The 113,320-nt window shown below is 43.3% G+C and overlaps 1 protein-coding gene across 1 annotated transcript; it reads left to right on the forward strand.

Moving 5' to 3' along the window:
* Nucleotides 1-31,502: 31,502 nt before the first annotated feature.
* On the forward strand, nt 31,503-108,138 carry LOC124805274 (4-hydroxybenzoate polyprenyltransferase, mitochondrial). The gene is made up of 6 exons (XM_047265785.1): nt 31,503-32,325; nt 61,549-61,715; nt 68,923-69,070; nt 100,423-100,616; nt 107,271-107,459; nt 107,635-108,138. The coding sequence occupies exons 1-6, from the start codon at nt 31,977-31,979 to the stop codon at nt 107,785-107,787; spliced, it is 1,200 nt and encodes a 399-aa protein (XP_047121741.1). The 5' UTR covers nt 31,503-31,976; the 3' UTR covers nt 107,788-108,138.
* Nucleotides 108,139-113,320: the final 5,182 nt, after the last annotated feature.

Consider the following 113,320-nt stretch of genomic DNA (forward strand, 5'->3'; position numbering starts at 1 on the left):
TGCGAGAGGTTTTCGAGCGATTGGAGCGTTACGGTGTCGTCTTGAACGTGGACAAGTGTGATTTTGGGCAGACAGCGGTGACATTTCTTGGCCATAATATTTCTGCTGAAGGCTCTCTTCCTCTGTCCGAGAAGGTGGACGCTATCTTGCAGCTACCCCGACCAACTACGATCAAAGAATTACGTCGTTTTTTGGGGATGCTCAATTTTTATCGACGACACCTTCCCCACGCTGCGGAGCTGCAGGAACCTTTGACGGCGGCATTGTCAGGTCCTAAAGTAAATAGCAAGTCTCTGATACAGTGGACAGAGGACATGTGTTCTGCGTTCGAAGCAACAAAGAAGAGCATGGCCGACGCGACGCTTCTCGCACACCCACGGCTCGACGCGCCATTAGCAATTGTCGTAGACGCGAGCCAGACGGCGATCGGAGCCGCATTACAACAATGGTCGGACAACGCATGACAGCCACTGGCGTATTGTTCCCACATTCTTTCGCCTGCACAGAGAAAATGGAGCACATATGACCGTGAGCTCTTGGCGGTATACCAAGCAGTGAAATATTTCCGCCCCCAAGTGGAAGCGCGAACTTTCACGATATATACAGACCACAAGCCACTCACGTTCGCCTTCCGTCGGAATAGCGTCAACTGCTCCCCCCGTCAATTTCATCACCTTGAGTTCGCGGCCCAGTTTACTACCGACATTAGACATATTTCTGGGATCGACGACATTGTTGCGGATTGCCTATCACGGATCAGCAGTGTTTCCAGTACCATAGACTTTCTTGCACTGGCACAGGCACAGAGAGACGACGAAGAACTCCTTGCCTATGTTAAAGATACGGCTTCCGCATTGCAACTGAAACTTGTTGATGTTCCGGAGGAAGATACACAGCTATACTGAGACGTTTCTCGCGGTCGACCTCGTCCCTTTCTGACGCCGGCTTTTAGAAGACAAGCCTTTGATACAGTACATGGGTTGTGCCATACAGGGGTACGCTCGACATTCCGCCTAGTATCGCAACGTTTCGTGTGGCCGGGCATGGAAAAAGACTGCCGCGAGTGGGTCCGATCTCGTCTTCAGTGCCAACGCTGCAAGATTAACCGTCATGTACGCTCACCGATCGGCGATTTACCTGATACCACCGCCCGCTTTGCCCACGTACATTTGCATGTAGTCAGACCACTTCCACCTTCGAACGGACAAAGATATCTGTTTACAATGATCGACCATTTTACACGTTGGCCAGAGGCAGTGCCGGTGGATAATATCACAGCAGACACATTAGCTTCCGCTTTTGCAATGACTTGGTTGGCAAGATTTGGGTGGCCACTACATATTACCACTGACTGCGGACGGCAATTTGAATCAGACCTGTTCTCACAGCTGGCCTAGTTCTGTGGTTACACACACCATAAGACCACAAGTTATCACCCAGCAAGCAACGGAATGATCGAACGCTGGCACCGTTGTTTGAAGGCCGCGCTGATGTGCCACGAAGAAACCTGGACAACCGCAATACCAGTGGTCTTGTTAGGCTTACGGACGACTTTCAAACCAGACCTGGGGTCGTCACCAGCAGAACTGCACCTTCCTGGTGACTTTGTAGACGCTGATGCCATAGAGACAGTTGCTACTGGTCAGCCGGATTTCTTGCGACGCTTGAGGGAGCATGTATCAAAGATTCGTCCTCTGAAGGCCACACGTCATGGCAAGCCGCCCACTTTCGCGCACTATTATCTGGAACAATGTCGTCACGTCATGCTCCGCACTGACCGCCTCTACAAGCTCCTTATTCTGGTCCATATGAAGTGCTACAGCCCAGTGCCCACACGATGGATATCCTAGTGAACGGCAAAACCACGACTGTTGCGTTGACTCGGGTTAAACCTGCGTATATTTTTCCTGACACCCCACTAGCGGCACCTCGTCGTAGGCATCCACCTACCGCTGTTCCAGACACTGACGCCACATCTCCGGCGCTGGCTCTTCAACATCCGCAGCCCAACGCAGCACAACATCCGCCTCCTGACGCTGTTCCTCCTCCTCCGACGCGGACGACCCGTTCTGGACGTCGGGTGCACTTTCCGACGCGGTATCTCGACACCGACGCTCCGCTTCCGCCCGGGCGCCTGATGCAGCGACGCTGCCGCGCGCTAATTCAAGCTCGCCGGTGTGTGTGTGTGTGGTGTGTGCGCGTGTGTCAGTGCAGTGCTGTGCGGTCGTAATTACTGTACACGACGTCAGTGTAGTTCCGCGCCCAGCCTCTAGAGGCGCTGTGTTTTCTAGCTTTTATATACGATCTGTTATTTATTATTATTATTCCTTGTTTTTTGAGTTAATGAGTAGTTCCGTGCCTCCTGGCTTGTGTGGACGAGTGCTGTTTTCTCTCGAATAACTACGGAAGTTTTCCGAGGATTAAGGATCCTTCTGTAGAGGCTGGAAGCAAATTTTGTAACTCCGATCAGTTCATGCATACTGGGCGTCGTCAAAACCGCTCTTGCAATAAAGTTATTGTTGCTGAACTGAAGGTCTTTATTCTTTTGAATCACGTTAAGCAAAGGTCGGACAGCCACCAGTTTAGTTGAACCCGACAAGTGTAAAAAAGCAGTAATGCTGAGAAGATCACCATTTACTGAATAAAATACAATAAAAATTCCAAGAATTTCGACGAGATATTAAGAATAATTATTCTGTTTGCCCTGTCAACTTACAATAAATCAACAACAGAGCTTCAAGAGGTGAATCTATAAGTTTGTCTCAACTTTTCGACGACCATATTATCAAGACTGTGTCGAAAAACATTATTTGAGCTTGTGAATAAATATATTCTACACAACAGGAATAATGTATAATTAGAATTCCGAACACTCAGCAACATAATACCACAACGTGCTTGCACTGAAAGTACAAAGCAAAATGGGCTGAGGTTGTGAGATAATTGCGTGGAGTTGGCGCTGAAGATAACTGACAAGTTTGCAGCCAGCGGACAATGTATGAGCACTCGTCAGGTAGCTGTGAACACTCCGAGACTACGTGTAGCACCTTTTGCAGGTCAAGAATGGTAGCATTGGCAGCCACCCACAGGTAAGCTGATATCGACATCGCGTCAACAATGCAGTGGCATTTTACAGACGACAAACCCCTAATTTTTTAAAAAAGATACTTGTCAGAAATTGAGAAATATAATTTCTTTTTACTTCAAATCTTAACTGTTCCATTTAACTAACCAAACGTAGTGATACAATATTGAGGGTTGATTTCTTAGTTAGCTACGAAGCAGTGAACTATTGTACTGAACTGAAAGTTATGCCTCTCTCAACTCGCAAGACGAGACCGAGCAATGAAAGTTGATACAACAACATTATTTTCAAAATTAATGGACGAAAATAAAAAAATAATGGAGAATAGAACATTACTTGAGGAAACTATTTACAGTAAACAAGTAGAAAATAATAGAAGATTGCCATTAATGGAGGAAAACATTAATAATAAGGTGGAGGTAACCATTAATAGCAAGATGGAATATATAAATAAAATGTTGAGGATACTATTAACAGTAAGCTGAACAAAAGTAAGAGAAAGTTAGAGAAAAACGTTACCAAGAAAGTAGAAGAGACTATTAAGATCGAATTTATGTCATCATCCACAGTACAGGATAAAAAATGTAAAGTTAATTCGTTAATGGAAAATAGAAAATTTCGAACAAGAATGAGAGAGTAGAATCATTAGAGCAAGATAGGATGTTAAGTCCAGAATCTACTTTAAGCAGTTTGGAAGAAATATTGCAAGTGTTCATTGAACAGAAAGCACAGGACACTGTTGAATCAATCAATAGTAAGATCGCTTCTGTGGATAACACTCTAAATGATGGACAGGAATTTAAAAAAGTATGAGGTGTATTAGGAGAAACTAAACAAGCACTATATAGTAAAGAAATGACTGGCAATATAGGATTGTATAAGGAATTTTTGGAAAATTTGCAAAATGGGAGGGGTTTTAATTTGTCCAATTAGTTTCCTAAATTCAATTGGATGGTGGAATGCCTCCAATATACTTATTAGGAGCATTTTCGTCATCATTATCAAGCATGTGCGATGACCTCAAGAAAATTGATTTTGCATTAGATCATTTAACAGGAAATTTAGCTGAATTGGGAAACGCCCATTCAGGAGGAAAGTTTTCAATGACAGTATTGGTTTCTCAGAATGCAGGAAAAAATTAATGCCTGAACTATCAGGCCCTAAACATTACATTAGTTTGGTGTACTTGCAAGAAGTAGATCGAATGCACTTCACAAAATCTAAATATTTAGATGATCCAATTGATGAAGAGCATTTAGTCAAGGTATTAATAAGACAGCTACCACACTACATGATGAAAGATTTATGGTGTAGAGGGTAGACAAATGTGACTGATTTTTCAAAGAAAAATTAGATACACTGAATAAAGAAAGGAGGTAGAATTTACAAGGTAGTGAGTGTGTTAATGGAAATAAAAATAAGCCATTTTCCAATAGAAACATGACAAAAAGCAATGATGGAAACAATTTACATTTATAATTTTCCATGCCTCATAATCAGTCTAATATTATCACAAATTTTAAAAATGCAGACATAAATAATTCCAGTACAGTCGTAGTTCAAAATAATTATTGCATTACAATTAAAGAAAATGAAGATCATCCTGGATCACAGGCAAAAATCCAGGATGTAAATGATCAGTATTAGGTCTGTATATAGATACAATATGATGGTTGCATACAGTCATAAACCATCTGCAAGAGAATGGTTGTTGGAACAGGATAAGGAAATAGAGGAGATTAAGTCAAATTCTATAGCAAGTGAAGAAACAGAACAAGAAAGTAGAAATTTATACTGATTCAGGTAGCGACATTTCCTTTATCTCAGAAAAGTTGGTAACTATATGAAAAAAGAAGGAATAATTTCCTGTTTTACCAGTTACACGTGTTTATATAGTAGGAGTTACTGGAACTAAAAATAAATTAATTAGACAGGAAACCAGGTCAACTATAAACTTAGGACCATTCTCCTTTATACAGATATTACTTGTAATGCTTAATGCAAATATTCAAATACGATTCTGTGTTGACTTGTTGCTTAAGTAGAAAGTGATTTTGGAGTTTACATTTAGTGGCTAGTGCCAAACATTAGACGAAAGATGCATGAAACATTTACAGCAATGGGCTCTTGATAATCTACACCAAAAGGCATATGAGTCTGATCTGTTAACAGATTCACAAAAGGAGGACTTATATCAAATTTCGTACACACATGAAACAGTTTTATCTGACAAACTGGGTGTCATAGCTGATCATCTACACACTTTTAATGTAAAAAAAAAACTATTCTATTGTAGATTCTACACAGTTCCTATAATTTTGAAGAAAGAAGAAATAAGGAAATGATAGACGAGCAAATAATAGAACATAGTTTGTTTATGACGATCTATTAGTAGCAGTTAAGTAAGCTACAGTAACGGTTCGCCTCATGCTGGATTGCATGCACACTAAACAGGCACACAGAAATGGAACATGATAGACTGGTGAGTGTCCATGAATTATTGGCATGTTAAGAAAATATGCTTCAAAAATTCTCACAGGAGATAGCTATGTGTGAAGCAATAGGAGCATTGAAGATGACATAATAAATACAGGTGAAGGATGAATGAAACATTATTTGTTTGAGCAGCAGATGCATGGGCATAATAAAACAAGATCCATTTCTATAAGACAGAGTGTGCCAAGGGGAAATCGGATTCATAATCTGAAAAAAAATTGTTAACATCTCTATGGAGTGTAGCCATGTATGGAAGTGAAAGATGGATGATAAATAGTTTGGACAAGAAGAGAATAGAAGCTTTTGAAATTTGGTGCTACAGAAGAATGCTGAAGGTTAGATGGGTAGATTATGTAACTAATGAGGAGGTACTAAATAGAATTGGGGAGTAGAGAAGTTCGTGGCACAACTTGACTAGAAGAAGGACATGTTTTGACGCATCAAAGGGATCACCAATTTAGTACTGGAGGACAGCATGGAGGGTAAAAATCGTAGATGGAGACCAAGAGATGAATACACTAAGCAGATTCAGAAGGATGTAGATTCTAGTAGGGACTGGGAGATGAAGAAGCTTGCACAGTATGGAGTAGCATAGAGAGCTCATCAAACGAGTCTCTGTACTGAAGACCATAACAACAAAAACCTGAAAACTGGATATTATTGACATACAACATAAGTATGTAAGAATATGAATATCAGAAGATTGGCATAAGTCCTGATACAATTTTTTCTGAGAATATAGACTAGTTAAGAGCACAAGCTAATATTATCTCACAGGTCATTAATAATTAGTTAAATGCATAAAATAGTGAAAAGTGAGAAAAAGTAATTTCTTCCTTATTAACTCCCAATAGAGACGTTTTCCCTTTTTTTATAAAATTATGGGGGCTGACTGTGACTGCTCTGAGTATAAGAAATAACAAACTATGTTTGGCTTAACATAAGCACATGAACTTTGGTAGGTAATGAGAAAGCAGGTTCAAAGTTTTAAGTAAATAGGTAGGCCTGGGAGTTCTTGTATAGAATATTATAAGCAATTGGATTTGCTTTAATCAGAATAATTAGAGTATAAGTAAATGTAAAATTTAAGCTTAGGAGCAACACAGGTTGACATGTGGTTACAGTCAAGTATTAAATGAAGGAGTCTCTTTGAACCGATTTAAGGAGAGAAGTAGAAAATATGCTGGTATCTGCTGTGCAATTGGTTTATAACATGAAGTGAAATTTATTTGTGTTACGAGAAGGTAGAAATGGGAGACAGATAGATTAATCCACTGAGAGAGGCTGATCTGTCTTGGTTCAGGTACTTTTTATGAAAGGAATGAGCTGTACTACATATTTGTAGGGAATTTGTTTGGGCCATTCTCACATGATTAAAATAAGGGTAGAGCAAATTTTTTATGAAATGATTTAAATTGGTATAGTGACAACTGATCACATCAAGGAAAGTGTTCCCAACTAGTTAAGACTGAGGTTTTTTCCTAATTACTGTATGAAGGGTCCTTTTGTATCTCTGTGCATATTAATGTAGAAACATTTGACATTATGATGTATATGTAGAAGAAGGTATGTACAGTCAACACATGACTCCTCTGAAAAGTGCAAACTTAATCATAATACGTACAAGAGAATTGATATTTAAAAGAGTTAAATGTTACATACATTAAAGCAAATCAGTCTCTTTATTGAGATAATAGACTAAAGAAACGAGCAGTACATACATACAGAGAGAATTCTTTAGTATTTAAAAAATAAATGCATATGTGTGGTAAAAAAAAGCTGTGACATGGTATAATGTTTAAATACGACACATGACACTTACAATGAATGAAGCATATTTCATCAAATAATGTTCAACATTAGCTGGAGTAATAGGCACTAGTGATATAAAATATGTACCTGTAGAGGAAATGAAAATATTGATGCACATGAATAAGCAGTTATGCATGACATCTTTAGCTTGACTGCAGATATATATACTAGAACAAGGTGTTTTATGAAATACCCTGGCCTCCCTATGGGTATTCATAGCAGCTAATGATGATTGTGATAGCAGATATTTGTTATGTAGCGTATAAGAAAGATGTAGATACTGTGTGACCGGATATTTGTTATGTAGTGTATAAGAAAGATGTAGATACTGTGTGTCCCTGTCTGTGTTTGTACCGAGGGTACATGCATCATAACGACAAGGACAGCAGCAAGCTGTCAAGTGATCATGGTGTTCACTTGCTGTATAAGGCTATATGTATGCTTCTGCATTCTGAGTTTACATTGTCATGGACAGCTCAGCGTAAGAGAGTCACCAACAATGACAAGATGGACCAAAAACAAATAGATCGCATTTACATTAAAAAAGAACTTAGGTGCAGCCATTAAGTGTCAGAAGTTATGTTTCAGAATGTGTTAATGTCTGGTTAAACTATTTTGATTTACAATCACTGGGATCTGTCTTTTTGGGACTTGAAGACTTCGGATACAAAGAAGTGCAAACGAGAATTCGGAGTTTATTTTGTAGCTCCAAATAGTTTTTGCGATCTAACATTTCAGCGTCATTTATCAAGGATCAAAATCCAGAAGAAAAGGAAGCTTGTATGTGACAGTTGGACTAGGTACCTGTACCACCAGAACCATTTCTAAAGGCGACCGTTCACTAGTAACATTTATAACAGGTAATTGATAGATCCAACATCATAAAAACGTACGAAGTGCACACAGAAGCTGAAGTACACTTCTGCAAACACATCTTTTTCACAGTACTTGGTTCCTTTAAAGCTAGTAACAACAAAGATTACAAATAAAAAAGGTATGATATTTCATTTATAAAGTGCTAAAATGTTTTTCAGTCTTCAAGTTTTTTAACCACTAGTTTTTATTTAAGTAACATCATCCATAGGTGACTTATTGCAAAAGAAATGTATCTAAGAATATTTGGATTTCAGTATAATAAATTTTTGCTTTAGACTTTGAGTGTAAATGTTACAGTGAGGTAGAAACAGAACAATTGTGTGTGTCTTCAGAGATTTAAAGATACCCCTGACATGAAATAAAATATAATGCAAGTATAATAGTGTTCCTATTGGCCCAACCATTGAATGATGACTGGTATGAAGTTCAGTGATAAAATGAAGTACAGAATTAGGTATGCCTGACCTGTCAGAAACTTGACAAAACCTAAGGATAAAAAGAAAACAGAAGCATCGAGATAGAAAAGTCAACCGATTTATCAATAATGTGACCATTATGAAATTGTTATTTAAGTACACAGAAATCATATTATGTGTTACTAACTTATGTTTATGTGAGAGTAATGCAATATAATGTACATTCATACAGTTTCATCTTCATTATTGTTCTGAAGTTTTGTATACAGAAACATAACAGAAATTATAAAGGAGAAAACAATGTTCAAGTGTTCAGTTTTCTAATAGACGATATAAAGAGACAGAAATGGCTTCATTCAATTCATTTTCATAGTTACCAGTTATTCAGTGCTAAGTTTAACATGACTCTTTGTTTTTAGTCTAATTTAGTAATGCACGTTCTGTGAGGTTTCAGGATTGCAGCCAGAACATGTTGTCTTCTTGCCAAAATATTTTGGCTCTTAAGAAGTCAACATGATCCAGCTGCAATCCCAAAAGCTCATAGAATACTGAATACGCTGGGAAAAGTTCAAGAGCCATACTAATGCATGTTTTAGATTATGATGTATTATTATTTGCTGGATCAGTTGGCTTGAATATATTGTGACTACTGTACTTCACCTTTCATGTTTCAAGTGTGCTTCAGGCTTTTTAAAACTAGTGACGTTATATAGGAAACATCTGCCACAGGTAGGAAAACCAAAGCTTCTCCATGCGTTTTTCCAATTTGGCCACCTTATCTATCTTCAGTTGCAGGTCCATCCAGAGAGGGACCAGAAGAAAAACATAGCATGTTGGAGGCAGCAGCACTGCAGGAATGCATCAAGATTAGTTTTTCCAGTCATAAAGAAACTTTCAAATGATGTCATAGGACAGCTTTCATGAACTGAAAAATGATATTACTGTAATATTTTTACAGAAGAACTGGATAGAAAAGGTGAAAGAAGAATGAATTATCTTTATGTATACAGGGTGCGTCACGACGTTTTCCCACCGGTTGCTAGAGGTTATTCCTTAGATTATTTCCAACAAAAATGTAAATACTGTAATGTGATCAGCTAAGGAGCTGCAACAGAGTTCCAAAACATCTTTGGTGCATGGAGCGCTACACTTGTGTTCACAGGACACACAATCAGTCTTAGGTAGACAAGTGCAGCGAGTGGTACCTTTGCATAACAACCAGGTTGTTGATACTGCACTCACTGTTCACTATTATAGACTCCTGTGTACAGTACACTTTGCGATTCCATACAAGTTTTATTGCAGGAGTAAGGAAAGATGGTGTATATTTTGGGCTTCTGTGATGGTAATGCGAAAGCTACTGTTGACGAATATCGCTGCCAGTATCCTAATCGTAGGATTCCGAGTGCCAAAACATTTAGTGGAACATAACAAACATTGCTAGAAACTGGTAGGTTGAGGGGGCCCTATCAACTGACCTGCCAGATTTAACACCCCTAGATTACTGGGTGAAACACATCATATACGAAGTTAAGGTGGAAACACGAGAAGAATTGATGCAACGCATTTTGATGCAGCAACGTCAATAAGGACCGAGCATGTGAAATTACGAAATGCTAGTCGCGCGGTTCATTCCTGTGCGAATCTTTGCCTTCAAATGCTGGAAGGAAATTTTGAACACTTGCTTCAAATCCACTTTGAATGCAAGAGACTGCTATAAAATTATTTAAATTAATTATTATGTGCATTTGTTATAGTGAACTCTACAATAAAAGTTTTTTGTGCCATTTTCCTGAGTTTTTCAATTACTGTAGCTCCTTAATTATGGACCTGATGCCCATTACTTTATTTACATTTTTTGTTCGAAATAAACTAAGGAATACCCCCAGAAAGAGGGGGAATACCTTGTGACTGATCCTGCATAGCTCTATCTCTGCAGTCCCATTACTTAGTGTATACTGTGATTAATAAACATTTGAAAGTGGAGGTCGACTCAAAAGGGGTTTCCTTAAACATAATTCTAGGCACTAAACATATTCTTGAAGTTGCTCTGGTAACATAAAATTGTGTGAACATAACCGACTGTATGTGCAAACCTCATTTTCTTTGTATAAAAATGTTATTTAGAAATGTGTGAAAGTTTTACTAAGCGATTACTTTATATTTAAAAATGTTCCAGATGGCACTAACAGTTCATACCCAAGACGAAAACGCATTCTTTCAAAGATATGAAAGGCGTTGTTTACAAATGTCCTAGTAATGTTGCTGATGTTATGCACCAAAGAAATCTCAGTTATGAGTTTGTCAGGAGCAGCTGAGATTAGTGTTGCTTGACTTTGTTAAGTATGCTTCTTCGAGTTTTTTGGGTGTATAAAAAGAACCACTGTCAATTAACACAGAACAATAACTTTATTTATAGAACAGTGAAACAATCGTATTCAATAGTTTACATTAGTAAGAAGACGTCTTACATGAGTGTAATATAATCCTTAACACACTTAATAAGCTAACCGAAAATAAATTGTAGAGTTAAAGTTGTGACCATCTATAATTACCTACAGAGTGAAAGAAAAGCAAAGAATAAAAGACAGTCTCTGTGACATCATCTTTGGCAGTACGCTTCGCTTAACTGAGTGATGACTGTACACAGAAAAAGACAGGTGTGTCGCTACATCAGCTCCTGTCGTTGAAGCAGAGTGTCAACTTTGAAACGTGCACGAAAATGCGTTTATTGTCCAGAGCAGGTAGTGCATATTGGCTGTGAAACTGAGTCAGACAGTCGCTGAGTTTGTACTCATGCTTGAGTTTGAGATCGTGGTTGCGGCAGTGGTGCTGGAACAGAGGCAGGAAGCGTCTTCTCAAAACATCGGGCAGCAGTATGTCATGAAAAAGATGTGCTGGTTTGACACTGTCAATGGAGACAGTCGTTGTCCTATGTTGTTATGTGCAGTAGGCAACTGAACTTGAGAACCATGCACACATGAAGGTGGAGGCCAATGTGTCTGTGGAGATGTTGTCTAATGGTATTGACGCTAGGCAATTGGTGAGACGATCGATGATGGTCAAACAGTATCATTGGCTATCTGATGTAGGTAACAGACCCACAACATCCAGGAGTACCTGCGAAAAATGTTAGGTGATATTTGGAAATTTGCCTAGCATTGCATATACATGGCACAACACTTCACTGCATTGGTGCGGTATGCACGTGGGTGTCCACTCGTGGCAGTCTTCCTCCAGTCCTGGCCAGACAAAGTGCTTTGACAGCAGGTGGAATGTCAAATGAACTCAAGTATTAGACAAGCTATGTAAATTGTCTAAGACTTGTTAATGAAGTTGAGCAGAGAGGAACAGTTGGGATCTTCCTGGCGAGACGTCATAAGATGCAACTTTAGTGCTGAGCTGGCGTAGTGTGAAGCTCTTGATGAGCCTGTTGTGCCTGAGGATGTGATTTGAGGTAAATGGGGCTTGAAACGCAGTTAACTCGGGAAAGGCAATCGGCTACCACATGGTTCAGGCCAAAGATGTGCTTGATGTTAGTGGTAAACTGCGCAATAAACTCTCGAATATTGTATTGTCATGGTGAACAGTTCTTGCTATTCCACCTAAAACGTATGTTGATGGTTTATTGGTCCATATAGACAGTAAAGTCTCTCGCTTTATCTGCAGTCGAAGGTATTTGATGGCATCATAAATAGCGAGATGTTCTTGGTCTTGGTACACCAACCACACTGCGATGGTGACAGTTTGTGAAAATAAAAGGCTAGCAGTTTCCACGAATCCTTGCCCATTGCTGCCCCACAGATGCCAGTCTTGTACTATCACTGATAAGGGTGCATCGAGTTTAGGATGCTCCAGAAGTGTTGCGTCTACCGTGCTTTGCTTAGCAACTTCGAAGACAGAGTTCATGCCTGAGTCTTCTAACTGGAGAGTTCCATTTAATCTTAGAGCCGGACAGTGCAGCAGTTAACGGCTCTTGCAGTTCTGCTGCTCACAGTAGGTGCTGGCGATAACAATTTAGCATCCAAAGGAAACGATTACACACTTTGGCATTCCTTGACTTCCGAATTCACAGAGTAGCTTCAACCTTGTCCAAAATGGAACAGGATCCTGCAGAAAATACAGGATCACTGAGAAAATCGACTTCAGATTATCCAAATATACATTTAGCTGTGTTCAGAACAACATCGTATTGCTCAAACGATTTGGAAACATCCCTGAGGTGTTGTTGATACTCTTCTGTGGTGGTAAAAAAAAATGAAGATCTCATCAAGATAGTCAAAGCTGAAGATTAGATTTTGTAGCCAAGTTTGAGCTGTGTTACGTAGACGGAAGGTCATAAACATACTCGCAAACAATATGAATGGTGTAATGATAGCTGCTTTCAGTATGTTTTCCATCACCATTGGTATTTGGGTATAAGGGCTGGCGGAATCCAGCACACTAAAGATCATGGCACTGCGCAAGGTATGAGTGTAGTGTCACAACAATAAGCCAAAGAGAAGGTGTATGTTGCACAGATATATGTGCCTACTGCTTTTCTTTATGGTGATCTGAAGAAAATAATATTTATGATACAGCCTGAAGATTGTAATGATGGTTCTAGAAAAGTATGTCCATTGAAGATAAGCATATATGGCCTGCAAAAGGGACCCCATTGCTGGAATAAATTACGTTGTGGAATTAGGACTTAAGAAAAGTGACACTGATCCCTATCTCTCTATGAGACAGTAAGGTTCTTACGAGTTTTCTTTGTACTCTATATTGGTAATGGATTCATTGTAGCAAACAATGATGCTTCACTTAAAGAAATTATTGGAAATCTTGAAGGAGAAATCAAAATAAAATAAAATCTGGTATCAAATATCTTAGGACAGGAAACTGACAGAAAAGAAGTCAGTCTGGTTTACTACAAGAAGAAGGTTTTCGAGCACTTTGCCATGAGTGATTGCAGAGCTGCTATAATTCCAATTATTAAGGATGACAGTATGGAACACAACCCTATCAGTACTGAATATCATTATAGGCAAGTAGTTGGATCCTTGATGTACCTGGTGTGTGAGACAAGACCAGGCATAGTACATGTTGTTGGAGTGGTTCCTAGAAATCTTGAAAATCCAACAGAGCGTGACGTAATAACAAAATGACTCTTCCACTATTTGAGAGGCACATATGACTATGGACATACACTCCTGGAAATTGAAATAAGAACACCGTGGATTCATTGTCCCAGGAAGGGGAAACTTTATTGACACATTCCTGGGGTCAGATACATCACATGATCACACTGACAGAACCACAGGCACATAGACGCAGGCAACAGAGCATGCACAATGTCGGCACTAGTACAGTGTATATCCACCTTTCGCAGCAATGCAGGCTGCTATTCTCCCATGGAGACGATCGTAGAGATGCTGGATGTAGTCCTGTGGAACGGCTTGCCATGCCATTTCCACCTGGCGCCTCAGTTGGACCAGCGTTCGTGCTGGACGTGCAGACCGCGTGAGACGACGCTTCATCCAGTCCCAAACATGCTCAATGGGGGACAGATCCGGAGATCTTGCTGGCCAGGGTAGTTGCCTTACACCTTCTAGAGCAGTTGGGTGGCACGGGATACATGCGGACGTGCATTGTCCTGTTGGAACAGCAAGTTCCCTTGCCGGTCTAGGAATGGTAGAACGATGGGTTCGATGACGGTTTGGATGTACCGTGCACTATTCAGTGTCCCCTTGACGATCACCAGTGGTGTATGGCCAGTGTAGGAGATCGCTCCCCACACCATGATGCCGGGTGTTGGCCCTGTGTGCCTCGGTCGTATGCAGTCCTGATTGTGGCGCTCACCTGCACGGCGCCAAACATGCATACGACCATCATTGGCACCAAGGCAGAAGCGACTCTCATCGCTGAAGACGACACGTCTCCATTCGTCCCTCCATTCACGCCTGTCGCGACACCACTGGAGGCGGGCTGCACGATGTTGGGGCGTGAGCGGAAGACGGCCTAACGGTGTGCGGGACCGTAGCCCAGCTTCATGGAGACGGTTGCGAATGGTCCTCGCCGATACCCCAGGAGCAACAGTGTCCATAATTTGCTGGGAAGTGGCGGTGCGGTCCCCTACGGCACTGCGTAGGATCCTACGGTCTTGGTGTGCATCCGTGTGTCGCTGCGGTCCGGTCCCAGGTCGACGGGCACGTGCACCTTCCGCCGACCACTGACGACAACATCGATGTACTGTGGAGACCTCACGCCCCACGTGTTGAGCAATTCGGCGGTACGTCCACCCGGCCTCCCGCATGCCCACTATACGCCCTCGCTCAAAGTCTGTCAACTGCACATACGGTTCACGTCCACGCTGTCGCGGCATGCTACCAGTGTTAAAGACTGCAATGGAGCTCCGTATGCCACGGCAAACTGGCTGACACTGACGGCGGCGGTGCACAAATGCTGCGCAGCTAGCGCCATTCGACGGCCAACACCGCGGTTCCTGGTGTGTCCGCTGTGCCGTGCGTGTGATCATTGCTTGTACAGCCCTCTCGCAGTGTCCGGAGCAAGTATGGTGGGTCTGACACACCGGTGTCAATGTGTTCTTTTTTCCATTTCCAGGAGTGTATTTACAAAAATGGTGAAGACACAGGCATTCTCAGTGTAATAGTGAGAGATCACAGAGGTGATTTAGGGACTGGACGATCTAGCGCAGGTGTTCTTTGCTTGTATTTTGATGCACATGTCAGTTGGATGAGTCAGCGACAGACTTCAGTTGTAATCTCTACTACAGAAGCTGCAGTTGTAGCGGCTTGCGAAGCAGCGTGAGAAATTGTTTGGATGAAGAGACTTTTAACTGAAGTCTGCCAACTAAGGGATTCGAAACCTTGCTTATGAGTGGACTATGAAGCTGCTATTCGACTCAGACATTTATTTGTTCATGAGCTAGTTACAGTTGGTGAAATTACTATTTTAAGAGCAAATACAGGAAATCAGCTCGAAGATTTATTGAAAAAACAATTATTTGTTGTCTGACTATGAAAGTTGTGCAATAATATGAGAGTGTGGAAGTTTTTAAATAAGAAAGAGTATTAAAGTTTTGCGTTGTGAAGAATTTTATGACATTTAAATATCTCTGTATTATCAAACACAGATTGTTTTATACTTTTTGCAATGGTGGAAGTGTTTGTTATTGTTGTTAAGCACTAGTGTGCAGACTTTAATGAAAGAAGAAAAACGTGTGTTACAACTTTAAATCAAACAATAAAGCGCTTGAACTATTAAAATTCAAATACAAGATGCAAAGAAAATCTAAAAGTCTTGAAGGGAAAGGTATTGAGGAATAAATGACAAATGCACAAAAATTTGCATTGGATTGGAAACGAAACTAAACAAATCAATTTCTCACTCTGTGTGATGGCAGCTCACAGAACTGTGTTCGTTTTAGTACTTCTGCTTGCAATTTGGTGCTTCGACTTTCTTAAATATTTATAAAATGCAGATACCTCGTCTTCGAGCTCACTGTAGTGTATTAAATTCTCCTTCTGTGTCATGTAATAATATTTTTGGACCCAAACTCTTTTCAGCATTGTTTTACACTTCTTTCTTTCTTCAATAACATACAAGCTATTCCTGCAAGCTGCAAACCATTTGATTTCAATAAATGTCATTTTCGCAGAAACTGGACTATGGTCACAATCTAGTAAGTACAGTCACAAAAATTGTTACCGTTTGACAGCTGGAGCGACACTAGCGCTCCAAGCACTGAGAAAGCATACGGTCACTTGCATAATGTTCGTTTTTAATTATCCTCTATTTAATTACCGAATGGCGATGACGAATACACGCTTCCAATGTGCGTTCACCGCGATGTCACCAAACACGGATGCGACAATCATAATGCTGTAAACAGAACCAGGATTCATCCGAAAAAATGACGTTTTGCCATTCATGCACCCAGGTTTGTCGTTGAGTACACCATCACAGGTGCTCCTGTCTGTGATGTAGCATCAAGGGTAGCCACAGCCATGGTCTCCGAGCTGATAGTCCATGCTGCTGCAAATGTCGTCGAACTGTTGGTGCAGATGGTTGTTGTCTTGCAAATGTCACCATCTGTTGACTCAGGGATCGAGACGTGGCTGCACGATCCGTTACAGCCATGCGGTTAAGATGCCTGTCATCTCGACTGCTGGTGATACGAGGCGTGCCACAACTGTGGGATACAGGGTCACTTAGCGAGGAACTGTCGCAACAAACAGAAACCAAATGTGAGCTGCAGAAAACTCGGCAGATCTTTAAACGAGTGCAAGGACGTACGTGCCACCACAGCGTCCATCCCTTGTCCGAGTCAGTGATTCCTGTTAGCGTAGCTGAAAATCAATTCGATAATGACTTCGTGATAGGTGCTGTTTATCGCAGAAAAAATATTAAATTATTGATCGACATGGGAGCACAGACCTAATTGATGTGGTGTTCTATAGACGAAAGGGACAAGCTGAGACCGCCTATGTTTAATGTGCGGGGGCTGAACGGTGGGAACTACGTAGCTATGGAGAAGTTGATGTAGAATTGTGCCTAGGCCAGGACAAATACACAGCAACGGTGCAAGTGGGTTCTAATAATGAAACGCACTATGATGGTGTATTTGGATTTGATTTCTTAACCGCTAACAGGGCAGAGATATTTTTTGCGGAAATCATTCTTCATGTCGCACTCAAAGGAGCCGAAACTCTGACGTCGAGGGACCGATCACCCCGACCGACACATCAGTTAGAAACCTCCAAACCGAAGTACAAATTACTCAGCCACAGCAAGTTCCTCAGGGAACAGAAAAGACAATCCATGTTGAAGTAAAGCCGCCACTGAACAGAAAAGGAGCTCTGTTGTTGACCGAACGGTCGGAAAATTGTGAATTATTGGGCACAATGCATTGTTATGTTACCTGAAGTATAGGCATAGCTACAATGGTGAGGCCGAACGTGGCGACAGTCCCAATAACAATAACGAATATGAGCAACGCAGACGTCGTTTTGCCACTAGGAACGAAGGTTGCTGAAGTGTCGAGCATAAATAAAGATGATGTAATACCGATTCCAAACTAAGCAGCAGATGTAGCAGTCACGAAAACAGATTCTTGTAGTGATATTGAAACATTGAAACAAGGGGCTGAAAATGAAATCGAATTAAAGAATTTGGAAGAATATTGAACATTTGTCAGCTGTTGATCAGAAGATTTTAGCAACTGTTTTGTTACAGTATTGAGATCTTTTCAGAGGACATTCAAATTTACCTGTTACTCACTTAGATCAGCATCGCATACACACTGGAAATGCAGCACCAATCACGCAGAAGCCTTACCGAATTCCATTCAGTCTAAGAGAATTGGTAGAAGATATGGTCAAGGAACAACTAGATGCCAGAATTATTAAACCAAGAGATCCTGTTGATCCACCATGGTCATCACCAGTGATCCTAGTAAAGAAGAAATCTGTTTCGGGCGAACCACAGTTCCGATTTTGCATTGATTACCGTGCTTTAAATGCCGCCACCACACCAGACATTTACCCATTACCAAACTTGGTAAAAACCCTGGACTATTTGGGCAGATGTCACATATTCTCAGTCTGTGATCTAACTAGTGGATATCACCAATTAACAGTGCATCCAGATGATCAAGCAAAGCTTCATTTGTAACTGCAACAGGAGTGTACAAATACCACCGTATGCCCCTTGGACTACGTAACGCCCCGGCAACCTTCCAACGCCGAATGGATTCTGTTTTACGTGGGCTCGCTCCAACACAGGCTCTTGTATAACTTGACGATGTGATAATTTTTGGTGAAAACATGAGGCAACACACTGAGAGACTTCAAGCAGTATTTGAGCGTATCGGAAGTGCGAACTTGTCTTAATCAATAGATAAATGTCACTTCACACAAAGGGAAGTGAAGTACCTTGGACATGTTATAACCAGTGAAGGTGTCCGCCCTCATCCAAAATTAATCGAAGGTGTCAAAACTTTTCCTGAACCACAAACAGTCAAAGAACTACAATCATTTTTGGGTTTATCGAATTTCTATCGTCGCTTCATAACCCATTATGCAGATATTGCAAGGCCAATGACACAGTTACTTAAAAAAGGAGCCACATTCAGCTGGTCAACAGAATGCAAAAATGCAACGGAAAAACTGAAAACTGCTCTAACCACAGCTCCAGTTTTGGCCTATGCAGATTTCAGTAAGCCTCTCCACAGATACTTCAAATTTTGCAGTTGGCCCTATTTTGTCCCAAAAATTTGATGGTCAAGAACATCCAGTATCATCTGCTACCCAGCAATTAAATAAGGCGGAATGTAACCACACTACCACTGAAAAGGAACTTTGTGCTCTGGTCTTTGGTATCAAACAAAACAGATGTTTCTTAACAGGAAGAGAATTCACTGTAATCACAGACCATGCCGCACTTTAATGGCTGTTGAGCTTAAAGGATCCCAGTTCGAGATCAATAAGATGGGCATTAGAACTGAGCGCTTACCAATTCACAGTTATCCATCGTCCTGTGAAACAACATGTGAATGCTGATGCGATGAGTCGTAAGGTTCGTGTTTGTGTCACCATAAGCCATGAGGAGGAATTTAAAGCAGCCCAGGAAGAAGATCCACAACGTGAAATATGGAAAAATCATCAACGGTTCATTGAAATAGATGGATTGCTGTACAAAGTTACTAACAAAGGGAATCGTCTAGTTATTTCAGGAAGCATGAGAGAGCAAATCCTAACTGAACAACAAGATTCCTTACTATCGGGAAAATGTGGTAAAAAGGCAATGAACATCAAAGTAGCTGGAAAGTATTGGTGGCTTAGCCATAAGGCTGACGTATTTGAGTATGTCTCACAATGTGATTCCTGCATCAGACAGAATAATTCGGGGAGAAGTTAGGCACCATTACAAAAACTGCCGGAAACTAGTCAACCTTTTGAAAGAATTGGGTTAGACGTCGTCGGTGCCCTGCCAAAGACTAAGGATGGAAACAAGTACATATTGACGATATTAGATCATTTCTCCAGATATCTTATGATGGTACCAATACCTGATCAAAGCGCTGAAATCATAGCTAAAGTTTTTGTGAAGGAATGGATTCTAAAGTTTGGATCTCCATTAAGCATTATCAGTGACCATAGGACGAATTTTATGAGTGATTTACTTAAACAAACATGTAAGCTGATGCAAATAACGCAGTTGAGAACCACACCTGCACACCCTGAAGGCAGTGGTCGCGTCGAGAGAGTACACAGAACCATCATTAAAATGCTTAACCACTATGTAAGCAGCAAACACGACAATTGGGGCGTCTGTCTTCCGTATGTTGTAAATGCCTACAACGCTGAAATGCACTCATCAACGGGCCTCAGTCACTATGAAATTGTATATCGACGGAATATGCGTTCACCCTTGGACTTTGCACGATCAACAGCTGGAATCAGCAATAAACACGTAAGGGAGTTAGCTCACAAACTGAAGGACGCATGGAGGGGAGTGAAACAATGGAATTATCAGTCCTTCCTTCAGCAAGCCAAGCAACATGATTGCCAAGCAGTCACGCCGCAGTGGAGTGGGAGACTATGTCTACCTGAGCAATGTAGTGCTAAAGAAGTCGCAGGTCAAAAAGTCTAAGAAGTTTTGGAAGGGACCAGACCCAATATTGGAGGTGGTGTCACCTGTCTTTCTAAAGCTCCAACTGCCTTTTCGTTCGGTTGTCGTCCATGTCAACCGTGTAAAGCCCTACCTGGGTAGATTCTCTGTAGCAACGCAGGACGACGACGAAGACCGACCGAGGGGCAGACCAGCTGCTCCAAAATCCAGGAGCCGAGCACCACGAGTTCACAGTCCAGACTTCGAGCCCGAGGCGTCGCCGCCGTCAACCCAGCAATCCAGCACAAGGCACACTTAAAGCCTCTGTAAGCATGTGTAGTGTGAGTGAATGCATGGTGTGTTGCGTTTAGCCAAGTGCATATGTGAATATGCTGTGCAACATAATGTCGCAGCTATTGCGCAAGGTGCTCAAGTGTAAATAATATCTGTTCCACAGGTCACCGATGACGCGTATTTCTTCATATTCATTGTTTAATTCTAGTGTGTAGAACTATTTAACCATGTTTACTGTAATTCCATTCCTTGTTATGTTAGTGTGTTCCATTAATGCTGTAGATGTAGTATCACAGAACGCAGGTGTGTTGTTTGAACCACAATCATACATGGCAGCCTCAACGCACAGTGCTAAAATTGTGTTAAATATAATTTGTCTGAGATTCACCAACAATTTGATTCTGTTAAAAAACAAATTGATTTGATCCGTTCAATTAAGAATAATGATACAGTCTTGGAAACTGGAACCATTTGGTATAACAACTGGATTACTGCAAAAATGCAAGTAGAATACACTTTCGCTAGCTATGAGCAAGAGATTAACTGTTTCTTAAAACTCTTGCCACATAAAAACTTGATTAGGTGCAAACGTGCCTGGTTTGATTTTAGAGGTAGAGTTCTTTGTACTGTATTTGGTACCTTAACTAGCCAAGATCTATAAGACATAAAGGATAAAACACTAGCCCTAGAGCAGCAGTCTAACACAAATTCAATTAAACTTTCTAATGAAATAATTGTGTTAAGAAACATGCAAAAGACCGTTACTAACTACACATTGTTTATTGAACAAATTGTGAAAGAGTTCATTATACATTTTAACACAATTCGTGGTGAAATGAATGCAACCATCTGTGAATTATATGCAATTCTTCAAGCTGTGAGTGCACATTTAGATTTAAACAAGCTACTGTTAAGAATTACTGATAGTTATCAAACGCTAAATTTGATGCTCTGTATTTAAGAATAGCCTTAGAAAGTAGTTCATATGATTGCTTGAGTAGTGTTTTATTGCATCGAGACCAATTTTTACAACTGTTGCTGTTGATTGAATGTAAGCTAGATGAATCGTCTACCATGATTTCCCTGTCAATTCCTACAATTTATATGCTTATTCCAGATTAACTACCACATATTCCTTAATGATTGAAGATCACTTAACTGTAATTGTTTCTATACCGATTGCCAGATCCAAGCATAATTTTGAAATGTATAAAATTCATACTGACCCTGTGAAATGGAGCCAAGTAGGTATTCATGCAATGTATCAGTCAAAGGTTTATTTATTAATCAGTAAAGATAGAAGATATTTTGTATCCCTGAATGAACATAATGTTCGTATGTGTAAATGTAGTCATAAGCTAATTTACACAGAGATGGCAGTATTCTTAGATAGTAGAGTGTACAGTTCGCCTCACGGTGATTGCCCTAAGATTACAATGCATCTTCATCAACCATTCATTAAAAGATATTCTGGAGGTATAATATATTTGTTTAACTCAACTCTCGAAAACACATTTACTTGTAAAGCGTTTGACACACCTGAACTACCTTTCACATTCAAATTAACTGGTAGTGGATTAATTCTGAATGTTACGCACTGTGATTTATCATGTGATCTGTTTGAAATACCTTCTGTATTACCAACCACCTTTCATGCAGATGCAAAATTCCCTTTAACAAGGATATTACCTGTTTATTACAATGAACCATACTTACTGACCTAAGCAAATCATTCTCTGTCCAGCTAACCTGAGTATGACAATTTAATTGCGGATATCCATGAAAGTGTAATAAATACTAATAATGAGTTAAATTTCTTAGAAGTAGCAACTAAAATTAAATCTATTGAATCTTCCAATAATGCTAATCCATATTTGATTGTCAGTGTTGTGTTCTTTGTGCTTTTATTGGTGTCTCTTGTATGTACATCCTATGTAATGTATGAAATTGTTGTCCTGAAAACCCGCTCGTCAGTGTGCATCGATACTACGTCGGCAAACAGAATAAATGTTGAAGTGCCCCCCAACGCCGCCATTGGCGAGACAAACTCATGACACCCAGGAAGTCGTCTTGAGCAACCTTCGGTAGCTCGTTTTCATGAGAGAGGGTGATTGTAAAGGCAGAATTTACGACCGTAGCTGACAGCGCCAGAGTCGCCGCGCTGTGCGCTTATCACGCGGAATGTTCATGGGAAATGCAATCTGAGTCGCGCACTGTGGCGTGTACACAGCCACCAACTATGAAGAACAGTCTGAGACTGGCCAGTTGCGAACATGTATCGCTCTCGACACAGTGATGACGGGATACCAGACGAGCGTAATGCATTGTCGCACCGTCATTATTAATAAATGGTAAAACTAAGTTTTCCATGTTCCACATTCTGCACTACCCGAACTACCGCCCACTCATCCCATCCTAACAGCAAATGGACGCAATAACATTTTACTCGGCCGTCCAGAAGACCCTGTTAGACTATGCACTTTTAGTAAAGTTATCATATGCAAAATATCTGATCTCGAATCTTGCAATCAGGTGCTACCAAAACCGAAATCTAACAGGCATTTTTACTTAAGGTGGTCTAACAATCCCTGTTAAGATATTCAACTATAGAGTAGAAGGACTTGTCTATCAAAAAGACTCTCAAATTCTATTTAAACTGTGCTTTATCTGAAACCAAGTTTCTAATGGCTGTTGGCCACTTATTGAAAATGTGTGTTCCTGAATATTGGAAAACTTTTTGGACCAAAGTAAGTGATTTTGGGTCGTCATGTAAGGTGTTCTTATTCCTAATATTGATGTTATGTACTGAGCTATTGGTTAGAAATAGAACTATAGTACTTGCAACAAATTGCATTAAAGAATAAATATAATGCGAAGCAGTGCTAAGAATACAAAGTTCCTTGAGCAGGTTTCTACATGGTGTTCTTGAATTTACACTACAAATGTGTCTTATTACATGTAACTACATGCTAAAAACTTTTTCTCGGTTTAATAGTTATCCACAATATGATCCTGTATGATATAATATAACGAAATACACAAAAGTATGCAAATTTATTATATTTGTATCTTCTACATCTGACATCATTCTCACTGCAAATACAGACTTGTTTAGGCCCTACAGCAGTTCTGTGGTATGCCCTTCCCAGCTGAATGTGTTATCGAGTTTTAATCCCAGAAATTTAATACTGTCAATCTCTTTGATCTGCATATCTTCATATGCTAAACACATGCTGGAAGGAAATTTCCTATGGGTTCTGAATTCCATGTAGTGGGTCTTTTCAAAGTTTAATGACAATGAATTACCTTTAAATCATTTATTAATGTAAGTGAAAATTTGGTTAGCAGCGATTTCTAAGTGTGTGCTTCACTCACTACTTCTTGCAATGTTTGTATCATCTGCAAACAAAACAAACTTAGCATCAGGCAATGTAATAGCCGAGAGGTCAATAATGTACACAAGTAAAATCAATGGACCTAAGATGGAACCTTGAGGAACACTGCGTGTATTTAATTCCCAGTCAGATGAAGTTTGACTGCTTACTGCAGAGGTATTTCTCAATGACACTCTTTGTTTCCTGTAGTAATATAAAACTCAAGCCATTTCGCAGCACTATTGGTGACACCATAATATTGTGATTTACTTAAGACAGTGCTGTGATTCACACATCCAGAGACTTTTGACAGGTCACAGAAAATGGCAGTAGCCCCAAATTTGTTATATAATGAATCAAGTACATTCTCATTGTACATGTAAATAGGTTTCTCTGTATCAGAGATTTTAAGGAACCCAAACTATGACTTCGACAATCTATTAAAATTGCAGTCACATAATATAAGAGATGCTTGAACATAAACTATTCAAATATTTTTGAAAAGGCCAGCAGACATTCAGCTGGTCGATAGTTTGATGGTATATCTTTATCTCTCTTCTTGTAAAGAACTTAACTTCAGCATATTTCAGCCAGTCTGGAAATGTTTCACTGGTAAGAGATTGATTACACAAATAACTCAAGATAGAGCTCAATTTCCGTGAGCATTCATTGATTAACTTCCTTGATATGTTATCATAACCACTAGAATACTTAGATTTTAAAGATTTTATGATGGATTGATGGATGCTACCCCTCTGGAAGATGTGAGTATAATTTCTATTTTACTGAAGTTATTTGTAAAGAGTGGTCTCAGATACCCCACTGCACTGCTTACGAACCTGAAAAGCACAAGCTGTCAGTAACAGAAATGAAGTACTTGTTTAGGAGGTTTGCAACACCACATGCACTTGTTACCAATGTCTCATTTATTTTTAGAGCCATCTATTCTTCTTCCTTTTTGGCAATACCTGTCTCTGTCTTTTCTATATCCCATGAAGTTTTTATTGTGTGTGTGGGTTGAGGTTTTCGGGCGCTAAACAGCGTGGTCATCAGCGCCCAAAGTTTTTATTTGGTTGCCTTATATAATTATCTTTTTCTCATAATACAGCTACTTAGTTTTCTTGATTACTTACTCCAATACTTTGCAGTATTTCTCGCAATGCATTACAAAGCTAACATCAGAGCTGTTCCTAGATATTAGATAAGGTCTCCTTTTTGTTCCACAAGATATCTTTACTCCTTTTGCAATCCATGGTTTACTTACAGATTTCTTTTTGATTGAGTTACCTTATGGGGAAAGCAATCTTCAAGCGAGGAAGTTACTTTCTTAATGAATGATTTGTATTTTCTATGTGATTCAGAAGTACTGTAAATATCTGTCCAGTTCATGTATTTCAGTAATCTAAAACTCTTAATTTTTGACTGATTTATTACTCTCCTTGTGGTGTGCGTACTGTAAGACCTTCAGTACACACGCCATCAGATTATTTGACTTGTCGCTCTAATGAAGTAGGCGAGTGTCAGCAATATGTCTCGTGGCATTATCGTGGCTTGTTTATCTTCTGCCGTTAGGTCAGACAATAGAAATGCCACTTGCACGCTTAGAGTAGCAGATTGACAGTAACCAACTTTAAACAGAACTTGATTAATTTTCACACACATTTATTAAAATAATAACAAGCATAAAAATTACTTAACTTGGTTCTGGATGCTATTTACAATTGACGCTCTGAAGTTCCTTTGGTATTGGTACGTTACTCTTATTCTCACATATATCTCTGATACTTGACAAAAGTGTCTATACATTTATCTTTGTGGCTATGTACAGGAATGTGGTAATCTTATTAGGTGCAGACTGAAACTTGACTATAGACTGGTACAGACTCTTGCAGACTGGTACAGACTGGTGCAGACAAATGCAGACTGAGTAGTGGTGAACAAGAAATCGCGTATCTGTTAGAAATCACAGTGATTGAGAAGTCATAGATATCACAATAACAACTTTACAAAATCTAACTGCGATTTCAGTCACAGTTAGCAGTCGCAAGTAGCATTTCACATTCTACGCCGTGAGCCATCTGTTGGCCAAATTCCATACTCCTTTCTGCGATTTCAGTGACAAGTCGCGGCTAGAAGTTGCAAGTAGCAACTAAAAAGCGAAGTTAACAGTGCCATCTGTTGGCCAAAGTTCGTACTACGCTCATCTCTGCGACACGCTATAGAGTCCAACTGCGATTTCCGTGACAAGTCGCAACTAAGAGACGCAAGTAGCAATTAAAAAGCGCAATTAGCACTACGCTATTCGCTACCGAGTCAAACTGCGATTTCTGTGACAAATCGCAACTAAGAGTCTCAAGTAGCAACTAAAAAGCGCACTTAACATACTTTTCCCAGTGTCATCTGTTGACCGACGTACGTACTTCGTTATGAGAGCCTGTGTGTGTATATGAAGGGCTTATTTCAATAGTGGTACAAGTCCATTTTTGTTCATTTTGAGATACAGAGTCCTAAAGTTAAATGAGCGCTGAAAAATCTGCAGTTGAGATACCAGAAATATTCAAGCATTTGGCTTCTTGCTAGACATGAACCTTTATTTATGTTTGTTTGGATCATTAATTTCAGAAGCATTACGGACAAAATTGGAGGTAATGGACTTGTACCACTATTGAAATAAGCCCTTCAAATTATATGACGACATGCACATTCAGCATCAGTTATAGTTGGTCAAACACTGCTGTGACTCTGAATGTATTATATTAATAAGAAGCAACATTACCTTTTTCTCCTGAAAATATCAAGTAACGTAACAAATGTGTGTGATTCTGCTTCCAATATGACAGTTTTCGTTAATACTCCACATGCCTACAGGACTTTGCAGTGTTAACACAGCAGAACTCGCACATCTGTATAAGTGTAGTGAAATGAAAACAATTATTGAGTCATATGAATGCCTCACTTTTGTTCCGACACTGTTCAAGACTCAGGAGAAAAGTTTTACACCTGGTGTTCTACATGGCAACTTCACACACAAGAACTTTTTGCCGACACTACTACCACCTACACAAGTAAGCTTTTCCTGTGTTACTTTCAAGTAATGCACTTAAGCTATTCCTGATTTAACTGGAAGATCTCTACTTCCCATTTTCATATCAACATATTGTAGACTTTGGGATATGTTACAGGGCAGTGTCATACTAAGATTATGGAGAAAGGAGGGAGGGGGCGGCATGTCACTGTCCAACAAGTGTTTACCAATAAGTAAGTGGCGGAAAATTACGGGTATAGGACGGCTTAACATGTGGAAAATGAGATTTTCATTATTCACTCACTGTATTTAACATTTAAAATCGCACAACTTCAATAAAACACAGTTTAATCACTCACACACTTATTTCACAATTATTTCACTTTTAAACTGCAAATCCTCTAAGAGCTGCTTTGAATCTTCACGAGTCTGTCTCAACAGCCTTGATGTGGATAGATGCATACAGCAACCAGGAATCAGAGTCAGAACTGCATCTGCAAAAACACAAGGATTATTAAACAATTTTTGCTCTCACTAATTACTAGCAATATAATTGACAGAGTAGATTGCTAATATTTGCTGCAATGAATATCACATTTGCAAGAACGATCTCACTGAAGTAATTAAGTCCATCGAAACGCTTAGGAACTAACCTCTCGTCTGACGAAAACGGCCTAAAGACGAAGTGACAATTTCTTCAGATCTGTTGACAATGATATTTTGAGTTATCACGTCTAAAGACGAAGTGGCAATTTCTTCAGATCTGTTGTCAATGATATTTTGAGCTATCACTTTACTGAGTGACTGAAATGTAGTTCAGGTACCTGTGAACATAATATGTTAGAATTCATTTTCTAAACACGAACTATTATGGTACTTTATGGCTACTTACATATTAATTACACTATTAATATTTTCACAGTTGTTTCTTTAATACAAAATTAAAGCCAACGGAAGAAAAAACGTAAAACATACTTACCAATGACAGGTTTGTTGAGATGCAAATTTCTGTGTGGACAGATGTAACTTTTTCGTACGGCGGTGAGTCACAGAAATAGCAGAAGTCGCAGAAATCGCAGAGGCGGAGGGATACACGACCTATGTTCCTTAACTCCGACAAATCACAGTTAAGAATAACAGATACTCAAAAGTAACATTCACAGAAATCACTGATATCGGAAAATCGCAGTTTAGCCCATCATTAAGACTGAGTAATCCGACGTCTGTACACTCGTTATAATACCTCGCGCATACATGTATCACTGCGCGAGTGTGATCTGCGAGGAGAAAAGGTTCTACGTTAGCAGCAATCTCATTGGCTGCGTTACATATTAATACGCGGATCGGCAGAAGCAGAATTTGGTCCGTCTCTATGGCAGCGCCATCTTGTAGTGCGCAGACAGACGAGCGCTGCGCCTGCGCTGTTGTGCTTTGTGGGGCGCGCTCTAGTGGGAAAGTTGTGTACAGGCTGACTACGCGGAACTATGTACACAACACTCCTGTACGCAGATTTAATAGACTTTTCTCTTGACACGTTTCAACATTAACGTAATATACTGCATGCTATGATCACACAGCCCATTTAATGTTGGTTTTGTCATATGACTTTTTCTCTAGATTTGTCTACAAAGATATTATCAATAGAAGTCTCAGAGAACTTACATACTCTAGTTGCATAGTTCACACTAGGAATGAAATTGAATGACAGTGTTAAGGCCCGTCCACACGCAACGATCTGTCTGCGCACATCACATCTGCGCAGAAAGATCCTTGCGTGTGGACAGAAGATTTGCACCAAACTGAGGTGTGTCCAAACCTGGAAGTTGGAGTTGGAGGTTTGAGCGAAACCTCTCAAATCTGTGAGTTCAAATCACATCTGCGCAGATAAGGTGGAGCGTGTGGACAGGAGATCGCCGCAAATCTGGCGCAAAACAGCTGTTTGCTCAGTCTAGTGTTCGTATTTGTGCGCACAGGGCATTAAAATGGCCGATACTCGTCAGTGTTCTCGAGAGTTTGTAAGTGAATGCATTGAAATATATAGAAACCACCCATGTTTGTGGAAGATTAAAGTAAAGAATATAGTGACCGAGACAAAAAGACAGCAGCATACAATGCTCTAATTGAAAAATTGCGGGTATTATTTCACTCAACTCTTGTTTCGATATTGCAGTTGAAAATTCCAAATCGTTGTAGCTCCTTCCTGTTGCTAGGAATCTTAATGTTACCGCCAGCCGTTCATGAGGAGAAATTGCCCTTCTCTATACAAGTATTTTTTTCTCGTAATATGAGGGGTTACAAGCTTTAAGAGATAATTATAAGTTTCGACATCCATCCACATATAATTTTGCCAGTCGTTAGGTTCGCCCTGCGACTCTCGCAGTAAATTTACGTGAGAAAACTGCTTTCGCTTTAGCAGCCACTGTCTACACCATTTTGACCGCTTTCTCTGTTTCCTGCGGTTGGTCTGAATGTTTTTTTGCAACACAAGTTGCAAACACAGACCACAACAGAACTTCCTCCATTTCTACATTTCAAAATAACTGAATTAAATTTTTGACGTTTTCGGGGAGTGTAGTCGCTTGCCACTGATATTTCTTTTCTACACCGACAGATGGCGGGCGAGTAGTAGATTGGGGTTTGTGTCCTGTGAACACACCACATTTGCAGCGATCTTTTGCATGTACAAACATCTGCGCCGATGTCTGCGCAGACAGATCGTTGCGTGTGGACCGGGCTTTACTGACTGCAATAATTTTTCACTAACAGAGCTTCTCAATAAATCCACATTAAAATCACCAGCAATCACTATTTCCATTGTTTTGCAGAGGTTAAAGTTTCCTGAAGCTGTTCTGTTGATATTTAGTATTGTAAAGGACTTATTGTGAAATACTACGTTTGTTACACAAGCTTGTAAGTGCTGCTCTGAACTGTACGCCCCATTCACACGTAATGCCTGCACAGATTTCTGTGCCAGTGTCTGTGTATGGAATAGATTACTGCAAATGTGTATAGAGTGAAAATGTCTAGTCTGCACAGATGTGGTTCGTTCATACAACATAAGTTCCGTCTAAGGCTCACTCGCCATGTGTCCTCATAGAAAATAAATGGATTTAGCTTGTGGCTATACTCTTGTACATTAACCTCAAAATTTATTTCATTTATTCAATAATAGAGGAAAGTATCTTGCGATCTGTGTTTGCGACTTTGTTGCTGACATATTGCAAACAAATTCTGAGAAACAGAAATACAGATCAGAATTATCTACAAAATGGCTGCTTAAGCGAAGTCATTTTCGCAGAAAAATTTATTCCTCGAGTTCCAGTTAGATCACGACCACTGGCGTAATTATTTGAGGATAGGTTTAGAAACATGTAATTATCTATTGACACTCATAACTCCTAGTATGTATATTTGTATGAGTAGAGGAATTTCTCAACATGAGCGGCTGACACTGATGTTAAAATTCCTGGCGATAGTAGCTACAAAGATCAAGTATTTGCTACTCCCGTTTCGAAAGAAGCATTGACTCAAATCCTATCTGCCGCAAGTGAAGCTATTTACACTGCCATGAAGGATGATTTTATGAAGGCAGGTAAAGTAGTGCAGCTCGATTCCGTCACGTTGCAAATAATATTTTTTTACAGTTTAAGCCTGTTTTGAGACACAATATATTTTTAGAAGTTGTACACGTGGCCAATGTTTCTAAGTAGAGATTTAGAATTCCCTGCCTGAAATCTACTAGCAACTTTTGCACCAGAATACAAAATTCCATTCTGTATACCTGGAAAGTTTTACTTCTGGTATTATGATGGTGATTCTACAGCTCACTTCTAAATCACTCTCGTTATGAACCATTTATTACATTAGAAGTAAAAGAAGTATAATAATAAATATGTCCCTGAAGGCACTGTTCCAAGATCTTCGATCACCAGCTTAACACAATGTTCCGATTGCATTCTTCTTCAGAGCAAATGGAGCGGCATAGGACAGCACTAAGGGGAAGTATACTAGCAAACCCCCGACACACAATCGGAAAGATTTCTTCACTTTGCTAGCTCTTTGAGGTGAACAGTCAGCATCGCTTTTATTAAAAATTTATGTAGCAGGTTCCTATTTATCGTCAGATCATTCTTTGATAATTTCTCTGTTAAAGAATTATAAGCAGCTGCCTTCTTATCCCTATAACTGTACTCTCTGACTTTTAATTTTTCATAAACATGTATGACTCCTACATATTTTAATAAATTCGGCAATCAGGTCTCTGGAACACTGACGTAGATGAAGTGCATCTGTCATGTCAAAGTTTATTATACACATTCAAACAAGAAATACAAGACTTAACAAAAAGCCTACTCTGGTACTATGCGATCTCCTGTCGAAAAGTTCCGACTTTCCTATGCAGATGTGATTTGAACCCACAGATTTCAGCAATATCGCTCAAATCTCCAACTTCTACGTTTGCGCCCATCTAGTATCTATGCCAATCTCCCGCTCATACCCAACGAACCATGCATCGAACTGTCTGCGAAAATGTGATGTGCGGAGGTATTTGCGCAGACAGTTCGTTGCGTGTTGACTGGCCTTTTACCAAACGTGATTACGTAATTTATTAAACGTAATCTTTGTTTTGTTCGAGGTAACCGCTGTTGAGTGCCGGGGAAAAAAGCGTTTAAAGAGCAGTTGTGCGTGAACATGAGAAACGATAATGTTGTCAGTGGCAATGAAGGAACAAGAAGTTGAATTTAATTAGTTAGCAACCTTGAAAAACAACCTTGTCGCAATGTAGCCAGTGTTTTCCGAAGTGCTGTTACGTATAATATGCTGCAGAATCGTGGCATCGAGTAGAAGTGCACATAACTGTCCTGTATTTGTGTGTGATTGAATGTGTTGAACATTTCAGTACGTAAAGCGGTAGAAACTGTTCATGCTCTATTAACTGTATGGGCCTTCTACCTTTTGCAAAATAATCCGCAAGTTCCAATAGGATGGCTGTCACAGTCTTCTCTCTTTTGCGCAAGCGCTTATCTCCAATGCATATATCTGCGAGACGACTGATTTCTTGGACTGTGCTAACGAAGAATGAACAACTACATCGGCACACAAGGTTGTCATCCGAGCAGGTGACGTTGAGAATTGTGTGTGGAAGATCTTGGAAGTTGCGCTGCATGAATCTGGTTGCTCAGTATAATACCACAGCTCCGAAGAGCTACTGTTATAAAGATGACACGACCTCCGTTGTTAGGAAAGAATCACCTGACAATGCACCAGATACAAATAATTTATTGCCAGCTCTCTTGCCATATGCCCAGTTAATGCGGCTTGACCGTCCGATAGGTAAGTCTCATTGCAGGTAATTAAGAGTTTCTTCTAGAATTGGCCATTGATGAATTTTTCCGTATTGCAACCTACTGACAGAGGAACATTTGCAAAAACTAGATCACATTGTAAGTATGTAGGGCCTATCTGTCACTCTGCTATATAAGACATACATAATGATTTTGTTCGGTCAAACAGCGTCCACATGCTTATTTGTAAAACGCCCCCTCTAGAAAAGTCATGTGCAAAACCCCATTGTGCTGCGTTCATTGCCAATTTTGCAGGTGGAAAACTTTTGTACATGTCAGTGCATAATGGTTTCAGTGGGGCATTTCAAAGCTGTCGTATTTTTGGGTAAGATTTAGAAGTTAAACGTACCACTGCTCCAGCTGTCTGATAGGATTCATGAACCTTTCAATTTTTAAATAATTATGGCAACTAATATGCTTAGCGCAATCGATAATGATGTGGTAGAATTTTATTTTTGTATATGAAATAAATTAGTTTACACCTATTAAGTGTGTGGCGGAGAAAGGAATTGGAAAAAATGGTTTTTATAATTTGAGAGAATATCCTGAAGTTATTTTTTCAAGTTTGCTGTATAATATTTTACTGGTAGTCATAACCTTTCATTATGATTGGATGGTAATAACATTTTGTTTTTCTATTACTTTTTATATTTTATTATAGCTGCTAGTGCATGTTAGGTGTGAGACGCTTTGCCCATAGTAAATTTATCTTAGAGCTTACAAAAATGATTGAAATATTTCAGACAACTATGAAACGAGTGAAGGCATATTAGTCTAAGAGTTTATTATGCAACTCCATGATGGTGGCTACACCTTTCAAAAACATTTTGAAGTAAGTTCCACAATTACTCTGTAAGGCTAAATTCATAAACGGGCATTTAATAATTTATTAAGGTATTCTTAAACCAGCTACTTAACACGTATTGTACCCAGAAATCCTAACAGCAAAAACCAGTTAATTTCTCCCCTCCGGTGCTGGTTCACGTAAAACTGATGCTGACAGTACTGTTAGTCAGAAAATGTACGTGCTGATCATCCGACTACACAACGGTGGATGGTGGCATTGTTTTTACAAAATTAGTCTGCTCAGTCTCAACATATACATTTGGTGTAGCAACTGAGATATCACATAGGCTTGTATTAGACTCAGAATTGGCAATAAAAAGCCCTAACCACCTCACAAATATCATGTACAACGTTATCAGATCTCTCCTCGCATAATGTTTGTTTCGGGTGACAGTTTGCAGTAGACATGTAGTAGTACCACTGCCTGTTGGTAGACATTGGCAGTACGTTCTTAGCCCTGCTGACTGCTATTCCCAATGCTTCAGAAGAAATTTTATGAAAATTTGTCTCTTATTGCTGCTTTTTAAGTTTTCTCACTCTCATTGTCAGTGTATCCTTTCTGCAGACCATTTTTTGCTGTTCTTCCTTTCCTGCCAATGTTGCACTGCTTTCTTATTTTGGCAAAACTCACTGCATCTGTCTTACTGCTTCTCTTTACAATGTTTTTCTTCAGCTGCTAGCTTCTTCGTCCAGTTCTGATAGCTGACTTGTCCAAGTATATGAGGCATAGCCACTAGATTTAACCAATATTTTGAAGATTATATCAAGTTAGACACATGCCTAACAAAATGAAATTACAGAATGCTACACCTCATACCACAGAAATAAAACATAATTAGATGAGAGTTGTTGCTTCAAGTAGACTTACTTGATGCTGAGATTAGAGAATAGAAGTTCTCAATCTAGAGGCCACAGTTTCACAGCTTCAGCTCCAAAAAAAAAAAGGTGCTGAATGCAGAAATACCCTGTTGGCTCCCACCTACATAGTGAGAAATGATCATCGTGATGAAATACGTGAAATCAGCTCTCACAGAATGATTAAAGTGCTCGTTTTTCCCACACGCTGGTATTTATTTATTTACACATCAAGTTCCGTAGGACCAAATCGAGGAGCAAATCTCAAAGGTCATGGAACATGTCAGTACACGAAATTACAACAGAAAAGTAATAACAGATAAAAATAAAATGTTTATGAACCAGAAAAAAGTTAGTCCATAAGTTTAAGTAAACACAATCAATAATACGACAAGAATCAGCTTAATTTTTCGAGGAACTCCTAGACAGAATAGGAGTGACCTATGAGGAAACTCTTCAGTTTTAATTTGAAAGTGCGTGGATTACTGCTAAGGTTTTTGAATTTGAGCAGTAGCTTATTAAAAATGGATGCAGCAGTATACTGCACACCTTTCTGCACAAAAGTTAAGCAAGTCCGATCCAAATGCAGGTTTGATTTCGGCCCAGTAACTGCGTGAAAGCTGCTTATTCTTGGGAATAAGCTAATATTGTTAACAAGAAATGACAGTAAGGAATATATATATATGAGAGGCCAATGCCAAAATACATAGACTCGTGAACAGAGTTTGACAAGAGGTTCGTAAACACCACTTATTGCCTGAACTGTCCGTTTCTGAGCCAAAAATATCCTTTTAAAATGTGAAGAGTTAGGGCCTACCCCAAAGTATAATACGACACGACATAAGTGAATGAAAATAATGAAAGTAGACTAATTTTTGTGTCTAACGATTGCTCACTTCAGATACCTTTCAAATAGTGAAAATGGCAGCATTAAATCTTTGAACAAAATCCTAAACATCTGGGCTTTCCATGACAGTTTACTATCTGAACACCTATAAATTTGAATTGTTCAGTTTCACTAATATGCCCATTCTGTGAATTAATACGTCAGGTTTGTTGAATTGTTTGTTAGAAACTGTAAAAATTGAGTCTTACTGTTATTTAGCATTAGTTTATTTTCTACAAGCCATGAACTTAGGTCATGAACTGTACTATTTGAAACTGGGCCAATGTTGCACAAAACATCCTTTACTACCAAGCTCATGTCGTCAGCAAACAGAAATATTTGAGTTACCCATAATACTATAGGCCATATCATTTATATAAATAAGGAACAGGAGTGGCCCCAACACTGATCCTTGGGATCACCCCTGTAATGGTCCAACTTCTGGAGCAATACTTTGTGATCAACACAATCAAACGCCTTAGTTAAATCAAAAAATATACCTAGTGATGGAAACATTTTGTTGAACCCATCCAGTATCTCACAGAGGAAAGAGAATAAAGCATTTTCAGTTGTTAAGCGACTTCTAAAGCCAAACTGTACATTTGATAGCAAATCGTGTGATATAAAATGATCAATTATCCTTACATACACAGCCTTTCAATGAATTAGCAAACACTTGTGACATAGGAATATGTCTAAAATTGTCTCCATTATCCTTTTCTCCCTTTTTATAAAGTGGCTTTACTGCTGAGTACTTTAAGGAAACTGACCATTCCTAAAGGAAAAATTATAAATATGGCTAAATACAGGGCTAACATGTGCAGCATAGGCACTCCATGATATCCATGGGAGTCCTTAGTCTTCAGTGATTGCCGGCCGCGGTGGTCTCGCGGTTCTAGGCGCGCAGTTCAGAACCGTGCGACTGCTGCAGTCGCAGGTTCGAATCCTGCCTCGGTCATGGATGTGTGTGATGTCCTTAGGTTAGTTAGGTTTAAGTAGTTCTAAGTTCTAGGAGACTGATGACCACAGCTGTTAAGTCCCATAGTGCTCAGAGCCATTTGAACCATTTTCTTCAGCGATTTACCTATTGACTCAATCTCCTCCTTGTCTTTACCACAGAGGAGTATTTCAGACATCTGTTTCGGAAAGGAATTTGCCTAGAGAATTATATGATTCCTTGTAGAAACTGAACTTTTATTTAATTCACCAGCAATGCCCAGAAAAGGATTGTTAAATACTGTACATATATCGGATTATCACTAATAAATATTTTTACTACGAATTGACTTTGTATCGTCGACCTTGTGTTGCCGACCAGACACTTCCTTCACAACTAACCACATGGTTTTAATTTTATCCTGTGAATTATCTGTGCTATTTGCGTACGACATACACTTTGCGTTCCTAATAACCTGTTTAAGCACCTTACAGTACTGTTTGTAATGGGCTACTGTAGCCGTTAATGTGTGGAACTGTCGAGAAATAGCGTGAGGTGGTTCGATGAACCCTCTGCCATGCACTTAATTGTGAATTGCAGAGTAATCATGTAGACATAGAAGAGATTGTTAGGCATGTGACTAGATCTGCTCATCTGAATAGATTGTTGGCAGCCATTTTTAGTAACTTAGGCAGTGATGCCAGATATGATTTATAGATCCTATATTCAACTATCAGTGGTACAAACTTTGGAAAATACTTTCCTCTTGCCCTGGGAAGGAAAAAAGGTCACATGCCTGATAGGAATTGTACTGTTTCTATGTTTACTTGTACAGCAGTCTTAGTACATGAATTTCTGGTGGTTACTTTTATTTTGTATACCAATTTAGTTTATTTGAAAATGAAATAGACCTATCTTGTCCAAAATACTGTGAAATGCACTCAGTAGGAAGACCCAAGTAAGGTAATTTATTAATGAACCAAAACAGCTGAGCTTTTTCCATGCCAACGTCTTCGCCTTCCACTTCATTGTGATACAGTACCTAAATATTTAATTGTTTCTGTTTACTTGAATAATGTCTCTTCATTCAAATGAAATTGATTTTAAGGAAGTGGGAGGGCAGTGTTTCAGGAGCATAATTACAAAGCAACATAGGATACAGACTTAGAAGAATCCAAGAATATTCTGACAGTTTTCCAGTTGTCTTGGGATTTTTACACTTATGTGCCAGTACATTTACTCTGTAATGATATTTGTAATTAATAGGTAATAAGATTGAAATTAGGACACACTTTGGAATCTAAAAGTTAAACACAAGAAGACTATGGTTCCTTCTTTATGGTTTAGAATATAAATTTCTTGTGCAAAGTAATCTGAAACTAATTCACATTTGTCAATAACAAAATATTAGCTCTAGTCATAAGTTTTATTAATATGCTTCATGTAAATAGTCTGCATTGTATGCTTCTCTTTCCTAACCAGTAACTTGACTCTTTCCACATCCATAATTCTTCATGGAACATGTGTGACTGAATGACTGTGCAGTATTGCTTTCTGCGCTGTTGACGATAATGGACTTCATAGCATGTATGCGCCTTATATACAGCACGGTAGCCAGTCTGTTGTGGGTGGTGGGGCTGCCATGTACCCTGTTGGTTGTAGCCCCCTGACCACACAGGGGTTGCTGCGTCGAGGCCTGCACCATTAACTTCCCACCTATGCCAAGGAATAGATACCAGTCACCCTGGGGCACCGGGACTCCCGGCAATGGCCATCCTGCCAGGTGGCCTTTGTTGCGGGTGGGTGGCACCTGTGGGGAGGGCCCCTGGTTGGAGTGGGTGGCATCAGGGTGGATGGCATGCCATGAAGCGTAGTATGTCATATCTTGTTGGTGATCAAACACCAGCAGTCTCTAAGCGGCCAAGGTCTTAATTCATTGCTAAGAAATATGACCTCAAATCGTTCCCGCCCCCTGGCCACACCATGGGAGGAAAGACAGGCTAAGGATGGCAGCAAACCTTGTATGTATGAGAGTTGATGGGGTATCTTTCTTGTCAATGAAACCTCAGTTTTTTGTGGAGCATTTAGAAGACAAGTTTGGGGAGGTGGAGGACTTGTCCAAAATGTGGTCAGGGTTGGTCTTGATCAAAACAGCTTCCTCTGCCCACAGGCACTTCTCACCTGTGACAAGCTGGAGGATGTTTCTGTTTCCACAACACCCCACAACAGCTTAAATATGGTCCAGGGTGTCATATTTCACAGGGACCTCCTTTTGCAGTCTGGCAATGAGCTGTGCACCAATTTAGAGCTGAGAGGTGTCCATTTCATCCAGCGCGTCCACTGAGGTCCAAGGGATAATCAGGTTGCCGCCGGTGCCTTCATTTGGCCTTTGAGGGTGACACATTACCCAAGAAGGTCAAAGGTGATGGTTTACCGCTGTGACATAAAGCCATATATCCCTCCCCCAATGCGATGCTTTAAGTGCTGAAAGTTCAGCCATACGTCTTCCTGCTGTACCTCCAGTGTCGCCTGTCGGGATTGTGGATGTCCTTCACATTCCAATACTCCCTGTGCCCCACCTCCCATCTGTGTCAGCTGCAGAGAGCACCATTTGCCTTGTTCACCAGACTGCAGGATTCTCCAGAAAGAAAGAAAAATTAATGGTATACAAGATCCTGGACTGACTGAGCTACACTGAGGCTAAGAGAAAATGTGAGAGGCTACATCTTGTGCATATGACATCAACCAATGATGCCGCTATGACAACGGTTCTACCATCTTCCGTTCCGCCGTGTACAGTTGGCTCTGAGCCATCAGACTCCACCTGCACTCTGCCCTCTTGGTGCTGGGGGGCACTTCCCTCCCTGTTGCTCCTGCACAACCTACTTCAGGAGCAACCCCCCCCCCCTCCCCCCCCCAACCATCGGGGACGTCAGTTCCCCTTCTCAGCTGGAGAAATGTAAGTCTTCTTCGGTTCCTCTCGCCAGGAAGGGATCCCTTGTCACCCCCTTGCCAGGTTCCTACCAGTGGCAGAGCTGACACCCGCCAGTGGCTGAAGCAACCACAGGTAGTTAGTTGGTCGTAGGGCTTCACGATCAAGAACGAAGTGCTCGTATTAAGAAGGGTGTAAGACAAGGCTGTAGCCTTTCGCCCATACTCTTCAATCTGTACATCAAGGAAGCAATGATGGAAATAAAAGAAAGGTTCAGGAGTGGAATTAAAATACAAGGTGAAAGGATATCAATGATACGATTCGCTGATGACATTGCTATCCTGAGTGAAAGTGAGGAAGAATTAAATGATCTTCTGAACAGAATGAACAGTCTAATGAGTACACAGTATGGTTTGAGAGTAAATCGGAGAAAGAAGAAGGTAATGAGAAGTAGTAGAAATGAGAACAGCGAGAAACTTAACATCAGGATTGATGGTCACGAAGTCAATGAAGTTAAGGAATTCTGCTACCTAGGCAGTAAAATAACCAATGACGGACGGAGCAAGGAGGACATCAAAAGCAGACTCGCTATGGCAAAAAAGGCATTTCTGGCCAAGAGAAGTCTACTAATATCAAATACCGGCCTTAATTTGAGGAAGAAATTTCTGAGGATGTACGTCTGGAGTACAGCATTGTATGGTAGTGAAACATGGACTGTGGGAAAACCGGAACAGAAGAGAATCGAAGCATTTGAGATGTGGTGCTATAGACGAATGTTGAAAATTTGGTGGACTGATAAGGTAAGGAATGAGGAGGTTCTACGCAGAATCGGAGAAGAAAGGAATATGTGAAAAACACTGATAAGGAGAGGGGACAGGATGATAGGACATCTGCTAAGACATGAGGGAATGACTTCCATGGTACTAGAGGGAGCTGTAGAGGGCAAAAACTGTAGAGGAAGACAGAGATTGGAATATGTCAAGCAAATAATTGAGGACATAGGTTGCAAATGCTACTCTGAGATGAAGAGGTTAGCACAGGAAAGGAATTCGTGGCGGGCCGCATCAAACCAGTCAGTAGATTGATGGGGGGGAAAAAAACAGCTTCACAGTCTTTCTCAGTCCCTGAGACTGAATCACTGAAGCCCTCCCAGCCGGACAAACCTAAGGAGCAGCAAGAGAAACCTAAAAGAAAAAGACCCCCCAAGAACCAAGGCACCCACACCACCACTACCTACAAGCACTGTGTCTGATGAGGTGGAGATTATAATGTCCACTGAGGACCTAGGCCTCACTGGGCCCTCAGACACAATGGATGTCGATCGCACAGGTACTCATCTGGCGGCAGCAGGTGACCCTGAGGTGTAGACTGCCTCATGGAGTGTTTCATGCTTTCCCAGTCTCGTGATCACGTAATCCTCCTGTGGAATTGCAGCAGTTTTTTCCACCACCTGGCTGAGCTATGGCATCTTCTTTCTGCCTTGCTCTCCAGGAAACCTGGTTCCTGGCAGTGCATGCCCCTGCCCTCCACAGCTATTAAAGGGATATTACAGGAACTGTAACGACTATTATAGAGTGTCAAGTGGAGCTTGCGTCTATGTCCTGGACTCGGTATGTAGTGAACCTGTGCCCCTTCAAACTCCTCTTGAAGCTGTTTCTATCGGGACACAGGAAATAACTGTCTGCAATGTATACCTTCCTCCAGATGGTGCAGTACCCCTGAATGTATTAGCTGCACTGATTGATCAACTCCCTAAACCTTTCCTACTTTTGGGAGATTTTAATGAACTCCCTAAACCTTTCCTACTTTTGGGAGATTTTAACGCGCACAACCCCTTGTTGGGTGGCGCCATGCTTACTGGCCAAGTCGACCTCTGCGTCTTAAATACGGATGCCCTGACACATTTCATTGTGGCACATCGCACATATTCTGCTATTGATCTCTCGGTTTGCAGTCCTGACCTTCTCCCATCTATCCACTGGAGCGCACATGACGGTCTGTGTGGCAGTAACCACTTCCCCCATCTTCCTGTCACTGCCGTGGCATCATGCCCATGGATGCGTACCCAGAGGGGCTTTAAACAAGGCATACTGGGAAGCCTTCGCCTCTGCTGTCACCACTGAATCTCCCCCTCATCTTCCCTAGAGCACCTAATAGCCTTTAAGCAGCTCTGTGCCCGCATTTACCACTTATAAAAAGACGGAAATAGGAGTGTTGTGAGAGGTACGTGTCGACTATTGGGTGCCATAAGTCACATTCCTGAGTCTGAGCATAGATCAGATGTCTTTTTGGATACCACACCCCAACAGGTGTCCCTGGCATTAACAGCAGTGGTGTGTTATCTACCAATGAAATGCAATTGCTGAGCACTTTGCTGAGCACTATGCTCGAGCCCTCAAACAGTGGATGGAAAGGAAAGTCCTCTCATTCACTACATGCCACAGTGAACCCTGTAACGCCCCATTTACAGAGTGGGAGCTCCTCAGTGCCCTTACGCATTGCCCTGACACAGCTTTTGGGCCGTATTGGATCCATGGTCAGATGATTAAACATCTCTCGTCTGACTATAAGTGACATCTGCTCGTCGTCATGACCCGGATCGGGTGCAATGGCATCTTTCCATCGTAATGGCAGGAGACCAGCATCATTCTGGTGCTCAAACCCAGTCAAAACCTGCTTGATGTGGATAGCTATTGGCCCATCAGCCTCACCAACTTTCTTTGTAAGCTGCTGGAACATATGTTGTGTCAGTGTTACATGGTCTTCTGGCTCCATGTCAGGGTGGCTTCCGCCAGGGTCGCTCTGCTGCTGATAATCTTGGGTCCCTCAAGTCTGCCATCCAGACAGCCTTTTCCAGACGCCAACATCCGGTTGCCTTCTTCTTTGACTTATGTAAAGCATACTACACGACCTGGTGACGTCATACATATCCTTGCCACATTGTGTGATTGTGGTCTCTGGGGCCTGCTCCCTATTTTTATCCAAAACTTCCTGTGGCTCTGTAGTTTCCATGTCCCAGTTGGTGCCTCCCATAATTCCCTCCGTATTCAGGAGAATGGCATTCCACTGGGCTTCGTATTGAGTGTCTCTATTTTTAGTGGCTGTTAATGGTCTAGCAGCAGCTGTAGGGCGGTCGGTGTCATCTTCTCTATATGCGGATTTCGTCTGCGTTTCGTACTACTTCGCTGGTACTGGTGTTACTCAGCGGTGCCTACAGGGAGCCACCCACGAGGCACAGTCCTGGGCTCTAGCCCATGGTTTCCAGTTTTTGACCGCAAAGTCGTGTGTTATGCACTTCTGTCGGCATCATACCATTCATTCAGAACCAGAACTTTAACTTAAGGATGATCCACTCACTGTTGTGGAGACATATCGATTCTTAGGACTGGTTTTCGATGCCCAATTGTCTTGGCTACCTCACCTTCGTCAGCTGAAGGGGAAGTGCTGGCAGTAGTACCTCAATGCCCTCCGCTGTCTGAGCAACACCAACTCTACACTGCTGCAGACTGCAGAGCCCTTGTTCAGTCCCGCCTTGACCATGGGAGTCTGGTTTATGGTTGGGCAGCACCCTCAGTGTTGCGTTCACTTGACCCCGTGCCCCACTGTGGCATTCACCAAGTGACAGGAGCTTTTATGAAGAGTCCAGTGACCTGTGTCCTTGAGGAGGCCAGAGTCACTCCATTGCAGGTTTGCTGCTGGCCAGTTACGTTGCACATGTTCATAGTTCTCCTGCGCATCCGAATCACCATCTCCTTTTCCCACGCACGGTGGTTCATCTCCAGCATCGGCGGCCCAGGTCAGGGCTTCCAGTTGCAGTTCGTCTCTGATTCCTTCTTTCCAATCTGTAGTCCTTGTCTTTACCATCTCTACTTGAGGTCCATTCACGTACACCTCCATGGTGTACACATAGGCCGCGACTTCGCCAGGGCCGTTCACATGGCCCAAAGGACTAAGTTCACCCCGCAGCTCTCCACTGTCACTTTCTCTTGATTCTTGACATGTACAGAGGTCATGAAGTGGTGTCCGGTTGACAGTGGCCCATATTCTGGTGCACTGTCCCACTTTGACTGCCCTGCGACGAAATCTTTGGTTACTGGACTCGTTGCCGCTAATTTTATCTGACAACGCCTCATCAGCTGATTTAGTTTTATGTTTTATTCGTGACGGTCGGTTTTATCATTTGATCTAAATTTTAGCGCATGTCCTTTGTCCCTCGGTGTCCTCCACCCTAGTGCTTTTAGGGTGGAGGTTGTAATGTGTTGCAGAGTGACTGGCTTCTCCCTTTTATTCTATGGTCAGCCAGCCATGGTAATATGTTTTATCATTTTAATCTCTTCTACCTGTTTCTTGGGTTTCTGTGGTTTTCTTCTACCGTTTTGTCCATTTAAGTGTTTGTTGCCTCCAGTCTCACTTGTTTTATTCTCACCCTTGTGGCATTGTTTTATTCGGAATAAGGGACTGGTGACTTAGCATTTTGGTCCCTCCTCTCCCTCTTTTTAAACCAAACAACCTTGCCTCATGTCTGATACCCCTGTAATAGACCTAGATGCTAGACCTTTTCCATACTTCCACCCACCATGACCTACTCCAGTCCGGTCACGAACATAAACTATCCCGTCAAAGGCAGGGCTACCTATAAAACTAGTCATGTGATCTACAAGCTAAGTTGCAACCACTGTGTTGCATTCTACTTCAGGATGACAACCAACAAGCTGTCTGTCCACATGAATGGCCACTGACAAACTGTGGCCAAGAAATAACTGGACTACCCTGTTGCTGAGCATGCAGCCCAACACGACATTCCTCATTTCAATAACTGTTCCACAGCCTATAACATCTGCATCCTTCCCACCAACATCAGCTTTTTCTGAATTGCGCAGGTGGGAACTCTCCTTGCTCTCCCCTCCCCCACCCAACTGTACCTAGCTGTGCTACCCTCTCTCTACCACATCCCTCCTCACTCCCATGGGCAGCACATTACCATCCCCCACCTCTTCTTTGCTATCCCTCCCCCACCCAAGCCTTCTCCTTATCCCCACTCAGTTCTCTCTCCCATCTTGCAGATGCAGTCTGGCTTCAGCTGATTGTGTGTGTGTGTGGTGTGGTGTGGTGTGGTGTGGTGTGTGTGTGTGTGTGTGTGTGTGTGTGTGTGTGTGTGTGTGTGTGTGTGGGGGGGGGGGGGGGGGGTTTATTTTTGACAAAAGGTGTTGTTTACCGAAAGTTCACTTTGTGACACTCTTTTTGTTGTGCCTGCCTGTGACTCGGCATCTCCACTCTGTGGTGAGCAGCAACTATCCTTTTCATAATATTGTTAGATTCTATCCTGGATTTTCCATTTTTAGATCTGCTACACTAAGCCTGTTCATCCTCTTTTGGACTACTGCTGCACGGTGTGGGATCCTTACCAGATAGGTTTAATGGAGTACCTCGGGAAAGTTCAAGGAAGGGCAGCACATTTCGTATTGTTGAGAAATAGAGGGAGAGTGTCACAGACATGATACGGGATTTGAGGTGGACATAATTAGAACAAAAGTTTCTCGTTGTGAGGGGTCTCCTCATGAAATTTCAGTCACCAACTTTCAGCTCCAAATGCAAAAATATTTTGTTGATACCAACCTGCATAGGGAGAAACAGCCATCATAATAAAATAAGGGAAATCAGAGCTCACACAGAAAGATGTAGGTGTTCGTTTTTTTCACATACTGTTAGTGTGGAATAACAGAATTCTTGTGAGTGTGGTTCGATGAACCCTTTGCCATACATTTAAATGTGATTTGTAGAGGTAGATGCAGATGTAATGCGTGCATCCAGACCAGCGAGGGTGCAGTGTCATACTGATAAATGGGCTTGTATTGCAAAGGTTTTTGTAAATTTACTCAGTTTCGTAATCACTGACATAACATCACATATGCTCTTAATACCTGAAGTTTTGCTTTATTTCCTCCTCCTCCTCCTCCTCCCCCTCCCCCTCCCCCTCCCCCTCCCCCTCCCCCTCCTCTTGGTGCTTCAGTTTTTTGCCGGGCAGAGTAACTACTGCATTATACAACACATTGTTTTGACCTTGAATGAGAACCTCTTGGACACACTGTATTTTCGCGATGATATTATAGCCATTGGTTGCCACCCAGTCACAGTGATTATGAATGCAGCTGCAGTTCTCTCTTTTCTGTAATATGTGGATCTTTTTTTTCATGTTTGTAATAGTTAACAATTATGCTCAGTATACATGCAGGATTCATTTCATGTGATAAAGTTGCCAGTGAAAGTGACCAGATTTGCCCCGAATTCTGTAATACTACAAACAGAAGGATTAACTGGTAAAGCTAATGTGTCATAGATGGCGGCAGCTATTAGATTGCCCCCCAGGGGGCTCGCCACTCTTTGGCGGGCTTGTGCTTGGGTACCATGGGGCTCAGCCTTTGCATCATTTTTTCCCTCCCTTGCTGCATGTCTATCCTCGGGTGATTGCCTGAGCTGCAACAGTGGTGTCACCGCCAGACACCACACTTGCTAGGTGGTAGCCTTTAAATCGGCCGCGGTCCGCTAGTATACGTCGGACCCGCGTGTCGCCACTATCAGTGATTGCAGACAGAGTGCCGCCACACGGCAGGTCTAGAGAGACGTCCTAGCACTCACCCCAGTTGTACAGCCGACTTTGCTAGCGATGGTTCACTGACAAATTACGCTCTCATTTGCCGAGACGATAGTTAGCATAGCCTTCAGCTACGTCATTTGCTACGACCTAGCAAGGCGCCATTATCATTTGCTATTTATCTTGTGATGCATGTACCGTCAGACCGATGTTCACCAATTATGGATTAAAGTTAAGTATTCCAGAAGCTACGTACTTTTTTTTACTAGACTCAACTCCTTTAACTGTTCCAGACCTCACGCCAGCCTGCGTGAGCTTAAACGCGTGCCTTTCAGCTATCTCATAGTGGCTTGGCTGTCTTGCCAAGTCACAACAGCAACCATCCCAAATTGCCGATTGGTCCTTCTATGAGGTGTTCGGGAGGTGTGACCTGAGGTGCGAACAATCACCTAAGGTGGGTGCATCCCCTTGTGTAGGGCGTCCCCAGTTGGAAGGAGCATGCCATCAGAGACACTGGCAGCCATGGGGATTTTCTCACAGTGAGTCAATCATCTTCACAATCAGTGTCTACAAAATGTAAATGTAATGAGGCTAATGATTCAAAGACCCTTCCCGCTGCACTGTGGTTCCTTGTGATGTTAAGTACTGAAGACGGTCAGTTCTTCGCTACAATAAATCTTGTCAATTTTTCAGAAAGATGTTAGTGCAATTGATGGCCCTGTGAAATCCTGCTCTCATTTATGAAATGTGGAACTTTGCTTTTCAAGACTACTTCTGATTCTCAAGCATAATATCTGCTTGCCACCTCGCTTCTCCATGGTTACTCTGTTCATGTCGGAGCCATATAACTTTGAATTCTTCGCATGGTGTTATTTATACTAGGCTGCTCGACAGTCTAATTGAGGCTGAAATCCAATGTTACCTCTCTGATCAGGGTACAATTGCCATCCATTGTGTAATGGAAAAGGTAGATTTCTCATTAGGGCCCACATACACTCGTTTTCTCACCTTTGATAGACTTTTGCTTCCATCCAAGATAAAAGCAGGCTATGAAATTATCACAGTCCAGCCGTACATTCCAAACCCTATGCGCTGCTGCCAGTGTCATCGTTTCAAACACATTAGAATGTCTTTTCGACACCCAGTCAAATGTGTGACCTTTGGTAGGGATTTCCTTCTCCCCACTGTATCAACTGCAATGGTGGCCATGCTGCTGCCTCTCAGTATTGTCCTGTGTATCTTGATGAGCGAACTGTCCAGGAGATCTGGCTCCTTACCCATCGCTCGCAAGTTATTGGCTAGTTGCAAATGCTGTGTGTTATCCCGTCTGGCACCTATAGTTCTGTTCTTGTTAGTCCTCGCTCCATGAAGGACACAGCCACACAGACATGTGACACCCTGTTCAGCTCTGCGGTTTTGGAAGTGCCCAGTGTAAAGATAGCATATTCATCCCCCCCCCGGTCCAGCTGTGCACCAAGATATCAAACTGTCCCTGCAAGGGGCAAAGCCACCAGCTACACAACCGGTAGGCTGGAGAGGACATTAGTAGTTCTCCCATGAAGACTTCCTTCATCCCTCCAGCCAAACAACACCCGAGTCTTCCTCTAAACGGAAAGGCTCGAAGAAGTCCACCAAAGGCAAATGGTCTTCTCCTTTGCTAACTCGAAGATCCTCTTCCCCAGTGTCGTCACGTGATACCTTTGTCTGGCCAGCCTGCGTGTCACCGGTGCGCGCCACCAACTGTTTTCCGCTTTGGACTCCACAGGCCGACCGCACAAGCAAGCCGATGCTTCTGTGGACCCCATGTAGCAGGATCCTCCTGCTTCTGTGCCCTGTAGTAGAGACTCTTCACAGGCTGTCACTTGTCAGCTGCCAAGATGACACCCCTACATCTCTTTGTCATGACTCTCCTCCAATGGAACGTTCATGGCCTTCGGTCCCACAAAGAAAATTTATGGCTGCTTTTAGCATTCCAGTGTCCCCTTACACTCTGCCTTCAGGAAATGATATTGCATCCTCATGACTGCTTTGTTTTTTCGCATTTTTTACCAGTTTGTTTTGACCTCCCCCGTGCAGTCGGCATTCCGTCTCATGGGGGTGTCATGCTGCTCATACGGTATGACATTCATAGTCAACCCATCTCCCTGACTTCCCATCTTCAGACTGTTGCAGTTTGCCTTTTCCTTCCTCACCTGACTTTTTCCCTCTGTACCATTTATGTCCCTGCATCATTCAGTGTCACCAGGGCAGATTCCTTCAGCTTATTGGGGAGTTACCGACCCCTTTTAGCTACTTGGTGATTTTAATATGCATCCCCCCCGCCTCTTTGGGGTTCTCCCAGGACCTGTCAGAGACCCCCTTTGGGTCGAGGGGTTAGAATAGGCCCGAGGTATTCCTGCCTCGTAAGAGGCGACTAAAAGGAGTCACACGTTTCAGCCTTTGTGATGGTCCCCTGTCAGGTTTGACCTCCATCTTTCTAAATTTTCCTGAAGAGCGAGCCAACTGGGGAAGGGTGCATTACATGGTGCATCGTGCCCATCGTGCATTGAGATCTTTAGCCCACTTTCTCGTTGTTGCATTGCAGTCCCGCTCATTCTCCATCTCTTGGACGAGGATACCTTCCTGGCTGCGTTTTCCACCATGCAGTATGCAGTGTTGCTTTCTGCACCAACGATGGCCATGGACTTAGCAACTCATATCCAGCATGGTAGCCAGTTCGCGTTGTGGTGGGGTCGCCATGTACCCTGTTGGTTGTAGCCCCCTGACAACACAGGTATTGCTCTGCTGATGCCTGTGCCGTTAACTCCCCACGTATGCCATGGAGTAGATGCCCATCTCCCTGGGGCATCGGGACTCAAAGCAATGGCCATCCTGACAGGTGGCCCTTGCTAAGGCTGGGTGGCACCCGTGGGAAGGGCCCCTGTTCGGAGTGGGTGACTTCAGGGCAGATGACACACCATGAAGCATAGTATGTCATCTCTTGCTTGTGGTCCACCACCAGCAGTCTGTAAGCGGGCATTGGGGGAGGGATATATGGCTTCATGTCATAGCGGTAGAGCATCACTGTGACCTTCTCGGGCAATGTGTCACCCTTGAAGGCCAAGATGAAGGCACCGGTGGCAACCTGATTATCCCTCGCACCCCAATGGACACATTGGATGAAATGAACACCTCGCTGCTCTAAATTGGCGTGCAGCTCATCGTCAGACTGCAAAAGAAGGTCCCTGTGGAATATAATACCTTGGACCATGTTTAAGCTCTTACGGGGCGTGGGGGTAACAGAAACATCCCCCAGCTTGTCACAAGTGAGTAATGCTCTTGACTGCCCAGAGGATGCCATTTTTATCAAGACTGATCCAGAGCGCATTTTGGACAAGTCCTCCACCTCCCCAAACTTGTCCTCCAAATGCTCCACAAAGAACCAAGGCTTCATGGGCATGAAAGATTCTCCATCAACTATCATACATACGATGTACTGGGACAGTAAGCTTCACTGCCACCCTTAGCCTGGCTTCCTCCCACGGTGTGGCTAGGGAGGGGAATGATTTGGGCTCATATTTCTTAGTATATTGTCTGAGGGTCTGGCAAGATCTAGGTCCTCAGTGGACGCCACAATCTCCACCTCATACTCAGACACAGAGCTTGTAGGTAGTGGTGGTGTGGTTGCCACCTAATTCACTTCGTCTTTGGGACCTTGCTTTTGGATTTCTCTCGCTGTTCCCTGGGTTTCCCTGGCTTGTAGGGCTTCAATGATTCAGTCTCAGGGACTGATCGTGAAGCCCTACGACCAGCTGCTTTTGGGCACTTCAGCCACTGGCGGGTGTCACCTTTCCCACTAGCAGAAACTTGGGAAGGGAGTGACCCAATGGGCCCCTTCCTAGTGAGAGGAGCCGAAGAAGACGTGTGCTTCTCCAGCTGAGAAGTGGGGACTGGTGTCTCCAATGGTTGGGGTGGGGGCAGTGCTCCCGAGGTAGGTGGTGCAGGAAATACAGGGAGGGAAGTGCCCCCCACTGTGTGCTTGAGCAGTCTACAACCTATCGATCAGTGCTACCCTCATCATCCTTTGGTAGCATCCATTCACGAGTCCATCTATGCCCTGGAATGGTCCAGTTGTTTAGTAGTGTTTGTCGGGACCCCAAGTCATGTCGAAATGCCAGGCAACGAACATGCTGACAGGCTGGCAAAACAGGCTACATGGAAACTACTTAGGAAGATTGGCTTCTCTGCAACTGACCTTCATTCAGTACTAGGCTGCAAGGTTTTGCAGCTTTGGGAGATGAAATGGCATAACCTCAGCAAGCACAACAAATTGTGTGCCATTAAGACTACTACGAATGTGTGTCAGTACTCCATGCGGGCCTCTCACAGGGACTCTGTGGTTCTCTGCCGGCTCCACAGTGGCAACACTTGGGTGACACATGGCTACCTCTTGCACAGTGATGAGCCACCTCAGTGTCGGTGCAGTGCCCGGCTGACAGTGGCCAATATCTTGGTGAGCTGCCCTTCTTTGGCTGCCCTGCAGTGGACTCTTCAGTTACCGGACTCGTTGCCATTAATTTTAGCTGACAACACCTATCGGCTAATTTAGTTTTATGTTTTAGACATGACAATGGGGTTTATCATTCTATATAAGTTTTGGAACATGCCTTTTGTCCCTTTGTGTTCTCCACTCTAATGCTTTGAGGGTTGATGTTTTAATGTGTCGCAGAGTGGCTGGTTTTTCCTTTTTATTCTTGTGGTCGGCCAGCCATGGTCTCTGCTCTCTTGTTTTTACCCCCTTCTACCTGTTTTTCTGGTTCTTCCTTTCTCCTGTTATTGTGCCGTACATCTCCTTTCTTTTCTTCTTTCCCTTGTGTAATTATTTTACCAGGAACAAGGGACTGATGACCTTACAGTTTGGTCCCCCCCCCCCCCCCCCCCCTCCTTTTAAACCAATCAGCCAATCTGCCAGAGAGGTGCCATCTGGGCTGACCTTCTTAACCAACTTAACCTCTTCTGCCTTAAAACTGCAGTACCCACTTTCCTTTCCTACTTCTCACACACCTATTCTTATTTGGACCTATCCTGCTGCACTGCCAACTTGCCCATCGTTAGAGTGGTCCCTTCTTTCTGACATCTACTTGAGCGACCATTTCCCGTGTGCTGTCCGTTTGCCGACTCCTACCCCATCTGTGTTCACACCAAAATGGCAGCTTACTAAGGCAACTGGCAGCTTCATTCTTCCCTGGCGACCTTCGAAGAACAAAATTTCCGCATCTACATCCATACTCCGCAAGCCACCTGACGGTGTGTGGCGGAGGGTACCCTGAGTACCTCTATTGGTTCTCCCTTCTATTCCAGTCTCGTATTGTTCGTGGAAAGAAGGATTGTCGGTATGCTTCTGTGTGGGCTCTAATCTCTCTGATTTTATCCTCATGGTCTCTTCACGAGATATACGTAGGAGGGAGCAATATACTGGTTGACTCTTCGGTGAAGGTATGTTCTCAAAACTTTAACAAAAGCCCGTACCGAGCTACTGAGCGTCTCTCCTGCAGAGTCTTCCACTGGAGTTTATCTATCATCTCCATAACGCTTTCGCAATTACTAAATGATCCTGTAACGAAGCGCGCTGCTCTCCGTTGGATCTTCTCTCTCTCTTCTATCAACCCTATCTGGTACGGATCCCACACTGCTGAGCAGTATTCAAGCAGTGGGCGAACAAGCGTACTGTAACCTACTTCCTTTGTTTTCGGATTGCATTTCCTTAGGATTCTTCCAATGAATCTGTCAGGCATCTGCTTTACCGACGATCAACTTAATATGATCGTTCCATTTTAAATCACTCCTAATGCATACTCCCAGATAATTTATAGAATTAACTGCTTCCAGTTGCTGACCTGCTATTTTGTAGCTAAATGATAAGGATCTATCTTTCTATGTATTCGCAGCACATTACACTTGTCTACATTGAGATTCAATTGCCATTCCCAGCACCATGCGTCAGTTCGCTGCAGATCCTCCTGCATTTCAGTACAATTTTCCATTGTTACAACCTCTCGATACACCACAGCATCATCCGCAAAAGGCCTCAGTGAACTTCCGATGTCATCCACAAGGTCATTTATGTATATTGTGAATAGCAACAGTCCTACGACACTCCCCTGCGGCACACCTAAAATCACTCTTACTTCGGAAGACTTCTCTCCATTGAGAATGACATGCTGTGTTCTGTTATCTAGGAACTCTTCAATCCAATCACACAATTGGTCTGATAGTCCATATGCTCTTACTTTGTTCATTAAACGACTGTGGGGAACTGTATCGAACGCCTTGCGGAAGTCAAGAAACACGGCGTCTACCTGTGAACCCGTATCTATGGCCCTCTGAGTCTCGTGGACGAATAGCGCGAGCTGTGTTTCACACGACCGTCTTTTTTGAAACCCATGCTGATTCCTACAGAGTAGATTTCTAGTCTCCAGAAAAGTCATTATACTCGAACATATTACGTGTTCCAAAATTCTACAGCTGATCGACGTTATAGATATAGGTCTATAGTTCTGCACATCTGTTCGACGTCCCTTCATGAAAATGGGGATGACCTGTGCCCTTTTCCAATCCTTTGGAACGCTACGCTCTTCTAGAGACCTACGGTACACCACTGCAAGCAGGGGGGCAAGTTCCTTCGTGTACTCTGTGTAAAATCGAACTGGTATCCCATCAGGTCCAGCGGCCTTTCCTCTTTTGAGCGATTTTAATTGTTTCTCTATCCCTCTGTCGTCTATTTCGATATCTACCATTTTGTCATCTGTGCGCAGTTGTGATGACCAGGTGGAGTATTTCACAAACGTTATCCTCACTGCTGCAGAACGTTCCATTCCTCACAATTCCTCTTTACCACGCCGTGTCCCATTCCCTTGGTGGACTGAGGCATGCCGCAATGCAATTTGCACATGGAGACATGCTCTCCGCATTTTTAACCGCCATCCTACAATGACAAACTGCATTCATTATAAACATATGCATGCAAAGGGTCGTTGCATTCTTCAGGATATCAAAAGAGCTAGCTGGATTTCATTCAGTAGTTCCTTGAACAGTTTAACCCTTTCCTCTGTCGTGTGGGCCAATCTCCAATGGCTCTCTGGAACCAAGATCCATTTGCCAATTCCTGGCCTGACAGTAACAGACAATGTCATTGTGGACCCTATTGCCATCTTGGCAACACCTTGGGCTGCCATTTTGGGGACCTTTTGAGCTCTTCTCACTATCACCCAGCCTTCCTCCATCGGAAACGAGCAGAGGCAACTCGGGCGATACCCTTTTCTCCGAATCGTGAGTGCTAGAATGCCTTTACTGTGAGGGAGTTAGATCGTGCTCTGAGTTCATCCCAATCCCCCGCTCCAGGGGCAGACGCCATCCACATTCAGATGTTGCAGCACTTTCTCTTGCGGGCAAGCACTTTCTGCTTAACAAGTACAACCGCATATGGGCAGAGGGCACATTTCCTGGACGTTGGTGTGAAGCCACCGTTGTACCCACACCTAAGCCCGATAAGGACAAAAACCTTCCTTCTCTCTTACCAGCTACTTTTGCAAGGTGATGGAACATATGATTCTTACCTGGCTGGTATGGTGGCTAGAGTCGTGCAATTTACTGAGTGTGGATTTCGAGCATGGCATTCTGCAGTTGACCATCTGTTACTTTGTCCACCTATGGCATGAACATTTTTCTGTGGAAATTCCAGACTGCGGATGTGTTTTTTGATTTGGAGAATGCCTACAACACCTGCTGGAGAACCGGTATCCTCCGTACTTTTCACACGTGGGGCTTCTGTGGCCATATCTTCTGGTAAACCTTGCGGGATGTAAGGTCGTGGTCCATGAAACTCTTCAGCTCCTAACGTTTCGTCCAGTGCTTCGCTGGACATCTTCAGAGGGGTGTTTCTCCTCCGGTGAGTCTTGCCGACTGTGGCCACCTGCTGTGTTTCCTTCAGGAATTTTTAAAAGACACAGTTTTCAAGGTGCGTGTGTGTGGGTTCTGCCTTGTTGGACGCTTTATCCAGGAAAACGGTGTGCCTCAGGGTTCCATCCTGAGCGTCTTCCTCTTTGCTATTACCATTAACCCTGTAATGGCCTGTCTCCTGCCAGTCATCTCTGGCTCACTTCTTGTTGATGATTTTTCCATCTATTGCAGTTCTCCACGAACCTGTCTCATTGAGTGAAGTCTTGAGCGATGTCTCAATCATCTTTACTCTTGGAGCAACGACAATGGCTTTTGTTTTTCCCCTGAATAAACCGTTTGTATGAATTTCTGATGGTGCAATTGGTTTCCCCCACCATCTTTACATCTTGGGCCCGTTGCTCTTACGTTTGTTGAAACTACAAAATTTCTGGGGCTCATGCTCGATAGGAAACCCTCGTGGTCCTCCCATGTGTCATACCTGGTGGCCCGCTGTACATTGTCCGTCAGTGTCCTACATGTCCTCAACAGTACTTCCTGGGGTGCAGATTGAACCACCCTGCTCCATTTGTACTGGTCCCTTGTCCATTCAAAACTAGACTACAGGTGCTTTGTTTATGCATATGCATGTCTGGCCCTCTTACGCTGTCTCAACACAATTCACCATCTTGGCATCCATTTGGCCACTGGCACCTTTAATACTAGCCTGGTTGAGAGTCTGTATGCCAAAGCTGCTGAACTACCACTGTCCTACTGCTGTGACTCTCCTGAGCAGGTATTCATGCTGTTTGTCTGCCATGCCTGGCCACCTATCCTATGCCTCCGTCTTCAATGACTCCTTTGATCGCCATTATGGGGAGTGTCCCTCTTCTGTTACCTCATGGAGTCCACTTTTGGTTCTTGCTCCAGTGGCTTAACTTCACACGACCTGCAACTTTCCTGGTGGGTGTGAACCCTTCACCACCTTGGCTTCGTCCGGCAGCCTGTGCTCACTTGGCCTTCGTTCGCTTCCTAAAGACAGTACTCCAGTCCCCCCCCCCCCCCCCCCCCCCCAGGGGGTCCACAACTCTTTTGTGCATACGTGCGTAGCGAGCACAGGACCCCGAGCTAATGTGGCCTTCCTTCCTTTCCGGGCTGCATACCTTCCCTTTCCGCATCATTCCCCATCCCCCATCCTTCCCCATCTCCCATCTTCGCCCTCCTCCCCGCCCCCCTCACCTCCGCCTCTTTCCTTCCCTTTCTCCCCCTCTGGAAGTATGTTTTGTGCCTGCATCTGGAGACAGACGCTTGAAACTGTAACAAATTCTTTGCTTTCTCCGCTTGCAAGTCTTCATCCTTCCTTTGTCCTTCTCTTTTCCCTACCTCTTCTTTGCCCTTTTCTCGGCTGCGGTGTTTGAGACCTCTCTTCTTTCCTTTCCCTTTCTCTTTTTTCCTCCCTGTGCGTGTCTGAAGGCCGACCCATGCATTTCCATGCGTAGCCGGTGATGGGGTAACACGTAATTCCCCGCCCCGGGTAGACAGGTAGGACACGTACGTACCCCCTGGTAACGGCCAGGCCAAGGGAGGGGTGATTACCCGAGCTGATACCTTCCGAAAGTGCCGATTGGTCCCTCCGTCCGTTTGTCGGGAGGTGTTACCTGAGGTGTAAACAATCACCTAAGGCGGGAGTGCCCTCAGGGAGGGCACCCACAAGGAAGGAGCACGCCATCGGAGACGCCGGTAATCATGGGGGATACTTTCGCAATGGTTTCCTCATCTTCTACTATGTCAGCTCACAAGCGTAAGTTAGAGTCTCAGCCACAGACAGTCCTTCCATCGTTGCCATAGTTCCTTGTTGTTTCTCGGTCTGACGAAGGTCACAACTTCTCCACGGTCAACCCTTTCATTTTTCAGAAAGGTGTCTACGCAATTGCAGGTCCTGTAAAGTCTTGTTCCAGATTACGAAATGGCACCTTGTTGTCAGAAACATTCAGTGCCCTCCAGGCACAAAAATTGCTGCGTACTTCACTGCTACACACCTTCCCTGTCTGGGTGGAGCCTCACCGTACTTTAAATTCATCACGTGGGGTCGTTTATACACACTCCCTCGACGGATTGTCTGATGAGGAAATTCAACACTACCTGTCTGACCAGGGCGTAAGGGCACGTAGAGTCATGGAAAGGGTTGACACGAACATCATTCCAACCCATACTGTCTTCTTGACATTTGACAAAGTTCAACTCCCATCGAAAATCAAAGCAGGCTATGAGATAATTTCCGTTCTCCCTTACATCCCAAACCCTACGCGTTGCTATCGGTGTCAGCGGTTCAATCACACCAGCCAGTCCTGTTCCAATCCAGCCAAATGTGTTACGTGTGGCAAGGATGCCCATGAGGGTGCTTGTCCACCTCCATCCCCTCGTTGCATCAACTGTATTATGGGTGTCCATGCGGCTTCCTCTCGAGATTGCCCCATTTTTAAAGACGAAAAGCTCATTTAGGAAATCAGAGTGAAGGAAAAGGTGTCAACCTTTGCTGCTCGAAAATTATTTGCCAGTCGACAGCCCACCATGCCTCAGACAGGAAAATACAGCACTGTACTTGCCTCTCCTCGGCCAACAAAGGAGGCGGCCACGCTGACTTGTGACCTTACCTTTAGTGCCACGGTCGTCAGATCGGCCAGTGCGAAGATCGCCTGTTCCACCTCCCCACTTTCGCCTGCCCACTCTATGGCTCACCCTTCATCGGGTTCTGCTAAATCTCGAGCCCAAAAGTCAGACACCAAGACTTCGAAAAAAGAGCATACTCGTGAAGATTTTTTACGTACCCCAACTTCACAACCATCAGTTCCTCCTTCATTTAAATATCATGTTTCCAAGAAGGCTAGTAAGAAACCCAGTTCATCTCCTTCTCCGCCAAGGCATGTCTCATCTACAGCATCACCTGGCAGTAATCGCCCTCGGCCATCTTCTGTGTCACCGAGGCGCACTGCTGGCGGCCGATCAACTTGCCGATCGCTGGTGGCAGGAGCTGCTGCTGAACAACCTATGGATCAGGATCTTCTGCCTTCGGCTGAATGCCATTCCATGCTGTCGGTCGCAAGCTCTGAGCAATCGCTGAGTTGACGGCAACCGTGGTCACATTCCTCAATTTTCTGTTCACCCTATGTCCACTATCCACTGGAATATCTGCGGCCTTCGAACCAATCGGGATGAATTGTCGATCCTCTTACGATCCTACTCGCCGGTCATCTTCTGTCTTCAGGAAACAAAGCTGCGTCCCCATGACCGCTTTGTTCTCCCCCATTTTCAGTTCGTCCGATTTGATCTCCCCTCTGTTGAAGGCACTGCAGCACATGGAGGACTCATGATTCTGCTCCATGATACTCTCCATTATCACCCAATTCCCTTAAACACTTCCTTCCAAGCTGTCGCTGTCCATCTTTTCCTTTCTGGATATACCTTTTCTCTTTGTACTGTATACATTCCATCGTCCACACCAATGGCACAAGCTGATCTCCTTCGTCTTCTTGGTCAGCTTCCACCCCCCCTATTTGCTGGTTGGGGACTTCAATGCCCACTACCCGCTTTGGGGATCTCCACATCCTTGTCTGCGTGGCTCACTATTGCTAGACATCTTCCACCAAGCGGATCTAGTTTGCCTCAACACTGGGGACCCTACATTTTTGTCTGCCTCCACGACAAATTTCTCTCATTTGGATCTTTCGGTCGGTACTGTTCCGCTAGCTCGGCGCTTCGAATGGTTCGCCCTTGATGATACACACTCGAGTGACCACTTTCCATGTGTCCTTAAACTGCAGCCTCAACAGCCATATATGTGCCCGCGACGCTGGAAGTTTGGCCAAGCCGATTGGACACTTTTTTCGTCTCTAGCGACATTCGATGACCGTCACTTTCCTAGCGTTGACGATGAGGTCACACATATTACAGACGTTATTCTTACAGCTGCAGAACGTTCAATACCATGCACCTCCGCATTGCCCCGGCACCACCCAGTTCCTTGGTGGAACGCGGCATGCCGTGACGCAATACGTGAGCGGCGACGTGCTCTTCGCGTTTTCCGCCACCATCCTACTTTGGACAACTGTATCCGCTATAAGCAGTTCCGAGCGCGATGCCGTCGCATCATCTGCAATAGCAAGAAGGAAAGATGGAAATTCTTTACTAGCTCATTTAACACCTTCACTCCCTCCTCGGAAGTTTGGAGTCGGATTAGACGGTTCTCAGGCGCGCCTAGTTTCTCCCCGGTCTCTGGGCTCACTGTCGCGTGTGATACATTAGTGGACCCCGTCGCAATTTCTAACTCATTGGGTCAACACTTTGCTGAGATTTCGAGCTCTTCAAATTACCCGCCAGCATTTCTCCCGAAGAAACGTGCAGCGGAAGTGCGACCTCTTGCTTTCTCCTCTCAAAATTGCGAAAGCTACAATACTGTTTTCTCCATGCGGGAACTCCAACATGCACTCTCTTCTTCTCGCTCCTCCGCCCCAGGACCGGATGGTATCCACATCCAAATGTTGCTGCATTTATCATACCATAGTCTGCTTTAGCTCCTTCGCCTTTATAATCGAATTTGGACCTACAGTACTTTTCCTAGATGATGGCGGGAAGCTATCGTCGTTCCTGTTCCGAAACCGGGAAAGGACAAACATCTCCCCTCTAGCTATCGCCCCATTTCTCTCACGAGTAGTGTGTGTAAGGTTTTGGAGCGTATGGTGAATTGCCGTTTAGCTTGGTGGCTGGAGTCCTGCAGTCTTTTAACACCTGCCCAATGCGGTTTCCGAAGGCATCGTTCTGCAGTTGACCATCTTGTTGCTCTCTCCAATTATATCATGAACAATTTTCTCCGGAAACGCCAAACAGTAGCAATATTTTTTGATCTGGAGAGAGCATACGATACCTGTTGGAGGACAGGCATCCTCCGCACACTGTTCTCTTGCGGCTTTTGAGGTCAGCTGCCCCTTTTTCTTCACGAATTTATGGCAGAGCGCACATTTAGAGTGCGGGTGAACACCACTCTCTCCCGTACTTTCTCCCAAGAAAACGGGGTACCCCAGGGCTCCGTGCTGAGTGTTGTACTGTTTGCCATTGCCATAAATCCGATTATGGATTATCTCCTTCCTGATGTCTCGGGCTCCCTCTTTGTGGACAATTTTGCGTCTACTACAGCTCTCAATGGACCAGCCTTCTTGAACGACGTCTTCAAGGATGTCTCGATCGCCTCCACTCTTGGAGCATCGAAACCGGCTTCTGTTTTACTCCCAGTAAGACCGTTTGAGTTAATTTTTGGCGATGTAAGGAATTTATTCCACCCTCCTTACATCTAGGACCTGTCAACCTTCCGTTTTCGGATGTCGCTAAATTCTTGGGTCTTATGTTTGACAGAAAACTGTGCTGGTCCTCCCACGTTTCCTATCTTTCGGCTCGCTGTCTGCGATCCCTCAACACCCTCAGTGTCCTGAATGGTACCTCCTGGGGAGCGGACTGTGTGGTGCTTCTCCGCCTCTATCGCGCCTTAGTGCACTCAAAATTGGACTGTGGAAGCATAGTTTACTCCTCTGCTCGGCCGTCTATTCTTCGGCGTCTCGACTCTATCCACCACTGTGGATTACGTTTAGTGTCTGGAGCTTTTTACACCAGCCCTGTGGAAAGCCTTTATGCTGAGACTGCTGAACCTCCGCTGTCCAATTGGCAAGCTGTCATTCTGAGTCGTTATGCTAGCCATCTGTCTTCGATGCCTGCTAATCCGGCCCATGACAGTTTTTTCGACGCCTCCTTGGATGTAGGGTATGCAGGCCGCCCTTCCTCCCTACCACCACCGGGAGTCCGCTTCCGTCAACTGCTCCATTCTCTTTCCTTCCACTTTCCTAAAACCTTCTTGACAACTTGGGGTACAGCACCGCCTTGGCTCCGTCCGCAGATCTGCCTGCTCCGTGACCTTTGTCAATTTCCCAAGGATGGTACCCCTTCACTTGTTTGTCGTCGGGCATTTGCTGCTCTATGTGCACAAATGAAGGAAGCCACATTTATTTACACTGATGGCTCGAAAACATCGTTAGGTGTAGGGAGTGTGTATATTGTTGGTGACACCCTCAATCGATTTCGGCTTCCCGACCAGTGTTCGGTTTACACTGCGGAGCTTTACGCTGTTCTCCAGGCTGTCCAATACATCCGCCGCCATCAGCGGATACAGTATGTTATCTGTTCAGATTCTCTCAGCTCTCTCCTCAGTCTCCAAGCTCTCTACCCTGTCCACCCTCTGGTCCACCGGATTCAGGACTGCCTCCGCTTGCTCCACTTGGGGGGCCGTCTCTGTGGCGTTCCTGTGGATCCCAGGACACGTTGGTATCTGTGGAAATGAGGCGGCCGATATAGCGGCCAAGGCTGCAGTCTCTCTTCTTCGGCCAGCTATTCGATCGATTCCCTTCGCCGATCTACGGAGCGTTTTATGTCGTCGTGTTGTTCTTTTATGGCACGCACATTGGTCGACACTTCCCCATAATAAATTGCGGAACGTGAAAGCTCTTCCCTGTGCTTGGACCTCTTCGTCCTGAACGCGTCATCGGGAGGAGGTAATTTTAACTAGACTCTGGATAGGGCACTGCCTTTTTAGCCATCGACATCTTTTAAGCGGCAATCCTCCCCCACTCTATCCCCACTGCTCTCAGCTGTGGACGGTAAGACACCTTTTAATTGAGTGCCCCTATTTTACTCCGTTACGCGCCCATTTACAGCTGTCGCCTGATATATCGTCCATTATAGCAGATGACACGCACTCGGCCAATCGCGTTCTCGAGTTTATTAGTGCCAGTGAGATGTCAGTCATTTGAAGCTCTTTTTGGGGACAACCAACCCCTTTCTGTAGTGGATTTTTAAGCTTTCCTTCTGCTTTTAGTTTCCCCAATTTTTTGAGTTTCGTTCCCATTGCTGCTGCTTTCCATTTTCATTTTTTACCGTTTCCTAAGTCACAGACTGGGCGCTAATGACCATAGCAGTTTTGCGCCATAAAACAAGCAAACAAAAAAAGAAAAAGTACTCCAGTCTCACTCTATCACCTTCAATTTCACGTCCTTCGCATATAACTTCGTGATAGTACCTTTGTGTACACTGATGGCTCTCGGACTGACTGTGGTGTCGGGTGTGCACAGATGTTTTTCAGTATCAGCTTCTGACACACTGCTCAGTATTCACAGCAGAGCTCTTTGGCCTGTATCAGGCCACAGAATACATCTAGCAACACAGGCTTTTCAATTGTGTCCTCTGCTCAGACTCTTTCAGCGGCCTTCAAAGTCTCTTTTTGCTTTACCCCGCCCATCTGTTAGGGCAATTGGTCCAGGAAAACTGTTACATGCTCACGCCTGCTGGAACCACTGTGGTGTTTGTGGGTTCCTGGACATGTTGATCTGCAAGGAAACGAGGCTGCTGACGCTGCTGCCAAGCCGGCAGTTCTTGCCTCTCAGCCCTCTAGTTCCTGTATTCCCTCCAATGATCTCTGTGTTGCCGTCTGTCAGATGGTGGTGTCACTTTGGCATTGCCGTTGGTCTTCCCTTCATGGGGAATAAGCTTCAGATTATTAAGCCTCTTCCAGTGGCTTGGACAACCTCCTTTCAGCCCTCCTGCCGTGAGGGGGTAATTTTAACTAGGTTGCTTATTGAGCACTGCCTTTTTAGCCACTGCCATTTGTTGAGTGGCACTCCCCCATCACTTTGTTCACATTGCACCCAGGTTTTAACTGTCAACCATTTCCTGACAGAATGCCCATTTTTTAACCATTTACTTTCCCGCTTGGGTTTGCCGTCTGATTTATTAGCCGTTTTAGCCAACGACGTGCGGGCTGTGATTGCGTTTTACTTTCTATCCATCATAGCAATATGGCAAAGGCCATTTAATTTTTAGTTCCGGACCTCTGTTTTTCTATGGTGTATTTTATAGACCTTTCACCACATCCCTGTAGTCATTTTTTAACTTCTGTGTGTCTTCATGTTCTATAATTTTGATATGGGTGCGGACAACCCTAGTTGTTTTTGCACCCAAAAACAAAACAAAACAAAAGAAAAGATCAGTTTCCCATGGCTAAGGACACTATGAATGTGTGTACGTAGACTCTGCTGAGTTAAAGATAGTACTGTGTGGTTTATGAAAGATGCAAATTTGATCTGTTCATCAACCACAGTACGAGTAGTGATGTGATAGTATGTTAATTCGACCTTTGTCTTCTTTTCATATTAGGATCATGGCTGTTGTATTGGCCATGTGCTTGGAGTATAGCTATGGCAGCCTCTCCTGGTTCCTGGCCTGATCCACTCCTACTGGGACTGTTTGGCATTGGTGCCATTTTGATGCGTGGTGCAGGCTGTACTGTTAATGACATGTGGGATCGTGATATAGATTCAAAAGTAAGTGTATTTTGTTTTGTATTAATATTTCTTGGTAAAATGTGAGCTCTTTAACTTTTTCATAAAATATATTGTTCAGTTGGTTTCATTTGGAACAAATTTCATTACTTAAGGATTGTTTCCGAATTGTTGAAAGCATATGTGCCAGGGTATTTGTAGTTTTGGAGAAGGCAAGCATGAAAACATAAGTAACATTTCAAAACAAAATATGAACACTGTGTTATTATTATTATCATCTTCTCATGTCTGTAGCTGGAGGAAACAGTTGACTTGACACAATACCTCAGCCATCTTCAGGCTGAGTGCTGTTTACTAAATCTTGCCATAACTGATCTAGTGAACAGCGCTCTCACCTGAAGAAGGTGGCCGTATTGACACCTGAAATATTTTAGTAAGATAAAAGTATACCTGAGAATAATATGGTGGATTAATATGCTGAGAAAGTTCACACAGTCACATCAGTGCTGTAGGATCTTATAGTAACTCTAAAGTGAGAATTTTCTGACTAACACTACTCAATTTGTGATGGTACACCGTACCCGAACCTCGCAATAAAACTTTATTTTTTATCAGTACAGATGCTGTACTTGCACTTTTAAAATGCACAGAAAGCATTAAAATAATGTTTTAAGAAGTATAAACCTAAAAAACACCCCTCCCCACTCCAGAGGGTCACCGTGCTGGAACCTCATTTTTACAAATGAAGCACTGTGAATAAATATAAAGATATAGGAAAATGGTTTTGTTGAGTGTGTAAGAGTCAGACAGCAGATACAGTGGTTATATGTATATGCTATAAATACTGATTGCAGATTCAACTTTAAATAGTAGCTCTTCCTATAACTGATTACATAAGTCGGTTCCAAGTGATAGGAAGGCAACTTATGAAGTACAAAGTTCAGAAGATTCAAATGCTGTGATGGATCTTGCCTTCAGATCCCGGTTGGGTTTGACCTCCATCTCTCAAAATTTTCCGAAGAGCGAGCCGATTGGGGAAGGGCGCCTTACTTGGTGCATTGTGTCTATCTTGCGATCAGACCTTTCGCCAGCTTATTCGCTGTTGAATTGCAGTCCTGCCCGCTCTCCATCTCTTGGGCATGACTACGTTCCTGCGTGCAGATTCCACCTTGCATTGTGCAGTGCCTCTTTCTGCACTGACGGCGACCATGGACCACATGTTACCTAACATCCAGCACGGTAGCCAGTCCGTTGTGGTGGGGCCGCCATGTACCCCAACACAGGGATCGCTCTACTGATGCCTGCGCCATTAACTCCCCATGTATGCCAAGGAGTAGATGCCTATCCTCCTGGGGTATCGGGACTCCCGGCAACGGCCATCCTGCCAGGTGGCCTTTGCTGTGGCTGGGTGGCGCCCGTGGGGAGGGCCCTTGGTCGGAGTAGGTGGCATCAGGGCGGATGACCCGCAATGAAGCGTGGTACATCGTCTCTTGCTGGTGGCCAGCCGCCAGCAGTCTTTAAGCGTTCTCGGGCTCAATTTAACGCTCAGAAGTACGATCCGAAAACATTCCCCTCCCTGGCCTCACCGTGGGAGGACCGTAAATCTCAGGATGGCAGTAGCAGTTATTCGCCCTGATTCTTAGTTTGTACGAGAGCTGATGTGGAGTCTTTTCTCTCCACAAAGCCTCAGTTCTTCGTCGAGCATTTAGAGGACAAGTTTGGGGAGGTGGAGGGCTTGTCCAAAATGCGCTCTGGATTGGTCCTGATACAAACGGCATCCTCTGCCCAGTCACGACAGTTACTTGCTTGTGACAAGTTGGGGGATGTTGCTGTTACGATCACACTGCATAAGAGTTTAAATATGGTCCAGGGAGTTATTTACCATAAGGACCTTCTTTTGCAGTCTGATGACGAGCTCCGCGCCAACTTAGAGCGCAGAGGTGTTCATTTCGTCCGGCGTGTTCATCGGGGTCCGAAGGAAAATCAGATAGCTACCGGTGACTTCATCTTGGCCTTCTAGGGTGTTATGTTACCGGAAAAGGTCAAGGTGATGGTCTACCGATGTGACGTCAAGCCCTATATCCCTCCCCCGATGCGGTGCTTCAAGTGCTGGAAGTTCGGCCACATGTCTTCCCGCTGCACTTCCAGCCTCACATGTCGAGATTGCGGACGCCCATCTCATCCCGATACTCCATGTGCCCCGCCTCCCATCTGTGTCAACTGCGGGGAGCACCATTCACCTTGCTCGCCAGACTGCAGAGTCTTCCAGAAAGAGCGCAAAATCATGGAATATAAGACCCTGGACTGCCTGACTTATACTGAGGCCAAAAGGAAATACGACCAATTACATCCTGTGAGAATGACATCTTCCTACGCCGCTGCTACAACACCTGTGCTCGCCCCATCAGTTTCGCGATTTCCAGCGATTTCGACGAGTGGTACAACTCCTCTTGCCCCCTTGCCAGTGGGGGGGGGGGGGGGGGAGGCTCTACCCACCGGGTTGCTCCTGCGCCACCTACCTCAGGAGCAAGACAGTGGCGTAAGTGCCCACAATCAGCTGGTCGAAGGGCTTCACGATCCTCCTCAGTCCCGGAGACTGAATCGGTGAAGCCCTCCCAGCCAGTTAAACCCAAGGAGCAGCGTGAGAAATCCAAGAAGAAGAGCTCTAAGCCCAAGGAACTCGTGGTGGCAGCCACCCAACCGCAACCTTCCAGCTCTGCGTCTGAGGACCAGGTGGAGATTCTGGCGTCCGCTAACGACCTCGATCTCGCCGGTCCCTCAGACGCCATGGATAGTATTTGCACGGATGCTCCATCGGAGGCAGCAGGTGACCCAGCTGTGTAATCTGCCTTCCCAGTCCCGTCACGCCTTTCTCGGACATGGACAATATCCTCCTCTAGTGGAACTGCAGCGGTTTCTTCCATCACCTAGCTGAGCTCCGACAACTTATCAGCCTTCACCCTTTCTTCTGCATTGCTCTTCAGGAAACTTGGTTTCCAGCAATGCGAACCCCCGCCCTCCGTGGCTATTGGGGTTATTATAAGAACCGAGCAGCTTATGAAAGGGTGTCTGGTGGCGTCTGCATCTATGTCCTTAACTCTCTTCACAGCGAGTCTGTCCCTCTACACACAGCTTTAGAGGCTGTCGCTGTTAGGGTGTGGACGCCACAGGCTATTACAGTCTGCAGTCTTTACCTTCCACGGGATGGTGATGTCGCGCAGCATGAGCTGGCTGCGCTGCTAGCCCAATTGCCGTCACCTTTCTTGTTACTGGGCGACTTCAACGCCCATAACCCACTGTGGGGTGGGTCAGTGGCAACAGGTCGAGGCGCCATCATTGAGCATTTATTGGCACAGCTCGATCTTTCACTTTTAAATGATGGTTGCTTCACACACTTCAGCGTGGCGCATGGCACGTACTCCGCCATCGACCTTTCGATCTGTAGCCCTCGCCTTTTACCGTGTATCCAATGGATTGTGCATGACGACTTGTGTGGCAGTGACCACTTTCCGATCCTTCTGTCACTGCCACAACGTCAGTCTTCTGGACGCCCTTACAGGTGGGCAATGAATAAGGCTGACTGGGACTTGTTCTCCTCCATTGCCGCTATTGAGCCTCTCTCTAATGACGACATTGATGCGGTGGTTCACTCAGTCACCACCAGCATCGTTACTGCCGCAGAATCTGACATTCCCAGTTCTTCTGGGTCCCCTCGGCGGCGGACTGTGCCTTGGTGGTCGCCTGAGATCGCTGAGGCGATTAAAGATCGCCGGCGGGCGCTACAGCGTCACAAGCGACATCCCTGCATTGAACACCTCATCACCTTCAAACGGCTGCGTGCGTGGGCCCGCTGCCTTATCCGCCAAAGCAAGCAGGAGTGCTAGGAGCGGTATGTGTCCACCATTGGCCTCCGTGTCTCTCCATCGCAGGTCTGGGCCAAGATCCGACACCTCTATGGCTATCGGACCCCTGTCAGCGTTCCTGCGCTCTCACTGAGTGGAGCAGTTTGTACAGACTCCGACGAAATTGCCAACAGCTTGGCAGAGCATTTTGCTCTTAGCTCCGCTTCTTCCAGTTACCCACTGGCCTTCCACTCCATTAAAGAGCTGATGGAATGTCGGAGCCTTTCCTTTCGCACCCACCATTCTGAATCCTATAACGCTCCATTCAGTGAGTGGGAATTTCACAGTGCCCTTGCCACTTGCCCTGATACCGCTCCTGGGCCAGATCGCATTCACTGTCAGATGCTGAAACACATTTCAGTGGACTGCAAGCGACGCCTCCTCGACGTTTACAACCGTCTCTGGGTCGAGGGTGAGTTTCCGTCGCAATGGCGGGAAAGCATTGTCATCCCCGTTGTGAAACCGGGCATGAGCCCCTTGGAGGTGGACAGCTACCGTCCCATTAGCCTCACCAACATTCTTTGCAAGTTGCTTGCACGGATGGTGAGCCAGCGGTTGAACTGGGTACTGGAGTCACGGGGCCTTCTGGCTCAGTCTCAGGGTGGGTTCCGTAAAGGCCGCTCCGCCGCCGACAATCTGGTGAGCCGGGAGTCGGCCATCCGTACTGCCTTTGCCCGCCGTCAGCACCTGGTCGCTGTCTTTTTCAACATGCAGAAGGCGTACGATACGACATGGCATCATCACATCCTTTCTACACTTCATGGATGGGGTCTTCGGGGCCCTCTGCCGACCTTTATCCGCAATTTTCTGTCGTATCGTACCTTCGGCGTGCAAGTCGCGGCCACCCATAGTTCCTCCCGAGTCCAAGAGAACGGGGTACCACAAGGATCTGTCCTCAGTGTCTGCCTGTTTTTAATCGCAATAAACGGGCTCGCTGCAGCGGTGGGAAATTCTGTCTCTGCTTCCCTGTATGCTGACGACTTCTGCCTTTACTACAGCTCTATTGGCATTGCAGCTGTTGAACGTCAGCTACAGGGCGCTATCCGCAAGGCGCAGTCTTGGGCTGTAGCGCATGGTTTTCAGTTTTCGGCTGCCAAGACCCGCGTTATGCATTTCTGCCGGCGCCGAACGCTCCATCCTCAGCCGCAGTTTTATCTTGATGGCGAGCGTCTTGCTGTGGTGGAGACCCACAGGTTTTTGGGTGTAGTTTTTGATGCCCGGTTGACTTGGCTGCCTCATATTCGGCAGCTTAAACAGGCGTGTTGGCGACATCTAAACGCTCTGAGATGCTTGAGCCACACCCGCTGGGGCGCCGACCGATCTACCCTGTTACGGCTCTACCAGGCGTTAATCCAGTCCCGTCTGGATTATGGGAGCCTGGCTTATGGCTCAGCATCCCCATCTGCGTTGCGGGTGCTGGACCCAATCCTCCATAGCGGAATATGCCTTGCCACTGGTGCTTTCCGGACCAGCCCAGTGGACAGCATACTTGTGGAGGCGGGTGTCCCTCCACTGCGATTACACCGCCAATGTTTGCTGGCTTCTTATGCTGCCCATGTTTTCAGCTTGCCCGGGCATCCTAACTATCGGCTACTATTCCCACAGTCGCACGTCCATCTTCCAGAACGCAGGCCCAGGGCTGGATATACGATCTCGGTCCGTGTCCGAGAACTTCTCTCCGGGCTTGGGGCTTTACCTCTTCCGCCTCCTTTCCGGGCACCTCTGCATACACCCCCGTGGTGTGTGCCTCGCCCTCGCCTTCAGCTGGAATTGGCACAGGTCCCGAAGGACTCAGTCCCTCCGGAGGCTTTCCGCCGCCGCTTTCTTTCCATCCTCGCAAAGTATCAGGTCTCTGGCATTGTTTACACTGACGGTTCGATGGTTGCTGGTTGTGTCGGTTATGCGCTAACTCTAGGGGACCATTCCGAACAACGTTCCTTGCCAGCTGGCTGCAGCATTTACACTGCTGAGCTGGTTGCCATCTTTTGTGCCCTGGAGTATATCTGCTCCTGCTCAGGTGAGTCCTTCGTTATCTGTAGCGATTCCCTGAGCGGTTTACGAGCTCTCGACCAGTGTTCCCGTCTGGTGATGGCTATCCAGGAGTCCCTGCATACTCTTGCCTGTTGCGGCCGCTCTGTGGTCTTCGTGTGGACCCCAGGCCATATTGGGATACCCGGCAATGAGAATGTTGACCGCCTGGCAAAAGAGGCCACCAGTACACCATCTCTGGACATTGGCCTCCCGGAGACAGATTTGCGAGCATTCCTATGCAGCAAAATTCTAGACCTTTGGGACACTGACTGGTGCGCCCTGCCTTCACGAAACAAACTTCGGGCCATCAAGGAGCCTACCAGAGTGTGGCGCTCCTCCTTGAGGGTCTCTCGCAAGGAGTCTGTTGTCCTCTGCCGGCTGCGCATTGGGCACACATGGATGACGCACGGCCACGTATTGCGACGTGAGGGCCCACCTTTATGTCGCTGCGGCTCCGTTTTGACATTGGTCCACATTTTATCGGACTGTCCACTTTTAGCTGTGCTCAGGCAGTTCGCACTGCCTGACACGCTCCCTGCCCTTTTAACAGATGACTCTGCTATGGCTGACTTAGTTTTACGTTTTATTCGGGCAGGGGGTTTTTATCATTTAATCTGAGTGTTTCTGTTTTATTTTATTGTTTTGTGTTGATTCTGGCCTTTGGCCTACGATTTTACACTGATTTTTTAATGTTTCTAAGTGGTTGGCTTTTCCTTTTTTATTTCTATGGTCGGCCAACCACCGTCACACTCTGTGTGATTTTTGTTCGTTTTGTCTTGTCTTTGTCTAAGTTTCTCTTGTTCTGTATCGTCTGTGATCTATTCTGTTAATCGTTTTTATTCTCTGTGGGTGCTCTTATTATTTGGAAAAAGGGACCGATGACCGTAGCAGTCTGGTCCCTTTAATCCCACAAACCAACCAACCAATAATTTATCATGTATTTTGATTATACAAATCACATTTGAACTAAAACTGATTTTTCATAACCAGCAACAAATACCTTTAAGGAGTGAGTGCAAGCAACCCAACATTCTTAAGAGACCTCAGAAGGGTGCTGGTTATGTGCATTACGTGATATTGTTCCTGCTTGCATGTACTGAATAGATACTTTCCTTTACCTCAGATGTGCTGCCCTATACTTTAGATGCACTGCTGCAAATAAACTGTAGTGACGATTTTCGGATCTTTACTATTGTGGTCATTGGTTCCTAAATGTATGACTGCTTTGTTTGTTTAAAATATACAGCAACTTTTGATAATGTTAACTTTGTTGACACAGGTACTTTTATAAGAGCATTTATTGCAAAAATGTCCAGGTGACTCGAACGAAAACTCGTCCATTGGTGACTGGCGCTCTGTCTCAGTTTGATGCTCTTGTCTTTCTGGGAGGCCAACTGGCACTGGCTTTGCTCGTGCTTCTGCAGCTCAACACATACAGCATTGTTCTGGGTGCCTCATCTTTGGGTATGCCGAGTTTTATTTTCACGTTATATTTTTATCTTGTTGTGTTTATGTTTCAAATAAACCTAATATTTTTCCTCTTCATTTTCATTTATGTTAATACTGTTGAAATAATATTTTCATTAGTTTTGTCCTTCGCAAGGTGTGAGAAGTCAGCACAGAAAAAAATGAAGTGGCCATAAAACAGTCCTTTATGAACAATTAAGGCTGTCAACAAATTAAAATATGTAAAATTTTCCTTTTTTCCCACTACATCAACCTGAAAACTAAAATTTGTTATCATACTTTTTTTAATTTATTTTTTGCTTGCAATTATTCCTTTATTATTTATGGAATGAGACAAAATTTTAATTGTAATTTTTGTAAATAGACCAGAAAACATCAGCTATGGGATTGTAGTCCATACCAGTATATATATATTTGCAAATCTGCACATTTGTTTGCAAAAGTTACCACTGAGAAACAGAAAGTAAGTCCATGTTGGACCATGCAGAATCAATGTTACAATTCAAGAAGGCAATCTAGACAGCAGCATTAATGAAATACCCATAATTTACTTCTTCAGTAGCCATTAGAAAAATTTTTGGCTAAAAGGTGTCAAATACCTGGAAAACAGTGCATTACTCTTTTGATATATGCGTACAGAAATTAGGTGTAATTTGTATTAAGTTCACTCACTTTCAGTTTGGCTGGTTATAGAATTTTGGAACATGTATTATGTTTGAGTATAATAACTTTTCTGGAGACTAGAAAAAGACGATCGTGCGAAACCCAGCTCGTGCTATTCGTCCACGAGACTCAGAGGGCCATAGACACGGGTTCACAGGTAGATGCCGTGTTTCTTGACTTTCGCAAGGTGTTTGATAGTTCCCCACAGTCGTTTAATGAACAAAGTAAGAGCATATGGACTATCAGACAAATTGTGCGATTGGATTGAAGAGTTCCTAGATAACAGAATGCAGCATGTCATTCTCAGTGGAGAGAAGTCTTCCTAAGTAAGAGATTTCAGGTGTGCTGCGGGGGTGTGTCGTAGGACCATTGCTATTCACAATATATATAAATGATCTTGTGGATAACATCGGAAGTTTACTGAGACTTCTTGCGGGTGATTCTGTAGTATATCGAGAGGTTGTAGCAATGAAAAATTGTACTGAAATGCAGGATGATCTGCAACAAATTGATGCATGGTGCAGGGAATGGCAATTGAATCTCAATGTAGACAAGTGTAATGTGTTGCGAATACATAGAAAGAAAGATCGTTTATTATTTAGCTACAATATAGCAGCTCAGCAACTGGAAGCAGTTAATTCCATAAATTATCTGGGAGTAGGCATTAGGAGTGATTTAAAATGGAATGACCATATAAAATTAATCATCGGTAAAGCAGATTCCAGACTGAGATTCATTGGCAGAATCCTAAGGAAATGCAATCCGAAACCGAAGGAAGTAGGTTACAGTACACTTGTTCACCCACTGCTTAAATACTGCTCACAAGTGTGGGATCCGTACCAGATGGGGTTGATAGAAGAGGTAGAGAAGATCCAACGGAGAGTAGCGCGCTTAGTTATAGGATCATTTAGTAATCACAAAAGCGTTATGGAGATGATAGATAAACTCCAGTGTAAGAGAGATGCTCAGTAGCTCAATACAGGCTTTTGTTGAAGTTTCGAGAACATACTTTCACTGAGGAGTCAAGCAATGAGGATAAAATCAGAGAGATTAGAGCCCACACAGAGGCATGCCGACAGTGTTTCTTTCCATGAACAATACGAGACTGGAATAGTAGGGAGAACCGATAGAGGTACTCAAGGTACCCTCTGCCACACACCGTCAGGTGGCTTGCAGAGTGTGGATGTAAATATAGATGTAGATATTGTTATAAAAGTTTTATTGACAGAAATTTTTTCACACGTTTGTAAATTTAATGGACTGCTGCACTAAAATATGCATGAAAACAGTACTCACTCACTGTACTCCAACTGTATGAAGCTTCAGAATATGAAATAGAAATTAAAGGTGTACATGCCCCAGGACAACTGGGGAAATCTGAGAAAAACCCAGGAATTTTTTCATATGGGAGAAAACTGGACAAACCTGTGAATTTTTTAGAATTCCTGGAATTTTTCATTGTTCTAGTTTTCAGTTAAATTTTTAAAATTTTGGCTGGTAAGAACTGATACTCTAACAAAGAATTTTACTATATCTGCTGCTGCAGAATAATACTGCAGCAATAAAACATAAACAAGAGAAAAAAACAAAATAAAACTTAAAAGTCCAACAGAAATGCACAAAAGAAAGAAAGAAAGGGAAAAAACCACACAGTGCTCACACAAGCATCTGCCAACAGCAAAATGTGTCATAGGCTTTACAACGAAGACTATGCAGTACTTCTTAATATCAAACTGCTTCCGATGAGCGTGACATCACAACTGTTTACGTTAGCTTCATTTGAACAGTTGCCAGTGAGCTTGCGCATGTGCAGTTGAGTTGTGTGTGAGTAGTACTTTCTCCTGTATTTGGCTACTAAGTGGGGCTGGTAGCTGTATCAACAGTAGCAACAAGCAGCCTGACTCTACCCGTAAAATGCTTCTGGCCCACCCAAGGTGTCAAATTTGCACATGCTCCTCCTGCGGGTCTGGGCGTTAGAATAGGCGTGAGGTATTCCTGCCTGTTGTAAGAGGCGACTAAAAGGAGCCTCACACGTGTCGGCCATTATATGATGGTCCTCTGTGGGGTTTGACTTCCATTTTTCAATATTTTCCCGAAGAGCGAGCCGATTGGGGAAGGGCGCCTTACATGCTGCATCATGTCTGTAATGTGCTGATCCATTGTCTACGTGGATCTGAACTTCTGCTCGTTCTCCAAGTATTGGGCGAGGTCACTGTCCTGGGTGCGTATTTTCCCATCAGCTGTGCAGTATCGTTTTCTACGCTGACAGTGATAATGGACTAGTTTGCTTGGTTGCACCTGATATCCAGCACGGTAGCCAGTCCATTGCAGTGGGGCCGCCATGTACCCTGTTGGTTGTAGCCCCATGACCACATAGGAATTGCTCTGCTGAAGCCTGTGCCGTTAACTCCCCATGTATGCCATGGAGTAGATGCCCATACCCCTGGGGCGTTGGGACTCCCAGCAATGGCCGTCCTGCCAGGTGGCCTTCGCTGCGACTGGGTGGCGTGCGTGGGGAGGGACCCTGGTTGCAGTGGGTGGCATCAGGGTGGATGACACGCGATGAAAGGTAGATCATCATCTCTTGCTGGTGGTCAAACACCAGCAGTCTCTAGGCATTCACAGGCTCAATTCAGTACACAGAAATATGACCCCAAATTATTACTCTCCCTGTCCACACCATGGGAGGAATGTCAGGCTAAAGATGGTGGTGGCTCTTATTCGCCCCGGTACGTTGTATGTTTGTGAGCTGATGGGGAATCTTTCATGACAATGAAACCTCAGATTTTTGTTGAGCATTTAGAGGACAAGTTCGGGGAGGTGGAGGGCTTGTCCAAAATGAGGTCTGGGTGAGTCTTGATCAAAACAGCATCCTCTGCCCAGTCACAGGTGTTACTCATTTGTGACAAGCTGGGAGATGTTTCTGTAACCATCATGCCCCATAAGAGCTTAAATGTGGTCCAGGGTATCATATTCCACAAGGACTTTCTACCGCCAATGAGCTACACGGCAATTTAGAATAATGAGGTGCACATTTCATTCGGCGTGTCCACCGTGGTCGAAGGGATAATCAGGTTGCCACCAGTGCCTTCATCTTGGTATTAGAGTGTGATACATTACCCGAGAAGATCAAGGTGATGGTCTACCATTGTGATGTAAAACCCTATATCCCTCCCCAATGAGATGCTTTAAATGTTGGAAGTTCAGTCATATGTCTTCCCGTTATACTTCCAGTGTCACATGTCGAGATTGCGGACACCCATCACGTCCCAATACTCCATGCGCCACCTCCCATCTGTGTCAACTGTGGAGAGCACCATTTGTCTTGCTTGCCAGACTGCAGGATTCTCCAGAAAGAAAGGAAAGTCCTGGAGTACAAGACCCTGGACCGAGGAAATTTGAACACCTACATCCTGTATGCATGACATCGTCTCACGCTGCTGCCAGTCACCTCTGAGTGAGAAGATTACACCTGCCTTCTTGATGATGGTGGGCCATTTCCATCCCTGTTGCTCCTGCACCACCTACCCTTAGGTCACTCCCTTCCCAGGTTTCTGCTAGCAGGAAAGATGACACCCACCAGTGGCAGAAGAGCCCAAAAGCAGCTGGTCGCAGGGCTTCACGCTCATCCTCAGTCCTGGAGACAGACTCAGTGAAGTCCTCCCAGCGAGGGAAACCCAAGGGACAGCGAGAGAAATCCAAAAAGGTCCCCAAGACCAAGGGAATTGGGGTGGCACCCACACCACTGCTACCTCCAATATCTGCATCTGTGGATGAGGTGGAGATTCTGGTGTCTGCTGAGGACCTAGATCTTGCCGGACCCTCAGACAAAATGGATATAGACTGCTCAGGCAAAAAGTCGGTGGCAGCAAGTGACCGTGAGGCATTAACTTCCTCATTGAATGTTCCATGCCTTTCCCGTCTCACAATGATGCCATCCTACAGTGGAATTGCAGCAATTTTTCCCACCGCCTGGTTGAGTTATGGCAACTGTTAAGCTTTGTACCTGTTTCTGCTTTGCCCTCCAGGAGGAAATGTGGCTCCCAGCAATACAGACCCCTGCCCACTGTGGCTATAAGGGATACTGCGGAACCGTAGTGAGTGTCAGGTGGAGTTTGTTCTAAACTCAGTCTGTAGTGAACCTGTACCCCTGCAAACTCCTCTTGAAGCTGTGGCTGTCAGAATAAGGACGATACAGGAAATATGCATCTGCAATGTTTATCTTCCTCCAGATGGTGTAGTATCCCTGAGTGTATTGACTGCACTGATTGATCAACTCCCTAAACCTTTCCTACTTTTGGGAGAGTTTAACGCCCATAGCCCCTTGTGGGGTGGCACTGTGCTTCCTGGTCGAGGCAGAGATGTTGAAACTTAACTGTCTTAGGTCAACACCTGCCTCTTAAATACTGGGGCCGCCACACATTTCATTGTGGCACATGGCACATATTCGGCCATTGATCTCTTGGTTCGCAGTCCTGGGCTTCTCCCATCTATCCACTGGAGAGCATATGGTGACCTGTACGGTAGTGACCATTTCCCCATCTTCCTGTCACTGCCCCAGTGTCAGGCCCATGGACGCATGTCCAGATGGGCTTTAAACAAGGCAGACTGGGAAACTTTCACCTCTGCTGTCACCGTTGAATTTCCCCGCATGGGAACATCGATGGTGATGGTTGATCAGGTGACTACAACAATCGTTTCTGTGGCAGAAAACAGGATCCATCGTTCTTTAGGGTGCCCCTGACGAAAGACAGTCACTTGGTGGTCGCCAGAAGTCGCTGAAGCAAATAAGGATCGTCAGCAAGCTCTACAGTGGCATAAGCGGTGCCCTTCCATGGAGCACCTCCCAAACTTCAAATGGCTCCGTGCTCGTATTCGCCAACTTACCAAATGACGGAAGAAGGAGTGTTGGGGGAGAGATGTCTCGACCATTGGGTGTCATATGTCACCTTCCCAAGTCTGGGCAAAAATTAAATGTGTTTTCAGGTACCAGACCCCAACAGGTGTTCCCGGTGTTAACATAAATGGCGTGTTGTCTAGTGACGCAAATGTGATTGCTGAGCACATTGCTGAGCACTATGCACGAGCCTCTGTGTCGGAGAATTACCCTCAAGCCTTTCGCACTCTCGGACAGTAGCTGGAAGGGAAACTCCCCTCATTTACTGTATGCCACAGTGAATTCTATAATGCCCCATTTACAGAGTGGGAGCTCCTCCGTGCCCTTGCACATTGCCCTGAGACAGCTCCTGGACCAGATCGCATCCACAGTCAGATGATTAAACATCTCTCATCTGACTACAAGCGACATCTCCTCGTCATCTTCAACTGGATCTGATGCGATGGTATCTTTCCATCACAATGGCAAGAGAGCACCATCATTCCAGTGCTTGAAGCAGGTAAAACCCCCACTTCATGTGGGTAGCCCATCAGCTTCACCAACTTTCTTTGTAAGCTGCTGGAACATATGGTACGTCAACAGTTGGGTTGGGTCCTGGAATCATGTCTCCTACTGGCTCCATATCAGGGTGGCTTCCGCTAGGGTCGCTCTACTAATTATAATCTTGTGTCCCTAGAGTCTGCCATCTGAACAGCCTTTTCCACACACCAACACCTGGTTGCAGTCTTTTTTTGATTTATGAAAAGCGTATGACATGTCCTGGCGACATCATATCCTTGCCACATTATATGAGTTGGGTCTCTGAGGCTCACTCCCTATTTTTATCCAGAATTTCCTGTCGCTTCGTACTTTCCATGTTCAAGTTGGTGCCTCCCATAGTCCCCTTACCCAGGAGAATGGGGCTGTGCGGGGCTCTATATTGAGTGTATCTCTATTTTTAGTGACCATTAATGGTCTAGCAGCAGCTGTAGGGCCGTGAGTCTCACTTTCTCTGTATGCAGATGACTTCTGCATTTCATATTGCTCCACCAGTGCTGCTGTTGCTGAGCAGCAAACTGCTCAGTGAGTCACTACAGATAGTGAAGGATAGTCCTGAGCAGGAGCGAATATAGTCCAGTGCATGCAAGATGGCTACCAATTCTGCAGTAAAAACACTACAGCCATCTGGCAAGGAATGAAGTTCTGTATGTCGCACATAGGTGTAAGCAAAACCAGTGCGGCCAGCAACCATGGAACCATCAGTATAGATCACTTCTGAACCCTGAAAGGAACTGAGGAGACAGTAGAACTGGTGGTGAAGAGCCATCGGAGGGACAGAATCTTTTGAATCGATGGAGTGATTAAGACAGATCTGCAGCCGAGAAATGCACCACGGAGAGGTACATGCATAAGCGTAGGAAAGAGGTGGTAAAGGGAATTGCTGGAGCTCAGAAAAGAGCAATTGAATGCAGACAGCCATGGTAAGCCCACATCATGGCCGCTACTGCAGCAGGGTGATCTCCATGTCTGGATAAGGGAGACCATAATTAGGGTGCTTTGGATGGCAGCGAATGCGGAGCGCGTAAGATATCAGCTGTTGCTGGCGCAAAACTCGCAGTGGTGGAATCCCCGCCACTGCAAGAAGGCTAAGTACGGGGCTAGTCCGGAAGGCACCAGTTGCAAGTCAGAACCCACAGTGGTGGATGGGGTCTAGTATCTGCAACATTGAAGGCGACACAGAACCACAGACAGAACTTCCATAGTCTAAAAGAGACTGGACCAGCGCTTGATACAATCGCAGGAGAATGGGGTGGTCTGCACCCTAGGTGGTATTGCACAGACACCTAAGAACATTGAGATGTGACCAACACATCCTCTTCAGCTGGCGAAGATGAGAGAGCGATGTCAACTGGGCATCGAAGACTAGACCCAAGAAGCAATGGGTGTCCACCACCTCAAGGGGCTGGCCATCGAGGCACAGGTCCGGATGGGGTTGGACTGTAAGGCGACGGCAGAAATGCATGACACACGACTTGGCCGCTGAAAACTGAAAGCCATGGGAGAGAGCCCATGAGTGCACCTGGCAGATTGTCCCCTGTAGACGGCATCCTGCAGCGCCCATTACAGAGGAAGCCACATGGATACAAAAATTGTCAGCATACAAAGAGGGGGACACTGTCGGCCCAAAAACTGTTGCCAGACCATTAACAGCTACGAGAAAAAGAGGGACACTCAGCACTGAACCCTGTGGAACCCCATTTTCTTGCCAATGGGAGTTCTGTAGGAGGAGCGAACTTGGACCCGAAAAGAGCAACAAGAAAGGAGGTTACAGATAAAAACAGGCAGAGCGCCACGAAGGCCCCATTCGTGAAGGATGGTGAGGATGTGGTAGCACCAGGTGGTGTCATAGGCTTTATGCAGATCAAAGAAGACTGCAAGGAGGTGTTGCCGATGGGCAAAAGCTGAGCGGATAACAGACTCCAGGTGGACCAAGTTATCCACCGTAGAGCGGCCACAGCGAAAACCACTTTGAGTTGATGACAAGAGGTCGCGGAATTCAAGGATCCAAAACAGCCGCCAACTCACCATGCGTTCAAGGAGCTTGCAGAGAGTGTTGGCAAGGCTAATTGGATGGTAGCTATCCAACTGAAGAGGTGGCTTCCCTGGCTTCAACACCGGAACAACAATGCTTTCCTGCCACTGGGTAGGAATGACTCCCTCACTTAACAGACAGTTGTAGAGGGTCAGTATACAATGGTGGCCAGCCACCGATAAGTGCTGGAGCATTTGGTTATGTATCCGATCTGGTCCAGAAGCAGTGTCGGGACAAAGGGCGAGGGCACTGGCGAATTCCCACTCGCTGGATGGGGCATTATAAGGCTCCAAGCAGCGAGAAACAAAAGACAAAGTCAGTCGTTCTGAGCACTCTTTCAGGAGAAGGAATGTGGGCAGATACTGAGCTGATGCCGAAGCTTCAGGAAAGTGTTTAGCGCAATTTTCTGCTACAAAGTCTGGATTGGTAAGGACAACACCATGCACAGACGTTCCTGCAACCCCGGTGAGAGGACAGTGTCCAAGTATTCGCCTGAGTTTCGCCCAGACTTGTGAAGGGGGGGTGTGTGGTCCTGGGGCACCTACATATCGTTCCCAGCATCTCCGTTTCTGAAATTTGATTAGGTAGCGATCCCGGGTTCAGAGTCGTTTAAAGACCAGAAGAAGAACAGTAGAAGGGCGCATCTTGAAGTGTTGAAGAGCACGGTGGCAGCCTTTTGTGTCTGCAGCAATTTCCGGAGTACACCAAGTTATGGGGCGAGTGAGGTGGGGCTGGGAAGAGGAGTCATTAGGAAGGGGTTTGGACATAACTGAAGCAAAAGTAGAAGTCGTAGACACGGGATGAAGCCGGTCCTACTTTTGATGAGCCTCAGTGTAGGTGAGCCCATCTAAGGTTTTGTACTCTCGAATCCTTCTTCCTTTCAAAAACACCGGGCATGCAGGCAAGTGTGGAGAATGCTGTCCATGACAATTGACACACACTGTCGGAGGAGCACAGGCACTCCTCTCATGGAGTGGGTGCCCACAGTCACCACAGAGGGGATCAGTGGTGCAGCGGGAAGACATGTGTCCAAACCCTAAGCATTTAAAGCATCTCATTGATGGTGGAATACAAGGTTTCACATCACACTGATACACCATTAACCTTGACCATAAAACTTCCTGGCAGATTAAAACTGTGTGCCCGACCGAGACTGGCAAACTGGTCACCGGTAGTCACAAGCATAAAATGAACAGTCAATATGAAAAGTATTGGCAATCTATATAGATTGCAGAAGCTTTGGCTTGTTGATTGATTGTATCTTCTCCTTCTAATTAAATTCTGATGTACAGTGTGGACCATTTTCATCCATAATGGGTAATAACTTGGGACAGAGAAGAGATACAGCAAAATGTTTTAGACAAAGGTTGTAAGTGACAAAGAGGGTCACGAATTGCTACTAATGGCCATGACCTTGAAAGTGATTTTCAGGGTGACTTGGCGCTAAAATGATTTTTTTAATGGGAATCCTGGTGTTTGATTTAAGAAATGAAAAGAGCAACAAAATTTACATATAAAATGATACAGTATTCTAAGTCATGACAAGATTCAGTGAAGGTCAGATAAAAAATGTACGTTCAATTCTGGTAGATTAACTCAGAAGAGAGGAGGGATACAGCAAAATACAATTTTAGATACAAATTGTAATGAGCTTAAGGGACCATACATCATTACGAACAAACATAATCTTAAACATAGTTATCGAAGGTCTTTCAAAGGTTGAGTTTTTGATGTGCTTTCCCTCGTGATCTGCACAGTTTCAGAGCGCGTGTCCCCATACAGTTCAGAGGCCTGTTTATAGAGGCCACGTGGGTCACCCCCCTGGTGCACTCTGGTGAGCCGCCAAAGGAACGGCATTATTTAAGCGATAGCAAACGAGACCTTGGTCTATTCTTTATGGTGTATTATTGTTGTACAGTCAGTGTGTTCAGTGCTATGCACAACCTGTATCTTAAAATAAAGCATTTTTCTGTAAAATATTACATTCCATAAATCATGTTTGTTCTTGCTATAACAGACATGGAGATGTGTGAGGGTTACATTTCTCTGTGTTTTAGTGTCAGTGCTAAGTCACCTGACAAACATCTCAGTGGAAGAAATCCTCCAATGTGTCATTGCCTAGCAGCAAGCTTTTATGGAACAACAGTAGGCTCTGGCCACTACGCTCAATCAAGTGGCATGTGCATGTTCGCAGCAAGTTACTCTCCCATCAGTGCAAGCATCGCATTTTCCAGCTTATGATGAATTGGCTGAAGATTGGAGCTCGTACAAGACACGATTACACAAACATTTCCAGCTTTTTTGCATGGGTGATGCAAACTTGTGTAGTAAGGCTTTTTTTCTTTCTTTCCTGGCTTTCACCACGCATGTATTGTTGTTGTGCCCTTGCCAACACCAGCCAGCTTATCATTTGACAAAATATGCAAGCTTCTGTCAACCTACAGCGGAAGACTGCATGTCATTGCAATGCGTGTAGAATTTTAACATTGTCAGAAATGCCCAAACCAATCTTAAAAAATTACACAGGTTGGGCGGTTGTCGTGAATTTGTAACTAGTACCCATCACGAATCCTACACTGATCACATGGTATATGATGTTTTTATTCGTCTGGCCCTGGACAGGGAAGTCTGCAAAAAAGGATTCCGTGTGAGAATCCAGTGCTTACAGATGTGCTCAATATAGTGAGTCCTTTGAAGTGTCATGAGCTGCAGGCATTCAGATTGCTGCATGGGAGAAGGTTCGGAAGTTGCTCAATCAACTTCAGTTAGCCATGCTGCAAGTGTTCAGGGTGATGGGGAAGCTGTTGTGGCGGTGCATCTTTCAACTCAGTGTCGCATGGGGCAGCATTGGTTGCAGCCACAGCAACAACAGGCCGCATGACAGCAGTGGCTGCTTGGACCACTTCCGTCTTGCTCATACTGCTTCTTCCAACAAGTGTGCCCTAAGTGTTGGGTGGTTTGCAACAGGTATTGAAAGAAAGGCCACATCACATCAGTGTCTAACTCCTCTTCAAATGTGGAGGACACACTCGTACCAGTGGACATAAACTGTATCTCTGCAATGACTGACTCCCCGAACAAATTGTTTACTGATTTTTACATGTTTGATAAACTGCTGAAAATACAAGTAGACACAGGAGCTGCTGCAGTGACTGTAGTAAACACACAAACATATGTGAACTTGGGTTTCCCTCCTCTCGCACCGATTTCACAGAAGTAGGTTAGCTATGTTAAACAGCTAGATTCTGATCCTAGGTCTGTTCTCCGATCCTGTCTCTTACAAATCTCTTGTTTGCCCTCTCACCTTCCTTTTTGTAGATCATTCCCATATCGCAGACCTGTTCGGGTTAGATGTACTTAACGCCTTTGGTTTCTCTATTGCCGATGAAGTAAATTTAGTGTCAGATCAACTTCTGTATCAGCAACTGGAATCCCTCTGCCCCGAATTTTTGACTGTTTTCCTTGGGGCTATGTCGTGCTACCGCTTTTCAGGCCCACATTACCATGAAAGAGTCCGCCTGTCCTCATTTTTTTTCAGGCATGATCGGTGTCTGCTGAATTGAATGACTCTGTCAAGGCCAAATTAGACCATTTGACGCCGCTCGATGTTATTTGGCCTATTTCTTCTAATGAATGGACTGCACCACTGGTCATTGTTAAGATGCTGATGTCATGATTAATGCACAGTCCATGATAGATACATACCCTTTACCCTGCCGTGACAATTTGCTTGCAGAATTGTCAGGCGGCCACTACTTTCCCAAGATTGATTTATCGGAAGCGTACATCCAGTTCCCCTTGGATGAGGCCGCTAGGTGCCTTCTCATTGTCAATACACCTTTTCACTTATACCAATATCCACACTTGCGTTTTGGTGCCACCAGTGCACCCTCAATTTTTCATCATTTCTTAGAACACATGACACTCTTTGTACCTGGCTGCATCAGTTACCTTGATGATATCATTTTGGGTTCTTCCATCAAAGACCGCCTTAGCAGTCCCCGATTGTTTTCTGTTTTGCAGTCTGTGGGTCTCAAGTGCAGTCTTGCCAAATCTGTTGAGTACCTAGAGTTTGAGGTTTCTCGCACAGGGGTCAAGCCTTGCGCCACCATGTTGATGCAGTTGCGATTTTGCTGTGGTCAACTCCCGTTAAGGAACTGTAGGCATTTCTAGGTAAAGTTGTGTACTACCATAAGTTTCTACCGGGCGCATCCACTGTTGCTAAACCACTGCATGCACTTTTGCTTAAAAATGTGCCTTTTTTTTCTGGTGCCCAGCTTGTGACCGAGAATTCGCTTTACTTAAATCTAAGCTTCAATCGGCCCCGTGTCGGGCAACTTTTCAGCGGAGTCAGCTTCAACTTGGTGCACAAATACACAGACTGGTCTGAACAGCCCATTGCATATGCTTCTAAGACTTTAATTCCCACTGAGCAGTAGTATTTTTCAGATTGAAAAAGAGGCTTTAGCGATTGTGTTCATCCTCAAGAAATTCAGGTTTTCTTGTACAGTTCTAAGTTCCATTTAATCACAATCACAAGCCATTGGTTCCTCTTTTTAGCCCTTCAGCTTTGGTGCCGGACAAGACAGCGCATTGTTTGCAGCAGTTTGCTCTCCTTGTCTACTACTATCATCATCATCAGATCCATTACCAGTCGACAGTGCAGCACACCAATGCTGATGCCTTATCTCACCTTCTGATCGGGGCAGACCTGGCCTTCGATCAGGACAAGTTACTTTGTTTCTATTTAGATACTGAGAATCAGAACACAGTATCTGTGCACTAGTGCCATGATAGCATTGGCCATCACCATTGATCGTGTACTTAGTCAGGTCTTTTCTTGCGCATCTAAGTTGGCCGAAAAAAACCCGCGCTGTGCCTTGGATTGCTTGCATAATTACTTGTCCCTCCAGCACCTCCTTTCTGTGTTTGATGAGGTTCTTTAATTAACTGTGGAGGACACTGCTACCTGCGTTGTGATTCCCTTTTCCTTGAATCATAATGTGCTGTGGCTTCTGCATATTTGTCATTGAGGGACCTGTTGCAACAAAGTTTTGGCCACTGGGGTATATATTGGCTGTGCAGAGACAGGGACATTATGTGGCTTATCACTGCTTGCAGTCATTGTGTTTAGCAATAGGTGGCCCTGCAGGCATCTTTTTCTCCCTGGCAGATGCTGCGTTGCCTGTGGGAGTATCTGCATGTTGATTTTACTGAGCCGTTCCTACATCAGTATTGTCTCATTGCAGTGGATGCCTATTCCAAGTTTTTGCTACATGGTGCACTGTCTGCCCACATCCACGGCAGCCACTATTTCAGCCCAGTCTAAGATTTTTGCAATTGAGGGACTTCCACATACGGTGATTACCGATAACACCCCCAGTTCTTTTTTCTCAATAATTTGCACCTTTCTGGTAGGGTAATGGTGTTTGCCATCTCACAGCTCCACCATTTGATCCTAAATATAATGGTGAGACTGAACAAATGGTTTGGATGTTTAAAACTCAGATACAGAAGTATATATCTGACAGGTCTCCTGAAGCTGCTTTAGACTGTTTTTTGGATTCTTACCATTTCACTCCCCAGTGGAGCTGCTGTACATACACCAAACACGGACCCTTCTTAACCTGCTGCATCCGATGCCACATCTGTCGGCATTGCTGGCTCCACAATGGTTCCGGACTGGTGAGCCTGTTTGGGCTTGTGGTTCCGGCCACTGGCAGAACTGGGTTCTTGCCACACTGAGTGTTGCTGGGGCTGGCACCTGTACATCATCCGCACTCCTGACAGGTGGATGTCCTGTCACTTTGATCAGCTGCGGCCGCGCACAGCGGGACCTGTTCCAGAGGCCCACGACCTATCTTGCCCCATCACTGCCGATGCCTTTTCCTGTGTCACAGACGGTCTGGTTCATACCACAGAGGGGTCACTGCGTGGTAGATCGCTGTCTGGGATTCCTGCCTCCACACACACTCCTAGACTGCCATTGCCTGTGCAGCCCCCACTGAACCTGATGCCAAAGCCGCCACAACTGCCACCACTGCTGCCTCCATTGCTGGATCCTCTGCGGCCATCACTTCCAGTGCCCCTGCTGATGCCTCTGGCACCAGCCGCTGATGTCGACGAGGATGTCGCTATGGGGATGCTGTCCCTAGTCATGCCCTCTGGTCTCTCAAGAGTGGGGGGACAGCACGCCAACCAACCCCTCTGTCACTTCCGTCACATGCTACAGGAGCCGCCATTGTCGAGCAATGATGTCTGTGTCATCATTGGTGTTTTCTGTGACTCGTAATCTCAGTACCTTGTGATATCAATGTTTCTTTCATGGTACCAGTGTTTTGGTACCAGTGCATTTTTCCTGTGCGTAGTGTTTTTTATCTGTGTGTGTGTGTGTGTGTGTGTGTGTGTGTGTGGTTTCCCACCACCTAGAATGGAGGAATGATACACGCTTCCTCACGATGCATACGGTTTCACATTGAGTATATCCATACAATTGAAAGGCCCACTTATAGAGGACAGCTGTGTTGGCTCCCTGGTGTGATCTTGTGAGCCACCAAAGAAACAGCATTATTTAAGTAATTGCAAATAAGAACTCGGCCTGTTCTTTACACTGCATTACTGTTGCCCAGTCAGTGTGTTCATTGTTGCACCAAAGCTGTATCTTATGGGTTGCTCTATAAAGTACTATGTTCCATAAATTGCGTTTGTTCTTGCTATAACAGTTTTGTTTCATGGAAACCTCTATTTGTCACATAAGATTTGGAAAAAAATGAACACAGATTTGAACTTTGTTTTAATATTGTGTTCACTGGCCAAAATAAATATGTCACAACTTATAAATGTTGTTTTGACATTTGCAAGACAGAACAATCATAAATAAAATGTCGATCATTAATTTGAAAGTCATCGAGTGAGTGCTCTTGCCTCTCATTCATCGCAGTGCTCCTTTCACTTTGTATGTAACATTGTATTTTGCTGTATCCCTCGCCTACTCAGTCAATCCCTACTAGAACTGAATACGTGTTTTATTATTTGATTTTCATTTAACCTCGCCATGACATTGAATAATATGTCATTTCGTATGTAGAATCTACTGCTCTTTCCAAATTTTAAGTCAAATGTTAGGGTTCCCATTTAAAAAAATCACTTTAGCCTCGAAATAACCTTGAAAATGATGGCCATTAGTAGCAATGTGTGACCTTTGCCACCTACAATTTTATCTAAAACATTTTGCTGTATCTCATCTCTATTCTGAGCTAGTCCCCATTATGGAGTAAATGATCAACCCTGTGTTTGTGGGATTTTCCGTGATAATCACGCCCAAATTGTGTTTTTTATTTATTGTATACAGCTCTGAGTTGTGCGAGATAGTTGGATCACACGTCGATACAAACTGATTTATCCTTGCTAATTCCAGCTCTGCAGGATCTTTTATTAACTGAGTAATTCAACTGTGTTTACCTCATCTTACTCACGATTTAAAAATCAGACATCTGTGTACACTTCCATTGTAATATTCATCTCACAGATACATCATCCTGTCAGTATGGCCTGTTGTTGTCTTCAGTGCAAAGATTGGTTTCATGCAGCTCTCCATGCTGCTCTCGTCCTGTGCAAGCCTCTTCATCTCAGAGTAACTACTGTAACTTATATTCTCTGCTTACTGTATTCATCCAGTCCCCCATGACTACTAAATTTTCATTTCCCTTCACTATCTCAACAATTTCTTTTATGTTGTCTTACACTTCCTCACTCTCCTCCTCATCTGCGGTGCTAGTTGGTTTTGTAACCCAGGTACAAACTACCATATGGAAAGTCAGAATTAATTACAACTTGTAACTGTAAGACGTACAGGGTGTATACGACCCGGGACAACCGGGAGATCTGGGAAAAACGAAAAACCCGGGAATTTTTTCATCTGTGAAAAACCCGGGAATTGTTTAGAATTCTGGGAGTTTTTCATTGTTTTAGTTTTCAGTTAAATTTTTGTGATTTTGACTGGTAAGAACCAATACTCTAACAAAGGAATTATTGTATCCCGCTATTGCAGAATGGTACTGCAGCAACAAAACATGAATGGGGGGGGGGGGGGGGGGGGGGAGAGAAACTTAAGTTGCAAAGGAAATGCGCCGTATACAACAACAAAACAGTGCTCGTATGAGTGTCTGCCAACAGTAAAGTGTGTCAAAGGCTTTAGGAACACTATGCAATGCTTTATAACAACAAATTGCCACCGATGAACGTGATGTGACAACTGTTTAAATTAGATTCGTTTGAGCAGTTGCGGGCGGGCTCTTGCGCATGCACAGTTGAGTCGCGTATGAGTAGTACCTTCTCCCGCTTCTGGTTACAGAAGTGTGGCTGGGCGCCACTGCTTAATATTGCCCTGGTTTGGAAATATCATAGATCCGGGGCTGATGCACAGAACAGTCAGAGTTGTGGTGGGGAGGTGGGTCATCTCCATGTGACCTGTGTTTACGTTCAGTGATTTTTGTTTCCTCTTCGTTTATTGCTCTCATGTTAAATGATAACAAAACGGATTTTTGTGGCCGGGAGCTATCAAATGATTTAAAATACGTTTGCATAATTACGGCAGGCTAAAAAATGTTAATAATTTCAGATTTTATTTCCACCTTTGACAGTCAAACATTAATCACCTTACAGAACAATGAAGTTATTTTTGCTGGTTTGCTAAAGAGATTTGGCTTTTATTAATCCTTTCTACTGAGGCCGTCAATTTATTTGAAACGAAGTGTTTAATTTCACACTATTGGCTAGTTTCAACTGTTCGCTTCATTTCAAGTGCACATATGGCATTATGCTATAATAAAGAACCAAACTTGAGTACTGGTACTCCAAGAAAATTTACATACAGATGTGCATTTTAAGCTGAATTATGCACTTTAGTATGGTTTGCAAAATCCCGACGCGCTTGAAGTATCCTTTGATGTCATGTTTCTTTTATGACATATGTAAGATCTTTTAATGTTTTACACATACGAACATATGGGCTTCCTGCGTCATCATAGCTGTGCAAGCGCGGTGATGCCAGTTATCTGGCACTTTCTTGCAACTGCTGAAACGAACCTATTTCTAACAGGTGGCGGGAAAATATTGCGAATGGTGGTTTGAAAAGCATTACATTCAAAGCAGATTTCCTTTTACGCAAGATGAATTAATGTGCAAGAATGTACAATGAATTTCTTAAATCACAAAGCATTTGACTCTCATTTAAAAATCATCTCTTTGAGGACGACCATTTAGAAGTGTTTCGAGCCCAGAAGATGAGACATTTGCGGCGTTATTAAAAATTTTACTGGCACATTTGTGTGTGTATCTTAAAGTGCAACAAGCGCAAAAAAGATCAACATTATATGTGGAAGCTTAGCTTCTCTTCCAACTTATTAATCTTAGAGACCACTATTTTCCGTAAATGCTATGTATATATATTTAAGCCATTAACTTAAGAGTGATCTTGCTATTGGCTGACTACATCACGTGTCCTATGCTGTCATCAGCTGGCAAGATCATGTGAATGAGCAATGACACTTACAAAATCGCATCGCAGTCTCAGTTTCAATACTTCGGAGAGTGACATGCGTTATTTGGTGGAATTCAAATTTATACATTCGTAATACGAAAATATGCAGCCTACATGCTGCTGCACATCAAAGGTCTTTCAGAACGTGTTTTTCCTCCTGAGTTTCGTTTTCTAAAGTGCCAGGAAATTATACGTCGGTATATAAAACCATAAACATTCAAAGGATTGATGACTTTTACAGTGCCAAGGAAGAGTATACTTGCACTTAACACGGAAAAAGTGTGTTTTCATCCGGGGGAAAGTGTATTTTTGACCGGGAAATCCGGGAAAAATCCGGGAATTTTTTTTTTTTTTTTTTTTTTTTTTTTTTTTCTTGTCCACGTATACACCCGGACATAGTTTCTCTTCTTTGCTCTCTATGCTGGAAAGTCTCTGTCCTACCTTTGTGCTTCTGTTTTCCTTGCCTCTTCTCTTTACCCTCTTCTCCGCTGTGGCATTTGAGACCTCTCTGATTTCCTTTTCTTTGTTCCTCCCTTTCTCTTTCTTTCCTCCCTGTACATGTCTGAAGGCTGACCTACACGTACCCACGTGTAGCCAGTGCCAGGGTAATGCGTAATTCCCTGTCCTGAGTAGACAGATAGGACATGTACGTACCCCCTGTTAAAGGCCAGGCCCAGGGAGGGGTGATTACCCAAGCTGGTACCTTCCGAACGTGCCGATTGGTCCCTTCGTCCGTTTCTCGGGAGGTGTGAACAATCGCCTAAGGCAGGAAGGAGCGAGCCATCGGAGATGCCTTTAGTCATGGGGGATGCTTTCGCAATGGTTTCCTCTACGTCTACAACTTCTGCCCACAAGCGAAAGTTAGATGAGTCTCAGCCACGGACAATTCTTCCATCAGTTCCACAGTTCCTAGTTATTTCTTGGTCTGACAAAGGTCAAGACTTCTCCCCAGTCAACTCTTTCATTATTCAGAAATGTGTTGACGCAGTTGCAGGTCCTGTAAAGTCTTGTTCCAGATTATGAAATGGCACCTTGTTGTTAGAAACAGTCAGTGCTCTACAGGCACAAAAATTGCTGTGAACTACACTGCTACACACCTTTCTTGTCCAGGTGGAAGTGCACCACACTTTAAATTCATCACATGGGGTAGTTTATACATGCTCACTTGATGGATTGTCCAACGAGGACATTTAAATCTACCTGTGTGACCAGGGCATAACGGCTGTACAGTCATGAAAAGGGTTGACAAGGACTTGGTACCAACCCATACTCTCTTGTTAATGTTTGACAGAGTTCAACTTCCACTGAACATTAAAGCAGGATATAAGATAATTTCAGTTCGCCATTACATCCCCAACCCTACGCATTGCTATCGGTGTCAGTGGTTGTTTAATCATACCAGCCAGTCGTGTTCCAATCCGGCCAAATGCGGTACATGTGGCAGGGATGCCCATGAGGGTGATTGTCCACCTCCATCCCCTCGTTGCATCAACTTTATGGGTGACCATGCTGCTATGTCGAGAGATTGCCCTATTTTCAAAGATAAATAAATTATTCAGGAAATCCGTGCGAAGGAAAAGGTGTATACATTTACTGCTTGTAAATTATTTGCCAGTTGAAAGCCCACTGTCTCCCAGTTGGGAAATATGCCACTGTCCATGCATCTCCTCGGCCTACTAAGGAGGTAGCCACGCAGACTTGTGATCTTTCCTTTAGTGCCACGGCCGTCAGATCGGCCAGCGCAAAGATCGCCTGTTCAACCTCCCCACTATCACCTGCTCACGCTACGGCTCACCCTTTAGCAGCTCCTGCTAAATCATGAGCCCCAAAATTGAATGCCCGGACTTGCAAAAAAGAGCCTACTCGCAAAGATTTTTTACGTACCCCGACTTCACAACCATCTATTCCCCCCTCATCTCTCAACGTCCTGCTCCCAAGGAGGCTCATAAGAAACAAAGTTCCTCTCCTTCTCCGCCACAGTATGTCTCATCTACAGCGCCATCCGGTGGTAATCGCCCTCGGCTGTCTTCCGTGTCTCCGAGGCGCACCGCTGGCGGCTGATCCGGTTGATCGCTGGTGGCAGGAGCTGCCCCCGAACAAAATTTCTCTCATTTGTACCTTTCGGTCAGTACTGTTCAGTTAGCTCAGCACTTTGAATGGTTCACTCTCATTGATATACACTTGAGTGACCATTTTCCATGTATACTTCAATTACAACCACAGCTGCCATCTATCTGCCCAAGACGCTGTAAGTTTTCTCGAGCCGATGGACACTTTTTTGCTCCCTAGTGACATTCGATGACCGTCACTTTCCTAGCATCGATGATCAGGTCACTCGTGCTACGGAAGTTATTCTCACAGCTGCGGAACGTTCAGTACCTCACACCTCCGATTTTCCCCAGTACCCTCTCAGTTCCTTGGTGGAATGAGGCATGCCGTGACGCAATACGCGGGTGGAGATGTGCTCTTCACGTTATCTGCCACCATCCTACATTGGACAACTCTATCCGCTATAAGCAGTTACATGCATGATGCCGTCGCATCATCCGCAATACCAAGAAGGCAAGCTGGGACTTCTTTACCAGCTCTTTTAACACCTTCACTCCGTCATCAGTAGTGTGGAATCAAATTTGATGATTATCCGCCATGTCAAGTTTGTCCCTGATCTGTAGGCTCACTGTCACGCATGGTACCTTAGTGGATCCAGTCGTAATTTCTAACTCATTGGGTCAACACTTTGCTTAGATTTCAAGATCTTCAAATTACCCACTAGCCAATCTCCCAAAGAAACAAACAGCGGAAGTGCGACCTCTTGCTTTCTCCTCTCAAAATAACAAAAGCTATAATACTGTTTTCTCTATGCGGTAACTCCAAAATGCACACTCTTCTTCTTGCTCTTTCACCCCATGACTGGATGGCACCCATGTCCAAATGTTGCTGCATTTATCATACCGTAGTTTGCGTTACTTCCTTCACCTTTATAATTGAATTTGGACCGACACTACCTTTCCCAGAAGATGGCAGGAAGCTATCGTCATTCCTGTTCCGAAACCTGGAAAGGACAAACGTCTCCCCTCTAGCTATTGCCCCATACCTCTCATGAGTAGTGTATGTAAGGTTTTGGAGCTTATGTTGAATTGCCGTTTAGCCTGGTGGCTGGAATGCCAACACCTTTTAACACCTGCCCAATGCGGTTTCCAAAACCATTGTTCTGCAGCTGACCATCTTATTGCTCTCTCCACTTATATCATGAACAATTTTCTCAGGAAATGCCAAATGCTAGCAAAATTTTTTGATCTGGAGAGAGCATATGATACCTGTTGGAGGACAGGCATCCTCCACACGCTGTTCTCTTGGGCCTTTCGAGGTCGGCTACTCCTTTTTATTCATGAATTTATAACAGAGCGCACATTTAAGGTGCGGGTGAACACTACTCTCTCCTGAACTTTCTCCCGAGAAAACAGGATGCTGCAGTGTTTGTAATGTTTGCCATCGCCATAAATTCAATTATGGATTGTCTCCTTCCCGATGTCTAGGGCTCCCTGTTAGTTGAAGACTTTGCGATCTATTACATTTTTGAAGGGACTAGGCTTCTTGAACGACATCCTCAAGGATGTCTCGATCGCCTCCCTTCATGGAGCATTGAAACCTGCTTCTGCTTTCCTCCCAGTAAGACAGTGTGTGTAAATTTTTGGCATCATACGGAGTTTCTTCTGCCTTCCCTACATCTAGGCTTTGTTGACCTTCCATTCGCGGACTTCGCTAAATTCTTGGAACTTACGTTTGACAGAAAACTGTGCTGGTCCTCCCAAGTTTCATATCTTTCGGCTCACTGCCTGCAATCCGTCAAAACCCTCTGTGTTCTGAATGGTACCTCCTGGGGAGCGGACAGGTGGTCCTTCTCCGCATATATCGCACCTTAGTGCACTTGATATTGGACTATGGAAGCATAGTTTACTCCTCTGCATGGCCATCTATTCTTCGGCATCTCGACTCTGTCCACCACTGTGGATTGCGTTTAGCGTCTGGAGCTTTTTACACCAGGCCCGTAGAAATCCTTTATGCTGAGACTGCTGAACCTCCGCTGTCCAATCAGTGAGCTGTCCTGAGTCATTATGCTAGTCATCTGTCTTCCATGCTTGCTCATCTAGCCCCCGCCCTTTTTTTCTATGCCTCCTTGGATTTAGGGTATGCAGGCCGCCCTTCCTCTCTACTACCACTGGGAGTCCACTTCCGTCAACTGCTACATTCTCTCTCCTTTCACTTTCCTAAAACCTTCCACTTTCCTCAAACTTTCTTGACAACAGCACCACCTTGGCTTTGCCCCCAGACCTGCCTGCTCCATGACCTTTGTCAGCTTCCCAAGGATAGTATCCCTCCTCTTGTTCAACATTGGTCATTTGCTGCTCTACGCTCACAAATTGAGGATGCCACATTTATTTACACTGATGGCTCAGAAACAACATTTGGTGTTGGGAGAGCCTGTATTGTTGGCGACACCCCTAATAGCTTTTGGATTCCCAACCAGTGTTCAGTTTTTACTGCAGAGCTTTACGCTGTTCTCCAGGCTGTCCAACACATCCGTCACCATAAGCAGATACAGTATATTATATGCTCGGATTTGCTGAGCTGTCTCCTCAGCCTCCAAGCTCTTTATCCTGTTCACCCTCCAGTCCACCTCTGCCTCCACTTGCTCCACTTGAGGGCCATCTCTGTGGCATTCCTCTGGATCCCAGGGCACGTTGGTATCTGTGGAAATGAGGTAGCCAATATAGCGGCCAAGGCTGCACTCTCTTCCTCAACCTGCTGTGTGTATCGTTCCCTTAGCCAATCTACAGAGCATTTTATGTCGTCGTGTTGATCTTTTATGGCATGCACGTTGGTCTACACTTCCCGATAATAAATTATGGGACATAAAACCTCTTCCCTGTGCTTGGACCTCTTCCTCCCGACCTCATCGTCGGGAGGAGGTAATTTTAACTAGACTCCAGATAGGGCACTGTCTTTTTAGCCATCGACATATTTTAAGTGGCGATCCTCCCCCGCTTTGTCCCCACTGCTCTCAACCATGGACCTTTTACTTCAGTGGCCCTATTTTAATCCGCTATGCGCCCGTTTACAGCTGTCGTGTGATATATCTTCCATTTTAGCAGATGACATGCAATCAGCTGATCGCGTGCTCGAGTTTGTGTCATTGAGATGACATCGGTCCTTTGAAGTTCTTTTTTGGGGAAAACAACTGCCCCCCTCCCCCTCTATCGTAGTTTTCTAAGATTTCCTTCTGTTTTTAGTTTCCCCCTTTTTGAGTTTTGCTCCCATTGCTGCTGATTTCCCATTCGGTTTTTTACACTTCCCTAAGCCACGGAATGAGCGCTTATGACAGTAGCAGTTTTGTGCCCTAAACCCATAACAAAAAAAAACACAGAAGACACTCTGTATGGCCCAGATGGTTGCTGGGCTCGTCATTGATGACTTTGGAAGGGTGAAGAAAAATTGACTGAAGGCTTTAGAGAGCAGAAGCCATCGGGTGCTCCAGAAGGGACCCAGAAAATTTACATGTATGCATTGCCATGGGACGGACGGTTTCAGCCAGCTGAAGAATTGCTTTCTGGGTGGTGCCTGGTTCTCAGTACATGTGTTCGATGTATCGATCCATGCCAGTCCAATCGCAGTGCTGACAGGCTAGTTGCTTAGTTCTTACTGCACCCCAATATTGTTGATGAAGCAACTGCAAAACTCTTTGGCGCAAAGACTGAGGGATGAAGACATACATCTGACCATTCTCTGTGTGCAGGAGGAGGACCCTCAAGTGACTTGACAAGAAGTGACGGATGCCAAAAAAGCGGCAAACATTGGCATGACAAATCGAAGATCTCGAAGACAGCCGTCCGTTCCTAACATAATGGAGTCACGGTGAGGTCGGAATCCTTGGCAGACTCTTGAGTAATATGTTTGGCATCCAGTGGAAAATGCTTGTAGCTGACTGTTCTGCATCTTCATCTTGGAAACAGGTGGCATCCGGGGAATTGAAGGCTGCATCCTGTCCTGCAGGGAGCCTGGAGAGGGGTCCACATTGGCGTGTTTTGTGGTGGTCTGAAACAAAATGTCTTACTGATAGTTGGACGAAATGAGAGCCCATAACTGTAAGTTTGATGGATCGCTAAGGCCTCTTTCTCTATCTGAGAACAGTTTCAGTGGGTGAGGACCTTAGACGTGAACCCAATGGGCCTTCTACACCATCAACTCGGTGAGACAGGATTGACCTATGCCATAAGAACTTGCATCAGTTGCCAAGAAAAGTGGCTTTTCCAGATCATAATGGACAAGGCACTGATCGGAGAGAACAACTCCTCATTTAAGGTGCTGAAATGCATGGTCACACTCAGTAATCCACTGCAACGCTACTCCTTTACAGCGAAGCCTGTGGACTGGAGCGGCGATTTGGGCAGTGTCCAGGAGAAACTTGATGTAGTAAGTTTGCCCATAACTGCCTGGAGTTCAAAAAATTCATAGGTGCAGAAAGACACTGATGGCTTCCAAAAGACGACTGGGATGGATAGCCTGTCCATTTATTACATGTCCAAATTACTCAACTTTAGTGGCAAATAATGTACATGTGAATCTGTTGCAACACAGACCAGAGTAGGACAAGACCTGAAATAACTGTTCTAAGTTCAATAAATGTTCCTCAGGAGTTCTACCAGACACAGTGATGTCATCCAAATAGCTTGAGCAAGAACAAACCTTCGTGACCAGCTGCTTGAAAAACTGTTGGAACAAGAGCTGGGTGGACACTGATCCATATAGAAGATACTGAATCTGAAAGTGTCCCATGTGCATACCGATAGCCACAAATTGTTTGGACGCATCATCCAAAAGCAGCTGAAGGTACGCTTCAGCGAGATCAACTTTGGAAAACTATTGTCCTCCGTTCAGGTGGTCCATCAAATCTTCAGGTCAAAGGAGTGAGAACTAATCAACAACTGTCTCCGAATTAACTGTTGCCTTGAAGTCAGCACAAAGGCATAACTTTCTTTATCACCACAACTGATGATGCCCACTGAGATGCTGAAAAGTGGCCAAGAGATGTCAGTGTCCTGTAGCCTATGCAACTGAGCTGCAATGGCGTCTCTGAGTGCTTGCAGGGCCGGCCGGGCTCAGTGAAACAGGCTGTGCACCCTGTTTAAAGGCTGAACCCCTTAGCTTTACCGAGTACCTCTTGAAATGTGTCAGAATATTTGTCACAAAGTTTGGCAGTTTGGTTCTGAAATTGCTGTGGGACTACATTAGAAGGTACTTGAAGCACATTGTCCATAGCAAAAATGTTCTGTGAATCAAATGATTCAAACACTATAAAACAAACAGATTCCTTTGTGGATCGGAGTGGGGAACGTCAGATCCCTTAATCGGGCAGGCAGATTAGAAAATCTTAAAAGGGAAATTGATAGATTAAAGTTAGATATACCGGGAATTAGTGAAGTTCAGTGGCAGAAGGAACAAAACTTTTGGTCAGGTGAATACAGGTTTATAAATACAAAATCCAATAGGAGTAATGCAGGAGTAGGTTTAATAATGAATAAAAAAAACAGGAGCGCGGGTAGCTACTACGAACAGCATCGTGAATGCACTATTGTAGCCAAGATAGACACAAAGCCCATACCTACTGCAGTAGCACAAGTACATATGCCAATTAGCTCCGCAGATGAAGAAGAGATTGAAGAAATGTATGATGAGATTAAAGAAATAATTCAGACAGCGAAGGGAGACGAAAATGTTAGTAGGTGAAAATGGAATGGAGATGAAGGAATGAAAAAGGAAGCCACCTGCTAGTATTTTGCTCAGAACATAACTTAACCATCGCTAACACTTGGTTTAAGAATTGTGAAAGAAGGTTTATACATGAAAGAGGCCTGGAGACACTGAAAGGTTTCAGATAGATAATATAAGGGTAAGACAGATTTCGGAACCAGGTTTTAAATTGTAAGATATTTGAAGGGGCAGATGTGGACTCTGACCACAATCTATTGGTTATGAACTGTAGATTAAAACTGAAGAAACTGCAAAAAGGCAGGGATTTAAGGAGATGCAACCTGGATAAACTGAAAGAACCAGAGGTTGTAGGGAGTTTCAGAGGGATGGTTAGAGAATCATTGATAAGAACAGGGGAGAGGAAATCAGTAGAAGAAGAATGTGTAGCTTTGAGAGGTGAAATAGTGAAGGCAGCAGAGGATTGAGTAGATAAAAAGACGAGGGCTAGTAGAAATTCTTGGGTAACAAAAGAAAGATTTAATTTAATCAATGAAAGGAGAAACTATAAAAATGCAGTAAATGAAGCAGGCAAAAGGAAATACGAACGTCTAAAAAATGAAACTGACAGGAAGTGCAAAATGGCTAAGCAGGAATGGCTAGAGGACAAATGTAAGGATGTAAAAGTATATATCACTAGATATAACATAGATGCTGCCTACAGGAAAATTAGAGGCCTTTGGAGAAAAGAGAACCACTTCTGCTCCGATGGAAAACCAATCCTAAGCAAAGAAGGGAAATGAGAAAGGTGGAACCATTGTATAGAGGGTCTATAGAAGGGAGGGCAATTTTATGGAAGAGGACATAGATGAAGATGAGAAGGGAGATATGATACTGCGTGAAGAATTTGACAGAGCACTGAAAGACCTAAGTCAAAACAAGGGCCTGGGAGTAGTCATCATTCCATTAGAGCTACTGATAGCCTTGGGAGAGCCAGTCATGACAAAATTCTTCCATATGGCGAGCAAGATGTAGGAGACAGACGAAACACCATCAGACTTCAAGAAGAATATAATAATTCCAATCCCAAACAAAGCAGGTATTGACAGGTGTGAAAATTACCGCACTATCAGTTTAGTAAGTCACGGCTGCAAAATACTAACACAAATTCTTTACAGACAAATTGAAAAACTGGTAGAAGCCGACCTCGAGGAAGATCAGTTTGGATTCCGTAGAAAAATGAGAACACGTGAGGCAATACTGACCTTACGCCTTATCTTAGAAGAAAGATTAAGGAAAGGCAAACCTACGTTTCTAGCATTTGTAGTCTTAGAGAAAGCTTTTGACAATGTTGACTGGAATACTCTCTTTCAAATTCTGAAGGTGGCAGGGGTAAAATACAGGGAGAGAAAGGCTATTTACAATTTGTACAGAAACCAGATGGCAGTTGCAAGAGTCGAGGGGCATGAAAGGGAAGCAGTGGTTGGGAAAGGAGTGAGACAGGGTTGTAGTCTATCCCCAATGTTATTCAGTTTGTATACTGAGCAAGCAGCAAAGGAAATGAAGATAATTTTGGAGTAGGAATTGTATTCCATGGAGAATAAATAAAAACTTTGAGGTTTACCAATGACATTGTAATTCTGCTGGAGACAGAAAAAAACCTGGAAGAGCAGTTGAACAGGATGGACAGTGTCTTGAAAGGAGGATATAAGGTGAACATCAACAAAAACAAAAGGAGTATATTGGAATATAGTAAAATTAAATCTGATGATACTGAGGGAATTATATTAGTAAATGAGACACTGCTAATTGTGGAGCAAAATAACTGTTGATGGTTGAAGTAGTGAGGATATAAAATGTAGCCTGGTTATGGCAAGGAAAGTGTTTTTGAAGATGATAAGTTTGTTAACAGCAAGTATAGATTTAAGTGTCAGGAAGTCTTTTCTGAAAGTATTTGTATGGAGTGTAGCCATGTATGGAAGTGAAACATGAACAATAAATAGTTTAGACAAGAAGACAATAGAAGCTTTTGAAATGTGGTGCTACAGAAGAATGCTGAAGATTAAATGGGTAGACCACATAACTAATGAGAAGGTACTGAATAGGATTGGGGAGAAGAGGAATTTGTGGTGCAACTTGACAAGAAGGGATCGCTTGGTAGGACATGTTCTGAGGCATCAAGGGATCACCAATTTAGTATTGGAGGGCAGCGTGGAAGTTAAAAGTTGTAGAGGGAGACCAAGAGATGAATACACTAAGAAGATTCAGAAGGATGTAGGTTGCGCTTGCACAGGATAGAGTAGCATGGAGAACTGCATCAAACCAGTCTCTAGACTGAAGATTGAAACAACAACCACCATGTGCACCTGGCTTTTGTAGCACACGGACAGACTCCAAGTAAGTTGCTGTTTGCACTCAGAGCTTACCACATTAACTGCAAAATTGATGGCCTCGTGTGAACCATTGCTATCTGACATTGATACAAATTCACAATTCAAGCATTGTTTGGAGAATCACCTTCAGAGTCTACACAACCACAACTATGTGGGTCAGAGGCAGCGGGCTGGAGTCCAGGACCTGCCACATCACCTGTGGTGGAAGATACTACTTTCGGTGTAACTACTGACTGACGTGTGGTGGATTGTGACACTAGGGATATACTGGGCAACTGAATCTAATTGGGGATGTTCCAGCCCAATTACCAATAACATGGAGAACATGTAGACATAGTTAGGGCTGGGAACCACTGGATTCACCTGGGCATTACTGGAAGAGAGAGTACTGATGTCCTTACACCGCTGTGTGCTATTAGGCGTACTAGATTGACGAACAATTGAAACATGATCATGATTTCCACACGTAAATCGTGTAGCATTATGGAATTGACAGTCCTTTCTTTTATTTTGGATTCCATGTTGCGTACAAAATTTATTACTATCAGTAGGGACTTAGAGGAAAACCTAGACACAGTTTGAACTTGATAACACAAGCTGTGGCACGTGAGAGTATTGCAGCACCAGCATAGAGCGTTTACAGCTCCGACTCTTGTGCACCTTGTACTATCACGTGATATGTGACACTCAAATTCTGAAGGTATGTCCTGCTCCGCATTGAAACTAACTTCCTGACTGTCACTAATGCTTAGCACATACAGGAGGGAAGGATTTTGATGCTGCAAGAAACAACAAAGATTTACCTCTTAACATGTATCAAAGAACATACATTTCATAAAGAAAATAAAATGAATTGTCTATCTTTTTTGAGCAGTCTACAATTACCATTGTAATTGCATGAAGTATTTATAAACGTTGACATTCAAACATTTTCACATAGCTATTTAGTAGTGGAATTTTGGTTTTTATTTCTTCAGTGCTGTATCGTTCACTTCATATGATCCAAGATAGGTTAGTACTTTCAGCATAATCAGTTTTATTACGACATGCAAGTGTCATTCATATAGTCACTTATATTTATATGTTTTAATGACAAAGTGATGTGCAAGTTTAGATTTCAATAATTGGCAACCAAATTCAGTAAATTCTACCCTAACAACAGATGAAAACTAGGTGCAAGTAGAAAATCGAAACATTAAGTAGATTTGCATAGGTCTTTCATATCCACAGTACATCAATTTTTTGAACTTTATCGTTACTGAGATCACATAAATCGTAGGTCACTAAAGAGTAGACCCTTTTTTTCTGTTATGGTATTTCAACAAAAGTTACCTTTATAATCAGTTGGTGAATCAAGGGTTGTTTTCTGGAAGTTTGAACTGTACAATAATAACGCCTAAAGGTGGAGATGCAAGTGGTCTCTGATTGGAGACCCATCTCTTCTTCTTTTCATGTTCTCAAACATTTTTGAGTATGTAGCTTATAGCAGAGTATGGATTCGCTTTTCCAGTACTAATCTTTTAACTGCTCAATTTGTCTTACATAAAGTATTATCTACAGATTGAACAACATATGAGCTCACAAACTCAAGTTCTGGTAAAACTAAACTATAACATTGTTAGCATGTCCTGTGACCTACAAATGCCTTAGATTGTGTAGATCATAAAATGCTTCCAGGAAAATTACAACATTGTGGCGTTAATGACAGCCCCTCGTGAGTTGGAGTAATATCTCAAGAATACAATCAAGGGCTCCAGATTGAGGATAGATACCACAGTTAAAAATCTGAATTCTGAATGGGGAAACATTAGTGTCCTCAAGGTTCAATACATGCCTTGCTCCAATGTTTGATCTATAGTATTGGTTTACCAAAGATGTTACAGCACTCCTCAAAGTTTGAATGTTTACTGATGATAAAAGTATAACAAATGGAAAGGATATTAGTAGAAAAGATTTACAGTTAGTTCATAGCAAACAGCTTAATTCTAAGTCTGTAGGAAGACTGTCCAATAGCATGGACTACTTTTAAGTGTGCCGGTCTACTGTTAAATGCCTCCTCTATGTGAGAGTGGCAATCTGTTCTTGTACCTTGATTCATATTGTTACATCTATCAGAAGTAGAGAACAATGGAGAAGGAATACACACTAAATGAAACTCTATCTCTGAAATTTATAGGCATCTATTTGCATGACAGAGGTGACAACAACATGTGGGGAAGTTAACCAAAAAGCTCAGTTCTGCCTTCTTTGCACTTAGAAATCTCACTCAGTGTATTTGCATTGACCTATATGAAAGATCACAATCATAATTTGCATACTTTCCTAGAGTACAGTCCTATGGCATTGCAGCCAAAGTCTCAAATGTATTTAGACTAAAGAATTCTGCAGAAGAACATTATGTGAAGTTACCTGAGCATTGTGCAGAAGCCTCTTAAAGGACCTGGAGATTTTTACACGTATCTGCCATTACTTACACTCCCTAATAGTTTCGTGGTTTATAATAATAGTGAATTTAGGATTGACTGTCAATTGACAGCTACAGCACTTGAGGTGAAAATAATTGTCCCACAGGCATATGGCTTTCAGAGAAGTGTTTTATGTTCTAGTAGGCTTTCTACCAGTTAATGTATGATTTCACTTATTCCATGTCTTTGAAAGCTTTTGTTCATTATATAACTAGTGGAAGATTGTGTGTGAATGAACCAAGACAGTTCAATAAGCCAGGTGGGCAGTTGAGAAGTAAAAATATTATCAATTTCCACTGCATCCGCTACATGTGGCACACATCTGCCCACAGTGGAATAGTACATATTTATGAAGAGAAATTTGATATCTATGTAAATACATACATAATTTTTATTCTTTTTTTTTCCCCAGAGGAGTGTAAATTTTAACTGAAGTCGGAACAGGGGGGATTACTGAATGTAGAACAGCGTTGTTCACCAGGTGGGGAATTCCATCTAATTCACTGGAGTAGTCAGGATAATAAGCAAATACTATACTACGAACCTCTAATACAAATAAGCTTTCACCTTGTCATCCTAAATACACAAAAAATTTCACAGTAGGGAAAATTAAATGTGGAGTACAAAGAAAAAGTGACCTAAAGCAGGATTGACCTAGAGACAAACAAATATTGGAAAAATAATTAATACTATCCCTTGATTATGCAGTAAGATAACTACACATAGGCTGAAATCATTGGCCATCAAATGCAGTGAATCCACCATAAGTTGTAGATACTATAGGTTATGTTTTTTTCATTCAGTTTCAGTGCTATACCCAGTGAACGGTGTATATTTTATTGTGATGTTGCTATAACAGATACAGAAATTATAGAAAAGAAAAAAGAAGACAGAAAAAGTTTGAACTGTAGCCAGTTACTAAGAATGGTCAGTTGTAGATAGTGAATCCTCATGTTTAGCTGAACAATAGATAATAGTAATTACTAAAGTTTTTTTATAGTAAACTTTCTGGTCTTATCATAATTATTGTCATGTTTTTTTTTTTAATGTTTGCAAACATAACATGTTACAGGTTTGGTTGCCATGTATCCATTGGCAAAACGTATCACACACTGGCCACAGCTTGTGCTGGGAGCAACCTTTAACTGGGGTGCCTTGTTGGGTTGGAGTGCAGTGCACGGCTCATGTTCCTGGCCAGTTGTCTTGCCTTTGTACTGTGCTGGTATATGCTGGACTATCATATATGACACAATTTATGCCCACCAGGTATGATCTGAATATTTCTTTCATTTTTGTTCTCATCGTCCTGATTTCCTTTGTGATGTGAATGGAGATCTACTGCTCTCATCTTCTCATAAATCTATTTTTCTTGCACTTGTGTACTGTCATGATTTACAAGTACTCTGGTGGTTGTGGTGATTAGGGGTGGCGGTGTGGTACTAATGTGCAAGACTCACACTCCCCTTTTGGTTGTCGAACTTACTTGCAGCTGCTTCACTGATCTTCTCTCAGGATAACAGGCGGCGATATTCTGCTCAGCTTCTTCTCCGAAGAATAGATGCTATTCTGGAGGAATTTTGTATACTTTAAAATAACTCTATACACTCGAGATTGCTTTGAACACTGTATTTTCGTAACACGTAGCAGTTTTCATACACTAAACATTTCTCGTAAGATCGACACCTTCCGGACCGACAGACTGTATTACAATCATCTTTCAATACATACAATTTATAAATCTTTTCAAGCTTAACAAGACAACAGTCGCGACTTTACGGCAGTGGAGAGTGAATAATACTCTCTTCTTTCAACAACCTTCAAATGTTTATCAGCCTCACAACGGTAGTTTGTTAGCTGCAACTGGTTTTTAATAATTTTGCACATTATCCACACTTGTCTCGTACTATTTTTTAATATGGGCACTAAAGACATTGCTGTCATGCACCCACACCAATCATATCATCATCATCAATCTATTTGATATTTTGTAACACAGTGTTTTTCTTTGGTATAATGCATGTGGCTGTACAGACCAGGAGTTGGTGAAATGAGATGTTTCTTTTTGGGTAAGGGTACTAGTGTCAGACCACAAATCTGCAGATTCAGGCTTCAATCATTAGTTGTTCCTAGGATGTTTCCTATCACTTACTGTTCCTTTCAACTCTTGCAATGATTTAAATTGTGAAAAAAGCTTAATTACACTGTGGTTTAGAGTCCACTTTAAATTGTTGATTCTGCTGTCACTGACTGTGTATACCAGTCCAGGATAGCTTTGCTCGAATCATGTTATACAGTCTTTTCTTCTATCAATTAATGTTGGTCAAATATACCTCTAAATCACAGCACTGACATCAGCAATAGCCATTGTCTTCATTACTTGTCAGAAACACATGTATCCTCAACCAGAGTCAAGATGTGGATGCTGTAGTGTCCTCCAACCAGAAAAGCCAGACTGCTTAGGATGTGCCCATCTAAGAACATGTGTGTAGCTCTTCCAATCCCATCCTCACTACAAGTGGTTTCCTCTCATCTCAACATGTGACTGATCTCTCATTCCTTTTTAACTTTTGCTGATCTATCCACCTCTGGAACCAATTAATTGTTCAGATAGCTGGGATAGTCTTGCATTTTTATGTATTTCTATTGGCAGTGCTAATTATTGTGGCCCCTCCCCTGCTTTCTAAAAAGTAAATACTGGGTAGCAGTTCTGTCTCATATTTTTAGTTTTTTATTCATTTTTCCTTTTCATATAATTACATTGATACTTAATGACAATATAATTACATTGATACTTAATGTCAATATTATGGAAAGGGTAGAATCAGTACTCACCTTATAGTGGAAATGTTTTCGCACCCAGGCACAACAAAATGCCTGCTAACACACACACACACACACACACACACACACACACACACACACACACACACACACACACACACGCACACCTTTCTCAGACATGACCAATGTGTCTGGCTGCCGAGACGAGACTGCAAGCAACTGCACATGATGGGAGAAGCAGTCAGGTTATATGGCAGTGTGGGGAGCCTGGGAGGAGGAGGAGGAGGAGGAGGAGGAGGAGGAGGGGGGGGGGGGGGGCGGCGGAATAGCAGGGTGGTGGTGGTGGATGACAGTATAGTGCTGCTTGTTGGTGCATACATGGAGGAGGAGGTGGAGAGGGAGTAGGGCAGCTTGGTACAGCTGGAAGGTTAGACAGAGATGAGGGGAGTGGAAGAAAAAAGAGAGAAATAGAAAGACTGTGTGGGTGCATTGGTGGAATAGAAGGTTGTGTAGTGCTGGAATGGACTAGGGAAGAGGATGACAGGTGTGTGAAGGACAATGGCTAACAAAGTGGAGGTCAGAAGGATTATGGGAACATAGGATATATTGCAATTCAAAAAAGCTGCTGTTTGTAGGAAGGATACATAATGGCACAGACTGCAAAGCAGTCATTGAAATGAAGAATGTCGTGTTGGGCAGCATACTCAGGAACTGAGTGGTCCAGCTGTTTATTGGCCACATTTGTCTTGTCACATCAGCTGTTTGCATTCTCCGTACACATCCACCCACAGACCTGCAACCAACATTATATCATTTTGTTTATTATTAACTTGAGCTCATTGTGTTTTCATGTCGATTTCAGTTCATTTTTGTCATTTACTATCAGCCTACCCTTTCAGGTTTCCTCCTCTTTCCCCATTCTACATCTTTTCTGATCTTAATGTGATTTTTTTTTTTCCCCAGCACATTTTTGCACATTTTCTCGTATGTTTTTCTACGTTATTTACGTATTCTTACGCATTTTTATCTTCCACCATGGATCCTTGATCCTTCCCTTTGTGCCAGTAAAGAGCCAAGTTTCATATACTGTTCCTCCATTGTTTCTTGGCTCATAGAATCCCCCTCCCCCACCCCCCCCACCCCTCCCCCAAAATGGCATTACCATCAAATTACCCATCTCTGGTTGTAATCCCTCCTTCCACAGTGACGTCCATTTGTTCAGATTCCACCAGTCCTTAACCCTCACTGATATGGTCCTCCAAAACCATGTCAGTCAGGCCCAAACCTTCATGCAATACCTCCTCTCCCTCCACAAAATTCTCCTGCTGTGCAATGGCAAATTCCAGATCCCATCTCTCACATTGAAACTTGTGCCCTCCACGAACTGGAGCAGCATGCACAATGCCATATCAAATAACTCTCCAACCTGTTCACTTCCTGCTTCCACCGTGTACTACTACTATCCACCAACTCTAAAACAACCACAAACCATCCCCTACATCCCATCATAGCTGACAAATCCTGCCTTCCAGACCTACTACTTTTACCCCACCCTCACAAATTATCTCCCACCACCACACAGAATCCAGGACCTAAACAGACTGGGCAAAACAGTCGTGATCCTTTTCTCCAAAAGCCATAGCTATGCAGAAGTATCCATTGTTTCCAAATGCCTCACATTTTGGTCCACTCCCAAATTCTATCATACAGAACCTGTTGAAGACCTTCTCTCCTTCTGCCAGTCCCTGCAGTGGAAACACTCTTTCACCATCAACCCTACCAATCAGACTCAACCAAGGACCGATGTGGAACCCAGCCTGATTCAGTTGATTCCTCCATCCAACTGTAATCCACCACCACTGCCTTCATATCACCCCCTTTATCTTTCCAGAATTCTTTAACCTCAAACCTTGTCTCACTGTCATCCCCCAAATCCCTTGACACGCAAGCTAACCTTTACATCTAAAGAAAGAACCATAATCCACCATCTAAAACTGATCACCACCTTATAATCCTACCTGTTAACTAAGGCTCCATAACTGTTGTTTTGAACTGCAAGGATTACCTGGCAGAAGGGCTCTGCCAGCTGTCCGATTTGTGTGGCTACAAATCCTGCCACAGTGATCCCATTCCAGAAATCAAGCAGGATATCCAGTCTCTCCTCAAATCCTTAGGCCCACCTCTCCTCCCAAATCTCACTCTCTCTTCTTACCTTTGTCGCTCCCTGCACTCCACACTCCTACCTTCAACATTTTTCTTAAAGTCCATAAACCCATCCACTCAGGATGCCCCATTATGGCCAATTACTGTGCCGCCGATGAGAGAATCACTGCTCTCATAAACCAACACATTGAGCCTATTACCTGCACCTGCCTTTCTATATGGAAGATACTAACCATTTCCTCTACTGACTCTCTGCAGGTCTTATTCCTTTACCACATGGCGCCCTGCATGTCACTGTTAATGCCACCTTCCTTTACACTAACATCCCTAATGCCCTTGGATTTACCACTATTGAACACTATCTTTCCGAACTCTCAACACATTCGAAACATACCTCATTCCTGGTCACCATGACCAACTATATGTTCTCCTTTGGAGGCATCACCTACAAACAAATCTGCGATATGGCAATGGTCACCGCATGGCACCATCCTGTGCCATCCTGTTCATGGATCATCTACAGGTATCTTCCCTAACCACCTAGAACTTCAAGCCCTTCATCTGGTTCAGGTTCATTCATATAATCTTCATGAACTGGATCGCGTGCGAGGGCACCATATGCACGTTCCTCCAGAACATCGTCTTCTCCCCCATTTGCTTCATTCAATCCTCCTAAACCCAACAAGCCACCTTCCTCAGTGCTGACCTTCACCTCAAAGATGGCTACATTGTTACTTATGTCCATATCAGACCTACCAATCACCAGCAATACCTCCAATTTGACAGCTGCCCTGCATTCCATACCAAGAAGTCCATGCAACCTATCCACCCATGGTTGTTGTATCTGTAGTTATGAGTAGTCCCTCTCGAAATATACCAAAGGGTCTCTCTGAGGACTTCACAGACTGTAATTACCCTCCAAAGCTTGTGCTGAAACGGATCTCTCATGCCTTATCTCTCCAGTCACCTACCACCTCCCAGAGTCCCATTGTCCGGTCACAGAGGAGTATTCCCCTTGTGACTCAGCACCACCCAGGACTGGAGTAAATGAATTACATTCTCTGCCAGTGTTTAGACTACGTCTCGTTGTGCCCTGAAATGAGAAGTGTCCTTTCCACTATCTTTCCTACCCCTCCCACAGTGGTATTCCACCATCCGTTGAACCTATGCAATATCCTAGTTACCCTCAACAACCCCTGCTCCCAACCCCATAACTCAAGGCTCATATGCCTGTAATAGACCTAGATGCAAGACCAGTGCCATACATCCTCCCACCACCACTTACTCCAGCCCAGTCACAAACGTCACCTATCCCATCAAAGGCAAGGCTACCTGTGAAACTAGTCACGTGACCTACAAGCTAAGCAGCAATCACTGTTCTGCAGTCTACACGGGCAAGACAATCTAAAGCCTGTTTGTCTGCATGAATGACTACCAACAAACTGTGACTAAGAAACAGCTGGACCACCCTGTTGCTGAGCACACTGCACAATACAATGTTCTTCATTTCAATGACTACTTCACAGCCTGTGTCATCTGGATCCATCCTACCAACAGCAGTTTTTCTGAATTGCGCAGGTGGGAACTCTCCCTGCAATATATCCTATGTTCCCATAACCCTCTTGGCCTCAACCTTCATTAGTCATTGTCCTTACCCATCTGGCCCCTTCTCTGTTCCCGTTCCAGCACTACGCAGCACTCCATCCCACCAACGCACGCAGTCTTTTCACTTCTCTCATTTCCCGCAATCCCCCTTCCCCCCTCCCTGCCCTCTGTCTAACCTCCTCATTGCATCTGGCTGCCCTACTCTCTCTTCATTTCGTCCCTATATGCTCCCACAAGCAGTGTTTCACCATTCCACACCCCCACCCTGCTATCCCTCCTCCTCCCAGCATCCTCATTACCTCTTCTCCAATCATGTGCAGCTGCTTGTAGTCTGGCCCCGGCAGCCGGAGACAGTGTTTTTGCATGAGATTGCTGCATTTGTGTGTGTGGGCACATGAGACATCTGACAGTCATACTTGCACTTTTCCTAATTAAAAAAAGGCTTTCTGGCTGAAAGCTTACTTTTTAAGCAGTATTTTTTTTGTCTGCCTGCGACTCAACGTTCCCACTATATGGTAAGTACCACTGTATGCTTTTCATAATATTGTCATTATTCCATTCTGGATTTTCCATTGTTTAATTTTACCCTGACATTTACATCTGTATGGCAGTTGCATTCTAACAGTTTGATAGTACACTGGAAAATTTAAATTTTTCATATATGCCAGTAGTATGCAAATCATGTTTCTTAATTGTAATGGTGATAGGAAATGGGAATACCGTGAAGTTACGTGACTAAAACACTATGATTCAGTAAACTATAATGCCCTCTGGAGTTTGCTTAAAAAAATATTGGTGGTGATGAATGCACACCGTATTAGTAAGTTCACAAACAGCATACAGCATTTTAGTGATTGAATCCATTGTGAAAGAAAACTAATATGTATGAATGTTGTAGCAGCCAATTTAAACATTAGCAACAGTTCAAATGAAACAATGCACAGAACAAAAAATTGGGTGAAGTACCTTATTTTTCTACTATTACAAAGTTAACTAATCTAGTAGAAGTAGCTGTGATGCTTGATGTTGTTAAAGCCATAGATTTAAATGCTAGTGACAATTGTCAGTTTAATAGTCCTTTAAGAACTGTTTCAGCACTAATGAATGCCAATGTGAGCGTGATTTGGATTGCAGAAGATATGTATAAGATGTCATATTTATGTTAAGGAGTGAGGGGAAATTATCACTCCCCATTGTAATGGTGCATGATAATAGACCATTAATATTCGAAGAAGTGTAAAGTTCGTGACAAGATTACTTCAGTAAGATGGCTCTGTTATTACATGTTACCTGATAAGTATTTGATGCCATTGTTGACACTTCACTTGGGCATTGATATTTCCGAAATACAAATTCGTTCTTTTATTCCAGGACAAAGCAGATGATTTATTGTTGGGTATAAAGTCAACTGCAATAAAGTTTGGAGAACGTACTAAGCCTTGGTTGTGTGGTTTCACCATAGCAATGGCAACAGGTCTGGGCATATCAGGGTTTCAAGCTGAACAGACATGGCCTTATTACTTAGGTCTTACATGTACAATAATGCACATTGCACATCAGGTTGGTGACAAAATTTTGATCTTTTCTACTACAATTTTTAATCTCATTTAATGTCATGAGCAGTTTCTGTGTGTACTTTATCAACAGAGTAAATGTTTTCTTTTTACTGTCAGAATTGAATTTAAGTTGTGTTTACATTAAAATCAGTCTTTTAATTAATTTCTCCTGTTTTCAGATTTATACACTTGACATTAACAATGTCAGAGATTGTCAGAAAAAATTTGTTTCTAACCAAAAAGTTGGAGCTTTATTGTTTTTAGGAATAGTGATTGGTAATTTCTTAAAAAAAGACAACCCTGGACACACAGACAAAGAATCTGCAAAATAGTCTTGGAAGACTTGGCTGTTGACATCAGTTATACTATCACTGGTCACATCTAGTCATGTGTTTTGTACGGTCAGTGCATGGTTGAAAATGTTTACTTATTAATTAAAATGTTAATTGAAGATTACACCATTCATGTGGAAACTCCTACAATCGTGTACTGTTGCTATACATCTTCAGAGATGAACTGTACCCAAAAGATAAACAGTATCTTCTGTGAAGAGTGATACATGTTATTTATTTTAGACACTTGTGTTTTGTTGATTGTGAAATGTTTTTGTATTTGTACAATCTGCTGGCAGTTTGTTTTTGTTGTTGTTTACTACAATATAATTATGTATATGAAGTTCGTAACATGTTTTTTCATCATCTTCCTCCTTCCCACATAGTGCTCAAACATCTTAATTCAGTTAAATTTTCATACAAAATCTAATTTTTGTTAAATTAGGGTAAGAATCACAGAAAAATGGCAATAAAGCGGGAAAAACATTGACACAATTTTGAATCGCACTCGTAGGCCTAAAATGTTTTTATGTGAAACAAAATAATGCTATTTTGCAATGGTATATCTTTTACATGCATGCACTTAGCACCTTTGGGTACTGTCTATGGCTACGTTTAGGATCAAAGTTTCCATTTACCTTCCACAAATGTTCAGAGTGCTCTCCACCAGCCATCCAGATGATTATCAAACTTGTCCTATATATCTGCGAAAATGTCTGGAGTTACTGTGTTCATTGCTGTTTGCATGTGATGTCACATTTCACCCAAAGTGGTTTGAAAGCGAGGCACAGGGACAGAGCCTCCTCCCCCCCCCCCCCCCCTTACTCGGTGCTTATGCTACATCCAACTTTCATTTTTCTAGTTAAAGCAATTTAACTTCATGTATTTGATTGTTTTCTGTGCATCACTCATTTCCACTTCTGCCGGCTCCCAATAGATTTCAGCATCTGATTGAAGAAAACAGTTTATCACTGTGTTATCATGACTTTGAGAAATAAAGGCAATTTCTGGTTGTTTTTAGTAATTTTGAACTACAATGTGTTTAGAATATGATGTAATATGCCAATATAACCTATGCTATGGAATAAGTTCCTGTTTATTTCTTCACTGCAACACACCAGTACATTTTTCAATGTATTTGGCAACCCATTCACAAGACGGATTGCAGTAAGAAAAGTGGAGAGTGCAGGAAGGAAACAGTGGGGAGGGGGGGGGGGGGGTGACAAGGATGCTACAGTTCCAATGAGGAAGTGTCCCAGAACACCATGCCTGTGCCATCACCAACAGCAAGGATGATCCGTGCCATGCATCTACCCGAGATGATGAATAAAATTAGGAAAATGCATTTCAAATGTGGGTTGCCTGGATGAAAGGGTTTCATATTTGTGCAGTTCACTGAATGCAAACTGTATTTTTGTTTCACAAAAGGAACTTTTTTTCACAATTCCTTAAAATAAAGGGAGACAGAATAAACCACATATGTAGGGACTTCAGAAAGTAAGTTTCACATGTTGTCCCATGCTAAGATTATTATGTAAAAAGAGTGGTGCATTGAGAGAAAAAAGTACATGTTCCAGGTTTTGTGAAATATGCAGTTCTATTGTAGTCTGGATGACAGGCGCATTAAAGTGTGGGAGTGAAATGGTGCTGTAATGGAAACGTACTCCAGAGTAATAAGTACATGATAGGGTATGAATATTGTGTGCAAAATGTGTGAATTGCACACATTCACCATGAAATTCCGGCAGTATATGTATGAAATCATTGTGGCATTAAGCTGCAGCAAAATTGCATCAACAGTTTGACCCAGGCCACACAGGAAGGAAGGCCATCAACATCGACCACAGATATAGGTGGCTGAGGAATTGGGATGTTCACACAGAAGTTCTCGAAAGGCTCTGTGACCGAAGAAAAGATTTTTACCGTCAATTAATTGCACAATTGGTAAAATGTTCCAAATGGTGTCTACAGAGGCTTGGTGATTGTTGAAAAAGTGTCATGTATCTGTGTCACTTTGAAGTGTGTTGCAGCATTCAATAAAAGTTAAGTGGCCTACCATAACAGTGTGTAACTTAAGTATTGAAATCCCCTTGTATGAAAAATTTTGAAATTGTATTTTCAGATATAACAATAAAAATTTTTTCTGACAATTACATAAATATATTTACGTATTTCAGTTGTCAGTTTATTTATAAAATCCATCAAAGGAATCCATGAAAACATGTCATCAGTGCGTTAAAAAACCTATGAATCCCAAAAAAAGCATATGAGATGCGATCAAAAAGTGATGGGAATTTTTGTTTTTCATAAGGAATCTTCAACAACATCAACTTTGTACTCCTCATATATAATGCACTTGTGCCCATCTTGGAAGCACTTTTGGAACTCACTTGTTATGATGTTCAGCTCCTTCAGCAATTCTGCTTTTATCTTATCAATGGTGCTAAAATGATGTCCTTCCATGGTTCTCTTGAGCCTCAGGAATAGAAGTCTATGGAGGGGGGGGGGGCATGTCTGGCAAATATTGTGGCTGAGGCAACATAATGGTTTTGTTTCTTCCCAAAAAATCTTGAACAAGCATCGAGGTGTGAGCATTTCTATGATGGTTTTGTTACAATTGTGGTAGTTTTCTTCAAATTGCTTTGTACGAACAGCGCATAACTTCCAGGTAGTATGCCTTATGGACTGTACGAGTGTAATGCAGGAACTCATGATGCCTTGGCCTATGGTTAACAAAGAAAACAGGGAGAACCACGTTCACATGTGATCAAACTTAGAATTTTTCCCCCCAGGCAGTTTCTACAGGAACAATTGGGCCTTATTTTCGGCGTCATACCCTTATACCCATGTTTCAACGCCTGTTGTAACCAACCTTCTTTAGAATTTCTGGATTGTTGTTGACTTCATTCAACAATTCCTGAGTGATTTCTACGCGACTTTGCTTCTGGTCAAAATTCTAAAAATTCTACAGTTTTGAAACAAACCTTTCTGCTAAAATTTTCATGCCCAAAATAACCAAAAAAATTGTTTGGGAGAAAATGAAAGCTATGCTGACATTACCAGCAATCTCTCTGATGGTAATTCAATGATTCTCCAGAACCATTTTCTTTACATATTCTGTGTTGTCATCAGTAATTGATGTGCAAAGGTGTCTTGGACGCTCTTCACCTTAAGTCTTCTCGATACACTTTGAAACATTTATACCACTCGTAAATTCTTGTCTTAATCATTGATTTACGAAAAGCCACAGTTAACATTTTTAATGTGGTGCTGCACTTTATTTCATTTTTTAAGCAAAATTTAATGCAAATTCTTTGACCCTTCTTTTTTAGAAGTAGAAATTCACTGAGCACTGGAAAATATCTATAACTTTTCAGACCATCAACAATAAACTAAATATTCTAAACAGCAAAAGTGGAAGCATACATCAGGAACAGATGTACCAAGAAGTTAAAAAAATTGAAAATTGTATGTATAAAGCCCACAAACTTATGAAAAAGAATTCCCGTTACTTTTTGATCACACTTCGAATGTGCTATGTGCCCTCATAATTCGGTGAATAACAATTTTTTAAATGGGGTATTCTAGTTTCACTCTTTCCCAGAAAAATGCACTAACCACAATTATAAACTTTTCATTGACAAAATTTAAGCTCAAGTCTGAGCCAGTTGAAAGAGTGAGATCAGGTGATTGTGTGGTTCAGTGAAAGATTGGTATGAATGGTACATTGGAGGCTAGTATGCCAATCTACTGTTGAAGCAAATGAATTGTGAGGACAGGATAGTCACACCAGACAGCAAAATAAAGATAATATGGAACATACTGAAGAAGAAACCTAGTAGAACCAAGCAAGAAGTGGTGCAGATAGCTTTAATAGTGAATGATATGCTGGTAACAGTTCTGTGTAGCAAAGTGAACCTCTTCAGCAAACTCTTCATTCTTCTTATTGGTAAGAGTGGATTGTAAGTTACAGTGAATTATGCCCTACAATACCTAAGATCAGTCTGCCTAAGTAATTTATGTATGATGAATATGACCACTGCTCCAGACATTGTCTGCCATAAAATCTTTAAAACTTCGATGACGTGACAAAACATTGATAAATATCAACAAAATTTAATGAAGATGTGTTTAGTTTCATTTCAGATTATTTGCATAACCTCTCATTTGTTTGTAGTAATGTATAAAGACAAGTTATTATTTAATGTTAGTCACAAAAATTGCTTGGCCGAGTTGTGTAAAAATTTTGCAAGGTGCTCTAACAAACCTGCACATCGACATATACATTAGTATATTTGGTGTACAAATCTATATTTAAAATCTGTACTACTATAAAAAGACAAGCCGATGTCCAATGTTGTTACCAGAAATCCGTGAGTTCTTGAACAATTTACTTCAAATTTTTACCCAATACTCAAATAAACGTTAGGAACTTGCAGTAGTTTAGCAAGGCATTTAAACCATTAGACAAATTATTTTTCCCATATATATTCTTTGTCCTTATGTTCCACACATATTCTTTGTCCTTATATATAATTTTTAAACAAAAATTGTATACACAACTTTGTGCTGTTTTATTTTCCTCCTCACAGTCTGTTTACACGGAAAGCAGAGAAGATGTATTTATGGTGTAGAAGCTTATAATTAGAATACTATTATAGAACCTGAATTGTCGAAAACTTCGTAATTCTATGCATTTGCATGATTTAAATGTGAAATTTTGTCAATGAAGCTCCTGTCTTCACAGATCCAGCAGTAGGAGCAGTCTCTCATATGCCATATATCAACGATCCCAACCAATTTACCCATTCATTTTAAGTGGTCAACGATTCTTTGGCAGTGACAATAAACAAGGCTCAATAACAGAGACTGGGGGGTGGGGGGAAGAGATGGACGGAAAGGAGGGGGAAATAAATATAGTGGGGGGGAGGGGGGGGGGGGAGGGAGGTGGATATGGACTGAGAGAGGCAGGAGGAGGAGTTGGTCAGAGAAGGGGGAACATATATCCATTTTCCACACACATTTAGCTGTTTCAAAACATTCCCACATTTGCTACTCATTAGCATATTTTTCCAGTTGTCTAAAAAATATTGAAGTATCCTCTGTATAAAAAGGGGATAAGGAAATACCATCAAATTTCAAGCCAGTTTCACTTTTCTCTATCATTCTCTAAAATTTTTAAGAAAGTGGTGTACAAGTGGCTTGTTAATTATATGAATACAAATACTTCAACTGAGGACAACAGCATTGCACCAGCTAGAACTGCGGATACAGCCACATCAACAGCCACATCAACAGCCACGAGGAACGATAGAGCTGCCAATTGCTTATCTACCAGCAGTAAGAATGTGAGTAGCTGCAGTGAAGATTTTTTATGGACTATGATCCCCCAGCCAGTGCCACACAAACTGTAAATATAGAAGCATCTAATTCTTTGCCTATCCTTCTCAAAAACAGAACTTTAATTATGCACCTAAATGTACAGTTAATCAAAAACAAAATAGATGAAATTGATATGTAGAACCAAAAGTAG

The sequence above is a fragment of the Schistocerca piceifrons genome, chromosome 7 (assembly GCF_021461385.2).
Source record: "Schistocerca piceifrons isolate TAMUIC-IGC-003096 chromosome 7, iqSchPice1.1, whole genome shotgun sequence".
In the NCBI taxonomy this organism is placed as follows: Eukaryota; Metazoa; Arthropoda; class Insecta; order Orthoptera; family Acrididae; genus Schistocerca; species Schistocerca piceifrons.

Excerpts from the sequence above, each read along its gene's own strand:
- LOC124805274 (XM_047265785.1), top strand. The coding sequence starts at position 31,977 with ATGGCTGTCACAGTCTTCTCTCTTTTGCGCAAGCGCTTATCTCCAATG. Across the intron at positions 32,326-61,548 it reads GCGGCTTGACCGTCCGATAG|GATCATGGCTGTTGTATTGG; the intron begins GTAAGTCTCATT and ends TTTTCATATTAG. Across the intron at positions 69,071-100,422 it reads TCTGGGTGCCTCATCTTTGG|GTTTGGTTGCCATGTATCCA; the intron begins GTATGCCGAGTT and ends AACATGTTACAG.